At 45.5% G+C, this 144,179-nt stretch overlaps 1 protein-coding gene across 1 annotated transcript; it reads right to left on the reverse strand.

Annotated features, from left to right (window-relative positions):
- Positions 1–19,683: 19,683 nt before the first annotated feature.
- WSCD1 (WSC domain containing 1) lies at positions 19,684–65,850 on the reverse strand. The gene is made up of 9 exons (XM_060204198.1): positions 65,607–65,850; positions 54,777–55,478; positions 45,642–45,756; positions 44,001–44,185; positions 40,374–40,495; positions 24,550–24,709; positions 23,521–23,685; positions 20,775–20,975; positions 19,684–20,551 (listed from the first exon to the last, which is right to left on the reverse strand). Exons 2-9 carry the CDS (start codon positions 55,201–55,203, stop codon positions 20,199–20,201), a joined length of 1,728 nt encoding a protein of 575 aa, XP_060060181.1. The 5' UTR covers positions 55,204–55,478; positions 65,607–65,850; the 3' UTR covers positions 19,684–20,198.
- Positions 65,851–144,179: the final 78,329 nt, after the last annotated feature.

The raw sequence follows: 144,179 nt of genomic DNA on the forward strand, positions 1-144,179 counted from the left end.
AGCCTGGCCGGCATCCTGATGACATCTGGAACCTGGTGGCTGAAAAGAGAGTTAACATACAAAGCCAAACAAATTGTTGAGCAATCATGGACCCAAACCTTGGAATAGTGGAGAGGAAGTGCTAGGGGGATACTCACTGCTAACTCTAGTGTACTTCTGCTTTCAGGTATATATTTTGCAGTAGTTTACGGATACGTGTGAACATATGCTCTCTCTCACAGAAACTGGTGTATATCTAGGTTTTGAGACTTTGTTAGAAAGTGAACCACCTGAGATGGAATTAGAATATACTATGAAAGGAAAGGTCTCACCCGAGTAATGAAGCTGAAGGGTTGTCATTCCACACGTGAAGTCTCTGGACACAGTCTGAAGTGAAGCATGTTGAGGTGGCCGTCGTTGCGTTGGTTAGGTTGTGATCGTCAGATGCAATATTATTTGATATGGATTGGGAGAGGCATACGGGAAAGTGGGCCCTATCCAAGGGTTCCAGGACTGGGGGAAGTAGAGGCTCTATAGTGGATATGTGAGGTTCCTACTGTCTTAGGGTTCAAAAAGACAATTGATAGTTAATGTTATCATCACATTAATTGGTAATTGGGTTAACTTTGAAAAGTCCTTTTGTTAGGGTTTGCTGTACAGTACCCAGTATCTTGTATATAGCTGTGTTATTGGTTGCTTCTGATATACTTGGTCTAGGCTTTTGAAAGAGTCTGTATATTAATTACACAGCCTATATATTAAAAAGATTCAGTTTGTGTTTTGAAAAACTTCAAGACATACAATTAATTTCCCCCCTCTTATATTAATTAACTAGTGATTTATATGACTACATTTTACTAGGAGTAAACATTTTACTAGGAGTAAACACCCTTCCCACCACCAAAAGACTGTGACCCATCCATCCCACCCACTCCCACCCCCCACTGGCCCAGGAAGCTGCATGTCTACCCCTCACCACAGGGTTTTTACTTTGGTGCCCTACTTACAATTTGGTCAGGTCCTGCTTTCAGTTTCCCTTTCAGATCTTCTTAGTCAACTTCTGTTCATGAGTGGGATCATCCCATACTCATCTTTATCTTTCTGACTTAGCTTACTTAACATAATTCCTTCTATCTCTGTCCAAGATGGGTCAGAGAAGGTGGGTTCATTGTTCTTGATAGCTGCATTTCTTTCTATTTTTATTTGACATGGAAGAGCGAAATTGAAAGGGGAGAGAGATAGAGAGGAATAGAGAAAGATGGACACCTGCAGAACAGCTTTACTGTTCACGAAGTGTTCCTTGGGCAGGTGGGGAGCAAAGGCTTGAACCTACATCCTTGAGCATGGTGATCTATATGCCTAACCACTTAACTGGGTGTGCCACCGCCCGGCCTCCAGTAGGATGAGTGTTTATAGCCAACATCCCTTCCTTTACATAGACTATCAAGAGGAGGCACATATCCTTTGGGGAATCTGGAGTCCAGAGCCAGGGCAAAGGAAGATATTTAGCAGATAAATGAATGATGCACATTTAAGACCTCTAGTTTGGAAAGACAGTTGATCTCCCTTAGTTAAGTGGACTGATTTGCTGAGTATTCATTGCATGGGTAGTTGGATTGATGGATGAATTCAGTTGAATTGAATGGAGCTTATCATGCCTCATTCTTTGAGCTTCTGGCAGACTACGCAACCCACTATCTCTGGATCTCAACTCCTAAAGGAATATTAGCAAATTTTTAAGCATCCAGGGTAGTGGTTCCAGACTCTTGACACACCTCTCAAGTTTAGAATGGAAAATAGATATGTTTCTTTCTTTTTTTATATTTATTTATTTATTCCCTTTTGTTGCCCTTGTTTTATTGCTGTAGTTATTGATGTCATTGTTGTTGGATAGGACAGAGAGAAATGGCGAGAGGAGGGGAAGACGGGGGGGGGGGAGAGAAAGATAGGCACCTGCAGGCCTGCGCAGGTGGGGAATTGGGGGATCGAACTGAGATCCTTACGCCAGTCCTTGGGCCTTGCGCCACAGGCGCTTAACCAACTGCACTACCACAGGACTCCCTCTCTCTCCCTTTCTATCTCCTCCTTCTCTCTCAATTCCTCTCTGTCCTAGCTAATAAAATGGAAAAAATGGCTACAAGGAGCAGTGAATTCATAGTGCTGGAACCAAGCCCCAGAGATAACCCTGGAGGCAAAAATAAATTGAAATAAAAAGTATTAATAAAAACACATATCTGGGGGTTGGGCGGTAGAGCAGCGGGTTAAGCGCTCTAGCTGCAGATGTCTGTCTTTCTCTCCCCCTCTCTCTCTTCCCCTCCTCTCTCCATTTCTCTCTGCCCTATTTAACAAGGACAACATCATCAACAACAATAATAACTACAACAACAATGAAAAACAACAAGGGCAACAAAAGGGCAAATAAATAAAAAAAACTTTAAAACTTTAAAAAATAACAACTGACTTTCAACCAACATGTTTAAAAAAATTTAAAAAAAGAAAGGGAGAGAGAAAGATAGACACTTGCAGACTTGCTTCATGGCTTGTGAGGCTAAGCCACTGCAGATGGGGAGTAGAGGCTTGAACTTGGATCCTTGAGTGGGTCCTTGTGCTTCATACTATGTACACTTAACAGGGTGTGCCACCAGCTAGCCTCTCTTAAAACACTTTCAGAAATCATTTTAATCTTCCAAAAGAGACATGAACCCCCCTACATAAATGTGTTTTTTCCTCCCTGTTTTTCTTTTTGGAATACACAACTCTCTTTTCTACTCCCTGACTGACCCTTGACCCCACAGGCTACTTTCCTTTACAAGACCAGAAAACCTTCAAGGATGAAAATATACTAAGGAGACAACTGACAGCTTTGTAGAGGGAAAAATACAGCTCAACAGCCTTCAGGACATTCTGGTTTCTCTCCAGAAACAAGATAAACTAATTCCTTATGCTTTCAAGTACTTGAAATCCTGACAATCTCTCCCTTCTTCTTCTCTCTCTCTCTCTCTCTCTCTCTCTCTCTCTCTCTGTGTGTGTGTTACTGAATATCTATATCTATTCATAGCTCTAAAAGTTTCCATTAGTGGAGAAAAAGAGAGCAACAAATGCTTGTTTGGGGCATCAGGCAAGCTGGGTGGCCACCAGCAAGCAGGTGGGCTACAGTCTGTTTGCTCCTGGCTGAGCCCCAGGCAAACATGGCCTCTCTCTAGGCTAAGCTTGTCTGCCTTGTGCTCTCGCAGCACTCAGGGTTTCTATGGGACCAAGATACAGGTTTTCTTTCCAGAGCACCAGTAGCTTCTGTTCTGCCAACACCTTCAGTTCCCACAAACAAAGCCACAGATACTGCCTGACATCTGTGTGGCCATGGCCTGCTCATCATCTGCCTTTCGTCTGCTTTCCTACAACCCACTTGCTCTCCAAACACCTCTTGTCAGAACTGCTCTCTGTTGCTATGTAGGAATTTCTGAGCCAGGACTAGAGTTACCCGTTCTTGCAGGACTGAGTGTGGCTCTCAGCTCTGGCTCTAACACTGTGGTATCAGAAATACATTTGGAATGACAACCATTGATATAGTGTTGTTAATGTCGCGGCGGTAAACAGAGACTCAAGGACACACGGCTGGGCAGAGAAGCTTTATTCACAAGCGGACAGACATGTGCTCTCCTGTCTTTCTCCTCTGGCGGCAGAGAGAGACCCTTAAACTAATCAGCACACAGATCTGTCCTGCATCCTTCTCCTCACGCAGTGGCGGCCAAGAACTCTGGAACTACGTAGCATAGGGGGCGGGGAGAAAAAGAGGCATGAAACTAGCAAGGGCCAAACCAAATCTCTCAGAGGTGGGGGAGGGGGGAGACCAAACCATGTGAAGCATACAACAATATAGTTTCTTTTTAAAATATTTATCTTGCTTTGATGGGGGGAGAGGGGAGAGAGAGAGAAAGAGAGAGAGAGAGAGAAATACAGAGAGACCAGATAATTGCTCAACTCTGGCTTATAGTGATTGTGGAGGTTGGTTGAATGTGGGACTTGGGGTCTGAGGCATCAAAGTCTTTTTGCATAATCGTAGTGCTGTCTCCCCAGCTCCTGATACAATTTCTAAAATAGGTGCTTTACTGGATGAATCTTACTTTTTCTTTTCTTTTTTTTTAATCTCTGGGGAATGACCCTAGAGCCTGGTGCATAGGTGATACTATGTATGATTGATTTGTCACTGTGTGTGGGGGGGGGGGGAGAAAGAGAAAAAGAGTTTCATTCCATGAAGCTTCTCTAGTGTCGTTCACATTCCTCCCTACAGTTCTGGGACTCAGGGCAAGGGCATATAGTTTGGTTAATAGTTGCTTTGCTGGGTAGATTACCTCCTGCTCCTGATGTAACTTATAGAGTAGTACATTGATAAGATCTTCCTGAGTGGGAGGTGGGCATCATTGTGTAAGGGAAAGAAAATGGCCACTCATTTTTCAAATTATAGGTTATGTCTCACTGAAGTCAATGATTGCAAAAGAGGATTTTTCTTTTTTTCTTCCCCCCCCCCCCAAGCTTTTATTACTGGGATGCAGCATCTGCGCAACTCCCAAGAACAATGATATTGTTCTCAGGACTTCCATACAATCATGTTTAAACCCATTGTAATTGTTATCAGCTATTACTGTTGTTGACATTGTCATTGCTACCAAGCTTTGAGCCAAGTGTGGTGTGAAGTACATCACTCACACAGGCCCTGCCCTGCCCAGCAGACGGCAGATATGAGAAGCACCATGAGAAGTTTGTACTGGGCTGTGGGGCCTCCAGAAGAGACTGTTTAGTTATACCTGGGAGAGCAGAGGAAGCTCCTTGGAGAAGGTGGGACTGTTCTAGTTAGTTTTAGTTCGCTATTTCTTTCTTTCTTTCTTTCTCCCCATAGTGTGTGTGTGTGTGTGTGTGTGTGTGTGTGTGTGTGTGTGTGTGTTTTAGTAGGAAGCTTTCTCTCTGTGTCTTTCTCTCTCTCTGTGTATGTATGTTTCTCTTTTTTTTTCTTTTAAGATATTTTATTTATTTATTAATGAGAAAGATAGGGGAGAGAGTGGTACATGTGCTGCCAGGGATTGAAGAATTCAAGACTTCCTGCTTGAGAGTCTAACACTTTATCCACTGCACCACCTCCTGGAGCACACTCTCTTTCTCTTTCTATCTGAAAAAAAAAATAGCCTAGAATCATAAGACCCCAGGAGAGAAAGAAAAAAGGCAATGAGAGAGGTACCCAGCCCCCATCATTCCAAATGGCTGCCTGATGTGCATGCCTAGAATATTCTCTCCCCACTCCAAGTCTCTGCTGAGTACCTCTTCCACAGCCTGAACCCTGAGTCCAGATTACGCTGCTGGGCCACTGCTACACAGCCCCCTTGGCTCAGAGCCCACTTGCAGTGATGCACTCTGTGACTATCCCTGCCTTCACATATGGGGACGGACACACACACACACACACACACACACACACACACACACCTTTCTTAGTAGTAAACAAATAGCTCTTTTTAAAATTTTATTCTTTAAGATTAATTTATTACGTATGAAAGAGAGAGTTTCACATGAGACAGAGAAAGAGTGAGAAGCCAGAGCACCACTGTGAGACATGCAGTGCTGGGAATCAACCCAGGAACCTAAAACACTCAAGTCCAGTCAGTGCTCTGCCAACTGAGCTATTTTCTCTGGCCACAAGTATCTTTACTAGGGAGTGAGGGAGGGAAGAGTACATATAAAGAGAAAGAGGGGGGAGGGAGAGCTAGAGAAAAAGAGAGAAAAGGAGGCAGGGGGAGAGAGATAAGGGGGATGGGGAGAGGTAGACATACAGCTCCTTCTTTATTTCATTCTGTAATTGCAGAGGGTTCACTGCTCTGGGCTGACATTCTCAGAAAGGAAGCGAGGAACAGAGTCATGCTTCAGAGAGGGAAATACACCACGGCACAGACACTTCCAGTAAGGAGGAGGCCAAGCATGAACCTTGTCTGCATGCTTGGCAAAGTCCAGTTGGTTCCTGAGGACTCTGCGAGACTTAAGTAGTCAGGGAGGCAGAAGAAAGACGTTATTAGGAAGATGAATGATTGCAAATGTGGCAATGACAGTTTACCACTGGGAGTGGCCAAGCATAAATTGGAGCTGTCCGTCATGGAGAGGAAGGTTATGAAGCAGAATATAGAGGGTTTTGAATGCCAAACCAAATGAGGCATGTGAGGTTTATCTTACCAGCCACAGGGAAGGATTCCTGTATCTTAATCAAGGTAGTCATGGGACCTGATCATGGCCAAGGGTAGAGCTTGCATTACTAAAGCACACACATTCACTCGAGACTGAGAAAACTGCAGGAATCAGAGGCCAGACGTTCATTTCTTTGTGTGAGTGATTCCTGCCACAAGCAAAAGGGCTAAGCAGGATAATGTCACAGGGGCCCTGGGAGGACTCACGTCCAGAGCCGGCAGCTGGCTTGCACTTCTTGGGGACCAAGAAGCCATGGAAGCACTTAGCTTTATACAGAGCTCCCACCAGTCTCCACATATGCAGAGAACTCCAAGGGACCCTGGGAAACAACATATAGGGAATGGAGGCACAAAGTGACCAAGAACAGGGTAGAATGGAGTCAGACAAAGTAGAGACTGAGTTCCTGTTCTATCACTGAACTAGCAGAGTGGCTTTGGGGACAAAATGCTTCAGTTTTCTGAAAGTGGGGTCTTCAATTACATAATGGGAAAGATGGTGACTTTTTTTTTACTTCTCTCTTTTATAATCTTTATTTATTTATTGGATAGAGACTCCTAGAAATCAAGTGGGAATGGGGAATTAGAGAGGGAGAGAGAAAGAGAGACACCTGCAGCATTGTTTCACCACTTGCAAAGCTTTTCCTCCTGCATTGTAACGTGTACTCACCCTGGTGTGCCATCACCTGGTCCCAAGACAGTGACTCTTTTGAAAGGTTTTTGATGAGGATTTGATGGCAGAACATGTGGGAAGTTTCAGGCACAGTGCCAGATATAAAGGAAGTGCTCGTTGAATGGAATCTGTCTGGGGACTTTTTAGCAGTTTAGAAAGACATAGGACGGGAGTCAGGCGGTAGTGCAGCGGGTTAAGTGCAGGTGGTGTGAAGTGCAAGGACTGGCGTAAGGATCCTGGTTTGAGCCCCCAGCTGGCTCTCCACCTGCAGGGGAGTCGCTTCACAAGTGTGAAGCAGGTCTGCAGGTGTCTGTCTTTCTCTCCTCCTCTCTGTCTTCTCCTCTTCTCTCTACTTCTCTCTGTCCTATCCAACAACAATGACATCAATAACAACAATAGTAACTACAACAATAAAACAAGGGCAACAAAAGGGAATATGTAAATAAATAAATATAAAATATTTTTTTAAAAAAAGAAAGACTTAGGACATGGTTCTCTTTGCCTCCCCCTGCCTCTTCTTCTATTTGTCTTTCTTGCCAGTTGTCATTGGCCCACACAATTATCCATCCAAACCTGGATAGAGAGAAGAAAGAATGAAAAGCACATTATTTGGCTTGGAGTATTTGTAGCTGGAGAAAAACCATAGCACATACTGCATTTTTTAACCACTTCTTTGCTAAGAAGGTGAAATATGCGTCACACATCTTTTTTTCTTTCCCCAAGACCTTTGGGATTTTTTTTGTTTGTTTTTTCTATAAATGGTAAAACACATCAATGAATCTCCCCATGAATATTTATTGAAACAGTACATCTAATACAAGGCCGCTTGAAAAGCAAAACTCCAAGGAGAAGGCATTCTGTGCAGCCATTGATCTTAAAATATTTACTATGAATATGCTCATCCTAGAAATATTATATGCTGCTTTTTAAAATTATTTGTTCTGGATGAAATCGCAGGGATTCAGCCTAGATGGATTTTACCAGCTGAATGCTATTGGCAATATGATCTTCTGGATTGCATTCAGTTTATTTCCCTCCTTAGCCTTTCATTTGCTGGTTTTGGCAATGGCTTCATCCACGTCTTTAGGATTCCTTGTGGAGAGGAATGAAAGACACCTGTAACAGGTGAGACTTGACACAGATGTTTAGGAGATTGTGCAGTCTAGAGTTAGAAGGAACTTAATATGGCATCACATCCAAAGCCCTTGCTTACACATGAAAACCAAAAACTATTTCTCAGCCCACCCATATTAAAATTAAAACTATATATGCCTGCTCACCTAACAAATGGAAATGTGTATTTTTTCAATATTTCATTTATTATTTTGCAATATAAGGTAGATACACAGAAGCGGATACAGAGAGGGATCAGATGGTGGAACACCTGGTTAAGGGCACATAGTACTAGGCACAAGGACCCCATGCTTCCCACCTGCAGCAGGGATGTTTTATAAGCAGTGAAGCAGGTGTGCAGGTCTCTCTCTCTCTTTCCTTCTCAAATTCTCTCTGTCCTGTCAAGTAAAATGGGGGGGGGGGGCTAGGGGATGGCTGCCAGGAGCAGTGGATTGATATGCGCAAGCACTGATTCCTAGAGACAGAGAGAGACCAGAGCAGTGTTCAGCTCTGGCTTATGGTGGTAGACCTCAGAGTCTCAGGCATGCAAGTCTCCTGCATCATCATTATGCTGCTTCCCCAGCCTGGCAATTGGAAATCTTCACTAGAGAACTAAGAGCATATGCAGGGGGATGCTTATCACAATTTAGTTTGCTATGGCCCTAACTAGAAATAACTTGAATATCTGTCAAAAGTAAAATATGGGAATAAATTCTCCCCTGATTCTATAACTGGTACATCTGCATTATTACTACTACTGCTGCTACCACTACTGCTACTAATTGGTATTATTTGTGAGACTGTATGTATGGTTTCACTGATCCCTGACTAATTTTTTCATTCTCTTTTACTTCACATGGAGAAAAAAGAGAGGAGAGAGACATAGACAGAGGGTGAGACACCACAGCATTGGTGCTTCTCCAGTGCCACATCATGCCCATGTGATGCCCAGACTCTCACTGCACACATGGCAAGTCAGGCACTCTATTCTGAGCAATTTTATTGTTATTTCATGACACATGCCTCCAAACTATGGGTATTTGTTTGCATGTTTGACTAACTGAAGTGCTGTATAAATATGCACCAAGGGAGTCGGGCTGTAGCACAGCGGGTTAAGCATACGTGGTGCAAAGCTCAAGGACAGGCGCAAGGATCCCAGTTTGACACCCTGCTCCCCATGCAAGGAAGTCGCTTCACAGGCAGTGAAGCAGGTTTGCAGGTGTCTGTCTTTCTCTCCCCCTCTCTGTCTTCCCCTCCTCTCTCCATTTCTCTCTGTCCTATCCAACAATGATGACATCATCAACAACAACAATAACTACAAAAATAAAACAACTAGGGCAACAAAAGGAAATAAATAAATATTTAAAAAAAACATGAACCAAATAGTCATTTTAAAGCTATGAAACAAAAGAGATAACATGCAGAGAATTTTTTTGTACCCAGGATGGGTCAGGGGGAGGTATATGACCTGTCTGGGAGACCTCTATCAAAAATATTACATTACTTGGGGCTGGGTAATAGCGCATTTGGTTGAACACACATATTACTATGTTCAAGGACCAGAATTCAAGCCCCCGGTTGCCACCTACAGGGGGAAAGCTTTGCAAGTGGTGAAGCAGTGCTGCAGGTGTCTCTCTGTCTCTCTACCACCCCCTTCTTCTTGATATCTGGTTGTCTCTATCCAATTAATAAAAATAATAAAAATATTATACTACCTTCCTAGAGGGATGATTACGGTGTACCAGAAAAGTAGAAAATGAAATAAAAAAGAGAAATGTATGCATTGTGTGATTCTGTTTTGCAGAAACAAGCAATGGTTCCACAAATGATCCCATCTGTGACTGATAGCCGTAGAGGGAGGTATATATGTATATATATATATATACACATACATATATATATGCCTTTACATATCCATAGACATCTTGAGAGTAGTGGGAATGTATAATCCTAGTCCTCTGCCAGTGGAACTGTTAGTGACAGGCTGACATTGAAGTGAGGAAAGGAGAGGAACCAAGAGGAAATAAGCCATAAAAAGATGCAACAAAAAATGGGCAAATATTCACAACTTAATACTAAAAAGAACAAAAAAAAAAAAACCCCATTAAAGTCTATATATTCTATTAGTTCCCTCTGGAGAAAGGGAATTAAAAACTATGAAAAGGGACCAGAAAGCAATCCTTGACAAATGAAGGTATTGATTAAGTGTACAGTTTTTTTGTTTCAAGTTTTGGTTGCCATTTTGCCATAGACATTTCTAGCTAGCTATCATCTCAGTCTTCCTCTGGGATGTTCTCCTTGCAACAATGACGCTATTTAGTGGTCCCTCTGAAGAGCCCTTCATTGTGCTGGGGACCACGTTCTCAGGGCTCTGCTTTCAGATGTCTTCACTTCATAGACTGAGCAACCAGGGTCAGGACACCCGAGCCAACTCTGACCAGGAGGATAAGGTCACAAAGTCATCTTTCCTGTAACACTCGAGTGACAGGGAAGGGAACTGAGTCTTCCTCATGGGTATTAGTGGTAGGGCCAGTCCAGAGCCCAAGTCCCCAGGCTCCTGTGTTTGATGATAATGTTCACTACCTAGAACTCAGTCCCAACATTCAGAGGCTGGTGATCCTGGGCTAGACTTATTTATTAATTTGTTTTATTATTATTATTATTATTATTATTATTAAATTGGTTTATGGGTTTAAGGCAGGCAATAAATGCCAACATGGGGCATTTCTATTGGAAAATGCTAGAGTAACTCATAGAGCAAGAGTGTCACTATTTGATTTATGTACTTATTTATGTATTTATGTATCATGTAACCGTGGTCTTGTACATGGAAGATTTCACACATCTGGGGTGACTTTTTCATTCAGGTAGAGACAGAAAAGGAGGGAAGGAAAAATCATAGCATCTGAGCTTCCTCTGGTAGCATAACATCTCGCATGTGGTCCTGGGCCTTGGACCCTGGCAAGGCACCTGTCCTATTTGGTGAACTATATCTCCCACTCAGAGTTGAGGCTGTCTGGGGATCATTTCCATTTGTCTTTTGCAATGGAAAATCTGCCTGCAACAGTGTGGCTTTCAGATCAAGGGTCTGCTGGTTCCACACTTGTCCTGACTCACTGATAAAAGGGAGGAAGAGAAATAGAAGAGACAAAGAGGAGAAACAGAAATGGTGGCATAAGCTTCTACCGGTGTCTTGAGAGCTAAGATCGGCTGAGCACTGCTCAGTGCTCCAAAGCACATGAGACCAAGCCACCTCCTCCATCAGAACTTGGTGTCAGACAATCCCACTGCCCTTGGCTACTGGGCCATTTAAAGGGAAAATTGAATTATAATCCTAACATCTTTTATACATCTGGAAATTTGTCATAGTAATTAAATGCTAATAAGGCGAGGGAGATTAAATGGATAGTTTCCTTAAAGATTACACTCCACCACCCAAGGTCAGGTGGAAATTATAAGTAATGTAGTGGTGTAGTTTGATCACTCCAGCTGGATAAATGTCAGGACGAAAGCAAGGAGTCATTCAGTTTTCTATATTTGAACATCTCATTAGAATCTGTGTCATTCAAAGACATATTGGGTGGCAGAAAGGTGACAGTTAAGGTCTCTCAAGAAAAGCCAAGTCCTTAATTATCTGATGGAGGCTGATGTGGCTACGGAATAGAGAAAGGCTGAGCAGAACAGAGAATAATGGATTATGCTAACATCAGGCTTCATGAGTGAGCCCATGGGGTGGGTCATGCTGTGAAGAGATCTGGCCAGAGGGTTTTTTTTTTTTTTTTCTGATTTCCTGTTAGCTAAGGCAATTCTTGGCATTAAAAAGTGATAGCCACAGCTATAAGGGAGAAGACTGCAGGGAATAAGTGCTCACCCTGAACACAGATGCAAGCAAGAGTCTCTGGGACTGGAGAAACATTGCCAAGGTGCTGAAGGCTGAGATGGCAGCAGATATGGGGTGGGGGTCTAGGAAGAAAGAAACAGGCACAATTCTAGGTGGTCCTCGACTGGAGTATGGTGGGAAGCTACAAAGAAAATGGACCCTGAATGGTACCATTTTGTGGGCATTCATGTCCTGTACATCTTTCTCCTCTTGGGTGTGGAATTGCTTCTAACAAATGTAAAAGTGATGAAATGGTACTTCCAAAGTTAGCTTACAAAACACAGTGACTTCTATCTTGTTTGAGCTCTCATCAGCTCTTTCTCTGATGAAGAAAATTGTCATGATGTGACGTACATCATGGATAGGCCCATGGATATGAGAGTAGCCACTGGTCAGTAGCCAGCAAAGAACTGCTAGTCATTAGCCAGCAAAGAATTCATGTCTCAAAGATGGCACAAATGAGCCTGGAAATGAGTACTCTCCCAGTCAAACCTTCAGATGAGACTGTTAGTAACCAACTTACTATTCTCAGCCTCATCAGAATCCTTGATCTGGAGGACCCAGTTAAGCTGTTCCAGGATTCTTGCCCAATCAAAAGTCTGAATTAATAAATGTTTGCTTCATGATGTAGCCTTAAGTTATGCCTACATTAGGGTACTCTGTTAGTGTTAATTAACTAATACATTGAACTTTAGACTATATGATGCTACTGGAATGTGTGTGTTTGTGCACGTGTGTGCATATGTGCGCGAAGGGGGGGTGCTTTAGGATGTCTACTAGGCACCTACATCTTTCTCTTATTATTATTATTTTTTCAAACCAGAGCAGTGCTCAGATCTGGCTTATAGTGGTAGTGGGGAATGGGACCTTTGAGCCTCAGGCATGAAAGTCATTTATATAACCATTATGTTATATTTCTGGCCCTTAGGTACACCCTTCTAGCTTTATTTCTTCATTTTCTACCCTAGATCCATGTCATGGAGAGAACTAGCTGCACTACCTTGGAAGTAGGGCTAAAGGAGAAGTATTTATCCTTTTCTGGCTGAACCAGGATGTGTGAGTGACTTGAGGGGGTAATCTTCCATTCTTTCTTCTCTTTGCCACTCAGTCAAAGAAACTCTTCCTTCCTCTATCTATAGTTCTCAGGTGAATAAAGGGTGGGGTGGGGGTGGGACTCTATGTTGTACCTTGGGACCTGAAACATAAAACAGAAAGTGTGTTTTTATTTTGAAGAAAAAAGTTCTTCACACCAATAATAGTTAATAATATCCAATAATTAAAGAAAGAAATCTAGACATTGACATGTTCATCATTTGTTGAGTAGGATAAATTAAAGTGTTTAGGGCTCCATCACTGCCAACAATAAGAGTGAGCTTCAGCAGTCAAGTTTCCAGATGAGAATGCAGCCTAGCAGACAAATTAATTGCATCCCAGTGAGATCTTGAAGCAGAGAAACCACCGAAGCTCTGCCATGATTCCTAATTTCCAGAAGCTATGGAATTTGTGTATGCTCTTTGCAGCTGCCTAGTTTGTGGTTATTTGTTAGGCAAGAACAGAAGAGACTAACTCTGGCAATGCCAGTGAGGTGTGATCTCAGTCAAGTCTCATTTACAGTGTAAAAGGCAGGAGGAAGGATGGGGAGACAAAAGTCTGTGTCTGGGAGCACTGCTTTGCTCTATTAGGCTTCTTACACCTACTGTGTGCTCTACCTTCCGGAGTGCAAGTGGATTGTTGTCATATGGATATGCCAACTGACAGTGAGGGTAAGAGTCATCCAGTGTGTTGATGCCAAAGCCAAGGCGATCAGGCTCTTGTCACTTGTAATGTTCAGGATGGCTGGTGGGTGATTCAAAGGGGCAGTTGTCTGCACATGCAGGTGTGAGCTCCAGCTGCAAGCCCCAGCTCTCCTAACCATACTTAAGCTGCTGGCTCAGGACCACAAAGATTCCTATCTTTAACATCTTGGGAACAAAGATCCTTTCTGCTGCTTGGGATGTTTGTAACTTAGGATTAAAATGCTGGGATCCTAACATATAGCAAGTTATGATGCTTTTAACCCAATTCTTTGAGAAAGACCTGCTCCCTCTTAGCAGGTTTCGAAATACTGGGAATGCCTGATAAATGGTCCTTATAATTGAACTCAGGTGCCCACCAAAAAGCATTCTGGCAAAGAACTAGCAGTGAAATTTATGGGGTTTCTTTCATATGAACTGAACAGGCACAGTTGCTTCATTTTCAGCGACTTCTTAAAGAATTATGGGGATACAGGACTGGGCAGTCAGGTGGTTTCATGGAAAGAACTCACATTCTGGCCCTCACTCTACTGCTTGTTCTCACAGGACGACCCTGGAGGAAACCTGTCCCTATATCTAGTCTCATTTTTTTTTTCTCATCTGTAAAATAAAGGCTCTGAACTTTGGGCAATTCAATCTTGGGAACCAGATTTTTCTCCCCCATAAATAGAAATAATGGCCACCTCTCTGAAGCTCAAGTGCAATGATGTCTGTGGAACTCTGTGGCCTCTAAGAACACTGTTTACAGTTATTGATCATTGTTGGTCACACCATGAAGCCATGAATCTGTCACTGCCTGATGTCTGAAGCTGAGAGAAAAGTCTCACATACTCAAGACACCTAAGAAAGTAAATCGACCTAGCTCATGCTTAAGGCATCAACTAGTTGTTTTTACTTTTGTTTTTAAAAATGGGTCCTCATCGTAGACAAGCCATTATGCATGTTCTTTTTTATTTTATTTTATTTATTTTTCTTACCTTCGGGGTTATTATTGGTAGGGCTCAGTGCCAGCACTACAAATCTATTGTTCCTGGCAGCCATTTTTTTTCTTTTGATTTTTTTGGATAGGACAGAGAGAAGCTGAAAGGAGAGTGGAGATGAAGATAGAGAGGGAGAGAAAAATATAGACACCTGCAGACCTGCTTCATTGCTTGTGGGGAGCTGGGGGCTCGATCCGGGATCATTGCGACTATCCTTGCGTTTTGTACTATGTACGCTTAATCCAGTATGCTACCACCCGACTTCCCATTATGCATGTTTTTTAAGGTGGGTATGTTCATGTTTTCCATGGGGAGAAATGTGATTTCTGCAACTTTTTTTTTTTTTTTTGCAGAGAAATTCTCATGGTGGGGTGGAGACAACACTTTCTTCAGTCTAAAAAAAATGGCAACACTGTTCACTAACATACTTTGATGAACCCACTGTAATCCGTAGCTTTCTCTACTAAGCATGTTGAATTCTACCCTAGTATCCTGTGTAGCAGTCACAACATTCAAGGAAAGTTGGGAAACAGGCCACTCATAACTCTCACCCTCCCCGCCACTGCTTCCCAGAGTCTTGAGATTCTCTCTGGCTGCATTGCCTTAGTTCATATCTGACCTATCACTGCAGCCAGAGATGAAATGTGCTGTTGGCTTGGTGAGGCTGTATGATCATTTGTTGGAAGTGGTGATATGAATGAGCCTTACCATTAAAAAAGAATGTTTCAAATAGGAATCAGAGACTTCTGAAGAAAATGCAAAATGAAAATCTGAGGCCAGATAAAGGGCCTTGTTCTGCATCTTAGCAAATTATAACTGAGGCCACAATGTTTAACCTGTTGACCTGATAGGATTTGATCCTTGTTTAGACCAACTCACGCAATATTGAGTGGTGATCAATGTGGACTCAGACCAATCTATTTCTCTCTAGGCCTGAATGGATCTCCTTAGAGGCATCACATTTTGAAAACTTCCAATATGTTTCCAGTCACCAGGAACAAACCTATGGCCCCTGAATTTTTGTAGCCACAGGATTAGTTTTGGTTCTTCTATGTCCTTCTTGGGCCCTTTTTGGGCCCCATAAAAACCAAGTGATTTCTGCAACTTTTGCCTTTTGGTGTGCAAACATCATCGCATATTCATGCACTCAAGATCTAATTTTAGCTGCAAGAGACTTCATGATAAGATGTTCACATAATTAGCCAGCTTTCTTTCCCGGGTGTGGAAGCCTATCTATTATTCTCTCTCATTTACACATCACTGAGATTATCAGAATGTGTCTTCTTTTTTTTTTTTAATTATATATTTTGGTTTTTCAAAATTAATCCACAACGGGAGATGAAATCCATGAAAACTGCATGTTTTCCCACAGGTTTTTGGAACTTCATAGTCTTATTCGAGTTGGAATCTAGAGTCAGGTTTTTACTGTTCTGTTCTGGGTGGTTCTGGGTACACTGACCACATTCTTCCCTTCTGGACAAGTCTCTTTTCATTCCCTGGCTGGCTGGGACAGTGACTTCTTCACAGAGAAGAAAAGAGCTATAGGTGTTCCCTAACTTGGACAGAGATACATGGACTTTCCTAAAAGGACAGACAAGCCGCTTGTCCCATGTTTCTGAAATCTCCCACAGACTGGAGCCTTCTGGGGGATGGTGCCTGCTGAAAATTGTAGCCCTACCTGGGTGTTTGCACCTCCCTGCTCACACAGCAGCCCAAAACATCTACCAGGGACCTGGTGACTGGCTGAGTAGACTGATTTGCTGGAACCTGGACCAGCCTGACTTCACCAGCCCATTCATCTCCATGCATGGCTAAGTTCCACCACCACTACGAGGTCATGGGGTAGGGGGAATCGTGCTGGAAGGAGAGGTCTCTGGGCATCTAGAAGCAGAAAAGGTACATACCTGTCTACCAAGAGGCCTGGGCTGGTACTGTGCGGACTCCTGAGGTGATGGGGAAAGCCCAGTGGATCATGTCCAGCTTTTAGTCCCAGTCAGCCCTCCAGCTACACCTCTGCTGTCTGTAAGACCCCTGAGTTTTCTCCCTGATGACTGTCCTGTGTCGGGCAGCCCTTCTGCTCTGCACCATTGCTGATAACTCACATCAGTTATAGACCATAGTATCAGCGATGGAGAAGAGCAGGGGGGCTGTCCAACAGTCCTGTAAGACCCCCTGAGTCTGTAAGACCCCTGAGTCTTCTCCCAGATGACTGGTGAGTGAAGGCCAGAAATGGAGAGGTCAGAGCCCCCACTTCCTGTCACTCCATGTTGCCATCTCCTTAGAGACTTAAGGTTTCTTCTGGGAGATAGGAACTCCCTGGATGTCTTCCATGGCATTGTGGGAATTCTTCCAACTGCAGGGAGACAACCTCATCAGGAGCTTCATGGGCTTGGCTGTGCATCACAATGCACCAGTCAGCATTAATGAAATGCTGATCTTTCCAGCTGTAAGCTGAGGAGAGAGAAGCTATGGGAGGATCTAGACCAATCTGGACACTGGTTAAGCTCTGAGGAGAGCTCAGGAAGGTCCTGGAGGTCCTTAGGACCTCAAACCACGGCTTGCTTGGCTTCTCTTTGAGGAAGGACAGTGACATTGGGCCTCCCAGCCCTGTTGGTCCCCATGGGGGAGGGTCTCAACCGACCCCCTCAAACAGGAAGTAGAGTCAGGGTATTCCCTGCCCAGCTTTCCAAATCCCACACCCCATCTCCTCTCCTGATGCTGCTTGCCTGAGACTTCTCCAAGACATTTCTTGAAGAGAAGCAGGGGTTCAGTTGGAGTTAGCCCAGGTCTGGAGAAGCTGTACAACTTGTAGACTGATAGATGCAGGCCCACCTGGCTTCCTGCCTCTCATAGGAGTCATGGGACAACTAAGCACTCCACAGTCTGACCACCCCCAATCAACTCTCCCCACTTGTTACCCTGCATCATGTTCCCAGGTCCACTACCCTCTCAACACCCCAGGCCTGAACCCTGGCCATTACAGCTTTTTTTTTTTTTTTTCTTGCTGAACTGGGCCATGGTCATGTGTGATTTCACCATCTTGAGCCAACTTTGTAATGTTTGTGCAAAAACAGGTGCACAACCACCTGGTCCCTTGAGCCAACTTTGTTTTTTTCATTCAGGTGTGTATATATATATATAGAGAGGGAGAGAGGTAGAGAGGGGGAGAGAGAGAGATAGAGGTAGAGAGGGAGAGAGAGAGAGAGAGAGATTGAGATTTCCCAACATTGTCACAACATTCCTCATGTGGTATCAGGGCTGGAACCTGGGTCAGGCACATAGTCTACTTGGTAAACTATTTTCCTGGACTCACAGCTTCACTTCTGGGCCAGAGCTGTGTAGGAAAAAGTGAGTCAAGAAGGTAATTATCATCAGCACCTCTGCTCCTACAAGGCTGAGCACTAGTGACCTGAAAGACAATTCCTATGCGCCTCTGTCAGGAAATTGTGAGGATGTGGTTGAGCATGGCAGGGCTTGACCTGAGGAGTGTGTCTATCCTGTCAGTCTCTCTCTCTACTGAGAGGTTGAGCAAGGAGGGACAGGAGCAACCCCAAAGGTTTGCCTCATATTATCAGACTCCCTGCCTCACAAAACACCCTTCATTTCTGATACTATGGCCATTAGATAAAAAGAAAGGGGGAGATGTTGGCAAATTGTGAGGATGTAGTTGAGTTTGGCAGGGCTCACAAAGCACCCTACATTCCTAATACTATGGCCTATCTATATAATCATTGTTTTGCCTGAAAGATCCCCACCCATTCCATTCCTTTGATCTATCTTCTTTCTACACTCAAGAGCCTCCCTGCCTGCAGGGTATTATTAATCCTACCAGTTAAAACCCTCACAACTGTTGCTAAAGAAGTTCCTACCTTTCCAGCCCCATTTTGTCTTTCTCCACCCCTTTCCTAGCCATTTCCATTTCCGACTTTCCACTTCTGGGTCTGTCCTTTAAAAGCCATGGCTCTCTGATCAATAATTATGTATTGCATTGCCTTGCACCACGTGTTTGGTTCGTGAGTCATCTCCCTCGTGTTGCTGAGTTAGTAGCAGCCCAGGCTGGCTCCAGTTGTGTTCTCTTCAACCAAGAGAGTACGCGCCTGGGAAGAGGCACCCCCATGCTAGCCCGGCACCCCTCCTCTGTCCTTCCCTACACATCCCTTGCTCCTGTGCTCCACACTCCATATTCCTTTTTGTCAAAACAAAACACACCAAGGTTTCCCAAGCCCCTGGGCCTTTGCACACACTCTGTTTCAGCTGTACTTCTCCATTACAATGCGGGGATAATTCTCTCAACTCTCAAGGCCAGTTCACAGCCACTGTGATGCCTCTGAGTTCACATAGCACATACAAGCCCTCCCAGTCCCCCAAAAGACTCAGCTGGGGCTAGGGCCCATACTATGCAAGGTCAGCAAGCCACAGGTGTCAGGGGATGAGTGCCAACCTCCTCTTAAGGAAATGAATGAAGTGAAAAATATGTCAGCCATGCATAAACAGATAAAGCATATGGGAAAGAGCTTGGTGACAGAAAGTGAGGAGCCATTTAACAGGGGCCAGAGAGGGCATGGCCCAGTGATGGTCAGACAGAGGTTAGACCCAGCCTCTCCTTGAAAGACACAATGGTGGAGCATGCAGTTCTGCTTTCTTAAGACCCCTGGCTGGAACCCACAGAGAGTGGAGCTGTCCAAATGGGTGGAATCACCAGTTGTATTCTTCCCTAGAATCTCTCCCTCCAGAGTCCCCCTAACCCCCCTTCTACAGGCCCCTGAGGTCTCTGACTCCCTTGGAGGCCCAGCTCCCTCCCTGTCTCTGGTATCTTGCACACACTCAGCTTCCTGGGAAGGACACACATTCCCCAGTTGTCCTGGGAACAGTGTTAGAAGGTAGGCCAGGAGGCCCCACTTCAAGGAACATTCACATTGGAAGGGGCAAAGGGAGGACACAGAACTTGTGGCAGGTCCTGAGGTCTTTGTGTGCACTGGTGGGGGGAAACCACTCCTACCCACAATTCCACCAGACCATCAACAGAGAAAGGGGTACGGCTGTGGAGTTAGTGGTGCCTAGCTGTCACACCACACACCTTTATGGGATGTCACACACAGGGCTGGGGCCGCTGGACTGAGCAGCAGTAGTCCAGGAGCCCACCCCCTCTCCAGTGTCCTTGCTGCTCCTAGCATGAAGGCCTGCCCCATTGAGCATCCAGAGTCAAGTGTCTGTCTCTGTGTGAGAAAGGCAGACAGATCGACAGCCTTTGGGATCTGAGCGTAACTGACTACCTCAACAAGTCCTAGGGTGTCAAGTGTCTCCTGACTTGGGCAACCTGGTGCAGGCACTGTGAGTGTTGAGTGGCTTGTCAAGGTGTGTCTGTCAGAAACTGTGGCCACCTGTCCAGGGACATTTCTTCTGCCCTGGTGATAGCGTGTCCAGCTCTCCCTGCAGGAAGCAGTATCCAGGTCAGCCTCTCTGGTGTCCACGGACCCAGCATCTGAGCACAGGCACGGCCCAGGAGGCCAGGCGGCTCTCAGCAGCAGGCACACACTGCTGAGATGAGACTGGGACTCATCATCTGGGCACATACTCCCTGGGCAGCCCAGCCCCACTGTGCTCACGCAGGGCCTTGTCCACTGTTCGGATATAGCCATCGATAAGGTCCTTCATCTCAGGGGTGAAGGGCTCAGGGTCGTGAGGGTGCCCACCGTGCCGCCGGAAGCTGCCCTCCTTGTTGTTCTCCACACACAGCAGCCGCTCCTCGCTCACGGACACATTGAGGAAGGCCACCATCTCCCGCAGCGTGGGTACCAGGCTGCGTCGCAGCTCCTCGTAGTGCACCACCAGCAGCCGCTTCCCGTACTTGAGCCAGTCCAGGACGTGCGATGACCACCAAGACGCGTAACTGTTGACAAAATCTGGCCACTCTGGGGTGGGGAGAGAAGGGGTACAGTGTCAGGACCTGGCCTTGGGGAGCCACAGGATTTTCTATCCTCCATCCTGTAGGGCCAGCCTCTACCCCAACCCCCTGCACAGGAAAGCCTGGTGTCTCTGTGTGAGCCAAGGGTGAATTCCAGGCTGCATGTCCACCCAGTGGTGCTTCCTGTGTGAACTGAGGAGTCCCCGCCCTGCTGGCCCTGCTCTGCACACCTTTGCTCTTCCAGTTGCGGTCAGCTGCGTAACCCAGGTGCCCGGCGCACTTCCTGTTGAACTCAGCCACCAGGGATCTGTATGGGTTCCGGATCAGCAGGATGGCCGAGTCAAACATCTCGATTTCCCTCTTACCACTCTCGTGGGTCTTCACACAGATGGTGCGCCGGCTCCGCCAGTGGTCCTTTTCACCCTTAAAGCCTGCCGGGGAGTCAGGAGAGGGCCCCGCCGGAGGGAGGTGTCACAGTTCCCCCTTCCCCACAGCAGCAGGCGTGTCTGAAAGCTAACCTGCATCTTGGAGGGAAAGCCAATATAGGGGACATGAGATACACATGGAGAAGGGCCTAGGGACACTGGGAGGACCTGGGGTTACTGACAGAAGTGACTGCCACATAGCTGCTCCCTACCCCCAGAGAAAGTGAGAGAGGATGGTATCTGTGAGAGAACCAGAGGCAGAGTGTCTCCTGGAATATCAAGAGGCAGAGGGCCTGAGCTTGTATATCTTTAGATACACAGTTGGGTATTTTATGGCAATTTGACAAGAGCCTCATAATAACCTTATGAGTTAATCTCAGCTGTTGGCATAGCCAGAGGAGGCTCAGAGTGGGTATGTGACTTGTCTATGGTCATGGAGCACTATGGCAATGAAGCCAGGGTCCTCTCTTCATGGCTTTCTGCATCCCTGGGAGGCCTCTGGCTTCCATCCAGCTCCCCATGGTGGGAGCTGGATCTCCATCATTAGGCTTAAGGGTTGTACACAGCTGCAGCCCCACTCTCTGAACTAATGCTACTTCCCTTCAATGGGGTCTCCTGGGAGTGGTGTGGGATAGCACCTGAAATTAGTCTCCTGGTCACTCCCAAGGCGGCCCATGTCACCCAGCTCCTGGAACATGTCTCCTACATGCTCTGATGTTATCTTGGGCTCTTGGGAAGGTAAGTGAACCCTCCTCCTAGTCTATTCTCAATGGATGGGAAGCATTTATATCTACAGCAGGCAGTGAGGTGTGCTTTGATGCTTGCTAAATGCTAGTCTCTTTTGAGTCTGGAAGTCTGTGGGTTCCACCCACTGAACTGCAGCATGTTTCAAACACAGCTCTGCTACGGGTCAAACACCACAAGCCTGCTTTGACTCAATCTGTCAAAAAATAAATAAATAAATAAACACACAAAAAAACTGGGAAATCCCAAGAAAGGGTCAAACTATAAGCTGAGTCAACTTGAGATCTGCTGTTTGATAGTTCTGAGGTCCAGTGCTCCTTTCTGCTTCAGCTCAATTCAATAGCAGCTCCTTTCCCTTGCAACTCAGATGATATTAACCATTGACAGGTTTGGCATCTGGCACTAAAATGTCATCCTCCTTTCCTTCCTCCCTTCCTACTTATTTATTTATTTGTTTACCAGAGCACTGCTCAGCTCTAGCTTATGCTGGTGCAAGGGATTAAACCCGGGACTCTGGAACATCAAGCATGAGAGTCTCTTTGCATAATCATTATACTATCTACCCCTGCCCTGGCACTGGATGTCTTGCAAAATCCATTGCTCTGAGGCTCATATACAACTGGTCCCATAAGTCTTCAGGGTGTGCTGGGTGAAACAGTGTGTTCCAAATGTTAACATCTGCTATTCAAACCATTAGTCAGCTAGTCATATGTGGCTACGTGCAACTGCTTGACTAAGGTAAAGCCTTCTAGATGAACAAGGCATACAATTGAAGCCTGGGCTTCAGAAGATAGGAATGGATGAGTCCTCTGGATGAGGTCAGAGTGAAAGGACACTGTGCTTCATCTGGTCATGCCGCTGGGAAGTGCCCATAACTCTAGCTTCCTAAGGATGGGGGGTGGACGGTATGGACAATTCACTTGCGCCTTTTATTTTTCCCAACTAGAGCAAGACTGTCATGGGTGGTAGATGATTCCGGAATGCACTGCCAAGCTCAGTCTCTGTTTTCTCTAAGAGTTACTGATAGCACCATTTTTTCATGAACCAAAGTCTAGTTAAGAAACCCAGAGAAGGTGCTGTCACACTTAACCTTGTGAGAATCTATTTCACCAAATTTGGACCCCACTTGACATGTATGAGGTCCTTATTTCACAAACGGCATGCGGACACGAGCCATTTTAGTTCACTTACTTGGCAGAGTAAATCCTCTAATTTTTTTTTTTTAATTTTTTTTACCAGGGAGGAGATTAGAAATCAAGAAACACTTGAAGAGTTTTGGACATCTTTTTTTTTTTTAAACAGAATTTTGATGAGCTGACTCTCTGCCTCAATGTACTAAAAACTTAATAAATTAAGGAATGAGATTCATCTGATTGTTGAGATTTAAAAAAATCAAGAAAAAAGCACTTACAGAGAGGGAATTCATGACATGAAATTTTCCCTGTGGGACAGGTACTACCACATGAGTTTCTATTCAGTGTGGTCCTCACACTGGAGACACCAGCACCATGTGGGATCCTGTTAGAACTTTGGAAAAAGATAGTACGTCTATTTTAGGAGTTCTGGCGGTGGGGATTGTGTGGAATTGTACCCCTCTTATCCTATGGTCTTGTCAGTGTTTCCATTTTATAAATAAAAATTATTTAAAAAAGAAAAGAAAAAAGAATTGCCCATTCCCAGGATCCAGCAGCCCAGGAGCTGTGTTGGATTTTATAAGCCCTCCAAGTGACACATCCCAGGCACACTTGAGCTTCTGAAGCAGTGCCTGAGGCAGTCCCTGCTCCACTGCTGTGACAGCCCCTTTTACCTTTGTTGTAGAGCGTCCCATCAAAATAGTAGCTCCCTGTGTAGAAGCCAGTGGCGTGCTCTATGAGGTGCCGTGCCCATGTGTTCCCAGCTCCTGGGAAGCTGGACAAAGCCACAAACACTTTGGATTTGGTGGGCAGGAATCTCCTGTCTGTGCACCGAGTGTCTGAAAGTCCAGAAATCATCCTTAGGTTACTACTCCATTGCTATATGGCTTCCAGGCTGACAGCTGGACTCCCCTAGACTGGAACTGCTGGGCCAGGATGCCACTTAATAGAAAGGAAACTGCTAAGGCCCAAAGAGGGGAAGGGACTTGCCATTTGTACCCAGAGAACATGGCTCTGCAGCTGGAACCACAAAGATGAATCATCCTCTCTCCCCTTATGCAAGGGGGAGGTGGGAATCAGCATCTTGTGACCCTTAGCCCTGGGGAAATCTCCATGGCCACAGCCAAACTCTGGGCCCCATCATAGCAAAGGTAATATCAGATTTTGTTGGGGGAGGTGGTTGGGGTCTGGTGGGTGGGTTGACACATACTAAACACACAGTTATGGTCAACAAGGCCCTGGGGCTGGACTGATTTCAGGCAGGCAGCCACTCCATGCCTCACCTTCCTCCCTAGGCCCTAGGTTGGCTCAGGCAGGTTTCTGTGACCACTGGGACCCAGGCCTCTGGAAGCCACCATCTTGGCAGTGCTCTCTCTCCGGACTCTGCTTATGTGGTTTTCCTTTCTTCCTCAAATCTCTATCCCCAGAGAAATTCAGAGAATGGGCAGGTACCCTTCAAACTAAGCCCTGCTTCCTATATCCAGCCCCCACAGATGCCAGAGCCTTCAACCCTTCTTATTACCCTAAGATGAGACTACACACCAAGACACTAGGGTTTTCAGATACATGTGTGTCTCTCACGGGGACATACTCAGCTATGGTCAGCATCTCCAAACCCTGGAAGTTCCACCCTCAACTCCTAGACCAATTGCCACTGCAGTGGTGGAGGCAGACAGGAGGGCCCTGAACAAGACCCACCTCACCTTGCATGGGCGTCTGGTAGACCTCACAGTACTCTCCCAGCCGCTGTGTCTCAGGCTCCTGGCTGCACAGGGAACTGTCCACAGCATCCTGCAGGCTAAACTGTGGTGTGGGGTAGGCACAGTAGCACTCCCAGCCCCTGAGGATGGCCAAGGGAAACTCCTGCAGAGAAGGAGAGGGAGAGCAGCATCTCAGGTGAGAGTAAGGACCATCTGCGCATAGCTCATGTATCCAGTAAACCCTAGGGACCATCCAGTGCAGGGATCCCAAACCAGGGGACAGCATGCTCAGCCAGATGTGATATCTGCCCTCCAGTAGCTCCTAGGGGCTGGTGACAAGTCAATAGGCACACACAGTCTGAGCAGAGCTGTGGCAGAGGGGTGAGCCAAGGGTAAGAAGGTTGGGAGCAGAGCCTTAAGCCATACGTCCACACCTTGGCGGGGCAGGGGGTGGGTGAGCACTCCAGCCGGGGCACTGCCTGAGGGCACATATGAGTAGGTCAGAACAGGACAGACAGATCCACACTCAGCAACTGGAGCCAACACACCATCATCTTTTCAAATTTTTACTTCTATTTTTATTGCCACCAGGGTTATTGCTGAGGCTTGATGTCTACATGCCAAAGCCACCATTCCTGGTGGTTATTTGTCCTATGTTTTCTTTTTGATAGAGACACAGAGAAATTAAGAGGGAAGGGGGAGATTCAGTGACAAAGGGAAAGAGAGACACGGCAATACTGCTTCACTGCTCGTGACTAGGTCCTTATGCGTAGTAATGTGTGTGTGCAACCTGGTGTGCTCAACATGCCATTATTTTTAACCAACAGATTGAAGCTCCAATTGGGGTATGGAGTCTCTCCTGATTTTCTCTCCCTAGCCAGTCACCAGAGACCTATCCCAAGCCTTGTGCTGAAGCCCCACTGCTGGGTAGCTGCCTGGCCAGGGAAGTCATCTCTCCACGGTGGGAGAGAAAAGAACAAATCTCAGTCCCTCTAAAGTGCTCTGTGCCCTGGGGTTTCTGGACAACAGAGGGGCCTTGCCAGGCTTAGGAGAGGGGAGACAGGGAGACACCTTGCAGTGTGAGCCAGGTGGCTCTGAGCAGTTTCCTGAGGGAGTCCTGGCTCCCTCTGGGGAGGCTGGCCCCACACAGTAGAGAGTTGGGGTGCCCTCTCCAGAAAGCCCAGGTGTGAATCCACATCTTTGGGGTGGAAAACCCTGGGCAAGGTGCTAAACCTCTCTGAATTTCACCACTGAACAGATGGAAGAAAATCCACCTTGCTTATTAGTTATGAGGACAAGATTAGCACCATCCCAATTGCTGTGCACATAATCGGCACTTTCCCAAGGGAAGGGAGGGCCGGGAGGGCCCTCCCTGGCCTCTTCTCCCCTGCAAACACCAGCCAGGGTGCGTGTGAGCACACAACACACACACACACACACGCACGCACGCACACACGCACACACACACACATACACACACACACACGATTCCCCTCACACTCTTCCCTCATGAGTTTTATGAGTATCTACTTTGTGCCAGGTACAAGGTGGCACACACTCAGTCCCAGTTTGGCTCTGCATGCCTGCCTGTCCTCACAGGAAGCCTGCCAACAGGAACCCAAAGAGAAGCTAGAAGAGCAGCTGGGAGCGTGTGCAGGAGGGAGGTTCAGGCAGGCAGGCAAGGCAGACTTCCCAGCCCTTAGGGAAACGCTGCACAAAGCCTTTCCATTTTTTTTTTTGCTCAGCAAAACCTCATAAATAAATAAAATAAAATCAATAGCATTTTTGGAGGCCAAGTTGACCAAGCTAAGGATCTTGGCACTCACAAGGCCACAGAGGATGATGCCCCAGAGTCCCAACCACTGGAGAGCAGTGCAGAGGAGGGCAAGCACCCACGGGGGGGTGGGGGGGGGACTGCTACTGGGCTTCCCCCCCACCCCCAAACCCCATCAAGGCTGTTCTTGAAAGCACAGGCCAGTTTCCCAATGCCCAGCTGCTCTCTGCTGTCTTCCTTGGTCTTTAAGGTTTAGGGGCAGCTTTGCTACAGTGGCCAGGAATTTCATCAGGGACAAGAGCCATGTGCATGAGGACAGCATGAGGGTACTTTCAATATTTTCACACTCACATCCCTCCACATACATACCACACAAACCCATACTCACTCTGCCAAACACACACACACACACACACACACACACACACACACACACACACACACACACACACACACACACATCACCATCTGCTAGAACCTACAGTTCCCTTTTGAAATGGAAAACTATAAGCTATAAGTAAGTCATCAAAGACTCAAAGCACTCCTCACACTCAACTGAACTGACCTCTTTCCCAAAAGCTGACTTATATCACCACTGATGAATTTGTTCTCTCTTAAAATGTCCTATAAACAGTCAACCAGCAGGTACTTTTGTGTGTCTCATTTTCTCTTGTGCAAGAAAAACAAAGCAAAACAAAACTTGTTAAGTATATCTGGCTTTTTATGTGTCAGTAAATTGTTTTTTTTATATTCCATGTATGGATGTACCAATATTTTTAAAAGATTTGTTTGTAATTCGTGTGTGTGTGTGTGTGTGTGTGTGTGTGTGTGTTGTGATCACTTGGGCATATGCAATGGCAGGGGACCTTGCCTTGCAAGTGTGACACTCTAGCCACTGCAGCACCTCCCAGGTCACCCCGAGTTGATTCACTCATTTCATAGCCATCAGGGTGATTTTGATCTTTATCTATGACAAATGAAGCAGCTACAAGCACTCCCATACAGATCAGTGGGTAAATATCAATGTTTTCATTTCTCACGGATAAATACCCATGGTCCCTGTTTCACTTTTCTCCACTGCAGTTATCACCATTCAAGACACCATGTCTATTTTGCTTATTTACTGACTTCACTTCTGCTGTTATTCATGAAAATGTAGCAGGGGTTCTGGAAGACCTGGGGTACATTGTTGCATTCCAAGTACTTACAACAGTGTCTAGAACCTGGAGCTTAATGAGTGTTTGATGGAAGGGGCCAGTCAGTGGTGTGCCCAGTAAAGTATACATGTTACCATGATAATAAGGACCTGTGTTCCAGCCCACGTGTCCCACCTGAGGGTGTGCAGCAGGTATGTTTCTCTCTCTTTTTTTAAAATATATTTTTAAACTTAATTTTTATTCATTATTATATAGAAACAGAAAGAAAAGAGGAGAGGGGAAGATAGACAGGGAAAGAGATGAAGAGATACCTGCAGCCCTACTTCACCATTCATGAAGCTTTCCCCCTGCAGGTGGGGACCAGGGGCTTGAATCTCGATCCTTGCTCACTGGAATGTTTTCACTTAACCAGGTGAGCCATTACCTGGCCCCTTCTTTCTCTCTCTGTTTTCTTCCCCTCTCACTTTCTCTTTGTTCTATCAAATAAAAGAAGAAAAACTACAACAAAAAAAGGGAAAAAAAATGCTTCTGGTTATGGATTCATGGTAAAGGTACAGAGTCCCAGTAATAAGTTTGAGAGGGAGAGGGAGAGAGAGAGAGAGAGAGAGAGAGAGAGAGAGAGAGAGAGAAAGAAAACTTGATGGATGAACCAGTAAATGAATGAATGGATACTCTTCCCAGATCTCAACTTCCCCAAATCATTGGCTACAAATGTGGGCATGAGTTCCCTGTGGGTCATTTGTGCCTTGGGCATAAAGGGGATTTTTGCAAACCTTCCACATCCACACAAACCTTCCCTGACATCAAGAACCCCAGGGGCTCTGCCCTGCTGGTGCTCCCATTCAGAGAGCACTTCACCGGCACGGGAGATGGCTGGCTCTGTGTGCTTCCTTGGCTCTGAGTACTGCTGCTGATGTTGACATCTTGGTGTCCTCTCTCCCAGGGCTGGGGACAGGCTGCCCCCACCAGTCACCCGAACCCTTTTGCTTCCTTGAGTGGATTAAACTGTCAAGTTTCCCGGTGTTTGCAGAATGACGGGAGGGCTGCAGACAGTAATGTGGTTTTATTTACAACATAACCGCTTCAGCGACATCACTGGCTTCTGAAAACACAGAACAATTTTCAGCCCCTTGGGGATTTCCAGGATATGATTTCCATAAAAATTAAATATTGATGAATCTTCTTTCTCTGCCAACTTCTCTGCTCCACCCTCCCCCATTTCAAGCTTCAATGAGAGAGTGAGCGAGTGAGCAGGGAGAAAGAAAAGTGTGTGTGTATGTGTGTGTGTGGGGGGGTGGGGAGGATCAGAGAAAGTAAGGTAAAGAAAGAAAAAGCAAGAACAGAAAGTGGAGCCATTTCAAGTAGATGAAGGGATAGAGAGAACTGTGAGATTTACACACTTTAAAATGTATGAGGCTAGAGTCCTGAAAACCCATGGAACACACACACACACACACACACACACACACACACACACACACACTTCAGCCTGTGTCAGATGCCAGAATGAACTCACATCTTAGTCTGAATACTTCATCTTCAACTTGACTGTGGGTGTTTGGTAGGGGTGTGGAGGTAGGGTGGGAACTGCACCTGTGGTGTGGGTGAGTGAGTACTCAGCCTAGAGTCAGCTGTTGAGATGGCAAGAGGGCTGGGCCCTCCAGTGGGTGGAGATCCATGTACACAGATTCGGCTACGATCGAGGGATCAAAGAGTGAGCATTCAAACAAGCAAGAACAAGGTCTCAAGAAGGGCCCCTGAAACATATTGCTCCAACTGGACTTCAACTTCTCTATCTCCATTCCTCCCTGAATACTTTACTCAGGATCTCTAGGGTTACATAGAGAAATTTACATTAGATAAATTTCAGAGAGTAATATGCTGGGTCTCCGAAGGTGACAGTGATGCTCAGAGGCAGGTGGCCATTAGCCCAAGACCTCAGGCTGCCAGGGTGAGTGGGCACAGAGTTGCATCTCCTGGCCTCCCAGAAGGACTAGGACTTCATCATACACCCTGCCCTACCCCTTGGAAGGAGAACCTTGAATGTGACAGATTTTCACTGAACTCTGTGAGCCAGCATGGACATTAGTTTTCACTATTCTCATGTGTGTGTGTGTGTGTGTGTGTGTGTGTGTGTATGCATGGATGTATATCAAGTTGGCCTCTAGGACGGAGGATGAAGGGACTGTTACTTTGGGTTAAGTGTCAGACTGGATGAAAATCTATCTGCTGTTAATGCAACTGAAGGTGTATTTCTCTGTGACTGGTTGCCCCCACCCCCACCCCTATGGAATCTGAATACAGAAGGTGCTCTGTGTGGTTTGGAGAGGCAGCTATGGGCAGGTGGAACTAGCCCAAATCTTGCTTTCCGAAGTCCCTGACTTTCCTTTCCTTTCCTTTCCTTTCCTTTCCTTTCCTTTCCTTTCCTTTCCTTTCCTTTCCTTTCCTTTCCTTTCCTTTCCGTTTCTTTCCTTTCCTTTCCTTTCCTTTCCTTTCCTTTCCTTTCCTTTCCTTTCCTTTCCTTTCCTTCCCATTTCTTCCCTTTCCTTTCCTTTCCTTTCCTTTCCTTTCCTTTCCTTTCCTTTCCTTTCCGTTTCTTTCCTTTCCTTTCCTTTCCTTTCCTTTCCTTTCCTTTCCTTTCCTTTCCTTTCCTTTCCTTCCCTTCCCTTCCCTTCCCTTCCCTTCCCTTTCCTTTCCTTTCCTTTCCTTTCCGTTTCTTTCCTTTCCTTTCCTTTCCTTTCCTTTCCTTCCCGTTTCTTCCCTTTCCTTTCCTTTCCTTTCCTTTCCTTTCCTTTCCTTTCCTTTCCTTCCCTTCCCTTCCCTTCCCTTTCCTTTCCTTTCCTTTCCTTTCCTTTCCTTTTTCTCTATCTTTCTTTCCCTTTTTGCCACCAGAGAGAGAAGAAACACCTGTAGCACTGCCCCATCACTAGAGAAGCTCCCTATCCCCTTCAGGTGGGGACCAGGAACTTGAACCCCTATCTTCAAACATGGTAATATATCTACTAGCTGAGTTACAAGACCGTTCCAGGACTCCCTGGCTTCTGATCCTACTTATTACTAACAAGCTCCAGGCATCTCTGAGCCTTGGTTTTATCTGTCAAAGGAGTCCAGGAGTCCAGCTTTATGATGAAGGGTTCTGGAACCAGACAAGAGGAGAGTTTACACTTGGATGGACTGAGTTTTGATTTCTCCCTCTGTGAGAGGATCTGATGGAGTCAAAGACAGGTGTGCTTTTCAGAAAGCAGTCAACCACTTTGGTTGGTCTAAATCCAGAAGGTTAAATGTGGGCTGTGGTACAATGGTTTGGGTCTTCCCTTGCTATCTGCTCTGCATATAGAGGAGCTGATTCACTGGCCCCTGCCATGTGCCCAACATCAAAGGTGCTGCCTGACTGTTTGAAGTTAAGTTAGAGTGACTCTGGGGAGACCTCCAGGATATCTTCTTTGATGATGGTTCTCTGAAGCCCAGAGCTCCAAGACAGCAAACCCGCCCCATGCAACACCCTGCCCCTCAAAGCCAAACGTCTGTCTGAAAGAAGAGTGGGTCTGGCAGTAGCAACGGGTTAAGTGCACATGGCACCAAGTGCAAGGAATGGGCGGTAAGGATCTCAGTTCGAGCCCCCAGCTCCCCACCTGCAGGGGGGTCACTTCATAAGTGGTGAAGCAGGTCTGCAAATGTCTGTCTTTCTTTCCCCCTTTCTATCTTCCACCGTTCTCTCGATTTTTTTCTCTGTTCTATCCAACAACAATGACATCAGTAACAACAACAATAATAACCACAACAAGGATAAAACAAGAGCAACAAAAGGGGGGGGGACTCCAAGAGCAGTGGATTCATAGTGCAGGCACCAAGCTCCAGCGATAACCCTGGAGGCAATAAATAAATAAGTCTGAGGAAAGACATCGATCTCAAAGCCACCCAACCTCAAGGCCTCAACGAACCAGGGTTTCACTGGCTGTGTGAGAAGAGCAGGCCTGATCTCAGTTCTTCAAACATTTCACACATACACACAAAAAAAGGAAGCAGGGAAAACTGAATGATAAGGGTCATCATTGTCACCATCTCCTGGCATACTGTCTCCTCATGAGCCCACAAATCCACCAAGTTCTCTTCATAAGACATGTCTGCCTCAGCCAATGCCACTTGGCAGACCAGGTCCTGAGGCTCAGGGATACACTACATGACTCACACAAATATAAGTCACAGAGCAGAGACAAGAGTTCATGTCTAGAGCCATGACTAAATAGCCAGTGCTCTACTATCTTCAGAAGGATGGGGTCAGGGAGTTACTTTTCAAAACATACCCAAAGTTTCAAAAGTGAATGTGTAGAATATATCCATATGCTGCAGGAAGTTCATATATGACAATATAGCCCAAGGAAATAATCATCAACAATGAACATGCCTGACGAGCAGACTCCATTTATTTTGGTGGAAGTGGGGCCTTGTGCATGGATGATTGCAATGTTCCTGGCCACTTTCTCATTCAGATCAGGGCGGCGGTTGAGGGGGGGAGTGATACCACAGCACCAAAGCTTCCTCCAAAGCCACAGCACCTCCCGTAGGTGCTAGGGCTTGAACCTGGGTCGTGTGCACTGGAGCAGTGTCTGTAACAGCAAAGGAGAGGTGAGGAGAGGAGAGGAGGGGAGGGGAGGGAAGGGGCAAGAGAGGGGAGGGGAGGAGAGGGACTGCTGTGAAGCCAGGGAGGGTAGAGCCTGGTGAAAGAAATCTCTGCATCACATTACACCCAAATGGAGTGAATGGCAGGAAAGACCCAATTCTGAGAAACAAACTCTGTAGGGCAAGTGCAAAGCACCTCACTTGGATAATGTGCTACTTTGCCATGTGTGCAACCCAGGTTTGAGCCCAGTCCCCACCACACTGAAGAGGGCTTTGGTGCTGTGATCTCTCGCTTCTCTGTCTTAAAATAATGATGATGATGATGATGATGATGATGATGAAGTAAAGTAGAAAGAAGAAAAGAAAGCAGCTCTGCATATGGATAGACACACGTATGCATATAAGGGACAGACCCAAAGGGTAAATTTAGTTGTTTTTGCCAATGTGATAACATTAGAGATGAATTTCATTTCTATATTTGAATCTCCAGATTTAATATATTACTTTATTTATTTTAATGAGAGGGACAGAGATAGAGATAGAAAGTAACACCCGAGAGTACTAGTCAGCTCTGGCTGGTTCTAGGGATTGAACCTAGGACCTCAGAGTTTCAGGCATGAAAGTCTTTCACATAACTATTATGCTGTCTCCATAGCCATATCCCCAATTTTTCTAAAAGATGTGTATTACCTTTGTACTCTCTAGACCACAATAACAGTTTTTTAAACACACTTACACAGGATAATATTGAGCACTTTACTATAGGATTTTAATAATTTATTTTAAAGATGTATTTGCTTGTTGACAGAGAGAGAGACCAAAGCATGGTACAGCTCTGACACATGGTGATGAGGGGACTGAATCTGGACCTCTGGGACCTCGGGCATACAGGTCTGGTGCGCTGCCATAATGATATCGCCTGGCCTTCCTAGAGAATTCTTTCAAAAGAGACTCAAAGTTGCATCATATTGGTAACAGACTGGAATGAATATACAGATTTTTGACAAATAATTTTTTTTTTCTTTCAGAGCACTGCTGAACTCTGGCTTATGGTGGTACTGAGGATTGAATTTGAGACTTCAGAGCCTCTGACATGATGATTATTATTATAATTATTTTGTATAACCATTACACTGTCTCCCAGCTCCAGGGAATCGCTCTTAGCATCATGGTAGCAATTCACAACACTCAGATCTCTACATGCCTGGCCTTTAGACAGGGTGTGACATGACATGTCACAGGCCAGCAAGGACACCAGGATGGGCTGAGTCTCTTGAGGTTCCAGTGGGCTTAGCCAGACCAGCTGCATGGCAGACAGCAATGAGCCACCGCACAAAGACATGTCCTTCTATGATGCAGGTAGCTGGGCGTGTGCCACCAGTAAATGGCCAAGGAATAAGCCTCACAAGGACACCAGCGGGAGACCATCCAGGTGGTTGGTGCTATTCACAGACAACTCAATGCACCTGAGAGGTTAAAGGGCAAGGAGACAGCAGCCTCCCCCCACCCTTCGCCTCTCTCAGTGAAACCACTGGCAGCTAGCTGCAGGGAGACCAATCATCACATCTCAGCACAGGAGTGTGGCGGCACTGCTCTTGTTAGTGATGTATTTGCAGATGCTGTTAGATTTCACTCATCAGCCCCACTGCGGGGACTCACGCACCCACAAATAGTCTATCTGCTTGCGCACGAATGGCAGGTTTCCAAATTAATTACCGCTGATCCAAACTGGTAGCTATACGTGTGCCTCTACTCCCCCACTCTGCTCATTCTCACCTTCTGTCCCAGTGAAGGGGGTGACAGCATCTTGCGTGCTGAAAATGAACAGTTTTTCTTCCCTCTCCAATGTGAGAGCAGAAAATTAGACAAGATCATTTTACCGTGTTTAAAAACACATTACATTGGTCAGGTCCTTCTTGCTGGCAGAGAGTCAGTTCATTAAGATGCTGATATTGCCCCAAATGTTCTTTTTCTATCAAACTGCACTCTCAGAGCTCTCTGAACCCATTGTAACTAACTGAGGGGAAGAAAAACAGTAGATTTTTTTTTCTATCTAGGGCTGGAAATACACCTCAGATGATGCTCAGAACTGGGGCTCCACAGGGAGGTCTTTCTCCCTTCTGCTTCTGGACTGTTGCCTCCTGCACCTGTAGCTCTACCCTCAGCATGGAGCCTGCCTTGATTAGCCCCTGGCCTTCACCCCCAGGCTTGGCTGGCTCCCACCCTGCCCCCGACCCCGTAACAACTTGTGCTGAACCCCTCTCCTAGCATGAAAGTCTCTGAGCACGTCTCCAATGGCTGTACTATAGTCCGATGCATGGTCCTGGCATCACATAGCCATGTCCACATTTGGGCATGATTTGGGGGGAGAAGTGAGATGCCGCTGGAACAGCCCTGCGGCCTCTGTGCCACCAGTCTTTCTGGAGAAAAGGTGCTGGACACTTCAGAACAGGAAATCACAGATAGATATTCCCAGGGTTCACCTTTTGCCCACCCTCAATGCTTAAGAGAGGTGAGAGAGCAAATCATTCTTGCAGATGGGCTGCAGCTGCTGTAGACACCTGTGGGGTGTGGAAGCCAGATTTGGGCACTGCTGAGTCAACAAGTACATCTAAGCATGCCCCAAGGGGAAGGCACTGGCTCTCGAAGGGGGTGGAGGATGTGGTTCTGCCTGGTAGGGGTCACCTGGCCATGTCACCTGAATTGTCAAAACTGGAGGGAGGTGTAGAGAAAAAAAGGTAGGCAGGATGAGTAGTATGCTACAACACAGGGATCTGAAAAATCAGACTGGAAGGGCCACCAGGTGCCAAGGTTGAGAACCTTGACCTACAGTGATGGCAGAGTTCCCACATGGTTCCCACCAGGAAGCACAGAGTTGAGAGTGGATGTGTTGGAAGAAGTTGAGGGAGGAAGGACCACCCAGAGATGGGAGTGGTTACAGGCGTGGCTTAGAAGATGTAGGCGGGGTTTTGGGTTTATATCTTTTGGTCTTTCTTGGGCCCAGACAGCAACTATGTAAGTTTTTCCTCTTCCCTTGCTCTCTCTTCCAGGATCACAATGTGACCATCAAGCCTGTAAGTGAGTCAGGTCTCCTTCTCTCTCTCTCCTTTTATCTCTCTCTCTTTTCTAACATGTTTTTGTGTCCAATAAAGTTTCATTTACCTAAACAATTATGCTTTCTCCTTAATTCATTGTTGAGATTATGTGTGATGAACTTTGGGGGAGATGAGGAGAAGCAAGCCTCAGCCTTTTTGTCCCCCTATAACAGATGGGTGTGTCAGTCCAAGGGGCTTGAGTGAAGTTACCCTCAGCAACCACAGGGTGCAATGAAGGGGAAGGGAGGACAGAGAGCCTGGGAAGCAAAGGTTGGCTCCATGGACAGGTTTTTCCTGCACACTTGCCATCTGGGGCATTTTCCTTACTTTATAGCTAGAATCCCTAACTCCAGAGCCGACACATATGCCCACTTCTGTCAAACCTTTTCCAAAGCATCTCTGAGAGGGATTCCAGGGACTGTTGCTTCCCCAAAGGGAACCAGAGAGTACACCCCACCCCCATCCCAGAGCATTTCACCTGTAGCTATGGGCCATGCCAGCCGCTTCACCCCCTCCTGAACACACTAATAGAAAAATATCAAGTTGGGAGTCAGGCTGTAGCACAGCGGGTTAAGCACAGGTATTGCAAAGTGAGTGCAAGGATGGGCTTAAGGATCCCGGTTCGAGCCCCCGGCTCCCCACTGCAGGGGAGTCGCTTCACAGGCGGTGAAGCAGGTCTGCAGGTGTCTATCTTTCTCTCCCCTTCTCTGTCTTCCCCTCCTCTCTCCATTTCTCTCTGTCCTATCCAACAACAATGACATCAATAACAACAACAATAAAACAACAAGGGCAACAAAAGGGAATAAATAAAATAAAAACTAAGTTTAAAAAAAAAGAGAAAAATATCAAGTCTTGAGTTTAAGGATTCAAGACTCTGTGATCTGCCTCTCAGACCACTACATCCAGCCTTTGGACAAGTGGGCTACTTCTACCACTAAATAACAACAACAACAATAATAAATCACCTCACCCTGGCCCAGATGTGCACTCCTCAACCCACCACCCCTGCCTGCTGTCACTGCCACATCCTCCTGCTTTGGGCCTTCCAAAGAGTCACAGTCCGCCTCAGAGCCCTCCTCCAAGCCCCTCTCAAGTCTATCACACACTGTCTGTGCTCTGCCAAGTGACAAGAGTCACCAGGGCTCCCGCCCCCATCTGTGAGCTTGACCTTACAAGTGGGGACTGGGTCACCTCTATCACTGGGCTCTGCTGGCAGCCTCCATCCTAAGTGTCCAAGCGTCAGCATATGCGCTTGGTCACCTCCCACTAACTATTTCTTGCCAAGATCCACTTTGAACTTGAAGCTGGAAAATGATGATTCTGCTCCTCACAGCTGCAAAACACTGTGGATCTCAACAATGGGGCTGACGGAAACATGCCCATCTCTTGCCCCTGTCTGACAATACAAAGGAGGCCAGAGGGAGAACAGTCCTTCAGGACACAGCCCAGCGCCGGTGCACTCTAAGGGTCTAGGCCATTCCCAAGACTCCTGGCTGCCCTTTCAACATGGTTTTGGCTAGAACAATTCACAGCAGCTCGGGGAAGAGCTGAGCAGGTAATTTGTCCTTGAAACACACCGCAGAGGGAGGTCTACAAGGTGTTAGGGAGAAAAATGGCATAAGAGCCCGAGATCTTGCCCGCAGGTAGCTTTTGGCACCTGTCCCGATGTGAAATTGCAGCAACCTGGATTTGTGCCCATAAATACGAAGAAAAGCTGAAAATAGACGTTCCTTAAGTTCTGTGTCTGAAAGCACAAGATAGAACTCTCTGGACCCAAGAAGAGGAACCTGTCCCTCCCGCCTCTTCCCCAAGAACGGGGAGGCACACCTCCTCAAATTGCACCTGGAGCCACCTTCCCCCAAAAAGAAGTCTCAAGGGGTGTCTTGTGTACCCTCTCAAACATTCAGGATAGGACTGTAAAATTAACATCACCTCAGCCGAGGGCCATTTGGCCAAGTTTAATAAAATGGGACACACAGACACATAGAGTCTGACCCAGCAGCAACTGGGATTTGTTTTCTTTTTTGTGGATCCACCCACACAAAATGACACCCCCCCCCCCCCCCCCCCGCAAGGATAGTCATCTCCATGTTGTTTGCAAAAGCAGAAGACTGGAAACAACTTAAATGCTTAACAGCAGGGGACTGGTTAAATAAATTACAGGACATCTTGTGATGGAAAAAAAGAATGGAAAACACTTTGTGCTGAACTGGAACAATCTCTAAGATAAACTGTTAGGGGAAGGAAGTGCCAGCAGGGTAGCCTAGGCTGGCCCTTAATATCTGTAAGATCTGGAAAGGAACAGTGTGGCTAGCAGGGTCACAAGATCTCTCTGAAAGTGGGCTATGGCCAGACATTCTGCCCCCCACAAAGGTCACTGGGTAGAAGAGACACACCTTTAAGGGAGACTATCCCTCCTGCTACCATTTGTTAAATATTTTTTGTTGTGTTCCCTCTCAATTTCTAATTTTAAAATAATAGAGGCCAAGGAGATAGCATAGTGGTTATGCAAAAGAATTTCATACCTGTGGCTCTGAGGTCCCAGGTAAAGTACCCATCACCAGTATAAGAAAGAGCTGAGCAGTGCTCTGGTTAAAAAAGCAAAGAGAAAAGAGAGCCCTTCCCAACTAGGGAAAGATAGAAATAGGCTGGTAGTATGGACTGACCTGTCAATACTCATGTTCAGTGGGGAAGCAACTGTGTGGAATTGTATTGCTAAGAGGGGTACAACTCCACACCATTCCCACCACCAGAACTCCGTATCCCATCCCCTCTTCTGATAGTGTTCCTATTCTTTATCCTTCTGGGAGTATGGACCCAGGATCATTATGGGATGCAGAAGGTGGGAGGTCTGGCTTCTGTCATTGCTTCCCCATTGAACAGGGGCATTGACAGGTCAGTCCATACTCCCAGCCTGTCTCTCTTTCCCTAGTGGGGCAGGGTTCCATTTTATAAATAAATAAAAAAGTAAAAGAAAAGGGGGGAGCCTAGTGACATGCAGCTGTGGCATCGCCTGCTCCTTCTCACTAGTGAATTCTCACCTCTCAATCACCCCGACCCACCCAATTCCTTCCCCCCATGTCACATCAAGTATCAAGTGAGCTACACAAAGGGTAGGGTGTCAAGAGAGAGCTGTTGCTCTGTGTCTCTGTGTTAATATTCTCCCTTTCTGTGCTGTGAGCAGGGACCAGTCAGTCAGCCCCCAGAAGAAAGCCAGAAAAATCACAGCGGATCACCTGCAGGAAGCCACCTGGCACAGTGCAGCCTGTGGCCTTGGACTCCTCTATAGCTCCCTCCAGAGAATGCTCTGAACCATAGGCGGAAGGAAACCCCCAGAGTGCTTGCTTCCTTGTGTGTCTAAGCAGGTCTGGCAGCTGAGTGGAAGCTCCCCACCCACACGTCCCGCTCCTACCCCCACCACTACCTCTCTCCATGGCCTGGCTTTCACGAGATGGAGAGAGAAGGAAAGGCCTCCAGGCCAGATGTCTGACAACCAACAGTCCTCTGGCTCCCTGCACTGTGTCTAGTGAGCCCTGACACCCAAGCTGACCTTGGCAATGGCTTCCGAGATGCTGGGATACGAGGGAACTGCTTGCAAGGTTGCACTAGTGCAGGGGAAAGAAGCACCTGAAAATGTTTGTTTTTTTTACTCCCTCGGGGGGAAGCTTGGGGACAGCAGCTGGGGGCAGAGGGTGGGTGCCCACATGTCCGGAGGCATCTGCTTCTACTAGATCCCAGTTCCTAAACCCTTCAAATCACCAGCAAGAGGAGGGACCCTGAGTGGAACCCCTGGATCCTCCACTTACTGGCTGTGTGACATGGAGCAGAATTTTCAGGCTCACTCTGCCTCAGTTTCCTCATCTACAAAATGCACATGGTACCCCCTATCCCACAAGGTAGTTATGAGACTTGAGTAAACACATATCAAGTGCCAGCTGCAGTACCTGGCATGAAATTGATGATCCATAAACATCAGCTGCAATTGATAGCCACCATCATCACCACTGTCAGTATCACCAAGTCACCCCTCTCTCTCAACCCCATGTGTAACAATGCCATGTATCATATAGTCCCATCAAGGCTACTAAATCCCAGGACAAATGGGGGAGCCCACAGTTCAAGCCTACCACCATTTAAGTCTACCTATAGAGCCACAAGGGCAGGGGAGATATCATTATGGACATGCAAAAGAACTTTTATGCATGAGGCTCCCAGGTCCCAGGTTCAATCCCCTACACCACGATAAGCCAGAGCTGGGCAGTGTTCTGGTCTCTCTGAGTATATTTTCTCAATATTTCTCTCTCTCTCTCTCTCTCTCAAAATAAAATAAAATAGAACTACAGTCCAATCTCTTGAAACTGCTAGACTCTGGCCCAAGATGTCAGTCTTCTTTTTTTCTAAACATTTTTGTATTATCTTTATTTATTGTATATACACAGCCAGAAATCAAGAGGGAATGGGGAGATAGAGAGGAAGAAAGACACCTGCAGCCCTGTTCACCACTCACAAAGCTTTCCCCCTGCAAGTGGGGACCAGGGGCTTGAACCTGGGTCCTTGCACATTCTAGCATGTTTGCTCAACCAGGAGCTCCATCTCCCTGTCCCCAAGATCTCAGTCTTGTTTGGGAAGCCTGCTAGGTTCACATCACCACATCACTTGATTCTCTCTCCCTGGGTCCTTCCTTTTATATCTGGGGCTTCATCAACCTCTCCTTCCTTTCTAACATGAGGTACCTGGGTGCTCAGCCCAGTCTTCTCACAGTGATAACCCCTCCTCAGTCCAGGTGGAAAACAAAGGTGACTTAGTCCACTGGAGTCAGATTCATGGCTCAAGACTGTCAGAAAATCACAGGAAATCCACCAGTTCCCCTCAAGTTCTGAGTCAGAACCCGTCTGCTTCCAAAGCAAGTCTGTTTAAGATCTAACACTTGTGCCAAGAGCTCACATCAGGAAAGGCATGCTCCTTGAAGCTTTACAACCTTTGCTGACAATTTCTCACCCAGCTTTGAATGACAGGTGTCAGCAACAGACTCCCTGCTGCCTTCCCCTGCCCTGCCCTGCCATGTTCCAGCCTCAGTGCCCTTAAGGGGCCATCTGCTGCCCAGAGTAGGTACCTGCTTCTTCCCTGAAGACCACACTGGGCTGTGTAAAGAGAGGGTTGTGAAATGATTATTGGTCTTACTTTCTGGGAACAGAAGCCTGAGCACGTCTCCACTGTCACGTTGGTCTGGATCAGGGAGTCGGGAAAGGTGTGTGTGACATTCTCTGGCAGCCTGAAGCACCCACGGGACGTGACGGTCCTCCCTGCAGGGAAGGAGAGGGTTTTCTTGTGAGAAATGTTGCCTGTGGTGGCTGCTGTGACTTACTGAGAGGGAGTTAATGATGTTGGATCCTGAAGCAGGTGTCAGTCTCCCTAAAAGGTGATGGTTTCTAATCCCAGAAGGTAAACTGCCCTGAACAAGCTGTGGTCAAGCTCAACTTACAGGCAAAGCAGGTATTAGCAGCTTGGTCACCTGAAGTCATCTGTAGGAGCTCACTTGGCTGAAACTTGACCTCAGGTCTCCAATTTCCTGCCCGTTCTTTGGGGATGGTGACCATTCAGCTATCATTCATCACCCTCTCCTGATCATGTATCCATAACGTGCCAGATTCTGTAGTAGGTGAGCTGAAAGGTGCATATTCTGGGAAATTCTATGTCCTTCTAACACATGCAGTGAAAGGAAAGTAGAGCTGGAATCTGAACTACTCACTGAACTACTGAGTCACTCTGCTGCTCTGCTTTATTCTGATCTTAGACTCCCACCATATTCTAGGAATATTCCTCAAGCCTGTGTGACAAAGGAAACCTCCTGCCAAGTTTGTTTCAGGCCTTCTGGTGGAAACGTCCAGCTCCTTCCCTTGTTGGCTTCCTCAGGGCTGAACAAGCCTTCTGGAATGTTCCAGCACCAACTGCTAGCATTTTTACCCAGACTGATCACTATTTCTCTAGATGGCTTCCTGACTCCTGTCCCATGCCCCCATTCACACATGCTCTCTTGGGGCTCAGCATCTCTGCCTTCTGCTTCTTTAGCCAACAGCAGGAACACTCAATACTCTTGGAACCAGATTAGAATGAGTATGTGTGTGGTGGGGGGCGGGGGACATAATTTCTCCATGCAAAACTGAAAAGCATGGAGTCTGAAAGATACCTTACATGCCTCGCCAGGTTTGAACCCAGGCACTACATGAGAGGTTCTATGGTGTGAGAAGTCTCTGCATCTCTCTCTCTCTCTCTCTCTCTCTCTCTCTGAATGAAATATCACCCTAGAGCGGTGAAATTGTGTGTGCATGAGTAACTGGCTCTGGAAAATTAAACTTGTGAAGCTGCAGCAAACTTTGGGTTTGGAACCCATTACAATTCTACTGGTCCAGATGTCAGGACAGAGAGATAGAGATAGAGGGGGAGGAGGCGGAGGAGGAGGAGGCGGAGGAGGAGGAGGAGGAGGAAGAAAAGCAGACAGATGAAGAGCTAACAGTCAAACTTAGTAACCTAACAGTCTGGGTTGGGTCTGGCACTGCCATTGACTTGAGCCAGCTGTGTCCATGAGCTGCAGCATCTAGACTCTGGGATGTGCCCCCAGCATCTGCTCCATTATCCATCATCTCAACATGGCCAGTGTGTGTGTGCGTGCGCATGCGCGTGCGCGTGTGTGTGTGTGGAGGGGGTGTTTCTCCTATTCTCTGACTTCTTCCCTGTCCAAGTCTCCCAACTGAAAAGATGGTGCCTGTTGTGTATCAGTATGCACAGGCAGGTTATCTTATAAAGGGGATTTTACAATCAGAAAGCATGAATCTGGGGCTCCTCATCATGAGGACAGACCTGAGCTTCAAACAAATGCAGCTGAGCTCCTTTTGTGGCCACCTCCACCAGGCAGGAGTTTTAGCTAAAACTCTTGGGGAAAGGAGCTGGTTTGCTGTGTGAGGCATCAGCTGACTCTCTCCCATGGTTGTTCTCTCCCTGCTGAGTTCTCCAGTTCTGAATCGGGAGCTTGTCTCCAGTGAGGATTCATCTCTGGGAACTCGTTACACCTGCGTCCAAGGGCAGCCTCTATTTGCTCAGTCTGTTCTTCCACACGGCCCAAAGCTCATTTTTACAGGCTCCCTTTCAGGACCAGGCAGATGATAGACTTTTGGACCTCAGAACTCATGTGCACAAAGGCCTTCAGTAAGTTCTTAGCTTGCAAATTCGTGGGGAATTGTTTTCTTCTTTTTCCCACCTGAATCTCAGGTCCAAGAGGTCAGTTGCCCTTTTCTGGCTTTCTGACCCAGAGGTTGAAAAAGCTAAAAAAATCCTCACTGATTTAGTGTTGCAGTGAAACAGAATGTTCCTTTATGCAGATGTGGTGATACAATGACCCAACAGGCTGAATCACTTGGAGACAATCACTGAACCTTGTGGCACTAAGACCAGCAATTCCAACCCCCTCCCACCCAACCCCACCCCAACCCAAAAGACACAGAGCTGCAGACCCAGCTGCACGGCCTTTTTGTATTCCCAACCACCAGTATGATTCCTAGTTCTTTCTTCATTCTGCAGCCAGGGATTTCTGGACTGCCTGGCCAATTCTGTTTTTGTTTTGTACTTTTAAATTTTTTTTCATTTCTAAAAAAAAATTATTATTGGATAGAGACAGAGAGAAATTAAGAAGGGAAAAGAAGATAGAGGGGGAGAGAGACATAGAAATGCCTGCACTTCTTTTTTTATTATTATTTATTTATTCCCTTTTGTTGCCCTTGCTGTTGTATTGTTGTAGTCATCATTGATGTTGTTGTAGTTGGATAGGACAGAGAGAAATAGAGAGAGGAGGGGAGGACAGAGAGGGGGAGAGAAAGAGAGGCTTTCTTGTGAAGGCTTGTGAAGTGACTCCCCTGCAGGTGGGGAGCAGGGGCTTGAACTGGGACCCTTGCGCCAGTCCTTGTGCTTTGCGCCACCTGCGCTTAACCCGCTGCACTACAGCCCGACTCCCAACACCTGCACTTCTGCTTCACCAGTTCTGAAGCTTTCCTCCAGCAGGTAGGTATTAGCTATGTTTTAATTTTAATTAATTAATTAAGTCTCCTGGGTTATCACTGGGTCTCACTGCCTGCACTATGAATCCACTTCTCCTGTGACCATTTATTTATTTATTTGTTGGATAGGACAAAGAGAAATTGAGGGGAGGAGGAGACAGAGAGGAAGAAAGACAGACACCTGCAGACCTGCTTCACCACTTGTGAATCGACCCTTGTGCAGGTGGAGAGCTGAGGGCTAGAACCGGGATCTTTGCACGGGTCTTTGTGTTTTGTACTATGTGTGCTTAACCAAGTTCGCCATCACCCGGCCCCCTCAGCCATGCTTTTAAAAGAACATTCTGGGCCCACAAGATAGCTGGGAGTGTGTGCTGCTTTGTCACGCATGTGGCCCAGGTTTGAGTCTGGCCCTCACTGCACTGGAGGAAGCTTCTGTGCTATGATTTCTTCCCCCCTCTTCCTCTATCTGAAAAAGTCAGTCCAGAGGGGCGAAGTCTAAGTGTAAATAATAAGTAAGTAGATCAAGAAATAAGGAGCATTTAGACAATTTGATTAACGTTTCTGGATAATGTGTAGCTAGGAAGCTTCCACATCTTCTATCTTGTGCCCTCCACCCCTCACTCCACCAACTTGCTAGAACTCTAAGACTGTTTCTACACCCAGCCATGAGTTAGTCCAGTCCAGGTGTCCTATGTGGTTTGGACTAGGGGCTGTGGGAGAGCAGAGGTGGCCACAGCCCGGGAGGGGCAGGCATACTCACGGTTTACAGCACCAGCCTGCAGTTCCTCCACCCGGTACACAGAGAGCCGGCCGGCGCCCCCACACAAGACGCCCTTCTCCCCTTTGCACTCGTGGTTGCACTCGTGGGAGCCGACGCTGGTCGCCGGGAGCCGGTTCCCACAGTAGCACTCTGCACCTGCCTCCAAGCCGGCATAGATATAGGACCTGCAGGGACATCAGGACCCAGGTTGAGTGGGGTGCTTACGCTGGTCCTTGCACTTTGTGTCACATGTGCTTAACCTGCTGTGCTACCCAACTCCCCATATATTATTTAAATAATAAACTTGAAAAAGCATTTTTTTAAAAAAAGAAAAGAAATAGCTAGTGATCTGTGCCTGGATAAGGATGAGGCTGGAAACCAAGGGCAGGTCTGGGTAAGGGGGTGGGAGCCATGGCCATGGGCCTAACACTGGCCTTAGGGCTTAGTCTTCAGCCAGACGTGCAGGTCATCCTGGGCATTTCTGGGAATGGTCTCTCCTTTGTGGTGGGCCAGTCAACCCACAATGGTCCTTCTGGTCAGCCCTGAGTTTTGACCCTTAGGAACCATCCATGATAAAGGTTACAAAGGATCTAGCAGTGCTGCTTCTCAGACTGGGGGGGGGGGGAATCCCTCACTTGCGGCATTTGCCAGTTTCTGTTGGGTAAGTACCCCCCAACCATACTGGATCCCAAGCTACTGATGCTTTAAGCATGGGCTTACAACAGTTCTAAAATTTCCAGTTTACACCCATGGACCAGCACAAGGTTCTGGCTTAGTGGAGTCTAAATAGCTGTTCCACTACCTGTGAGCAGCCCCCCCCCTTTTGCCTCCAGGGTTATTGCCAGGGTGTGGTGCCTGCACCACAAATCCACTGCTCCTAGAGACCATTTTTCCCCTGTTGTTGCCCTTGTTGTTTTATCATTGTTGTGGTCATTATTATTGTTGTTTTTGTTCCTGTCGTTGGATAGGACAGAGAGAAATGGAGAGAGGAGGGGAGACAGAGAGGGGGAGAGAGAGACAGAAACCTGCAGACCTGCTCCACCACCCATGAAGCAACTCCCCTGCAGGTGGGGAGCCGGGGGCTCGAACTGGGATCCTTCTGCTGGTCCTTGCGCTTTGCGCCACGTGTGCTTAACTCACTGCACTACTGCCCTACTCCCAAGACCCCCCTTCCTTCCCCCATACCAACACACATGCAGATGGTGACCAGGGGCTTCAAGCAAGGGCCTCATGCATGGTAACATGTACTCTATCAGGTGTTCCACTGCCTGACCCCTCGCCATATTGCTATAAGCATGAAGTTTCTATAACTTTTGTGAAATGGTTTAAAAGGAAATGTGGGTCAAAGTATTTTACTGGAAGCTCATGATTCAACTTAGGCTAAGGAGGGAAAAAGAAGTCATTAAAGTCACACGGTAGGTGGGTTCCCGGCAGAGCTGGACCCCCATGTCCTGACCTAGGCCCAGAGCCCCTTCCTCATCCCCAGGTCATCTCATAAGTGAAGTGCCTCAGCTCTGGATGACTTGACTGATGGAGCTCTAATTATACCAGCTCAGCTGGGAGGCAGCAGAGCAAGCCTGCTCCCTAGGACCTTTTAGCCTTATTTCCAGGGCCCTGGACAGTCAGGGGCCCCACACTTACCACTCAGCACAAGCCTCCTGGCAGTGGGAGATGGTCATCTTTCTCAGGTCATAAAAGACAACCCCCTTCAGGGTTCTGTCCTGACCATCTTCACTGAAGCATCCCACGTATGTACCTGCAGGGAGGGGAAGCACAGAGGAGACTCAGCGGCCTGGGGTAGAGAGGGGGAGAGGTTTGTTTGAAGGCTATGACACAGCCATCTCCAGCCCTTCCTGCCCAGGCACCCTCAGAGGCCCAGCACGGAAGACATTTTTTTTTTGCCACTAGGGTTATCACTAGGGCTTGGTGCCAGCACTGCAAAACAACCACACCAGATGGCCAAAGCCTGGAAGCAACCAGGTGTCCAACAACAGATGAGTGGCTGAGAAAGTTGTGGTATATACACACAACGGAATACTACTCAGCTGTTAAAAATGATGAATGTGCCTTCTTTACCTTCTCTCGGATGGAGCTTGAAGGAATCATGTTAAGTGAGATAAGCCAGAAAGAGAAGGATGAATATGGGATGATCTCACTCATAGACAAGTAGAAAAATAAGAACAGAAGGAAAACACAAGGCAGAACTTGGACTGGAGGTGGTATATTGCACCAATGTAAAAGACTCTGAAGTGGGGGTGGGGGGGTTCAGGTCATGGAACATGATGGTGGAGGAGGGTTAGAGTTTTGTGTGGAAAACTAAGAAATGTTACAAATGGTGGTTTGGGAAGTGGATCAAGCATCGGACTCTCAAGTATGAGGTCCTGAGTTCAATCCTCGGCAGCACATGTACCAGAGTGATGTCTGGCTCTTTCTCTCTCCTCCTATATTTCTCATTAATAAAATTTAAAAAATCTTAAAAAATAATAAATGTTACAAATGTACCATGTAATTATATTTTACTGTTGAATGTAAACCATTCATCTTCCCCAAAGGAAAAAAAAGAAAAAGAATCAGGCCTCTGATCTCTCTCCCCACGAAACAAACAAACAAACAAATCATCTTTAAGAAGGTTCTTATAAACAAGAAGATAAACATCTTTTAAGAAAAACACCTGCCAACCCAAGAGGAAGTAAGTGTAGATGTGGAAGCAGTTCATGCCGTGTGGGACTCAAGAGGGCATGGGACTGCTGAGCCCGATAATCTGCTGAGCCTTTGACACACGCCTGGAAAGGAACACGGAGGGGAGACATGAATGTGGAAGCAGTGGCAGTGCTGACCCAACCAGGCACAAATCAGCCCTGCTTTGTCCCCCCCCCCCCAAGGATGGCTATGTCTCCTAGAGACATGTGGTGCAGCAGGATGCAGAGCACAATGCAGGCACAAAGCAAACGCCTCAGGAGGTCAATGCCACAGCAGGTGACTCTTGGTTTCTGAGATGGCCCCTCAGCCATCAGGTGGTTGCAGGGTAAGAACACACATCAACATCGCACTGTGAGGTGGATAAATGCCCATCTCACTTGCCTCCCCCCACCCCTGATCACTTCACTGAACCCGTCCCTGCCCTCTCTCAGGACCACACTTTATCTCCTACTTGTTTTTGATAATCACAGCCCTACCCACTCTGCTGAAGTCTTATATTCTGCCTGGTGAACTTGGTGGCACTCATGGCCTTTTCATTTTCTTTCCTTTTTTGTCATCACCAGGGTTCCACTGCTCCAGACTGGCTTTTTTAGACAGAAAGAGACAAGACAGACAGACAGAGGGAGAAGCACCATAGCACTGAAGCTTCCTCCCCCACCACCCCAGGTAGTAGGGGTCAGACTCAAACCTGTCATGTGCGTGTAAAAGCTGGAGTGCTGTTCAGGTGAGCTATCTTATGAGCTCATGCTTGTAGCTTTAACTGTTGTTAAAAAATCTGTATGCCTATGTGCTGCGTGTCCCATCTCTGTAAAGTGATTCAAGGTTCACTGAGGGCAGGGTCCACACTTCTGCCTGAGCTGTGGACATGTCACCCACCTTCCAGGATTGGCCACAGTCACACGCAAAGTCAACACCAATAGCTGCTTGTCAACAACTCCTAAAACCATCCTGATAGCCTCTAAGGAGGCAGAAGAAGGAGAAAGCCCCCAAATGAAAGAAGGGGACAGTCCTATGGACACAAGTGTACAACCCCCAGGTCTTTAGTTTCAGAAAGAGAAGCAGAGGCAAGAGGGAGGTGACCAAGATGGTGGGACACTGAGCTCTGGGCCAAGTGGAGGGGATGAAGGACTTCGATACTTTAGCTCGAACCACACTGAGGCTTCAGAGGAAGCGGTGGTCACTTTCCTACAAATGGGTTTCACCCCCTTTGAGGCAATGACCCAAACAAGGTCACTTCACCCCAGGGACAAACATCAGTGCACATGTGACCACGCACCAAGTCTGCCCACAGGCACGTGCTATATCCTGATATTGAGAACAGCTGCCTGCACAGTCAAGCCATGCAGGCTCCTCTCTCTGTCCATGTCAGGCCTATTGAGGCCAGAATAAAGCACCGCAGAGAGTCTTCACCCCAGTCAGGGAGAACAGACTGTTTTTCTCAGCCTGCCTCCTTTGTAAAAGCGAAACGAATAGTTCAGGAACTTCTGATGTGTTTCATAGAAGAAATTCCATTACAGCTTTCAATTAAACATCCAAAACACAAGCTCTGGGGATTGTTAAACATTTATCACTGTTGATGGGAAATTAACCAAGAGGTGCTGAAGGTACCTGACCTCAAGGCCTCTGAGACTGGCACAAACATGCTTCTGGGGAACTGGGGGCAGAAGGGGGGCTGACTTAGATTCAAAATTGGGCTCCATCACTGTGACTGTGAGATAGACACATGCAGCTCTCTTTCCTCGGGCTTTGGCTTGCCTTCTCCTCTGCAAAACAGACAAAGGAGGTTGTGGAATCCATAAGGAGGTAGGGAGACGTCTGGGAGCTCACACAGGGCAAAGCTTTGGCTCTCACAAGGTGTGGAAAGTTGGAAGTGCTGATCAGTCATGGCTGTCACTGCTAAGTGCATCACCACAGATAATCAATATCTGTATAATTAGTTCACATACAAAACCTACAACTCTTCGTCATTAATATGGTGACACAGTGCTGCCTAAAGAGTAAATAGAATGGTAGATGAACAATTACAGAAGCAAGAACTCCCACCTTCTGTACCCCCCAAATAATTTTGACCCATACTCCCAGTGGGAGAGAAATGAGAGAAGGAAGGTGACCAGAGGGTTCTGAACTCCAACTCCATCAGGACCCAGAGAGAAAAGAAAAAAGGGAGGGACATTTGGCTATAGTAATAGGTATATATGTGTGACTTGGAAAGGAACAGAAGATGGAACCATAGTGGAAAAAACGGCAACTATATACAAGTGTAGATAGATAGTTGTAGAAAAATAATAGTTAACCCATATCTGTAACCTTAGGAGAACTGCTGTAGCTTACAATGGAGGGGATGGAGACACAGGACTCTGGTGGTGGGAACAGTGCAGAGTTGTACCCATTATCCTGTAATTTGGTAAATCAATATTGAACCACTAATAATAATAATAAAAAAGATTAAACAGAATAGATGACAGATGTCCACAGGCACAGAACAATGCCAGGCACACAGTAACAGTTATGACTATTCTGATCTGACACTCTAACCTGGAGCTAGGGTGGTAAGAGATCAGTAAATATTAGCTGAACAATGGCTGCATGAATCAAAGAGGAAAGAAGCTCTTCTTCTTTTTTTTTTTTTAATATTTATTTATTTCCTTTTTGTTGCTCTTGTTTTTATTGTTGTTGTAGCTGATGTCGTCATTGCTGGATAGGACAGAGAAATGGAGAGAGGAGGGGAAGACAGAGAAGGGGAGAGAAAGACAGACACCTGCCGACCTGCTTCACTGCCTGTGAAGTGACTGACTCCCCTGCAGGTGGGGAGCGGGGGCTGGAACCAGGATCCTCATGCCTGTCCTTGCGCTTTGCGCCACGTGCGCTTAACCTGCTGCGCTACTGTCCGACTCCCAAGAAGCTCTTCTAAGCAGTCAGGCCGAGGTGCTTTGGAAAACTCACACGGTTAATCATTTGAGAGAACTGGCCCACAGGGAGGGGCCTGGACTAGAAGGCCTGGCTCACTGTGTGCCCTGAGGGCCCCAAATGAAGAAATGGCCCCTCCCTCCATATGCAGGAAGGTGAGTCTTTTCTTTCTGGGGGAAAAAAAAGGCTTTTCTACCTCCCTGACAGAAGCACAAATGTGCAAGAAAGAAAGGGTTTCCGAGGGATACACTGGGATGCGTTCTGAGGTGGATTTATTACTTTGGGCTGAAACGGAGTCGATGCATTATTGTCTGTGGCTCCGCATCTGTTCATTTGCACATCAGAGCGGACAGGCCGTGAGGCTATTAACGATGGCTTTGGAGATATTGGAATGTCTTTGGAAATTACTATCAATAAAAAAACAAACTGGCTATGGAGAAGTTACTATTTTTCCCCTAGTAAACTTACTGACATTTTATTCCATTATGGATGTTGTCCAAGGTATAATGAAATGCTAGGTGATTGATGGTGCCTCCTGCAGCTTCTGTGCTTTGCATGGTCCCCCTTTCAGGAGGATGGCATGTTGCCCGGGCTGCAAAGAGATGCCCTCTTTGTCTCCAGCTCAGCAGCTGTTCCCGGGGCAGGCCCGTAGGCTAATGGACCCCCCACCTCCAGATTGAAGTCCACTTCTAGGACAGGGCCTAGGGAGTCGCCGCACCCCAAGGTAATGGAACTCTGTTAAGGAGTGTTCCGCCTTCTGTCCCTTTCTCTGATGCTCTCCTGCCATGTGACACCACCACCATCACCACCACCACCACCCCTTTCAGAGTGCAAACTCTGCTTTAAATACTAGAGGAGACTTAGATTATTTTGTCACCTCTGGGGAGCAGTGGCTCCACCACTTAACACCAGGTCTTCCTGTGGTTAATGCATCAGGCATTAACCCTTTATTTGTTGGGTGATGGGGAAGAGTTGTAGCAGTGACTTTGAAATAGAAGCAGAGTATAGAGAGGGTACCCCGGAGGTTCAGATAGTTGCTACGCCGATGCTTTTAGCAACTGGTACAACCGCGCTGGTATATACTGGGAGGCTATCAGTCCTGCTCGCCTCTAACTAGCTCCTTCTGCTTTAATTGGCATGTCTTCCATCACTTAAGTCACTGGACATGACTTCAAAGTAAAGGGTTCCCAGTGGTTTTCTCCAGACATAATCCTGTACACCCATGGTTATAAGTGGGCCACTGAACCCTGTGCTCCGCTGGTCAGTGACCCTGACATCAGGCCAGAGAGAACTAGACACTTCTTTCTCACCAGTGACCCCAAAGCCCTTAGCACCGGCCCCTTATGCCTCTTTGCAGATACTGTTTGGAGGCGGGGGGGCGGGGGTGGTCTGTGTTTGAGATCACCAGCAGGCTGACAGCCTCCAATGCACAGTGGCCATCACCCACGTAAACTCACATGTGGATCCTCAGTAAGTGTGGACAGACAGAAATAGAGGAACTGAGGGTAATTTGCTCCAGGCTACAGAGGCAACAGCTGGTGAGATCAAGAGATACCTGCATCTGTTTCTGAATCCCTGTACTCCATCATCACCCCTCACCCTCACAATAATCCTCCTGGAGGGAACTCTATTGCTGTTTCAGAGGGACCAACTAGATCAAGGCCTGATGAGTGGCCTGATCATGGCCACCTGACACAAGCTGGCAGCTGACCCAAGATGCAAGCTGAGGTCACAGCACCCCAAAGTCTAACTCTTCCCATGGTTTCAGCTCAAGAAATCCACGTTGACTTCTGTCAGACATTTATATTTTAGTCTAAGTGAGCTGCACTGGACCAATCTGCATCAAGTCCCAGCTCACTCATGCTAATGGAAAGAGTTTACAGAAATCATGCTTGTGTGAGACGGCTATATAATAAGTTCCTCATTTCCCCCTTACTCCCCTTTTTTTTTTATTGCCACCAGGGTTATCACTGGGGCTCAGTGCCTGTATGATGAATCCAACACTCTCACTGGCCATTCTCTCTCCCTTTTCTTTTATTCAATAAGACAGAGAAACAATGAGAGGTGTGGGGGAGATAGAGATGGTGAGAGACACTGGTAGCACTGATTCATTGCTTGTGAAGCTTCCCCACTTGCAGGTGGGGATCAGGGCCTTGAACTTGAGTCCTTACACTTGCTAATGTGTGTATTTGACAGGGTATACCACTGCCTCCCCCCACCCCCTTTCCTTCACTTCTTATGTGGAAGCCTTGCTGAAGACTCTCACAGTATCTGGCATCGACCTAGATAATTTGAGTAGAAACTTTTTTTTTCCCCCCATGGAGATGAGAATGTATAGTCCTCCAGCCTAATTTTACTGACTATCCAAGTCAGCCTCTTAAGTTCAGGGCAGCTTGAGTTCCCTGAGACCATTCATAACCCTCAAATAAAGTCAGATTGCCAGGCCTGGTGCTTGTACCCTTCCTAACCCAAACAGAGATACTTCTTTCACCACCTCATTCATCTGTCTGTCTGTCTCTCTCTCTTTTTTTTTTTGCCACCAGGGTTATTGCTAGGGCTTCGCGCCTACACCACTGCTCCTGGAGGCCATTTATTTTCCTATTTTATTGGAAAGGACAGAAAAAAAAACAACTGAGAGAGAAGAGGGAGACAGAGAGGAGAGAAAGACAGATGCCCGCAGACCTGCTTCACTGCTTGTGAAATATCCCCCCTACCGATGAGAAGCAGAGGCTCGAACCTGGTCCTTGCACCTAGTAATGGGTACACTCAACTGGCTACATCGCCATCTGGCCCCTGCCTCCTCTCTTTCTGTGTTTTGCCACTGAGTGCTCTGTGCTCCATCCACACTTTTAGGCTTTGGTCCTCACTGGAGCTTCACTACTCTGGTCATTTTTTTTTTTTTTCAGGTAGACACTCTCTACCTGAGTAGACAGTCTCTACTGAGTGTCTCTCTCACAGAGACTCACTGACACACACACATCAAATGCAACACTGAGAGTTCTCTCAGTGCCATGGGGGTTGGGATTAAACTTAGCTCACATACACAGAGCAGGCACGCTCACAGGCAAGGTATTTTGCAGGCCCCATGCACACATTTTATTAAAAAATTTATTTATTAGTGAAAGAGAGGGAAGGAGGGAGGAAGGGAGGACCCTAGCATCACAGAACATCATTCTGGCATATATGATGCATGGGGACTGACCCCATGCTTAAGAGCCCAAATACTTTATCCACCTCCTGTGCTGCTATATATATATATATATATATTTTTTTTTTTTTTTTTGCCTCTAGGGTTATTGCTGGGGCTCAGTGCCAGCACTATGAATCTACTGTTCTTGGAGGCCATTTTCCCCCATTTTATTGGACAGGACAGAGAGAAATTGACAAGGGTTGGGCAATAGAGAGGGAGAAAGAAAGATAGACACCTGCAGACCTTCTTCACCACTCATGAAGCTCCCCCTGCCCCCCCCTCCCCCTCAGGGGCTTGAACCCAGATCTTTGCACTTAGTACTATGTGGGCTTAACTGGATGTACCATCCCCACTTATTTATTTTTTTAACAAAAGCAGGTCCCTGAAATTTAAGGCACAGGACCAAACAGAGTGGTGACAGGGGTGATGAGACAGAGCCCACTCGCCACCGAACAACAACCATGACCCTTCCTGGAGTTTCAGTCACTGGACCCTGCACAGGGTCACTATGACTAAGGAAAGCCAGCCATGGCAGGGAGCCAGGCTGCCCCATGATGAATCCCAGAAGTGACAGTAAAGGAGGGTCTAGCCAGTGCCCTGCAGTACCCTCAGGCCTAGCTCCTTGCAGGCCGCACCCTGAGATATGTGTTGTGTCCTTGCTCCGAGTCTCCTCAGCTTCATGATTCAGCCCTCACTGGCTGCCTTCTCTTTCCGGTCTCACTTTCTAATTCCTGCCAGTGACCCTGCAGCTCCTCCTGAGTAGAGCTTGTGCATTTGAGTCCTGATTTCAGGGTTTGCTGCCAAAGAAACCAAACTATGAGAACCTTGGGGACTGATTTTTATTTATTTATTTATTTATTTATAAAATTGCCACCAGGGTTATTGCTGGGGCTCAGTGCTGGTACTACAAATCCACTGCTCCTGGCAGCTACTTTTCTTTGTTTATTTTTTCATTTTCATTTAAAAAAATATTTTATTTTTGAGGACAGAGAGAAATCGAGAGGGGAGTGGAAGAGAGAGAGAGAGGAAGACAGAGATACCTGAAGACCTGCTTCACCACTCGTAAAGCTTCCCCTCTGCAGGTGGGGATGGGGGGCTCAAACCCAGGTCCTTGAGACTGGTAACATGTGTGGTCAGCTGAGTGCACCGCTGCTCTGCCTTCGTGATTTAACTTCTTCACACCTCAGTTTCTTCAATGGTAAAATTGGAATATGGTAACAGTAGTTCTGTAAGTAGCACACTTGGAGGGAATATAATATGTGCTGTCTCAGTTATCTACTTTCATTAAATGATAACAGCTGCTAGTAATTGAGTGTCAAGTAACCCATGAAGTGCTCTAACCCAGGTTGTCTCTGCTCACAGGCACAGCTGGAGCACCTAGAGACAGTGCAGCTACCCCGATTGCTGGGCACCCCCCCTTCCCCAGCACTGAATCTGGGCTCCAGCAAGTCCGCAGGAACCTGAGACTCTGTACCTGCAACAAGCTACAAATTACCAAATGACGCTCAGGCTGCTAGCCTGGGGCCCCAGTTTGTCAACCCTTAATCTATACCACCACATTCGAGCTTTATGATGACCCTGAGCGAGATCTCTCTACTCTGTCGTCATATCAGAGGGAGCAAAGGAGTTAGTGACATGTCCAAGGTCGCCCAATAAGCCTGGTGCTAGACTGAGACTTAAGTTGAGGCTGTTTAAAACCCCAAATTGGGCTCTAAATGACCTACCTGGTCACACATCTGGGCCTTGCCTTGGGTGGCATTCTAACAGGTGGGTGAGCCAAACTCAAGACTTAGAGGACCTGCCTTGGCTCTCTCCTGCAGAGCAGGAAGGGGAACAGTCTGTGGAGGCCATGACTTGCAGCCTCCATCTCAGGCAGCAGTGAGGGCCACAGAAAAGGGACCGGAACCCTGGGACCTTGAGCTAGGTCCCTAGGAGACGCTTCCTCAAATAGGCAAGAAGAGCCAGAGCTGAGCACCTACCTCGGCTGCTGGCAGCTGCTCTGGGGGCCTCAGGGCCCAGGGCCGGTGATCCTTGGGGGTCGCTCACAAAGTGGTGGAACCAGCGGCGCCGCAGCTGGCGCAGCTCAGAGTTGCGGCTCCGGAGCCAGCGTGGCCCAGTCCGGGGCCGGGCCAGAGGGTTCCGCAGCATGTCCATGCCGAGCAGCAGCTGGGGGCTGACGTGGGGGTCGTGCAGGGCTCTGCTGTCCAGCAAGCCCACACCCAGTGCCATGGCAGCCATGGGTAAGTCGGGCAGGGGGCCGGACGCCCGGGGGCCCTGTGGGAGGGCCACTCGAGCCCGCTGCAGCAGCAGCAGGCTGCCGGTCATCAAGTAGGCGGCCGTGAGGAAGAAGAGCAGGAACTGCGTTCGGCGGAGAAACTTCTGAAGTCGGAAGAAAGGTTTGGCCATGCCCCTGAACACCAGGGCTCCTGGCTGGAGCCTGGGGACGGCTCCTAGCGCCCGGGAGGAAGGGAGGCGGGGCCTCCGGAGACATCACCCCTGCATTCTTGGCTCCTGGCGCCAGGCTGTGCTCTCTAGGGTCGCTGTTCCTGCCTGGTTTCTAGCAGGTGCTTGAGTGACACCATGAAGATGGTCGTCAGGCTCAGAAGTCGCAGTGGCTGTCCAAGTGTCATGAGCTCTGCCATTCCTGAGCAGCACTGAGCCTCATCTCCTGGTCTAGAGATCTGAAAGAGTTAAGAAATGGCACTTAGTCGGGCTAGGTGGTGGCACATCTGGTTAAGTGCATGTATTAACATGCACAAAGACCCAGGTTCAACACCCCCCTCCCCCGCCCGGCCCCACCCGCAAGGGGAAAGCTTTACGAGTGGTGAAGCAGTGCTGCAAGTGTCATTCTGTCACTCTTCCTCTCTATCTTCCCCTTCCCTCTTGATTTCTGACTGTCTCTATCCAATATATAAATAAAGATAATGAAATATTTTTAAAAGAATAAACGGCACTTAGATGCAGTTGGAGGCTCTACCACTCCCAGTGCTCCAGGGTCCTAAGCCACACACTCCAAGGACCGGCTGGAGCCCAAAAGCACTGGAAAGAGAGCATGTTCCGAGTCCCGGCTCTGCTGTCACACTGGGTGGGCTGGTTAGCCTGGCTGACCTCAGCTTCCTCACCCATCCAGTGGGAACAACAACCACCCCTTGAGTCGTCAGGAGAATCCCACAGCATAAGCAACAGCAGTAATGATGAGCATGGCTTTTATAATGAGCCCTCTGTAAAGAAGCTGATGGAATAGCTCACTTGGATAGTGCGCTGCTTTGCCCTGTTCATGACCCAGGTTCTGGTCTGGCCCCCACAACACTGAAGGAGGTTTCAGTGATGTCTTTCTCTCTCTCTCTCTCTCTCTCTCCCTCTCCCTCTCCCTCTCCCTCTCCTTCTCCCTCTCCCTCTCCCTTTCCCTCTGTCTCCCTCTTTCTGTCTAAATAAAAAAGACACTAGTAGGTAAAATACTCAGTCCTTACTGTGTGTGCCAGTCACTTGGCCAAATTGCTCAGCATATGATGCCATCTAACCAGCATGCCAGTCCAGTGAGCTAGACCCTATAACACTGCCATCCGACAGATGAGGAATCTGTAGCAAAAGGAGCCAAGGTTTTGGACCAGGCTGTGTTCAGAGCCTGTGCTTCACCATGTTGCCCAGCCTAGCATGACACACCGCTCCAGGGACAAAGGGACTCAGCCCAGCGCATGGTCTACAGTAGACATTTAGTAAGTGCATGTGAATTGCCAACTCCCTGGGGTGCACTGGGACTGAGAGCTGTGTTTTGGACCTGGCCTCTGCAGAGACTGCAGGATTTCTGAACACAGGGGCAGAAGCCAGAGGATTAGGACAACGCCTGGGCTGTGCACTTGGTGTTGACAAGGAGGAGGGGGAGGCTCTCAGAGCAGCTTTCCCAGGAGCCCCTCTGCTCTTGGGACTAGGCTCCTGAGCAGGACAGGACTCAGTTCTCATTGGCCACTGGCGGTGCCTCTGAAGTGCTCTGTTAGGGGTTGGCAGAGGCTTTCTTTTCTTTTTGCTGTGAGCCAGGCTGCTGGGTGAGTAAGGCTCTGAGCACAAGGGCAGGCTTGTCTTGGGAAGAAAGGGTCCTAGGAGCATGATTAAGCCACTGCTCGTAACTAACTTGGCTTGGGACCCCTGCCAGGCCTGAGTGGCCCCTCAATGAGGACTCTGTGAGCTGGGGGACAGCCGCGGGTGTGAGAGGAAAGACAATGTTTGGACTCTTGTGGCCTGGAGCTTCAGGGCTGAAGATCTGAAGGGACCAACGCCAACCTGACCCTCTCTAACTCCATGCCCAGTTGCCAGAGTCCTGGGGGAGCACAGGGGTCTGGGAACCCCGGTGGCCCTGTAGGCTGACTAACCTACAAAGGTACATGGATTTAGACACTTGAGTCATGGAGCCATTGGAGATCGGCCTCCAGTGCTTTTATTTCTCTCTGAGCGGCTGTGTGCCAGCCTCGTCAGATTGGAGAAAATCCTAAGAAATCCCGACTGATCTCTCTGCCTCCAGCTTTGGCCCCTCCAATCCATCCTCCAAGGCGGCCAGGGTGATCCTCCTAACATGCAAATCTGATCATGGCACTCCCCCGCTTAAAACCCCTTTCAATAGCTCCACATGGATCTAGGGATAAACTCCAAGCTTCTTAGCATGACAGATGAGGCCCCTTCCATGATCCGGCTGGCCCACTGGACCCCTCCTTCAGCCTCCCTGTCACTTGTGCACACACCTACACATAGCAGGATACACACACACACACACACACACACACACACACACACACACACACTCCCTCTCTCCACGGTCCAGTAGAACCACAGCAGTCTACCTTGGTACCTTTCCACAAACTGCTTTTACCTCTTCTCCTCCTCCCTCTTTCTGATGAACCTCTGTATCCTTCAAGCCTCAGCCCAGGTGTCACCTCCTCCAGTCTTTCCTTGACTGCCACCCACACACTGGTATAGAGTCTTCTGACTCCCCATAAACTGTCCCCTCTCTCTCTCTCTCTCTCTCTCTCTCTCTCTCTATCCCTCTCCCTCCCTTTCCCTCTCCCTCTCCCTCTCCCTCTCTTTCCCTCTCCCTCTTCCTCTCCCTCTCCCTTTCCACCTTTCCCTCCCTTCTCAATTTCTCTCTGTATCCAAAAATCAATCAATCAATCAAATATTTTTTAAAATGAACGGACTGATGGGTGACTGCTATTAGCAGACAGCTGTTCCTGTGGGGTTTTAGGGCAATGAAAATCTCCAGCTACACTTCTTCAGAGCTTTGGGAGCTAAGCCTGAAACCCTGGAAGAGGGAGTGACACATGAGCACAAAGGATGCAACTTTACCAAGCGGGGGTATTTCAGCCACAGGGAAATGCACCAGGGCATTGGAGCTGCACATTATCCTTTGCGTGTGGTAAAGCTATGAAAGAAAGAGAGGCTTGCAGTTCTGCTCACAAAGGGCTCTGGTTACCAGCCCGGAATCCCTATAAGACTGAAATTAAGGGGGAAGAAGGATGGTCTCCTGCTATAGAAAGGTTCTGAGGCAGAGCAGAAAGGCAGGTTTGGGAGCCAGGGGTCAGAATTTTAAAGGTGTGAGTCCCACATATATTTTGCTGGATTTGGAAGCATGAGAGCAGCAATGGTGGGGTGCACTAGAATGGGGATCTCTGGGTGGCTAATCAATCTGGGCTCCATCCATCACATCTGGGTTCCCACAAGGCTTTCTAGGGTTCTCTCTGGGGCTCTGCCTTTCCAGAGAGGCCTCCCCCGGGCTGGGGAAGAGCCCTGAGCACAGGAACAGGGGTCAGATCCTTCCAGGCCAGAAATGCAGGGCCCAGGCCTGCAGAGCTGACTGCCATGCCAAAGGCTTTAAATCACAGGACTGATTCATGCCAACTCAGAACACCTGCTATGGACTGGGTAAAGACGGCGGTGTGTGTGGTGGTGGTGGTGGGGGGTGCTGGGAGCCCTGTGTGCCCAAAGCATTAGAAAACTGTCCCCGAGCCTACCTTACCCCACAAATAGTACATTCATCCCTCACCTCCCACCCTACTTTCTCTTTCTCTTCAAGACTGACAGCCCCTCAGGGCACAGCTCAGACCTGATTTATCCTCAGGTCCCCAGGTCCCAGCATATGGCCAGCAGTACAGTGGCTGTTAATGTTTGTTAAGTGAGTGAACTCGAAAGAGGCCCGGAGGTATTCTGGTGACACGGAGTATCTGCACAAGGGCTCACAGTCAAGCTATGAGGTCAGTGGGGCAGCAGAACCAATTGGCCACCACATGGTGGTGGTGGTGGAGGGGTGTCTAGCTATTTCCTGCCTGTAAGGAGCCTAGGACCCCACTGCCCACCTTCACCCCCAGTTCAGGAGGCTTCTAGTACAGCAAATTCACTTGGGGCAAATCACTGCACAGGGCAGTGTCAGGCTCCTCACCTATCAGGTGGGAGTAAAGGTAGGGTGGAATTAGGGAGCAAACCTTCCCTCACCTCTGGTCTGTGGCTCACACTGGTCATGGATGCAAAAAGTGCAGAGGACTTACCCTCCTCCCCTCATCCCTGGGGAGGTTCCCAGTGTCCCAGTGTCCCTTACTGGCTGCAGCTGACCCTAAACTATGATGATCAACACCTGCTTTAGTTTTCTTTCTTCTTCTTCTTCTTCTTCTTCTTCTTCTTCTTCTTCTTCTTCTTCTTCTTCTTCTTCTTCTTCTTCTTCTTCTTCTTCTTCTTCTTCTTTTTTCCTAGAGCACTGCTCAGCTCTGGCTCATGGTGGTATAGTGGACCTGAGACTGGAGCCTCAGGCATGAGCATCTCTTTGCATAATCATTATTCTATCTACCCCTACCGCTGCTTTAGTTTTCATTGACTCCACTTGTTCAACACTTGCAGCGCTGCAAGGCTGGAGCATCTCATTTTCTCCATCCACTCAAGAGAGAGCTGAGGTCTGTCTGTCAGACTCAGTCTGGTGAAGACCAGAGGCCAGCAGCCAGACCCAAGTGGCCTGCTCTGGGGCTTTCACTCTGTACCCACAAAACTCCCTGCTCTTTTCCCATATCAACTCTGGCTTCATAATTGGGAAGATCTGTTCTTGAAAGGGTTTAAGGGGGGACAGGTGGTTGTACACCTGGTTGAGCACACATCTTATAATGAGCAAGGACGCAGGTTCGAGCCCCCCAGTCCCCGCCCACAGTGGGAAATTCACAAGTGGTGAAGTAGTGCTGCAGGTACCTCTCTCTCTGTTTCACCCCCTCCCCTCTTGATTTCTGGATGCCTCTAAAAAATAAAGAAAATAAAAAATATTAAAAAAAAAAGGAGAGGGTGAGAGTCGGGTGGTAGCACAGTGGGTTAAGTGCACGTGGTGCAAAGCACATGGACCAGCGTAAGTATACAAGTTCAAGCCCCAGGCTCCCCACCTGTAGGGGAGTCGTTTCACAGGCGGTGAAGAAGGTCTGCAGGTGTCTATCTTTCTCTCCCCCTCTGTCTTCCCCTCCTCTCTCCATTTCTCTCTGTCCTATCCAACAACAACATCAATAACAACTACAACAATAAAACAACAAGGGCAACAAAAAGGGAATAAAAAATTAAATAAATAAACATTTTTTAAAAAAAGAAAACTACTGACAACCCTTCAGCTTCATTACTCGGGTGAGACCTTTCCTTTCATAGTATATTCTAATTCCATCTCAGGTGGTTCACTTTCTAACAAAGTCCCAAAACCTAGATATACACCAGTTTCTGTGAGAGAGAGCATATGTTCACACGTACCCATAAATTACTGCAAAATATATACCTGAAAGCAGAAGTATACTAGAGTTTGCAGTGAGTACCCCCCTAACAATTCCTCTCCACTATTCCAAGCTTTGGGTCCATGACTGCTCAACAATTTGTTTGGCTTTGTATGTTAACTCTCTTTTCAGCCACCAGGTTCCAGATGTCATCAGGATGCCGGCCAGGCTTCCCTGGACTGAAGACCCCACCAATGTGTCCTGGAGCTCTGCTTCCCCAGAGACCCACCCTACTAGGGAAAGAGAGAGGCAGACTGGGAGTATGGACCGACCAGTCAACGCCCATGTTCAGCGGGGAAGCAATTACAGAAGCCAGACCTTCTACCTTCTGCATCCCACAATGACCCTGGGTCCATGCTCCCAGAGGGATAGAGAATGGGAAAGCTATCATGGGAGGGGATGGGATATGGAGATTGGGTGGTGGGAATTGTGTGGAGTTGTACCTCTCCTACCCTATGGCTTTGTTAATTAATCCTTTCTTAAATAAAAAATTTTTAAAAAAAGAAAACTACTAAAAAAAGAAAAGGATTTAGTTTGTCTGACTTGTTTTGCTTTATTTGTTTATTTATTTGTTTACCAGAGCACTGATCAGCTCTGACTTATGGTGGTGCAGGGGATTGAATTTGGGACTTTGGAGCCTCAGGCATGAGAGTCTCTTTGCATAACCATCACAGCATCCAATCCCCCCCCCCATCCCCGCCCTTTTGGATGGCTTCTGTTGGCACATTTTTGTGACCAGGTTGAAGCTCCTGGAGAGAATGCTGTACCTGGTGTCCCCAAACCACACCTTCTGACACCTGACTGTGGGAAGTTCCAGCCTCCAGGGGGTCCTCCTCTCTTTGGTAAGTAGACATCATTTCCCCCTGATTCATCCTGTCCACATGGCCCCTCCTACCTAGGGACCCTACAGAGAGCTTCAGGGGAGTGAAGGGTGGAGTCCATCCCTGAATCTATCATCTTGTCTGAAAGAGGTGCCCAGGGTGACCATGATGCCTCAGGTTGGACAGACATGACACTTGCCGCCCTGTCCAATGACCTTCTACAGCAAAGGTGGGGAATGTCTTGCCTTTGAACTTTATCATTTGGTTTGGCCCTGGGAGCACAGGACTCAAAATTCAATTAAGTCTAGGTGCTTTTTTTTTTTTTTTTTAAATAGCAACAGTAGTTGCTAATCCTCCCCAATCCTGGCCAAGAGAGAAGCAGCCCCCCTTCCAACAGTCAGAGAATGTCAAGAACTGGTAACAGTGCAGCCCTGTAACAGCTCTCCCAGATGCAGTTTCAGCTTGGCATGTAACAACCATTCTGAGTTCAATCCTCCAGCCTCCTCTTTTCAATATTCCTTCCACAACACTGCCCCATTCACTTCCCTCTGGCTAGCATGCTCTCCCATTAGCCAAGGATACCTGTGCCCCATTTCGTGGCTCTGAAATGCGTGGCTATGAACACCAATTCTACCTCCTCCAGGAAACCCTCCTGGTTCTCAGAGCAGAGTTGCTCCCACAGCACTGGACATCGAGGCCAGATGCTCTGTGAACTCCACCCAGGATGGGGTGTCCAGCATTGAGTCGGGGTTCCCTGTTACTCTGGCTTTGTCTTCTCTCACTCTGTGAGCCTCCAGGAGACACAGTCAGTAGCTCTGCCCACATCTGGGTGTGGGCCAGCACAGCCCCCTGATCTGGGCCAACTCACCATCCTCCAGTGCTCAGAGACATGTTGCCTCATCCTGGGATGCCACACCTCTGGGTTTCAGAGACTCAGAAAGCAGGGCAGAGGCCTCTTTACCTAAATCTAGGGGCCTGGAGTGGGGCAAGGTCTGGGAACTGCAGTAGAGTAGACTCCCTGCCTTCCAAGAAGCAAACTACTTGATTTTCTGAAGAGCAGAACTTAAAAGCTCCCCAAATAAGAAATACTGCTAAAAAGGCATAAAACATAAAAGCTCCCCCAAATAAGAAGTACTGCTTTAAGAAAAGAGGCATAAAACATAAAAATAAACTTAAACCTTCACTCAATGCAAAGGGAGTGGAGGGTACTCCACCAAACCCTTGGTTGGAGTGTACCGCACATAAGTAAAAATAAAAACAGACTTTTCTATTCCACCGGGAGGCACTTTCACAAGTGATCCAGTACGTGGGCTGAATACACAATCCACAAATGAATGAATGATATCCTGATAGATAGGTGAGGAACAGGTCATTTTCCTCCCTACTATGCAGACAGAGAATCTGAGACAGACAGGTGGAGGGGTAGTTCAGGTGAGCAGGGGCAAACAACAACAGCTAGGACTTAAACTTCAGCTTTCAGATTCCTGGGTTGTGGTACAGCATCACGTGGCCTCCATTGTTCCCCACACAAGGGATGGAAATCTTTCCAGGCACCAAGCTAGGGATATGGGGGTGGGGCTGCAGAGAGAGAAAGAAGACCACCTTGTGGAGAGCATTAACCCTTCTTGGTTGCTGAATCTGGAGTCCAACCCACTCTGAAAACAGCCAATCACAAACTCTTTTGGGCCTTGTCTGGGACCGCCTCTTTTACAAAATCCCTACTTTGTTCCATTGTTCACCTGTTTTTCCCATTCATTCAGTGGTGAACTCTTCAGGGCTGCCCCAAAGGCACTGAGTGATCTGACTAAATCTCAACAACTGATTTGACTAAATAGCCAGCTGGAGGCAGCCCTCCCCAGCTCTGGCTCTCTGCTCTGCTGTGCCTGCAGTGACTGCCTGGAGAGATTCATGCTGCAGGAGGGGAGGGCCCAAGACACATTGGTCACTCTCATCCTCAGAGCTCTCCCTGGTCCCATGTGCTAAGACAGCCACCCTTCAGAAGGGGGCTCACAGCCCCCAAAGGTTTTCAGCAACAGGAGAAGAGAAGCAGAGTAGGATGAGGAGGCCTTTGCCGATACCAGACCAACAGGTGCACTGCACTTTCTAGCACAGGAAATCAACACAGCCTGTTCTTCCATGCATTCCTCACATTGAGCTTCTCCCTTACCCATGTTCTTCAAAAGTGCCACTTCTGAGAATTCTGCAGGTGAAATATCAACATGGTGATGATTAAAGCCACAAGAAGGAAGGATTAGAAGAAGTGGTGTGAAAACAAGACTGTGAGGCGGAGGAAGAAGGTAGTCAGAGGTCAAGCTCACCTTCTCATTCTCCACAGGAGGAGGGTCTCCCTCCAGCCCAGCACTGCCCTGCTAGTGATTATCTTCCAGAAAACCCTGAGGGTCTAAACACTGAGCCCCTCCAGAAGTCCTTGGCATTGACCTCAGGATAGCTCCAGAGGGAGTCTGGGGTTGCTGATGGCACTGGGGTTGGAACCTGATGGGAGCATAAGCTGAGTGATGTCTGAGAGGGGGAGCACCTCTTCTTGAAAGGCTCTCCTCAAACGCTGTTCTATCCAGCTCATCTCCACAGTCCATTCAAGTTGATTCTACTATGGGAAATTGGTTTAGACTCACTCCCCAGTGCTCAGCCTTCACTGACCTGGCTTTGGGCAGCTGACTAGCTAGCTGTTGGATAGAATACTCTCCTGTGCCCTGTTAGGCAGATGGGAGGGAAAAGACAGAGTGTTGAAGTCTAATCCACTTAAAGCTAGACAGGCAGCAAGACAAGGGACAATTTTCCATAGGGTTCCAAGAGCCACTGATAAGGGGAATCCCCTTCTCGCCCCAATAAAGCAATTCATCCAGAGATATCATAGAACCAGCACTGCTAAAGACAAGGCTTCTTCTGGGAAAAATGAGGCTGCCAGGTTCAGCCCACCAGCCCCTCAGCCCTCCAAGCTTCTGTTAGGGGAGGTCCTGACAAAAACAACACACCTGCTCCCCAGCCCACATAGCTGTGCCTCCTCCTTGGACCAAGCTTCTGAAGGGCCCCTGGGGCTCTTTCTGTGACTCAAGTTAGTGTCTTGGGCCAGGGGACAGCCTGGAGGAAACTCCCTTCCTGGTCCTCTTTCTTCAGCACTTGCACCATTCTGTAGGGACCATTGCTTTGTCACTCAACTGACTCCCTGCCAACTGTCAACCTTAGCCTAATCACCTATTTACACAGAAGAGCCTCACTCCCTGGTCCCAAGCACAGCTTCCCAATAGGAAGCCCATCTGGCGCTTCCTGAGCTGAAGTCTTTTGTTTTGGCGACCAGAAGGATAAGGCATGGCATGCAGTTAGAAAAGTACAGAGGTGTCTAGAATCTGTCCATCTTGAGAGCTGTTGGGGACGCGCGAGTGCAGGTCCCCAGTCAGTGCTCAGAAGAAGGGACAGCGCTCCCCCTCCCCCAGCCCCTGCCTCCCCACAGGCGGGCCACCTATGGGCAAAGGCACTCAGGAAAAGAGACAACCAGTGAGGCTGCCCTGAGCTGGGGGGTGGTGGTGGGATGGTGGTGGTGGGGATCCTGAGACTTCTCAGGATACAAAGAAAACATAGCCAGCAGTCTCCGGGTTTGGAGTCTCAGCCCACACCTAGAAAGACTGCAACGTTCGACTTGGAGTAATTTTCCAGACAAAATACATACATTTCACTTTTACCTATTGCCTCTGTTCAAGTTCACCAGGAGAAGAGAAACCCCTGCGCTGACCGCAAGCCCAGCTTGGGAGCCCAGCAAGGGAGCCGCTTCTGGGAACAAATTTCCTCCTAAGAGAGCCAGTGACCACCACCACCCCCGACTCCCACCCCTAAAGCCCCAAATCCTGTAGTCGCCTGGTCGCCGGGGCCAGGATCCGCGGGAAACGGACAGTCGGTCTCTCGGGGTTCCAGAAGGGGGGACAACGCAGCTTAGGGAACTGCCTCGCGCACCCCCGCCCCATCCCGCCGTCCCAAAGCGCCCCCAGCGCGCTCGCTCGCACCCCGTCCCCTGCTCTTCCCGGGGAAGGCGCCCCGGTCCCGGGGAAGGCGCCCCGGTCCCGGGGAAGGCGCCCCCGCCAGCCCGCCCGAGCCCGAGCAGGTGCAGCCCCTCAGCGCTCCCGGCCGCATCCTCACAAACTTGTTTGCCCGCGGCTGCGGGGAAGCAGGGTCCCGGCTGGAGCCCCCGGCGCACCGGACTCACCCGGCGATCGCGGCCGGCTGGGGCGCCCGCACCACGGCCACGCGCCCGCCCGCCTCCCCGCGCGGAGCCCGCAGCCCCGCAGTGCCCGGAGCCCGGCGCCCGCACGCCTCGGGGCGCTCCGCTGCCGGCACCCGGCGCGCCGAACACAGTGCGCCGCCGCCTGGCTCGCTGTGGCTGCTTGGTCCCGGCTGAGCCGCGGCGGTGGCGGAGCGGGCGGTCGCCAAGGGGCGGCGGGTGGCGGGCGAGCGGGCGCCGGGCTCTGCACATGCTCACTCGCGCGGCCCGGGGACAGCGGACGGCCGCCGCCGGGTCCTAGAGGCGCCCGCGCCCGCCTGCGGCCTCCCCCGCAACCCCCCTCCCCAGCCTTCAGGGAGGGGGAGACACTTAGAGACCCGGGTCTACACCCAACCCTGGCCCTGTACAGGGAGCGCAGGGCGCAGTCACAAGGGTGTCTGCTAAACCAAGACGCTGACACCCACCAGTCTCTGTCTTACACACACACACACACACACACACACACACACACACACACACACACACACACACACACACACACACACACACGGCACTGCCACACTCTTGTGGAGGAAGTTGCCACACTAGACACAGACACACAAGGACAGATGCACATTGATATAAGTACCCTTAATCAGAGCTTTGCAGATACTATCTCACACACACCACCCCTATGATTCTGTCACTCTCAAATCCATCCTGGGACACTGGGACAGCTACATACACACACACACACACACACACACACACACACACACACACACACACACACACTGTGCTATACAATTTGTAGTACCTTGATACCAACACCTAGAGTCGAGTGGAATGCACACTGAACCTCTGTCTGCTGCCTGTAGAACTAGACACATGCACTGTGTCTGAGACTGTCACACGTGGAGTCATTAGCCCCTGGATAAATAGGCTGATGCCAACTCCCATGCTCAATACTCAGAAGGCTGCCACATTGACACGTGGTGATAGAGCCAAGCCTTGCTTTAGTCACCCACAGAAGCAGTGGCCTGTACCAGAGTCCACTAATACACTTGTGCGGAAAGTCAGACTTAGCAGTAACCCACGGGTACATATATGTGCACATAAACACACATTTACACACATACACACACACACACACACACACACGAGTTAGGCAGTCACTGACACAGACACACAAGTATACAGCCACACTACATATGGATTCAGCCATATGGGTTTCCCTTCTCCAGCTAGCTTGATCTTGCTCTGAAGAACCCCCAAACTGCCCATGTCGGTGCACAAGCCCTGTCCTCACCCATGGGTGTCTAGTCCACATTCCAGGAGACTGCGGACCAGCAGAGGCTGTGGAAGCAGACAGCAGTGGAAGGCTCAAACATTGTCTTCCTGAAGGGGGTTTCATGCCTCTGACTCCCACTAGGGGCAGAGCTGCTTGGCAAGGCTCAGAAGAGTCTGCTTTCAACAGGTGCAGGGCAGACAGGGAGAGGATTTGTTTGATATCAACCAGAGCCCCATTTTATGTAGGAGAAAGGGACTAGCTGAAGCTTGCACAGATATTCAGCAGTACCAGTGCTCTTGGGATGAAAAATGGGAGCTTTGAGCCCATTAGGGAAATAAATCAGAGCACAAGGAGAGAAAGCTATATCCTGAGCGGACTGAGCATTCCCGACCTGCAGAAAAAACCCCACTCTTACCCCTTACAGAATGTGAATGTTTATTTTGCTATTACCAGCAACTAAAAGCACCACATTTTCACAATGCATTTTGATTTTCAGAGCCTCCCCAGAATCCATAATCTTTGGGGACTAATATAAAGTGAAAAACATGCACCCTTTGTTCAAGCATTATGAAGACTTCCAAGAGATGAAAGCAGAGTATTACATCAAGAGTAGAGTCTTCTGCACATGGGGTCCTGTGCTTTGCACTGACCCATATCCATGTGGCTAGCCCTGACTCTTTCATACCTATGGCCTCGATAAAACTCAAGACAGATAAGCCTGTAATTGTGTTTTGCCTACTGGTGCTCACTTTGAAACTGAAGCTCTGGTGGCTCAAAGGTGGATGGATAGCCAAGTAGATCCCAGGGCAACTCAGACCTGACTTTTCTGGGAGACCAGGCATTGCTCTACACCTGTCCCTCTGGGAAGAGAGACTTATAGAGCAGAAATCACTTTGGGCTGGGGACACAAGCTGAGCTGATGTGTCTGTTACGAGGGAAGGAGAGTTGCCTTAATGAAAGAGAAGAAAAATCTGCTTGGCATCTGTGCCAGTTCTGTGCTGGATGCCATGCTGTCTCCTGCCTTGCAGAGCCCTTCCAGGGGTATGCAAAATAACCTCCGTGTGAGAGACAGGTAGGACACCTGCTAACTCTGGGGAGAGATGTTGAGAAAAGAGGTGAATGAAAAAATTCTGGAAGAATAGTTGACTCCTTAATAATTCAGGAATCAGCAATGCTGACCTCCCCATTTAGTTAAAATTCATCAGTAGATTTTGATTTCTCAGGGTTCAGAAAAAAAGTTCACCTGGATAGTGCACTGCTTTGCCACATACTCAACCCAGAATCAAGTCTGACTTCCATTGTATTAAAGGAAGTTTTGGTGCTGTCATATCTCTTTCTCTCTCTGTCTCTCTCTCTCTCTCCTCCCCCCCCCCAAAAAGCCAGTCTGCAGCAGTGAAGTCCTGAAAGGACAAGAAAAGTTTCATTTCACTTACTGATGATTGGAAGCCAATTAGCACATAATTTATATGTCATTAGTTTTATATACTGTAGTTAAAAAAAAACAGATGAAAGAAAAAAAAAGATGAAAAGAAGCCAGAGAAAAGAAAATGTTACTAAGGACATAATAGAGTCAGAGTAGATGGCTCACCCAGTAAAGCATACATTTCCCCAAAGTGTGAGTCCCTAGTCACCACGTGGGAGCACCTGCAGTGGAGCATTGCTACTGTCTCCATCCTTTCTTCTCATGTTTCCCTCTCTCTCCTTCTCTGTCTCTCTGTCTCTGTCTCTGTCTCTCTCTCTCTCTATCTATCTAAAAAAATAAGTAAAAGGTTCATCAGGAGTTGAAGAATAATGCAGACCCAGAGACATGCAACTTGGACCACATAGAGAATTTCAGGATGTCCAAGAGAATTGCAGAGCTGGGACAAGATCCTGGAGCAATAGTGACAGAAATGAAGGTATGAAGGAGATACCTGGACTGTGTCTGATAACAGTCACTTTCAACTCTAATCCAGCTCCTTGCCTCTAGTTAGTCTCTCTCTCTATAGCTGGGGCCATGCATTAAGTCTTTGTGTTGCATCACTGTCCATATTCCAAAAGCAATTAGGGAAAGATATCTTAATGTCACAGGGGCCTCTGTGGTGTCTCCATGACAGTGTGACACACATCTAGTTACTGCTGAGTAATACACTCCTTCCTATAGACTCTGCAATACTGAGATGGGAGATCAGACAGTCTCGTCATACTTCAACCCTATCTCTCTGTCTTCTGCCTTTGACTCCATACATTTCTGTATAGATCCCAATGAATGCATTCCAGCTATTCCCATTGCTTTCTAGTTTCACGACATCTGCTGACTTACCCTGCTTTTCATCCACCATCCACTCACCCATACCTTTCCTTCTTGGTAGGCTTTGTATGAAACAGTAGGAACTGCAAAGGAAAAACCTATTCTTTAAGGAGTTTCCAATGGGGAGAATTTAACAAGCAAACAGACCCTAAATAATCAAACTTTAGAAGGGAGGAGCTGTTATTTATCAGTTAGGATGCTTTCAATTTGAAACTGTACTTAATCAGAATTATTCTTCTGTTAGCAAGGAAGAATTAAAGATCAAGCCCTTGGGGGAGATTCACTGTGTATACACAGGTGCACATGGTACAGTAGAGGCCAAAAGAACAGAAACATAAGTTTGGAGGAATTCAGGAAAGGCTTCAGAGAGGAGGTGACATTTCAACTGATTCTTGAAGGGTAAATAGACATCATCATAGTTACAGGCTGGGAGGCATCATCTCAGACAAGAAAGGCATCTTTATGAAGGAAGATATTTGTGAAACACATGACACATTCTGGAAATTGCCATTAACTTAGATAGCTGGCACAAAACCAGGTGTGGTTTGAGAGGTGTCTGGACCGTGACTGGCTGCCTGAGCCCTCAAGCAAATTGGTGCATGTGGAATGACAAGCCATGGATCAGGTGTGAGCCACCAGAGTACTCCCCTATTAATAGTTCATAATCCTTTAGACATAGTCATTCAGCCAGTTAGGAAGCATCACTTTGCACTTCTGCATCAGTTGACAACGGCAGCTTGAGTTCTCAGAAGCATCCAGATGACAAGTCCAGATGGAAGGTCTGTTCTCAGCTTCATCTCTTTCATGGTGAGAAAGTCTTACTCTCTCTGAGCCTCAATGCCTTCTTCTGCAAATTAGAAGGTATGCACTTGTTATCGAGTCCTTGTGAAGCTCCAAAAAAGCCTGAAGAAAGCATAGCATATCACCTCCTTGATCACATGCAGAGAGTTGGGTGGTAGTGCAGAGGATTAAGGGCAGGTGGCACAAAGTGCAAGGACCAGCACAAGGATCCCGGTTCGAGCTCTTGGCTCCCCACCTACAGGGGGGTCGCTTCACAGGTGGTGAAGCAAGTCTGCAGGTGTCTGTCTCTCCCCATCTCTGTCTTCCCCTTCCATCTCCATTTCTCTCTGTCCTATCCGACAACAATGACATAACTACAACAATAAACAAGGGCAACAAAAGGAAATAAATAAATAAATATTTAAAAAATGAATAAACATGCAATACATTATAGTAGATACCGTACAAAGGCCTTCCCTCCAAGACTTTGCTACAATACAGAAAACCCATGAGTGCAGTTTTCTTATTTAGGTGTGTGGTGTTCTTTTGTCCTTTAAATGCATCTGCCCAGGAAGATCTACCCCAGCATCTCGGCTAAAGCACCTGTTCACTTTCCAGTGCTCAAGCAGCACAACATATTATCTTGTGGATTTGTTATTTATTGACTGTCTTCTCCTCCTGGGTCCTCACAGTCCCCACAACTAGAAGTTCAGCCCCCACTAGAATGGGCAACTTTCTGTCTCACTGCAGACTGTTCACTTACTGTCTGGCTTAATTTCTCGCACATTCCATACAAACTCAATATTTATTACGTAAATAACTGATGGATTTTTTAAAATGTTATGTGGCTAAGTATGACACACTTTGAATGAGCTCAAGCAAGTTTCCAAGTTTCTTACCAAGAATTCAGAGATGACTCCTTCTTGTTCAGGTCACAGGCCTGATACCTGTTAGTCTCCAGACATTTACAATTGCCCTGGTCCTAGGGAAGCCTGGAGCATAAGGATGGCTCAGTATACCTTGCTCCTCTGCCAGGGGCCTGTGGTGGGATGAGGAAGAAGCTGTCCCACACAAAATCCAGGTCACCTGAATACTCTCTCCCTTTTAGACTAAGTAGTTCTTAGCTCGAAGGTGACCAGGCTTAGCCATCATTCCAATATCAAGACAATCTTTGGCAAAATTTCAAAAGGAAGACATGCATCTTCCTCAATTTTCTCTTGCCTTTTTTTTTTCATAGACCCATGCTTGGTGCCCCTCTGCACTCTTGCACCTGAGGTTGGGTTCAGTGCTTTGGAGGGCTGCCTGCTTACTTGCTCTCTCCTATGAGTGCTACAGAGACTTAAATATGCCTCTGTAAAGATGCCAGCCACATAGATGGTAATTGTATTCCCTGCTCAGCTGTGCCTGCAGACACCAGGAGGACCTGGGGGAAGGCAGAGCCTGTACCTGCCAGGAAAGGGAGGTACCCCTGTGACAGGACTGGTCTGGGAACAGTTGGATTTCACAGTGTGGGGTAGAAGTGCCCAGAGGTGCTCTGCTGTTCCAGGAATGCAGAGACAGCAGATAGCTGTCTGGGTATAGAATGACAAGGGACACGTTCTTCTGTTTTTTTTTTTTCTTTTTAGCTAGACTTCACACAAAAATCATTTTTCTGTGTCCTGTTTCTGCTTTCTGTAAAATGGGTTGGTCAGGCTGGAGAGAGAACATAATGGTTATGCAAAAAGCCTTTCATCCCTGAGGCTCCCAGTTCCCAGATTCAGTCCCCAGCACCACTATAAGCCAGAGCTAAGCTGTGCTCTGGGAAAATAAAAAGGAAGAAAGAAAGAAAGAAAGAAAGAAAGAAAGGAAGGAAGGAAGGAAGAGAAAGAAAAGAAAAAGACAAGGACCCGTTGAACACACACATCACTTGCAAGGACTTGGAGTCAAGTTCAAGTTCCTGGTTCTCACCTGCAGGGGGCAAGCTTCACAAGCAGTGAAACAGCACTGCAGGTGTCTTTCTCCCTCTATTCTCTATCTTCCCCTTCTCTCTCAAGTTCTCTCTGTTTCTATTCAAAGTAAAAAAATAAATATTTAAATAAATAAATGAAATTTGAAATGGACAGGCCATCTACTTGATGTTGAAGGTTTGTTCTAAGATGGAGGCAGGGGTTTTCTTAACATGTGAGTGCTTGGAGCTCACTTCTGTGTCCTTTAACTGGATAAATTATGTCGTTTCTTCCAGACATGCTTTAATGTGAAAAGTGAAAAGAGTCAGGAAACTTGTTTGCCCACTCCATAGGTATGAGCAGAATCAATAAGGATGCCACCAAACTCCAAGAGATCTCTGTCCTTAGACTTGCCCTCCTCTTTGAGCCTTGAGCAGCAGTGAGCATCCACCCACCCTATCCTGGGGGCACATAGTTTTCCCTGAGCTTTGCTGCTGTCTCCCCTCCCCCCACCATCTACTACCAACCACATTATCTGACTAGAGTGTATCCAGGCACCAGTCTATCCACAAGCCAATACCTTGCCCACTTTCTCTCCAACCTCCTCTTCTTTGTCCTTCCTACAGCCCCTGCTAAGAGAAAGCTCAAGCTACAAGTCCACAACTGTGTGGGAAGAACCATGGTGTCCACAACTTCCCTGTGCCTTCATCTCAGAGCCTCTCTGTATCCTTACCCCCCTGTGTCTATTCCCTTTTCCAGGAAGAATTCTCATTGTGCTCCCAACCATACTCTTCCTTGAACTCAAAACCATTTCTTCTATCCAACCACAACTTCTCCTCCCAATCCTACTCCTCCTTCTCCTTCCTCCCTTTTATTGTTCTCTCTCTCCTCCTCTTCTACTCTTCCTCATTCTTCTATTATTATTATTTAGTAGAAGTTATACCTCATGTATAAGTGATTTCACAACTCCATGTCACCTTTTCTTTCCAATAAAGAAGCAGATGGGAGACAACACACTCCAAGGCTCCTTTCACTGACATAGCATCTTGTATAGGGTGCCGGAGCTCCATGAACCCAGCACCTGTATGCATGCTCAGAAGCTCTACCCAGTCAGCTCTTTCCAGTCCTGTCCAGTCACTTCTGTCTCAACCTCATCTCTCTCTGCTTTGAAAGCCTCACCTCAAAGTTCCTTCATGTGGAAGCTCTCCCCTACTTCCCCTTGCTCAGGTCCCCATCCACCATCTCCATTTCTCCCATTGCCCTGACTCTGTCCCCTCTAGATGATGGTCACCTGCACCATTCACCTGAAGGATCTCCTTTCAATATCAATGACACCTTTCTGACTGCTAAGTCTGGAGAAGGGTATAGGGGAAGAGAAGCTTCTCCTTCCCCACACTATACAACCCCCAAGGCTGCAACACCCTTGCCTTCCCTTTATCCCTCCTCCTTCATTTCATATTCACTGTCTCCCATAGGGATCTCATATTCTGCTCTCTCCTCAGACAAAGCCTTGTCTGACTCTGTCCAGTACTTGGGTCCCTTTTCTGCTTGTTTTCCTCCAGCTCCTGCTTCTGCCCTATTGTTGCTGCTGCCCTCAGCCTGGCACTTTGCCTATGGCCCTAGGTAAGGGCAAGAGCAGGGCAACACTAGTTGTTTCCCACCTATATACCACCCTCTGTCCCCACCTCTGCATTTTTTTGTCCTTGACATCCTTCCTTTGCTTAAATGACACTGACACCCACTAAAAGATCTCACCTGGCAACAAACGGCCAGTAGGACTTCTCACTTTGTTGTCCTGTCCCATCTCATTGCTCTGCCCTTTCTGGCTCCTAAGTCTTGTTTTCATGGCTCTTCTCTGCTTTACTCTTGGCTGTCTCTTGTGCCATCCAGAACCCTCATGTACCCGAAGTCCTACCCATCCAGCCCACAGACATGATATTCTCCTTGCTCTGGAGCCACATCCAAAGCCCTTTACTGCCTGACCTGCCTTCCTCTTGTTTGCCCAAGCTCCTTTTTGGTTTTGTGGCATTTGGGTCAGTTCCCTACAAATCTGTGTTATCCCATCTCTGATGCTTGCCCATTCTGTTCCTTCTGCCTGGAATTCACCTCAACTCACCATCAGCAAAGACTCCATCTTCCAGGGCCTGGAACTCACTCTGCCTCCTCTCAGGAACTTTCCAGATTCCATGCCACACCTAAATCTTGCATCTTTGTTAGTGTTCCCTCAGCCTTGTTCTTGGGATAAAAGCCTGCCCTCAGGGGCAAAGTAGGAAGACAAGGTGTGTGTGTGTGTGTGTGTGTGTGTGTGTGTGTGTGGTAGAAAACTCTTTTTTAATTTTTTTATTTATTTAAAAAAGGAGACATTAACAAAACCATAGGATAAGAGGGGTACAACTCCACACAATTCGCACCACCAGATCTCCGTATACCATCCCCTCCCCTGATAGCTTTCCTATTCTTTAACCATCTGGGAATATGGACCCAAGGTCATTGTGCGATGCAGAAGGTGGAAGGTCTGGCTTCAGTAATTACTTCCCCGCTGAACATGGGCATTGACAGGTTGATCCATACTCCCAGCCTGCCTCTCTCTTTCCCTAATAGGGTGGGGCTCTGGGGAAGTGGAACTGCAGGACACATTGGTGGGGTTGTCTGTCCAGGGAAGTCTGGTGAGCATCATGGTAGCATCTGGAACCTGGTGGCTGAAAAGAGAGTTAACATATAAAGTCAAACAAATTGTTGAACAATCATGGACCTAAAGGCTGGAATAGTGCAGATGAAGTGTTGGGGGGTGGTACTCCATTTTGTAGATAGATAGCAGATGTATTTTAGTTATATTTCAAAGGGCCTGTAGCTATACTAATTTTTTTTTAATCTGAGCCTGAAATCTGATATGCAGGTGGATCCAAGTTATTGTTTGGGGAGGTGATGTCATGGCTGGAAAAGGAACAGAAAGCTGGATCAGGGAAGTGAGTCGCTCCCTAATATGGGAAAGGGGTATAAATATTGTTGTCTGTAAACCCCATCGATTTGATTTGGTCTGGGGCCCATATTCAGCTTAGGAGCCTGTGTGACCTCTGCATCCCTATAGATCTGAGCTCACATTCTGTGGTCATGAGTAGGAACGATCCAAGCTGCCCCAGTATTGACCTATTTCCTTAGGGTATAGCATAGAGTATGTTGTCCAACCTCCCTTCAGAGGATGGAACATTGGTAGAGAGCTCTTCAGAACATTATTGTCTGAAGGATATCTGTCTCCCATCTTTACTCCCAGCTAAGCATAGGAGGAAGCAGTGTTACCTCTTAAGAAAACTCGGTAGCATTTTATGTCTGCTGCTTAATGGAACCATTCACACGGCAGTATGCAATATGAATCATTTTATAGATGTGAAAGTTGAGACTGGGAAGTGGTAAGAGGAGTAAATCAGAATTGTACATCTAGGAAGTGGGAAAGTTGAACTGGAGTGAATGTCTGTTTAGCTTCAACAGGCCCCACCCCATGGACTCTATCGTCAACTCCTATGTCCACCCACTTACCCACCGCCCATCCCACCAGAGATGTAGAGACAGCTGCCAATCCTCTGGCTTTCTCCCCCCTCAGTAGTTGTCTTGTAGATAACACACAAGCTTGTTCTCCTTTCTCAGTCTGTGCAGGAACTCCCTGGAGAGGATGCTGAGTTGTCACTACCAGAGGACGTGGCCAATGTCACTGCCAGAGCAGCTTGGATGGGGGTGGGTGGGTGGAGGGCTGTATGGAGAGTGCAGGAGAACTACTCTTCTCTCAGAGGGCCTCAAATTGGAATGAAAGATCCCCAAAGAAGAGGGTAAGAAAGCTGTGCAGAACAAGGGCAGCCTCAGTCCCACCGAGAAGCCCCTTCAGGGCAGGTTCCCCAGAGAAGTGGGGTTTTCTCTGGAAAGTACTATTCTCACACAGTGCACCCAGAGACATGGAGGGCCAGATTGTGTGACTGAAGGGCTCATCCATGCTTTTCCAGTTCTTTCTTTTATCTTTCATGTGTGTTCCCCAAGGGGAGCAGAGAAGCAGTGGGACTAAGAAATACAGCAAATCGGGGCTAGTCAGTGGCACTCTGGGTTAAGCACACATAGTACTAAATGCAAGGACTTTCAAAAAGATCCAGGTTTGAGCCCCCAACTCTCCACCTGCAAGGGGGAATGCTACAAAAGCGGAGAATCAGGACTGCAGGTGTTTATACTATTCTCTCCCTCTCTATTTCCCCCTCCCCCCTCAATTTCTCTCTGTTCTAACAAATAAAATGAAAAAAATATGGTCATCAAGAATGGTGGATTCCTAGTGCTGCACTGAGCCCCAGCAATAACCCTGGGGGTGGAGAGAGAAGGAAATTAAGAAAAGAAAAGATATGCAGGAGATCAAGAATGCCCCTGGTCTCTGGCAGTTCAGCAGAATAGACTGTGCAGAAATCGATAAAATGGGTGAGCTTTGAGGGATCCCACCTCACAGGGTAATTTCCTTGGCTTCTTTTCCTTGGGTCATCTTACTGAATATTGCTTTGTGTACTCATTTGATGCTCATTGGGCTCTGTCTGCCTCTGACATTGGACTTTGACACCCAAAGTTTGTAAACACTGTTTCCTGAGAATATAGCACAACACCCATCATAGGACAGGGGTGTGTGCAGTGAAGGCCTCCCCAGGACATGTAGGTGATGGGACAGGTTTCTGGTGATGGAGGCTTGGAGGAATGCTGGGAACTGGCCAGGACTTAGAGAACTGAAAGATATCTGGATAGGTCAGATGGTATCCTGTTGATATTAGTTTGGATGACTCAGAAGAAAACCCAAGCAATACATTTGGGGGGAATGGAAGTAGAGAGAGGGGAAGTCATTTCTAAGAAAAAAACAAAGGGTGGTTAAGGGAGGGGAGGGAAGGGTAGTTTAGGAAGATATGGTTCAAACTGGCCAAGTCTAGGTGTCTAGGTGTTGGCAAACACACTTGGTATCCTGGGGTCGGGAGGGATTCTCTGGGGTTGGCAAGTAGATAGGATGGGGAAGATTGGAAGACAATTTGAAAACCTATGGAATGCTGCCTTTGTCCCTGGTATAAGTGCTGGGGATCCACTGGAAACTGTCCTAAGTTGGTGTTAATAGTGCTGTGGGACAGGGAGGAGGGTGTGGATCCCCACCAGCCTGACCACCTTCCCTAGCTCTGCCCATTGCTATGGCAACTAGTAGAGGAGACAACAAAGAGCTTTTTATTTCTTTTATTTCTTTCTTTATTTATTCCCTTTTGTTGCCCTTGTTGTTTTATTATTGTAGTTATTATTGTTGTTATTGATGTCGTCATTGTTGACAGAGAGAAATGGAGAGAGGAGGGGAAGACAGAGAGGGGGAGAGAAAATTAGACACCCGCAGACCTGCTTCACCGCTTGTGAAGCGACTCCCCTGCAGGTGGGGAGCCTGCATTGCGCCACCTGTGCTTGGCCCACTTTGCTACTTCCCGACTCCCAAGAGCTTTTAATTTCTATAGATGTGAACTAGACCCTCAGAATCTCAGGCTGAGATTTGGCCAAAGTGCAAGGGCTGTCTTTTCCCCTGATATCCCCCTGGTACATAGAGACTTCAGGAACCCAGCAGTGACAGTATCAGTAAAGCAAACAAGTTACCATGTGAGAGGACACACCTCCCATCCCCATCTGCAAGGAGGAAGCTTCACAAATGGTGGAGTAGTGTTACAGGCATGTCTCTTGTACTCTCCTTCTCTCTTGCCTTCTATCACTGTATTTCTCTCTGTTGCTGTCATAAAAGGGGAAAAAAAAGGGAGGTTATTGCTGGCAATGGTGGATTCTCCATACCAGCACCAAGTCCCAGCAATAACTTTGTTGTCAAGAGAGAGAGAGAGAGAAAGAGAAAGAAAGAGAGAGAGAGAGAGAGAGAGAGGGAAACTTGAACTCTCTTCCTCAAAGTCAAGGCCTAGTTCGCAGTTTCCTGTTGTTTTCCTTTCCTCAGTACAACATACTTGAGGACACTTCAGAACTCAGAACTTCAGAACTTCAGAACAGGTATGCTTCCAGCTCTCTGATAAGCCTCCATCCAGGGGTGACCAAGCTTTAAGGAGCAGGGAGATGGGAAGTGACAGAAAGTGCTTCTTCTTCTAGCGTTTGCCTCGGCTAGGAAGGATCGTCAGTTTCCCCAATGAATGGGTACTCACGAGATGCACCACGGGAAGGTCGATCCAATGCATCCCAACAGAAAGTGCTAAAAGTCACTAAGTCTCTGTCACCTCAGTTTCCAGGCAGATGGATCTAACACCAAGTGAAGATAGCACTTCTGAGATACACTTGTCCCTGCAAAAGTCCCCCAAGAGTCTCACCTCATGTTACCCCTTCACTTCTGCCTCCTTCCTCCCCTTTTTCTTCCGCCTCCCTCACAGAGCATTTCAACTGTCTCCTGGCCTCTGCACCCCTGTGACCAGTCATAATCCTGCTCCTGCCCCAAAGATTATCTTTCATGAAGACAGAGCTGGTCCCTCCACTCTGCCTCACAAGCTTGTCTTTATTCTTTGCCTTAGAAGTAACTTTTCCCCCCAGTGATTTCTTAAAATAACCTTTCAAGATTTGCTTACAGTAACACCCAGAAGTCCTGAGGACAGACTCCCAGGGATAAGTAAATATTCCATCTGTGCTCCATTTCTTCGTGTCCTTTAATTTTGCAACAGATCGAGGGGTTTCAGGCTTACTGTGTCGTTCCCTGAAGAGCCCTGCTTTTCCAAATAATCTAGACAGATACTGTCCTGTTCATTATATGGCAGGCTTTTGGAAGGAATATTTTCTTAGGGAAGAATTAGAGGAAGAAAATTTTGTCTTTTGCTTTTTATAGCCTCTAAAGTGGAGATCTGGTCAACTCACTGCCATCTTAGAAGCTGTCAAGATTCCATAAGACAAGCTCTCAACCTCATGATCCACATCTTGCCAGCCTTGTCCAAGACTTGACTCTCAGCCCCTGAACTGAATGCCAGGAATCCCCCCAAGCTGGTATCCCAAATATCAATACAGACACACACACCACCATACATGCAACCATGTACACACAATTCATGTATAGCCATGCATACAAACACATGCACACACAGATACACATCTGCACATGCATATTGTCACATAAATGTGTATGTCCACACCTGGGATTTCTTGTCTCTATGTCTGTTTATTTTTTAGTTATTTTATTGTTTTATTATTGGATAAAGATAGAGGAAAAATTGAGAGAGGAGTGGGCGAGAGAGGGAAAGAGACAAAGAGACATCTGCAGCCTGGCTTTACCACTCATGAGGCTTTACCCCTGCAAGTGGGTACCAGGGATTTGAACCTGGGTGCTTGTGCACTGTTACTGTAAGCATTTAATCAGGTGTGCCACTGCCTGGCCCCCTTCTGTTTTAATCATAATGCTGAGACTGCTTGTTCGTCACAGTGTCTTTGAGTTATCTCATGCTGACCTGTTCATCCTCTACATTGTCACCTCTGACCATCCATCTGCAAACCACGCAGTAGCCAGGGACAGAGAAACTAACACAGTAAGTACTCAGTACTCAGTGCTCAGTAAGTACTCGGTATCTGATACAGTCTGGGCTTCAGTCTCCCATAAAGAAAATGGGTTGTGGACTGGCAGGGGCTAGGACCCACATGGCTCAGAGGGCATCGGACCTATGGCCTCAGGTTGGGGGCATCTCTGAGACCAGTCTATAATTCCCCTTACATCAGGCACAGCTGCCCAATCCAACTTATTTACGATGCTTTTAGCTCTAAGCGGACCCATTTCCGAACTCCTCTCCAAGATATAAATTATCTTAAAGGGCTGATTTGTATCACTGTGGTTGGACAATGCCTAACCAGAAAGCACTGCTGCCTTTCAGCAATTTCAATCCAGTGAGAGAGCTATGGATTTTTCCCCCCATCCTAATTGAGCACTTCAGAGAAGGGGGGTTGAAAACCTTCAATAGGTTTCATTTTTAGGGGAAGCAATTTTGACTTATTAGGCGCTGTTGGCTTCAGAAATATGCTCACTAATGACTTCTATTTAAATATTTTCCTCCAGCTGAGACTTCTTTTGTAATATTTGGTTAATGGATTCAACATGCCCCTAAATGAGTATTTTCCCACAGTGGCCTTTGAACTTTCTTGGCCAGATCCTCTCATATAGTCAAGAGGTTATTAGTATACTGTGCTGTGAATCCCCTGCTGGAGTCCCCACAGAAATGACAAGGTCCCCTTCCCAATCAGTAGGGCTTATTGCAGTCGGTTGTGTGCAAGCTTGTGAGTACACACTTAGATGGAATCACCATTTTTTAAAAAATCTATAACTGGCTTCTAAATCATGCAGAATGGAAGGACCCCCCCCACACACACACACACACACAACCCACCAGTGCTTTGCCTCTGAAATTCCAGGCAGGAAGTAGTGGTGACATTTTGCATGAACACCACCCTCTTTGTGGGCGTATGACCTACACAGGCACCCAGGATGCCCTCCTTCCATCCTCTGCTTTAATGCCATATAGAAATTCCTAATCATTTTGGAGCAAAGAGATGCCACATCTTCACTTTGTGCTGGGCTCTGCAGATGATGTATGCAATCATGCGGAGACCCACTATTCACCCCCGCTCCCTCCCTCCCATCCCACTGGATGCCTTGGCTACAGGTGGCATCAACATTGCCAATGTCTTATCCATGTGATAAGCTTTAGGGAGGGGTACAGTGAATGTGGGAGGCAGGATGGCCAGGGAGTGACCAAAGCCAGATGCCAAGAACTCCATTAATTCTAAGTTACACAATCTTAGACAAATTACTTCGCCTCTCTTTTGAGTCTTGGTTTTCCTGTCTGAAAGATGGGATCACTATTGTCCCTACTTCTGGGGTTCCTGAAAGGACCAATTTAGATTTAATCACGGAGGCTTGGAAGACTGACATTGAGTAATATAGTAATGTTTGTCCATGTTTTCATTTCTCCATGGATGTGGTTTAATATTGATCCTTTTGTGAAGCTGCCTACCTTTTTTAATCTGAAGTGATGTGCTCCCTTGTTCAAGATCCTGCCACCTTCTCTCTTGTCCATGACAACTATGCTGATACATCACAATTGTCTGTAAGAATAGCATATGGACATTTTTGTTTCCAAGTGTCTGGAACTCATTCAACTCAGGCAAAAAATGGGGGCTAAAAGTTATAAGAGTGTACGGTGTCTCATAGCGTCTCAAGGGTAGGGAAGTAACTTGACCTCAATAGGGGCTGGAAAGCAAACTTGGAAAGCAGAGATTATACAACTTCCCATTTCATTTCATGCTTGAAATGATTATTGGCCTCAGTGTGTGTGTGTGTGTGTGTGAGAGAGAGAGAGAGAGAGAGAGAGAGATCCTGAGAGAGATCCTGTCTTTCACAGATCTCTTTTCCTCCATCTCTCCCCTGTCTGTTTATGCCTCTATCCATCTCTATATTTATCTCTGTCTCTAGCTCTAGTTCTCTGGAATGTAGACTGTTTTCCTCAACTTGGTTACAAGATAGGATGGTAACATCTTACAGTCTTTTAACTTCCCTGATGGTTCCAGTCACTGGTGGTTGGACAGTTCAATTTCACTTTCAAAATTAGCCAGCAGAGGGCCTGACTGGCACCCGCAGGGGCAGGTGCTCATCAGCAAAGACCTTACACTAGGATTAGACCTTAAGCTTCAAAGTGGCTTAATCTCCTACACCCACCTTTCCCCCAGAGGGCCATATAGGACCCTGCATTGCCTCCTTCAGTACCCAGATCATCACCTGGAATATAAACTTGCTACAGAAACAAAGGTCTGGATGATGGGGTTGGCTGGGGGGTGGGGGTGGGGGCTTACCTTTTCCACCTGGAATACTTTGTAGTCTCACAGCTGCTCTGTTCCTGGAAGGAAATCTGTGAAGAAGCCTGTCCTGGAACCAAAATTCACTCAGGTAAGGCATACCTTCTCCAGGGGTGCTGGGGAACCTGCCCTAGACCCACAGATTCAGACAGGGCTGTATGGTGACCCCCAGACCAAACCTAGAATGACTCCCGCTGCACCCAAAGCAAATCAAGGCTCAGTCTCCCTGAATATGCAGTATGTGGTTTCAGGACTTAAGTTGATTTCAGCATGAGGGAACCTGCTCAGTCAACAGAATCTATATTTGCAGAAATTATTAAAGGAGCAAAATTACATTCACAGGGGTCAGGGGCCAGGGAATACTGGAAACACGGCAATCCCCACAGAACCTTAGCTAATTGCCACAGTTGCACATGCTGGTGGGGCAGAAGAGCTGCTCAATTATTCACTTCATCCTGATACCAAAGCAAATAACAGAGCCCAGCTCCCTGCCAGCAACATTGTGACCCCAGGGCTCTGTGGTGGTCAAAGAAACTCAGCACCTAACATCATTCCAGGACAGGAGCCTGCTAACCTTTGCTGACTCCTGCCCAGTGAGGATGGGATGGAAAGAAAACAGAGAACCTAGTTAAAATTCTCCAGGCTCTACAAAACCAGCTTACTTAGTTTCCTTCTGCAAAGTCAGTTTAATTTTTCTCCTCTGGAGGAAGAATATGGGAGGATCTCAGTCATAGAAGTTGAAAAATTAGAGCAGAAGGGAAAACACTAAGCAGAACTTGGACTGGAGTTGGTATATTGCACCAAAGTAAAAGACTCTGGGGTGCAAGCAGGCGGGTTCAGGTCCTGAAATATGATGGTGGAGGAGGATTTAGGTATGGGGTTAGAGTGCTATGTGGATAAGTGAGAAATGGGGGCCAGGTGGTGGCACACTTGGCTAAGCGCACACACACTACAGTGTGCAAGGAACTGGGTTCAATCCCCCGGTACCCACCTGCAGGGGGAAAGCTTCACAAGTGGTGAAGTAGATTTGTAGGTGTCTCTCTGTCTCTGTCCCTCTCCATCTCTCCCTCCTCCTCTCTAAAACTGAGAAATGTTACCTATGTACCAACTACTATAATTCATTGTTGACTGTAAACCACCAATCTCTCAATTAAAAAAAATAGTCTCTTCCTAGGACTGTCGTAAAAGAATGATGTTAGCCAGAAATGCTTACTCTCTTTGCCTGCTTACCATCTGGGAAAGCTTTCCCCAAAGTCCCATGTGGTGTGTGTTTTTTGTTTGTTTGTTTCTTTGTTTGTTTGTTTTTTGTCATCCCTATTGGGAGTGATCACTGAAGTCTGATTGGACTGGGTTGTTGTAAAATTCATGACTCATTTTTTTTTTGCATAGAAAAACAGAAAAGGGGGTACAGGTGGTGGGACACCTGGCTAAGCACGTACAGTGCGCAAGGGTGCAGGTTCAAGCCCCTGGTCCTCACCCCACAAAGGTGAAGCTTCATGAGTGGTGAAGCACAGCTGCAGGTGTTTATTTCTCTCCATTTCTCTCTCCTAGTCTCCTCTCAGGTTATTTCTGTCTCTAGCCAATAACAAATAATTTGAAATATTTAAAAAATCGCCATGGGTTTTCCAACAACCCAATCTCTGACCTTAAGAGGAAACAACTGGACATGGTTAGACCAAATGGCCCGGAGTTCATCTTTAGTCCACCCATCTAGGCCCAGTAATGAAGGGTAGGCAGGTTTCCTTCTCTAACCTTTGCTAAATGTGTTCACAACCTAAGTAGACATTGAAATACAGATTTCAAATATAGAGGTAGGGATAACTGGGGGTGGGCATACATAAAGACACTATGCCCTGCTCCATCAACCCTGGAGCTTCTCCCCAAATTGTTATGGTGCTCCTGTGCTCCTTTGTGGTCCCAAGGCTCCAGTCCCAGGTGTCTCACATGGTAAAGCACACACCCTGCCAGATGGGCCATCTCCAGGTGGGAAGTAAGGGTGCTATTTATTGGAAGGTGCTTAGGGGTTCCAGTATCAAAAGTCACTCACCAAAGTCATTATACCCTTTGACCTAGGACACAACCTCCCTACCCACACCAGAAATATTAAAAGCAACCACCAGGGGACTGGGTGATGACTCACCTTGTTAAGCACACTTATTACCATGTGCAAGGAGCAGGGTTCGAGAAATGAGGGGTAGGGGGGAGAAATGGCTGCCAGGAGCAATAGATTTGTAGTGCTGACATTAAGACACAGAGATAACCTTGGAGGCAAAAACAAGCAAACAAAAAAAACCACCACCAGTGTGTGCAAAGAATCAAATAGCTTGATGTAAGTCAAGCTTCTAGAATTCTAGGTTAAAATGCCCTGTCCAGGCACAGACATATAAGGTCACAGCAACAGATTCTGTAAAAAAAAAAGAAAAAAAAGAAAAAAATACTGTATAGTACTCAGCATCCTTAACTTCAATTTTTTTTATCTTTCCCCTATGAATTCTCTAATGCCCCAAATACTGAATGTCACTTGAGGAAACCCCAAGCCCAACAAATACATAAATAAAACCTTTCCTAAGTTTTGGGTAATGGTGTAGGTGAAGGACTAGATAGATGTTAGAAACCAAGTGGAAAATGTGGCTTCAGGCCCATTAGGTGGGGCTTCCTAATGCTAACCCCCCAGCTCTGGAAGCACCTGGCTGTGTGCACCCAGTCTCAGGCAGAATCAGATTAGAATCAGGGTCTCACAGGGAGGGTCCTGCTCGGTGCCAGCACTGTGAACCTGCTGCTCCTGGCAGCCATTTTTCTCCCCCCTCGCCCCTTTCTTGAATGCTGGAGAAGCAGAGAAGAAATGTAAAATATAAACCAGTAAAACAAACAACAAAACCACTTTATTTTTAGGTAGGTTTTAAGTTCATAGCAAAATTGAGCAAAAGACAGAAAAAATTCTCTGCACATCTTCCTACCTGCTGTTCATAGTCTCCCGTTTTCCACAAGCTACATCAGAATGGAGCATCTGTTACAGCAGTGCAATGTACATTAACATGTCATCACCCAGAGTCCAGGGGAGGCAGATAGACTAATGAAGTCTAAAAAAGAGATATAGACAAATGGACAATGGACTTATATATTAAGATAATCGAATAGAGGAGGCTTTTTATTTCATAAATGGTGCTGACTCAATTGGCTATCCATAGACTGTACATTAAGGTTTGCTCTTGGTGTGCCTTTTGTGGGTTTGGACAAATCTATAGTGATGAGTATCTGCTGTTAGTGTCATGTACAGTAGCTAGACTGCTCTAAAATTCTCTGTTTCACCTACTCTTTCCTCCCTGCTCCAACCCTGGCAACCACCGATATTTTCACTATCTCTATAGTTTTGCCTTTTATGGAATGCCATTTATTTTGAATCATTCAGCACATAACGTTTTCAGATTGGCTTCTTTCAGTTAGAGATATGCATTCAGGTTTCATTTATGTTTTTCAGTGACTTAGTAGCTCATTTCCCTTCTCTCTCTCTCTCTCTCTCTCTCTCTCTCCCTGTTCAGTAATTGCTAATTGTTTGTATAGATCAGTTTATCCATTCATCTACTAAAGGACATCTTAGTTGCTTGCAAGTTTTTGCAATTATGAATAAGATTGTTATAAAGATTTGCACGTGTGTGTGTGTGTGTGTGCATGTGTGTGTGTGTGTGTGTGTGTGTGTGTGTGTGTGTATACATGCTAGGGAGTATGACTACTGGCTTGTAATGCAGAAATGTATTTATTTATATAAAGAATCACCAAGCCATAGTCTTTATGAGAGGGCAAAGGGAGAGGGAGGGGGGATAAAAAGCAGTATGTTGGCACTAAAATTTTGCTGTCAAACATGGTGAGTCTTATGACTATGCTAAATTTTTATAATATAGTAAGCCAATCAATTGAAAAAAAAGCCATAGTGGTCACATGTCGGCACGGCCAGTTGAGCACACACACATTCAATGCATAAAAACTGGGGTTCAAGCCCCCATCTCCACCCGCAGGGGGAAAGCTTTGCAAGTGGTGATGCAGTGCAACAGGTCTCTCTCTCTCTTTCTCTATCTCCCCTTCTTCTATCAACTTCTATATATTATTATCTAAAATAACTAAATATAATATCAACAAAAAAGAAGAAAGAGAAGAAGAAGGAGGAGGAGGAGGAGCAGGAGGAGGAGGAGGAGGAGGAGGAGAAGAAGAAGAAGAAGAAGAAGAAGAAGAAGAAGAAGAAGAAGAAGAAGAAGAAGAAGAAGAAGAAGAAGAAGAAGGATGAGGAAGAGGAAGAGGAGAAGGAGAAGAAAAAGAAAAAGAAGGAGAAGGAGGAAAGTCAGCCAACCATTTTCCACAGTGTCTAGACTGTTTTACATTTCCATCACCAACAAGTGAACATTCCTGTTACTCTGTATCCGCTCCAGCATCAAGTCTCATCTGTGTTCTAAACCTGGGTTATTCTAACCAGGGAACAACCTTGGACATTAAAGAATGTTAGACTTGACCCTGGGGTGGGGGGAGGACAAAACTGCCCAGATTGTACCTTTTTTTTTTTTTTCAAGTTTACCAATCAGATGAGTCAGTAAATGAAAAGGAGAAAAGGGAGAAATAAAACATGTCCGTGAGGGAAAATCTTCTTCTCTAAGAAGCCTGGAGGTGGGGGGCAGGGTGAGGGGAAGGGTTTCTATTCCAACATATGGAACCCACTCAATAATTACCTGGCCACTCAAAGCAGAAAACTAGAAATGTTTTGGTTTGGTTTATTTTTGCAGAGCAGGAGTCTCATGTATGTGTGATTTTACTGCTTCTGGGTTGCCTTTTCTTTCTTTTCCATTTTTGTACTTTTAGGCTATATATATATATATATATATATATAGAGAGAGAGAGAGAGAGAGAGAGAGAGAGAGATGGGGAGAGACATCAATGCACCAGAATTTCCCCCAGTGCCATATGCACTGCTAGCACACTGATACAAGTCAACTTTCTCCTGGGCAATAGCAATAGCTTTACTTGTTTCCTTAATTCTATTACTCTTCCCTGAAATCCATTCTTTCTTTTGCCTCCAGGGTTATCGCTGGAGCTCTGTGCTGGCATTATGAATTCACTGTTCCTGGCAGCTATCCCCCCCCCCCCCAATTTTAGTGAATAGAACAGAGAGAAATTAAGAGAGGAGTGGAAGATAGTGAGGGAGAGAGAAAGAGAGACACCTGTAGACCTGTTTCACCACTTGTGAAGTGTCCCTACTGCAAGTGGGGAGGGTGGTCTTAAACCCGGATCCTTGAATGGGTCCTCACACTTCTTACTATGTGAGCTAAACCAAGTACATCACTGCCCTGATACCCCGAGTCCATTCTTCACTGATCAGTCAGCATTATAGTCTTGTTAGTCCCTCTTAGAATCCTTCCTCTCTCCATAATTCTGTTATCTCCAAACTAGTCTCTTCTCTCATTTCATGTTACAGTTCTATCGACCATCTTATCGTGCATCATATATTTTGCTAGCCTGCCAAAACAAAACATCACAGATCAGATAGATATAACAGTAGGTTTTTTTTTCTTCTTCACAGTTCTGAAGTCTGGGGGTCCAAGATCAAGGTATTAGCAGAATTGGTCTGTAGTGAGAGTTCTTTCCCCAGTTTACAAATGTCTGCTTTCTCTGTGTTCTCATGTGACCTTCTGTTATGTCTATGTACACTCCTGATGTCACTTCCTCTTATAAACTTACCAGTCTTATTGGATCAGGGCCTCAACCTTATGATCTCATTAAACTTTAATTACCACCTTATAGTTCCATCTCCAAGTACAGTGCACTGGGACTCAGGGTTTCAACATAGGATTAAGGAGTCGGGGGGGGGGGGTGGGGTGGAAAGGGAAATTCAGCCTGTAAAGTAAGGTAAGAATGGTGCTTAATCCAATTTTCCTACCTATTTTAATAAATGGTCCTCTATAAATATTCATAGACACATGGATCTATAGATGTTTACAAAAAGGAGCTCAAATAGATACTTGTACATGAGTGCTCACTGCAGCATTATACACAGTAGCCAAGAGATCAAACAACTCAAGTATCTATTAACAAAGGAATGGATAAACAAAATTGGATGCATCCATATAATGGAATCCAGCCATGAAAGGGAATGAAGCAATGGCGTAGCTCAAGCTTAAAAATACTTTGTTGAGGGAAAATAAGACTATACAAAATGACATTTGGTATGATTCCACTTACATGAGATACTTACAGTGGGCAAAGTTATGAAGAACATAGATGACAGGGGTTGAAGGGCCAGAGGAAAGAAGAACAAAAGGGCATTGCTTAATGGGTATAGAGTTTTAGTGTAGGCAGGTTAAAACATTTAGAGACTAGATACCACTACCAACAGAGCCTGCACAATATTCTGAATGTAATTATTGACATTGAGGGCATACTTAGAGCTATTAAGATGGTAAATTTCACATTATCTATGTTTTACCATAATAAATAAGATAAAAGGCCAAGGGAGGGCCCCCCATGACAGGCATCTGTAGCCTATACATATCTTCACAGCACTTATTTTTGTAGTTCCTGGAACTGTAGCCAAACTCCTGCAATTTTAATACTTCCTTCCTTTGTAGCTCGATATAAGTTCAGTCACTGGGGCTTTGTTAGTCTCTTGCTTAGTCCCCTGTTTCCACAGCTTGTTAATGCATTGCTTTCTTGTGTTGTTTCAGGGTCACTGGAAGATTTATGAATCTGCTTTTCAGAAGAAGCAAACACACTTGAAGAAGTTACAGCCATCAGATAACCCAGCCCCAGCTGCTGCTGATGCCCAAGAACAATTTCACAAAGTGGTATCAGAATGGGAAGAAGAAAAGAATCCCATTTCCTCCTTCCTGAAATCACCCCTTCTCATTCCCTGGCCCTATGAAGCACCTCACTTTTTGTTTCCCAGGCAGTTTGGATTTGGGAGACTCCTATTTTTTCCCTCTTCATTTTGGCCATTTATAATAATTCAAGATTCTCTCTCCTTCTCCCTCTTCCCCTCCCCCTCCCCCCATCCCATTGTGTTTGACTTGAACTAAGCATCTAGTGCAAAAGCCTAAGGGGGTCTTCCAACAAAGAGCCCCACCTACCTGGTTTTTGTTTCATCTATAGCTTCTGGCAGGCTGATTGATACACCTAACTTGTTGAGTCAGTGAATAAGCAGAATAATTCATAAATGAGTTAACTAAGGGTGTCATTTTTTTTTTTTTAATCCAGGGTTATCATTGGAGCTTGGTGCCTGCACTATAGATCTACCACTTCCATTGGTCATTCCCCCTCCATTTTTTCTTCTATTTATTTTTTCTATTTTTTATTTGACAGGATAGAGGGAAATTGAGAGGAAGGGGAGATAGGGAGGGAGAAAAATAGACACCTATACACCTGCTTCACTGCTTGTGAAGCGTCTTCCTTGTAGGTGGGAGTTGGGGGGGCTTGAACAGGGTCCTTGAGCATGGTGATATGTGTGCTTAACTGAGCATGCCTGCCCCCCCCCAGTTGTTAATTGTTGAGTTGTTCATTGTATCCTTTTTATTCTGAGAATAAAAACTGTGTGGTATCTCCTAGAACTCAGTGAAATATTATCTAGGTGAATACATACGTGAATAATTGAGTGAATAAATGATCAAGGTGTAAAATGAAGGAGATGAGGGTCCTGCCTGACCAGAGGCAGTCAATGCTAAGTTAGGAGTTAGGTATGTATCTCACCAATGTGTCTTGGAACCTCACTTCTCCAGAGCCCTACCCTACTAGGGAAAGACAACAGGCTGAGGGTAAAGATCGACCTACCAACATCCATGTTCAGTGGAGAAGCAGTTACAGAAACCATACCTTCCACACCTCATAAAGAATACTGGTCCATACTCCCAGGAGGATAAAGAAAAGGGAAGTTTTCAATGGGGATGGGACATAGTCTCTGGTGGTGGTAACTGTATGGAATTTTACCCCTGTTATCTTACAATCTAGTTGATCATTATTGAGCCAATATTGAAAAAAAATAGTATTAAGGGTTAATTAATTTAATCTTATCTACTTATTCAAATTAAATTCATTAAATTTAAAAATGTGATCTTGTAATTTTCCCTATTCTTTAATAAATTATTAACTTAAAAAATAAAGGAAGAGAAGGCAGGACTATAGAAAAAATAGGCAAACATGTATTAATAAATCTATACAGATAGTTATAGCAATAATAGTCAACCCATAACTTTGATCTTGGGAGACCAAATGCAGTTTCCAATGGAGGGAATGGGAACAGGGAACTCTGATAATGGGAAAGATGTGGAATAATACCTCTGTTATCTTATACTTTTGTAAATCAATATTAAACCTCTAATAAAAAATTCAAAAAAGAGGTCTGCAAGCTAAGAGGAGGTGAGCATGCGATAGAAATTTCATGAAAAAGTTAGAGAAACTGGAGATGTGACACCATCTTCATCTGTGTCTTTAAACATCTGCCAAGCTGTCATGGGGAGGAGGAAGCAGGCATGCTCTGGGATCCCCAAGGAATAGTGGAGGGAGCTTCAATAAGGCAGATTTTAGAACAATCTTAAATTGAAAACAAGCTATGCTCTATGCGTACCAACCATGTGTAAAGCATTCTGCAAGTTGTTCAACATATATTTAATTACGATTCAAAGCCTCCTGAGGCAGACATGGTTTCCTCACACTTTCTTTTTTGTTTTTAAATTTTTTCAAAATTATCTTTATTTATTGGATAGAGACAGGCAAAAGTAGAGAGAGAACGGGGTGATAGAAAGGGAGAGACACCTGCATCCCTGCTTCATCAATTGCAAAGCTTTCCTTTTGCAGGTGGGGGCAGGGGGCTTGAACCTGGGTCCTTGCTCACCATAATGTGTGTGCTTAACCAGGTGCACCACCACCTGGTCCCACCCCACACTTTCTACAGGAGAGATGATATGGCTTGCTCACAGCCACACAACTATAACAAAGTAAGTCAGGATACACACTTAGAACCAGCAAATGCCTGGGCCCACCCACATAGTGTTGAGAGCTGACCAATAAGGAGCAGGTTGTCTTGAGAAGTCGTATATTCCTCATTAGTGAGTCAAGGACTCAAGTGAAGCCAAGTAGAGACTAGTAATCATTTGGTCACCATAAACGCCTGTATGGAGAGTCCTTAACCAAATAAAAATGGAAGTACCTTATGATCCAGCAGTACTACTTGTAGGCATTTATCCAGTGGACACCCAAGCACTAATTTAAAGGGACTTATGCACCCCTATGTTCACAGCTACATTATTCACAATAGTCAAAGAGTGGAATTAGCCTAGATACCCATTATCAGATGACTGGATAAAGAAGTTATGGTATATATATTCCATGGAATACTACTCTGCAGTCAAAAAAGATGATATCGTGCCCTTTGGGACAAAATGGATAGAACTGGAGGTGATTATGCTTAGTGAAATAAGTAAAGAGATGAAAGATAACTCCCAGGTGGCTGTACTCATGTGTGGAATCTATCTGATTCACATGAACTTGCCAAAACCAAACAAAGCAAAAATCCAAACCAAATAGATGCAAAGACTTATGAGAATATGGTAGTTATCTCTGGGAAGGTGAAGGTACAGAATTTTGGTGGTCAGTGTGGTGTGGAACTACACATCTTATAACAAATTATTCATAACAAATAAAAAATTTAAAAACATAAGATAATAATAATAATAATACTCCATGAAATGGACTTGAAAGGACAGATTGAACCAGAGTCCCTGCTTCCTTGCCCCAGGGTGTACCTGCTATTGCACAAAGCCCACCCTGCATCATAATGATTTGTGAAACAATAATTGTGGTTTAGTAAACTTACCTTGAAGGATATTTTCCAACTCTGACACATATTGTCTGCCAAGATAATACCTTTAGCCCACCTGCATGTTAGCTGTTGGGCTCAGACAAAAATCAGTAAAGTCATAGGCCATTTAGGATATACCTAAAATAGGCTTCCTAGCTTCTTCCAACACAAAGACCCCAAATCTCATCTGTTTTATTCTTACCTGTAGGTTCCTGATTATTAAACAATTTACTCTGCTTTATAGCTCAATGCCTTTTCAGCCACCAAGCTACAGATGCTACCATGATGCCAACATGAATTCCCTAGGCAAACCACCTCACTAATATGTCCAGGAACCCCACCTCTCCAGAGCCCTATCCCCCTAGGGAGAGAAAGAAACTGGCTGGGCATATGGATCTACCTGCCCACACCCATATCCAGCAGAGAAACAATTACAGAAGCCAGACCTTCCACCTTCTGCACCCCATAATGATCTGAGTCTATGCTCCCAGAGGGATAAAGAACAGGAAAGCTTCTAATGGAGGTGATAGAATACAGAACTCTGGTGGTAAGAAATGTGTGAAATTGTACCCTTTATCCTATGGTCTTGTTTATCATTATTAAATCAATATAAATAAATAAATAAATAAAATCTATTCATCTCCTAAGGCATGCCTAAGAGGTTTGTATAAGACACCTGACACTATTATAGAGCTGGAAAATAGATTTTATGTCCTATTTCAGTTTAGTCAATGGGGAGTGGCTTTCTGGCATGCTATTATTCAGTGAGAATGTTTTATTTAGTCTCCCTGGGGAATGATGCTTTGATTGATTGGTGATGTCTGCCATGGGATTGGGAGAGGAGCTGGCAGATATGTGCCATTTATTGACCATCCTTACACCAGGACATGCATTTTAACTCTGGAGAACCCAATTGGCTAATAGTGGAAAAAGCCACATTCATTTAAGAAAATGCCATAATACATCATCTTCCAGCCAGAAAAGGGGTTCATTTTCAACATTGAGATTTGTAGCAGGCCTAGTTCCAGCTTCTAAACATCACTCCATTTGCTTCCTTGTGGGCTTGTCCTTTAATTAGGAGGCTCTGCAAATACTTCAAAGCTGAGCAGTTTTCCAGTCACCCCAACCCAGTGGTTGTCTCTGCCAGCTTCCCAGTCCCTCCCAGCAGCAGATAGTCGCCCCAGAGCAGCAGATAGGGTTTTGATCATGCAAATAGAAGTGGATGTTTCTCACTGTGCAGTAAATAGCCTGTCCCCATGCTCAGAAGATCTTTATCCCTCAAGCCAATTAGAGGCATGGCTTGCTCTCCAGGTAGGACTGGGAAAACAATCCTCTCCAGCCCCTTCCTGGATGCCGAGGGGGAGTGTGGACTTCCATGTCCCAGCTGGTCCAGATCTCAAAAAAAATAAAATAAAATAAAATAAAATAAAAATCCAAGAGCCTTTCCTGGGCAAGGAAGTCTCTGTCATCCTGGCTTGTCCAGTGTACACACCTACCACCAGTGCCTCAGTGACCGAGAATGTGGGGTTTGCAGCCTAGCATCCTGAGGTCTGGATTCAAATGGTGATTCTGTCATGTACAGGCTGTGTTACTGTTGAGGGACAGAAGGTACCTGGAGGGGGCCGCCCAGAAAATGGGAGTGGGGACAGGTGTGGCTTGGAAGGGTGGAGGCTGGGCTTGGGTGTTAAAAGCTAGACCTATGAGCTTCTCTCTCTGCCCAGATATCATCATGTGAGTATCAATTCTCTCTCTATCTCTCTCACCCTCATGTTCTAACAGGTGAATGATCTCAATCTTCTCAAATAAAATTTTAAATTTCTGAAAATCATGCTCTCTCCTCAATTCTTTGTTGAGATAATGTGTGGCAAATATTTTAAATACTGGGGAAGCAAATGTTGTCCCCCTCTCCCCCAAAACATTACTTTGGCCAAATTATTTACCCTCTCTAAGCTTTACTCTCTCCATTTCTGAAGCAATCATATGCTCTAGAACTTCCGTGTGTGTGTGTGTGTGTGTGTGTGTGTGTGTGTGTGTGTGTCTCACTCTAGAACTCCTGAGAAGTTTCTAAGGGACTTGCTTCTTTTGAGCTGTATTTTTAAAAAGAATTTTTCTCTTGCAACAAAATAAAAGATACTGGGGTGGGGGCGGGGGAGTGTTCAGGTCCTGGAAAATGATGGCAGAGGAGGACCTAGGTGGGGGTTTAGAGTGTTCTGTGGAAAACTGAGAAATACTATCCATGAACCAACTACTGTAGTTTACTGTTGATTATAAACCATTAATCCCCCTAAGAAAGAAAAATAAATAAAAAAATCATTTTATAGTTTTTAATTTATTTTTTATTTGTAAGACAGAATAAATTGAAAGGGAAGGCAAGCTAGAGAGGAAGAGAGAGAAAGAGAGAGTCCTGCAGCACTGCTTCAGCACTTGTGAAGCTTCCTCCCACAGGTAGGGAGCAGGGGCTCGAACCCAGGATGCTTGTGTGAGGCTTTTATTGGGAGGAGATTACATGTGCTTTCTTGGTCTGGAAAATTGTGTGTGTGTGTGTGTGTGTGTGTGTGTGTGTGTGTGTGTGTGTGTGTGTAGATTACTGGTAGTGGTAGAAATGGAACCTGGGACATTCGGGGTCTCATGCTGCAAATCTGTGAATGACCACTGTAGGCTCCTTGGCCCTTGAGCAAGCTCTTTTTAAAGCCAACAGCTTTGAGTTTGCTTTGTTGATTCTTTTCCACACATTCCTTTCCTAGCCTCCCAGGCCAGGTTATTTTTGCTGCTTCCCCTTCTGCCTCCCCCAGTCTCTGAGGTTTCCTCTGACTCCTCATATCACAGAAGTAACCTGAGTGTCTCACTGCCTATGTGCTCACCATCAGACTGAGAACCTTGAAGACAAAGACTGTGCTTTCAGGACCCACCTAGGGCCTGGCACCTAGCATAGCAGTGTGATTGCTGAATACACAGATGACTAAAAAGCATCAATGTGCAAGGGGCCAAGGGTGCACAGCCTGCAGAATGAACAGGCAGAGTGGCAGAGCATGTGTGGAGAAGGCCCCTCCCAGGATGAATGACATGGAGTAGGTGAGCACAGCTGGGCAGAACACCCATCCACCCAGGCCACTGGCTAGTCACTCTAGTCATCACCCCACGGACACACCTGGTTTTTCATCAGCAGGAGACTCCCAGCCTCAGCCTCAGCCTGAACTTCTACCCCCCACCTCTCTGCTAAGCATGATCATGTCTTCCCTAGGTGGCTGGGAACCTCAGGTATGGAGCAGCAAGATCCGTGCTCAGCACTGCACAAAACATTTTGTGACACCACAGAGGGAAGGAGATGTCACTAACGACAGCAGAGAATCAATATGCAGCATCCTACTAATAGAAGCACTAGTTGAATTCCCACGTAGTTACGGTGGGCCTAATCACCTAGTAGATCCCTCTCTCCCGCATCACTGGTCACTTCTGTCAGGAACGTCTTCATAAGCCCTCTGGTGGGCCTCTCCAGGACCTCGCCCTCACTGCAGAGCAGCAGTGGTAGGGATGGCCCCACTCTCTGAAGGGAGGCTGCATCAACCTATTCTGTCACTCAAGGAAGACTGGTCCTGAAATGAGTGCAGACTAGAATGTTCCCGGCTGTGACCATGGACGTGAGCTCAGACTGACAGGGACTCAGAGGTTACATAGGCTCCTGTGGTGAATATGAATAGATATGACCCCTATGTCAGATGGATAGGGTTAACAGTTAACGGTATATATATACTTTCTTCATGTTTGGGAGTTACTCTCTTCCCTAATCTGGCTTTCTAGCCCTATTCTAAACTCTGACACCAACTTCCCAGACAATAGTTTTAGTCCACCTGCATGTTAGCTATCAGGCTCAGGTAACAATTACACAGGGCATAGGCTCCTTGGAACATATTTAAAGTAGAAATACTAGCTTCTTTCCACACGAAGATGTCTGATTTCATCTGTTCTATTCCTACCATTACATTCCTGTTTACTAAACACTTTGTCTTTCTTTATATCTTACCACCTTTAGTTATCAAGTTGCAGATGCTACTATGACACCATCCTGATTTCCCTGGGAAGATGACCTCACCAGTGTGTCCTAGAACCTCAGCTCTCCAGAGCCCTACTCCACTAGGGAAAGATAGAAACAGGCTGGGGAAGCGCAGGTGGCGCAAAGCACAAGGACCGGCATAAGGATCCCGGTTCAAACCCCGGCTCCCCACCTGCAGGGGAGTCGCTTCACAGGCGGTAAAGCAGGTCTGCAGGTGTCTATCTTTCTCTCCTCCTCTCTGTCTTCCCCTTCTCTCTCCATTTCTCTCTGTCCTATCCAACAACAACAACAACAATGATAACTACAACAATAAAACAACAAGGGCAACAAAAGGGAATAAATAAATAAAATAAATATTTTAAAAAAAAAAAAGAAACAGGCTGGGGGTATAGATAGACCTGCGAACACCCATATCTAGGGAAGGAGCAATTACAGAAGCCAGACCTCCCACCTTCTGCACCCTCCAAAGAATTTTGGTCCATATTCCCAGAGGAATAAACAATATGGAAGTTTCCAATGGAGAGGATAGGACATGGAACTCAGGTGGGAACTGTATGGAATTGTACCCCTGTTCTTAAAATCTTGTTAATCATTATTAAATCATCAATAAAAATTTTAAAAAAAGGAGAAGAAACAGTAAAACACTACTAGGGAGAGACAAGACAGAACAATGGGCTTCCTTGAAAGTCTCAGGTCCCTTAAGTTGGGAAATTGAGCTCAGAACCATCCCTTGGATGATGGAGTCTAGATATCCTGGCTTGGGATTCCAGTGCCTCTGGCCCTCAGATGACTCAGTGCCTTAGCTCTCCTAGCTGCTTCATCTATAAGGTGGAGCTACTATTTCCTCCAGGCTGTTATGGGGGTCATAAAGCATTGAGGCAGGGGCCTGCCAGCATCTATTAAGTCTGTCTGTGACTGACCCTATCCTGGTCCCTGCAAGGTGGTGACTGACAGGTGGGGCCCAGTATGCCCTGCATCTTGTGAATAGAGGAGGCCCTCCCTGGAGACCATGCCCTCTTCAACTTGACCTTCTGCTGGGTAGAAACTCCAGCTCCATGATATTTGGGTCTGAAAGCTCACCCTACCCACAGGCCATTGTGGTCAGTGAGGCTTGCCCTGGGCAAATGTCTACCTCATCTCACCAACATGAACAGCCCCAGAGATTTAGGGGATAACCATGGCAACCCTTTTCTGAGTGAGATTATCATTATTTTCTCAGAAAGTTCTCGTTTCCCTCAGCCTTTGGACACTCCAAAGTTGACTGAGTTTTTATGTGTGGTTTTATTATATATTGGAGCTCAATATTTTTGAGCAAAAACCCTTGCCCAGTTCAGTAATGCAAACTGACAGGGAAGAAGCTAGGAATCCACTCCAATGACATTTTCCCCCCTCAGGCTGGCCACAACCGCTGTCTATTTTTACTCCTGGTGAATATAATGGGGACAAGGTGATCTGGACAGCCATGTTCCCTGTGTGTTGATGACCAGTTGTGTCTCCTGGGCCTCCTTCAAGGTGTTCTACCCACACAGCCTCTGGGACAGGAGCCTGAGAGGGGTGTGTTTCTTGGGGCCAGGATCCTGGCAGATTTAGGTCTGTGGTTGAGTTCCCAGGACACCATGGATGAAGAAAGGAGTGAGTTCAAATCCTTCCCAGTTCCATAGTGTTGTCATGACTACAGGTGAGGTATTTGACTCTGTGGATCTGAGATGCTGATCATGCCATGGGTAGTTTGTCAGCCAATACGTGTGCTTTAGTGAAATGAAAGGATATACTGGCAAGCAAGTTAGTTCCTCACTGTGTTTCTTGCAAGACATAAATGAAGGAATGCCAAAGATGCCAGTGGATGCTTGCCAGAACCTCAAAATGCAGTCTTTGCACATGGGTTCAAGGCCCCAGCCCACCTGCATGAGGGAAACTTCATGAGTTGTGAAGAGGTACAGCAGCATCCTCTCTCTCTCTCTCTCTCTCTCTCTCTCTCTCTCTCATCTCCCCCTTCCTTCTCTATTAAGGAACTATAAAAATGATGCCTGAAAGTACAGTCTTTTGCCTTTGCCTCTGAATTTCTCTTTATATCTATTAAAAAGAAAAAGGAGGGAAGTGGCCTCCAGGAGTGCCGGATTCGTCATGCAGGCACCAAGCCCCAGTGATAATCCAGGTGTCAATAAAAAACTGTAAGAATAATAATCTGTCTTTAGAGTTATTATTGAGAATACCACCACTATCTCCCCACCCATCCTTTGCCAGCTGAAATATTTGCCAGCCCTGCTCAGCCAGGCCAGTCCTTGATGGCCTTCCTGGAGTGTCTCCTTTCTGCACAGAGGAGAGCCCACGCTCTTGACCTGGCCTTGAGAGTGAAAACCTCTGAGTCAGAGTGTCCTGTCTTTCTAGTCCTCATGTAGCTTGGAAACCAGATTGGGCAGAAACCAGATTGGGCGGGTGATAGGAATTTCTCTGTAAGAGGAGAAATACGTGACAGAAGCAGCCTCTCAAGGAGTTTGTAACACACGGCGAGGAGAGAAATTGGTCTATAGCTGGCGGCCAGTGTTGGGTCTTTCTTTGGTTTCGAAACCGCTATAATCTTCACATGACGCCAAACTTTGGGCATAGACTCCGATTCCAAGATATGGGACAGGAATGAAGCGAGCCACTTCTTTGCCGTGGGACCCAGGTTAAGAATGAGTTCTGGGGTGATGTTATCATAGCCAGCAGCCGTTCCCGGTTTACCCCTCTTCAAAGCGTCTTCCACTTCAGACAGTGTAAAGGGAGAGAGTTTTGGAGATGGACAAGATAACCGGAAGTGAGATGACCACTCATGGGAAATTTCTCTTTTCCAGACTGGGTCAATCTTAGCATGTCCAACTTGAGTTAGGTGACTGGCCACTGAGTTTGGAGATACGGGAGGATGGGAGATGGGAGGGGGTTGGCTACCAGCACCCAGTCTGTGAAGAAGCTTCCAGGCCTTCCTACTTGAGTGGGTGAAGTTCAGACTTTCCGTGAGTTGTTGCCAGTGGGCTTGGCGTGCTGCATCCAGGGAGGCAATGAGATGGTCAGCCACATCTGGGTCGCCCGACCCATCATACTGCTTTAGTAGTTGCTCGCATTCAGCATCAAGACAAGGCGTATAGTTAGCACGTCTCCCACGAGGAATGGCTTGGGAAGCTGCTTTGAAGATGGCTTGGTGGAAGCGCCTGTAGGAATCTTCAGAGGGGATAGAGTTAATTGGAATTGCAGGAATAGATTTGTTGGTAAGATCACTGAACAGATGCCAGTTTGCTTTCTGAAAGTTCCATCTTAGTTTCTCCGAGCACAGAATCAGTGGGAGCTGGAGACCAATGTGGATGATAGCTGGGCAGTGATGACTGTGCGGGAAGATCTTGAGAACTTGTCTCGTAGAGGGAAAGGCTTGGCCGTTGACTGTGCTAATCCAGCACAGGTCGGGTGACAAGTCTTTATTCCATCTAGCACTGTGAAAAGAGCCTGACTGTTTGGGATCGTATAATAGGGAGAGGTCATTCACTGAAGCCCAGTCAGCTAAGATAGAGCCGTCAGCAAGAGTGGAGGAATATCCCCAGTCTTGGTGATGACTATTAAAGTCTCCAACGTAAACGGCTGGGTGATTCGGGCTAGGCAGGACCTCATTATCCCATGAGGCACTGGGAGGCTTATATACGTTGACGAGGTGAATAGTTCCAATAGTAATGGAGTCGTAGAAGGTCAAAGAGGCAGTATGGTAAACGTCCGCAAGACACGATTTGGCGTAGATGGCTCGGCCGTGTTTAGGATGGAGATTATAGCATATTAAATTGAATCCACTGATGGTGAATTGAGCAGCTTCATCGACTGCTATATGTGTTTCTTGTAGGCAGATAACATCTGCCTGATGCTGTATCGCCAATTGACCAATAAGAACGCGTTTGGCAAAGGACAGCCCCTCAACATTAAGTTGGAGGACTTGAAGAGCAGGACCAACAGCTTGAAAGCAGTCAGGAGCTGCTTGTTGCTGGCTTTGAAAGCGACTGGGATCAATGTGGATTCATTCGGCTAGGAAGCATCTTCAGTTTCCCCAATGAATGGGTACTCACGGGATGCACCACGGGAAGGTCGATCCTGCGAACAAGATCTACCTGCGAACAAGATCTACCTGCAAACAAGCCCTGGCCCTCTCAACTTACATTGAAAATGGATTCCAGAAGAATTTAAAGATGGGTGCTGTCTTTGTTGATCTCATAGCAGCCTATGACACGGTCTGGCACCATGGTCTCCTAGTCAAGATCTCAAGATGGCTGCCTCCATGGGTGGCCAACACTATATCGTTTCTTCTCCAAAACAGAAGATTCGGGTGCATCTGGGTGACAAGTCTAGCAGATGGAGACTTGTCTCAAGTGGCCTCCCCCAGGGCTCTGATCTGGCTCCTACGCTATTTAATATTTACATCAATGACCTCCCAGAAACTTCTTCAAGGAAGTTCATCTACGCCGATGACATCTGCTGTGCAACTCAGGCATCCAAGTTCGACATCCTCGAGGAAACACTCACGAAAGACATGTCTCTGATATCTGATTACTGTAAAAAATGGCGACTAATCCCTAGCACGGCAAAAATGGTATCATCTGTTTTCCATCTACACCATGCCTTGGCCTTGCGTGAGCTTAATGTGCAGCTTGGCGATACGAGAATCCGGCATGAAGCCCAGCCAGTCTATCTTGGCGTCACTCTCGATCGCACTCTGTCATTTCACGAACATCTCATAAAAACTGCAGCAAAGGTGGGCGCGAGGAATAACATCATTGCAAGACTGGCCAGCTCCTCATGGGGCGCGGGCGCTTCCACACTACGATCATCATCTCTGGCATTATGCTATTCCACTGCAGAATACTGTGCCCCAGTATGGTTCCGTAGCCCCCATGTCCACTTGGTTGATTCCAAGTTATATTCCTCCATGAGGATAATTTCTGGAACCATCCGTTCCACCCCGGTTCCATGGCTGCCAGTTCTTAGCAACATCGCCCCGCCAGATATTCGTCAGGATGCGGCATCATCTAAGTTCATTTCCCACTTCTACGCTCGACTGGACCTGCCAATATACGCGGATATCTTCACCCACCCTGTCCGACACTTGATGTCTCATCACCCAATCTGGTCCCCTATGCCTACACTGAACTTCTCTGTTCCAGACTCTTGGAAACAGAGTTGGCAGTCAGCTGAGGTAAAGAACAAACACCTCATCACAGACCCCTGCAAGCGTCAACCCGGCTTTGACCTAGCACGTTATGATTGGGCCATCCTCAATCACTATCGAACAGGCCATGGCTGGTGCGCCGCTATGTTCCATTGCTGGGGAGCCAGAGACGACCCGAACTGCCCCTGTGGCTACAGACAGACTATGACCCACATAGTCAACAACTGCCACCTCTCCAGATTCAAAGGAGGTCTCGAAACTTTACATAAGGCTCAACCTGACGCTGCTGACTGGCTACGGAAGAAGGGCAAACACTAGAAGAAGAATGTAGCCTCCCATCCTCCAAATGGGCAGGGTCCAGATTAAGAGTTCTCTGTTCCCACAAAAGGAGAAGGAGGAAAAGAAAATGTCAAAATCATGCTTTTAGACTCCATCTCACTGCTGCAGAGGGAAAAGGAAATTCCTGTGACTCATTAACCAGCTCTTAGAAAAGTGGCCTTGAGTTCCCAGTAGGCACCAGGACTGTTTGTCTCCTGCTTGCTGCCATGTGAAGGAGACTGTGGGCTGGAGGGGACCAGAGGCCCACTGAGCTCAGAGAGGGGCCCTGCTTGGCATGTTTTCGGATGGCTCAGCTAGTACACACAGTGGCCAGACAGTGCTGGACTGTGCAGCAAAGTGTCCAGATTTGGGGGGGGAGGGGGACAATGACAGCTGATCTAGAGTCAGTTCTTAGGATAAACTGAGGTGTTGTCATGTGTTCCTCAGCTACTGGGGTGGGTTGGGGTGTCAACCTTTCCCTTGGTCAGTGACTGAGAGATGCAGAACAAGACTCAGCGCAGGGCTGCATGGAGTACTAAGAGCTGGGGCTATGTGAAAAACCCCACACTCTCTCTCCTAGTGAGCTGAAGTAGTAACATCATAAGCAAGAGGATTAAAAGGGGCCCATATCCCAGATCCAGGTGTATGGCTCAAGAAACATACCTCACTGGACGCATTTACCTAGTGTCCAGCATCCATTCCATGTTGGGGATGACAGGACAGTGGCAAGGAGCTTGAAGTGGGAAGGCTGTGGTCTGCAAAAGAAGCACAGAATAAACACCAGCCCCATAGTTTCATCTGCTCTATTCCTACCTTTGGGTTTCTTCTGTTTATTGAACAGTGGGCTTTATATCTTATTGCCTTTCAGCCACCAAGTTGCAGATGCTACCATAACACCATTTTGATCCCCCTGGGCAGGTGGCCTTACCAATGTGTCCCAGAACCATACCTCTCCAGAACCCTACCCCACCAGGGGAAGATAGAAACGGGCTGGAGGTATGGATCCACCTGACAACTCCCATGTCCAGCAGAGAAACAATTACAGAAGCCAGAACTCCCAGTTTATGCACTTCATAAAGATCTTTGGTCCATACTCCCAGAGGGACAAAGAATAGGAAAGCTTCCAATGGAGGGATGGGACACAGAACTCTGGTGGTGTGAACTGTGTGGAATTGTACCTGTTATCTAACAATACTGTTAATCATCATGAAATCACTAATGAAAATTTTGAAAAAATAAACATCTGCCAAGTGCCTCATATAACATCTTTCAGGCAATGTTTAGGGCTCTTTGTACCCCTTCCTTAATACAAGGCTTATCCTGTAGAAGTTGCCGGGATACCAGACTGAGCCAGAAGAATAAAGAAGACAGCTCCTGGTACTCACCTTCAGTATCTCTCATGGCCACTTCATCTTGACCTGACCAGGTAACTTCAGCCCAGGGTACTGTCTCTGGTTCTCTCCTACTGCAGAAAGTTCCTGCTAAGTTTCAAGACCAGCACTGGTGACTGTGATAAGACAGAAAGGCTTTGGTGAGGCTAGGAGTGGGCAAGGTCACCTAGGAGCTGGTGTCCCCAGTGAGGATACAGCCTGGGGCAGGATCCTGAGAGCCACTACCTTTTGAGGGACACTTCCTTGCTGTTAACTTAGCCAGGAAAGGCTCTAGAAATTGCTCCATGGAAGCTCAGGTCAGGCCCAAAGTGGGTGCCCAGCAAGCTCTGACTCCATTCCACATTCTGACTCCACTTCCATCCAGGGAGTGTACATGTGAAGCAGCCATGTGCAGGTCGCCTCTTACCCTATTATCTTGTTGATCTTGGTGTCTAAAATTAGCAGATCGATAGTGTAAACACTGCTGAAAGGTCAGGCCGCCCACAGGCCACAGTGGGAGAACTTAGTGCTGAGTAACTCTGACCTACGAAGAAAGCACAGTCATTTAAAGCTCTTCAGCTGGCCGGGAAGGTGCTTGAGCAGAACTGTCAGAGGTCCTTCTCTTTCTCAATGGTGATGGCCAAGCTCACCATGGAGTCCTGCTCTTTCCACTCCAGGAACAGCCCTTGGTGCAGCTCTGACTCGACATTTTCACCTGGATGACTGACTACCTGGCAACCTTCCCTTCCCATAACCTACAAACCAGCCGCTGGAGAAGTGCCCCCTCCCCCCATTACCATCATTATTAAGTTCAATGGCATTTACTGAAGGTTTAATATATGCCAAGCCCAGTACCAAGCACTTTATAGGTATTGATTCCCTTACTCCCTGGAGCAATCCCAGGATAAAACTGCTGTAATTATCCTCATCTTGCAGATGGGGGAAACCAAGGCTCAGAGCAGTTTAGCAAATTGCTTAATAGCCTCAGGTACAGAGCTGCACAAAAGGAGGTTCTGACCCAGATTTGTTCACCCCCCAAAAGCCTTTATTCTTAACCTCTATGCCAAGTTGAGTGTTAGGTAGGGCCTCCTCAGGGAATTTAGTGTCCATCAGGAAATATGCCCACAACAATGAGATAGGGGACTGGGTGGTAGCCTGGAAGGTACTTGAGTGCACATGCTATGAGCAGGGATACAAGTTCAAGCCTCCAGTCCTCACTTAAAGTGGAGTAATTTTCACAAATGGTGAAGTAGTGCTGCAGGTGTTTCTCCTTCTACCTTTCTCCCTCTATCCCTTTCTGTCTCTCACCTTCTATAAAAGTAAAGGAAAAGGGGTAAATAGAATAATAGTTATGCAAAGAGACTCTCCTGCCTGAGGCTTCAAAGTCCCAGATTCAATTCCCCCACACCACCATAAGCAAGAGTTGAGCAATGTTCTGGCAATTAAAAATAAATAAATAAATAAATAAATAAATAAACAAAGTAAAGGGGAAAAAAAGACCTCCAAAAGTAATAGGGTCATTGTACAAGGAAAAGCACCTCAGAGATAGCACCTTTGTACAAGGAAAAACACATTGTACAAGGAAAAACACCTCAGGGATAATTCTCTTTGGTGGCAGAGAGAAAGAGACAGTGAGATGCTGTTCACTGCTTAGAATAAATTAGGTGTGGCCTGAGATCATGTGCATACCTGCTTGGTGGCAATAATAGTAGTAACAATAACAGTAACAATAATGATCAAGAGCTTTGAATCTCCAGTGATTGCTTCTCCTATAGAGGGGCCCCACGGAGGAAGGATGACACCGGTGAGAGAAGGAACAGTTGCAGCCAAGTGAGTGGAGACTCTCTGCTCTCAGAGGCCTCGTCCCTTGAGCAGAGACAGGCAGAAGTCAAGGAGATTGGGCTGCAGGGGAGGCACAGTCACCTGGGCAGGCTTGGTGCTGGAAGGGAAAGAGGTGGGAATAGGAATAGGTACCCTGGTCTGGTCTTCATGTCTGACCATGATACATGTCTTCTTTCAAATCTACAGAAACTCCTGGTTACCCCAGCATGAAGTCTGAACCTCTCAGTGGGAATAGAAGCCCATAGAAGCCTCTCACTCTTTGACCTGCTTGCTCAGCCTCAGCCCTTCTAATGTAGGATTTAGAAAGGGACACAGGTTTTTAAGATCAGAAGGTCTGGGACAAGGCCCTTATTCTGCTATTGACTCACCTCTCCAAGCCTCTGTTTCTTCCTCTGCAAAATGGGGACTATGTCAGGGATCTAATTCATAAGGTGCCCATCAGAAGTAAATAACATGAAATACTGCCTGCAAGCACAACACATGGCTCATTATCAATTTTTCTTTTTTTTTTTTGGTCTCCAGGGTTATAGCTGGGACTCAGTGCCTGCACTATGAATCCACTGCTCCTGTGGCCTTTTCTTTTTCAAATTTTTGGATAGGACAGAGAGAAATTGAGAAGAGAGGGGAAGATAGAGAGGAAGAGAGAAAGATCTGCTTCACTGCTTGTGAAGTGATCCCCCTGCAGGTGGGGAGCTGGGGACTCCAACTGGGATCCTCGTGTGGGTACTTGCTCTTAGTACTGTGTGCGCTTAACCCGGTGTGTGCTGCCCAGCCCCCACAGCTTAGACTCACTACTAGAGCAATAGCAACTGCCACGTTTACCAGTTGCCTCTCTGAGCCTCGGCTTCTTCAGCTGTACAATGGGATAGATAGTGTGTCACTCACATTTGAGCTAGTCATGGGGATCAAATGACAGTGGGCTGATGAAAAGTTTTACAGACATTACACTCTCAGACAGTGTAAGTTATATGATGCCATAGCAATCAACCTCCTCTTTCTGAACATGCTGTCTGCTTTCACACTCCTAGTCTTTGCTCAAACTCTTCTCTCCACCTGGGGGCCCTTCTCACCAGCTGGCACTGTCAGTTCCTGCCCTTTCCTTACCTCTTGTTCCCTCACTCTGTCTCATACCACAGCTGCTTATTAGCTCATTCGTTTACTTCCAGCTCCTCCTCACACTGTGAGCTCTTGGGGTGCCTCTCCCCGGGGGCCTGCAGTTCTCTCTCCAGATCTGTGCCCATGGTGGGCACTTGATAAATGTTGCTTTAATTGGATTACAATAAAGGAAGCAGTGGGGGAAGGCAGACATCGCAATCTCGAATTCTTCTTCCAATCAGATGCCTAACTGCTTCACCAGGATCACAATTAATTGAATCAAGGGCCATTTTCCTTAATAAAAGAAGGCAATTTAGTATTTTAGATATAATTGCGGTTCTGTGTTATGTCCCATTTGGGGGCAAGGGTGGGGGCTCAGAGAAACAAACTTGCAATAAGCAGGCAGAGGTGCCCCCATTTCTCTTAATAAAGGATGCACTTAGTCGCTGAAGATCACTTGCAAAGTGCCCTCCCACCAGCCCTGATTCCTTCAAGTGCCTAATCACCCCCACCTACTGTATGAGGATTCAGAGGGAGCAGGAAGCCTGGCTCTGCATCTTCATTCTCTTTTTCAAGTGCTGCTGCTGCTGCCTGTGCAGTTCTCAAGGAGGCCTGGCGCCAGTCTGTGCCAAACTCCAGGAGGAAGAAGAGAACACTCATCCCCTTCACAGCCCATCTCCCAGACCTCCGTGCAGCTCCCAGCAGGTTCATCACCTCAGCTGCCTTGCCAGACTCCCGTCTCCTCTAGTTCATCTTTTACACTAGCTGTTATGGGGACCTTTTCTGGAATACACACTTGACAATTTTCTTGTTGCTTTTTCACATAGAAAAAACTCCTTTTCTACCTTCAAAACCCACACTCAATGTTATCTTGTCTTCTAGGCTCTCTGCATATTTCTTTCTAGTATTTTCCACACTTTGATTTGCCTTTCTTCCCCAACGTAAAGATCCTGGACAATGTTAGGTGAATGCTCTGTGCTTGCAGAACCAGTGATGGTGAGAGATTGGAAGAAATGGGGTGAGGTTGTCTCACCCAAATCTTGAGGTTGACTCACATTCCCACAAAATATCTTCCAGCAGAGAACAAAGCAGAATTGTTGGAATTGGAGGCGTCCATCCTTGGTAACAGTCTAGGTTCAAGGTAACAGTAGTGCTAAGAAAGGTTGGATTCTGAAGAGCCAGGCAGTGAGGCACCCAGTAGACCACACACACTACCATGTGCAAAGACCCAAGTTCAAGCCTCTAGTCCCCACTTACTGGAATGAATCTTCATTAGTGGTGAAGTAATGCTTTGTGTGTCTCTCACTATCTCCCCCTCCTCTCTGTCTCTATCTAAGATGTAGGAGGAGAAGGAGGAAGAGGAGGAGGAAAAGGAAAAGGAAGAGGAGAAAAGGAAGAAAAAAGAAAGAAAGAAAGAATAAGAGAGAGAGAGAGAGAGAAAGGAAGGAAGGAAGGAAGGAAGGAAAGAAAAAAGGAAGGAAGAAAGGGAAAGAATGAGAAAATGGCCACTGTGAATGGTGGATTTATGGTCCAAGCATCAAGTCCCACTGATAACACTGGTAGCAATAAAAAATTACTGGGGGGCTGGGTAGTGATACACCGGTTGAGTGAACATGTTACAATGTGCAAGGACCCAGGTTTGAGCCCCTGGTCCCCACCTGCAGGGGGAAAGCTTCACAAGTGGCAAAGCAGAGCTGTACATGTCTCTCTTCCTCCCTATCCCACCCTTCCCTCTCTATTTCTGGCTGTCTCTATCCAACAAATAAATAAAAATAATTAAAAAAATTTTTTTTTTAATTATTGGACTTTATCCAAGCAGACTGGGCTAAGACTCACTCAGCAAAGCGGAGTCCTGTCCTTGTGAGAGGACTGATGAAAAATGAACACATACTGTGAGCCTTAGGAGAGGACAGTGCTGTCTGGACATCAATTTCTTGGTTGCTCAAAGCTCATCCTCCAAAGAGGGCTAAGGAAGTCTGACCTTGCAAAAACTCCTGAGTGTTCTTGAGTCTGACCAGATGACTGATCTCAATCCATCCAACCATGAACTCCTTGGAAACTTGGGGTGTGTGGTTTCTTGGCATTGCCAGCATCACCCAGCAGAGAGAAGAGCACAGGGCACCTCTGTGAGTAGAGCTGAAGGGATGTTGGATCGCTGGCTCAGAACGGTGCAGAAAACAGGGGACAGAGAGCTACACAGGGAGGTGTGAAAGCCTGGAGTCATCCACAGAAGGCAGGGGTGGACACACACACACACACACACACACACACACACACACACACACACATAGAGGCACATACAGACCCCTCCTCCCCAACCATCACAATAACCCTCTGCATGAATATACTGAAAAGCTTTCACCAGATGCCTGAGGTCTGTGCACCTGCTCAAGTGATTTAAAGATCCTTTGGGGGAAGGGATGACAGATGGTCATCCAGTTGAGTGTAAATGCACAAGAACTCCAGGTTCAAGCCCTGCTCCCCACCTGCAGGGGACACACTTCATGAATAACGAAGCAGGTCTCAATTTACTTCCATTCTATTAAATAAAAATAGACATAAAAGGGGGGGATAGCCAAAGAGAGGGGTAGACTCACAGTGCAGGCACTGAGGCCCTGGTGGCAATAATAATAATAAAAAAAGAGATCTTTTTGGAAGAAGTCATGTGGTGTTCTCTATAAGCCTCTAGAAAGCATAGGAGAGTGACTCTATGCCTCAGAAGAATTTGATTCTTCTCAGTTTTCTCTGGAGGCTGCCAGCTCAGCCAGAGGGCTCACAGTCATGGATTTCCAGGGCATGACATCAAGAAGTGACACTACATTCTGAGCTGCATTTTTCTCTGGGTTACAGGTTTTCAGGAGAGTTTGACCATCTTCATTCTCCTTTCCAATATCTTAACCTTGTTAACATGCTCACAGGTTGATAACCAAAAAGCGTAAATGCAATTATTACCTTTTAGTCTAAAGAAAATTACTGTGAATGCATAGCCTGGGTGGTATGGGAGAGGAGGTGGGAAAGACGGGGAGATATTCTCATCATCTTAATATTCTCATCAGCTTAGTCAAAGACATCTAACTTGATAGTTTGTTAGGGTGTGGAATTCCACTGCACATGTAAATGGTGCCTACTGGAGCTGTACATTTGTTAGCCTTCTATCCTGCCCCATGGGTTTCCATAAACAAAGACTAGATTGCCATGAAACTAGGAGATCTTCCTCAGAATATATGGGTGTCCCATTGAGTCCACCCTGGGCTCTCAGGGACTTGAATGGCAGGGCAACAGGACAGCAGAGACAACTCCATATTGCCTCCATAAGTCAGGGAATGTTCCAGATTGTCATCATTTAGTGATGCCACCCACATGCCCATGACTTCTCTTGGGTCTGGCAAGGGCATGAGACACGAGGAATCATCATGAGGGAACCAGATGAGGGATTGCTTACTGCTAACCATGCTGAATTTTTCCATTTAAATTATTCATAAATACAAGTTGCAATGTTTGTGTCCAGGCAGCCATACACAAGCTAAATAAGCTGATGCAGCTGGGGAAAAAAAAAAAGAAAAAAGAAATTGCCCTCTTGGAAATACCGAAAATGAATCTGACAACTGATTATCCTATGAATGAATTTATTCAGCTTTTATTATTTGAGTTAGACTTTGGGCACTGGTGATGATAAAAGGAGGTGGCAGTATGCTGTGTGAATTAGCCCTGTACTTTGCTGACTCATGTCATGGACCTGCTCAACCCCCAAAGCCCTAAATTCATGCCTGTCATAGTGCAGCTCAGATATAAACCTCTCCCATCCCCCTCGCCCCCATCTCCCAGAACCACTATTAGAGAAAGCCTTGGTGCTGTGATGTCTTTCCTTCCTCCCCCTGTCTCTCCCTCCCCTCTCTATCTGAAATGAAAAAAATATCATCTGGAGCAGTAAAATCCTGATAATGACAAAAAGAAAATCAAAACAAAACACTCAGTTGGAAGTCTAATACTTGCAACATAATACAAAGTAAAATACTTGGGATATGTCTAGTAGAAAATTTGAGAGCTTTCTACCTGGCAAAAGTTAAAACACAATTGAGATAAATTTAAAAGAAACTAGGTAAAATGAAGGGCTTTTATGAAGATATACTCTTATTCAATAAAATAATTTTAATTTTTTATTTTATGTTACTATTATTATTATTTTTTCCCTCTAGGGTTATTTCTGGGGCTTGGTGCCTGCACTACAAATCCACTGCTCCTGTGGATATTTTTTCAATTTTTCTTTTTTATATAGGACACCGAGAAGTTGAGAGAGGAGGGGAAGATAGAGAGGAGGAGAGAAAGACAATTGCAGACCTGCTTCACTACCTGTGAAGCAACCCCCCTGCAAGTGGGGAGTTGGGGTCTCAAACCAGGATCGTTGTGCGGGTCCTTGCACTTCATGTGCACTTAACCCAGTGTGCTACTGCCCAGCCCCAGTTTTAATTTTTTAATAGAGACAGAGGGAAAAAGGAGAAGAGGAGTGTTGAGAGGAAGAGAGAGACCTGCAGCACTGCTTCACCACTTATGAAGCTTCCTCCTGAGGTGGGGGTTGGGGGTTTGAACTCAAGTGCTTGCTCATGGTAATGTATGCATTTTCCTGGGTACAACACCACCTGCCTCCCAGTAGTTTTAATTTTTTAAATATATTTTTCTTCAATCTAAAAGCAAGGCAAGTAGTTAAAGGAGTCAAGAAAAGAGGGTCAAGCATGTATTATGGAATTGGTGCAAAGCACACTCATTTGCTATGAGTTCTCTTAAATGGGCTGGGGTGGAAAAGACCAGTAGAAGAGATTGTAGTTTCTCCTATCTCTTTTCTTCTATATCCTAGGAAATAAAATAGTCAGCTAGACTTGTACCCAATTGATACTAGCAAGTGAACCCTAATAACTTGTCTTCGGCAAAAGTAAATTTATGCGTCCCAGTGAATTGACGATGATTTTATTGCTTTGGGAGCTGAGGGGATTGTTTCATGTTTTCTGCTTCCTTAGCTAAATGTTTCAGCACACTGTAGTCCAAACACAACCACTGTTGAAGGAGAGGGGATGAAAATCAATAGAGGACTTGAGTTTATTGGATCTGATCTTATGACTTTCTATTATAAAATAATTTTTAGAATTGGAGTCCAAAAAAGTGAAACAAATCACTGAGCCATACGGATTTTGTAATTTCATTGCTTTATCACCTCCACCTTTGACCCACCTGCCTGTAATTTTAAGTGCTGGGTCTTTATTTGCATTATGCCAAAAATATTCACACACAAGCCAACACACACACACACACACACACACACACACACACACACACACACACACACCAGGGAATTTTCCTTAGGCTTCCTTGACTTTCAGCGCAGGCTCTTCCCATGAGTCTCTGAATCTTTATACATCCTTTTATTGAGATGAATTCTTGTATCTTCAGTTTCCCCACTGATAGGACCTACTCGAATGACTGGCTAACATTAATTCTCAGATCCCTTCCTCCTCAGATTTCAGATTTTGATTCTTTGATCCCCACTTCTCTGCCTCATTTGGAAGCAGACATGTAGGCTCAGATCAAAAAGTCCAGTGACCCTATGAATTACACTCTTGGTTGTGAAGAATCAGTTTGCATCCCTGCATGAACACAGTGTAACCCTGTGGCATTAACGTCATCCATGCCAGGGGAGTTGTCTTCTCTGTAAAAGGGGACACAAAATGAACCAGTCAGGTGTTTGAAAGATCTGTCCCTCTCCATCTGTAGCACCCCTGAGTAATTTGGAGCCTCCTTTCTGCTTAATTCGTGCATTTATTTATTCACTGAGTTATTTACCCACCTATTTACCCACTAACTCATGAATCACTTACTAATCCATGTACTCCACACTATATGGACAGTCCTGGAGTTTGAAAAGTTCTCCTCAAAAACCACCAGATGTAACTCCCCACTTGAAAACAATGTCTAAGTTACTGGGCACTAACACTTGTCATTTCACTAGCAATGGCAATGACCAGCACTGTGCAGCCCTCCTGATGTGGCAGCCCCAAATCTGAGTGTCCTGTGGTTATGGGAGTATTTATTGTCTGGCCCTTGAAGTTCCTGAAGCATCACAGCAGCCCTCTTTGCAGAGACTTCAGTAACCTCCTCATCCTGGGAGCAGAAAGCAGAACTTAGAGAGTATACCATTAATAGACCAGCCCTGGGACCATTGTTAGGTCCTTTGGGGGGGAGCCTGAAGGACCAACTGCAGCCCCAGGGATTGGTCTGGGTGGCAGCTGCCAGAGCCTATGTGGTTTTCATGGCCAAATATATTAATACTGCTCTTGGCTTCAGTTCATCACATTACCTGGCTCCCTTTCAGCACAGAGGCTGCTCAGTGAAGGGTGTAATTTCCTGACTCTAATGCATGACAAGGTTTCACTTAAAGGATAAAATAAAATTATGCTGGGAGGAAGACACTGGGAAGTCATAGGTATGACTTGGTCCACAGGGATGGGCTATGCAGACTGGGTAGAACACATCTAAGTCCCTGGCCCTGGTGGCAGAGTCATGTATTCCCTACGAGGTGCTGTTCTGAAGGTAAATCCAAGTGGTGTCAGGACTCTCTTTGTGTATGGTCTTGTGTATGACTTTCCTCAGCTGGGTTGTCCTTTTTATGAACATGATTCATATCTGACCTTGGTTACACCCACCCCATTCTTTAGCTATTGACCCCTCAGACTGTTTCTTCTACTAAATAGATCCTGTGAAGGTTAGTGGTTTCACCTACCATGTGCATGACATTGCCAAAGCCATCCAGGGCTCACACCCCAAAGGATGCAGAGTAATATGGACTTGGGTACTAAAAGTGGGACTGGGATGTGTTCCAGGTTGTCTAGGGAGTTGTTGTTGGATAGGACAGAAGGAAATGGAGAGAGGAGGGGAAGACAGAGGGGGAAAGAAAGGTCTGTAGGTCTGCTAAACCACCTGTGAAGTGATTCCCCTGCAGGTGGGGAGCCGGGGGCTTGAACCAGGATCCTTACTTTGCACCACATATGCTAAACCCACTGCACTACCGCCCGACTCCTGTCTCCTCCTCCTCCTCCTCCTCCTTCTTCTTCTTCTCCCCCCCCCCTATTGAAGGGAAAGGAAATAAAATGGTTGCCAGAATGGTGGAAGTCATGTAGGCACTGAGCCCCGAAAATAACACTAGTGAAAAGCAAAAAAAAAAAAAAAAAGAGTATTCCACTCATGTTTCAGGTCAAAGGAAAAAAAATACTTTTCCTGTCCTCAGAAGGACAGGGTTCTAGGCCCCAATTTGGGGAGCTAGAGCTAGAAACTTGCCTCCTTTGTTGTCTGGGGATTAGAGAACTCTTGATTTCTGGAACTTCCTCTAAAATTGGAGTTGGGGGATCTAGGTGACATCAAAAGTATGCCTCTCACTGAACTTTAGCAGAAGGAACCAGTAGTTTCCAGTGATAATGAACACTCCTTCCCTTGAGAATCCCTTGGAGTCCTCTTGCTATGCTGTCATTGAAAAATCCCTCCTCCCCAACCACCTGACTATATTTATTTTTAAATTAAATTAAATCATTTATTATTGGATAGAGACAGAGAGAAATTGAGAGGGCAGGGAGAGATATATAGGGGGAAGAGACAGAGAGACACCTGCAGCTTGGCTTCACCACTAGTAAAGTTTCTCCCCACACCTACAGGTGTTGGGAACATGTGTGAGCCTGATAGAGCTTAGGGAGAACCACCCCCATCTTTGGATGGAGGTCTGAGAAGATAACCTCTTGGTAAGTCTCTCTCAACCGAGGTGAGCATAAGGGGGGAAACTCAGACTTGGTTCTTTCCTTCTTGACTCTCAGGCCCACAGATACCCCAGTACTTCCCTCCATTAACTGCAGGCCACATGGCCACAGATTCACTCATTCAAAGTCACCTTCTGATCACAGAAGAACACACCTTATCACACACTTCATCACACACCTCAGACCCCAGACAAGAGAAATTCCAAACTATATGGCATTTGATATCCATCTTCTCTCTGTCTCACCCTACGGGTTTAACCCCTATGCTTCTCTCAGATACCTTTGGATAATTAAGTTGCTTGTGTTATGGAAAATAACTGTCTTGTATCTCATCAATTCCTGTCATACCAACCCCCTACCTTTGGGGCATGCTGACTGTTAAGAAACCTGTAATTTCTGTCATATTGCAACAATAATTACCTCCATTGCTTTTCTATTTAACTCATGTCAATTTTGCTAATAAACGGACTCTAGGATTCTGGGACTCAAGGACTCAGATTCTAGATTCACGCTAAGAGTCCCCTGGTGTCTTTTACTTCGTGTCACCTCTGTCGTGAGCGAGAAAGAACCAGCCCGTTACCTTTCCCCTGGAGGACACCCTGCCGGAGAAGGAGAGAGACACCCCGAAATACAGGTGAGGAACAGAGGCTTGAACCTGGGTCCTTGAACACTATAATGTGAGCCCTTGACCCAGTGTGCCACCAGCTGGCCCCACTGACTTTGCTTTCAGATGTGGATAGAAGCACCCATGGCAGGGGATAAGCTCTGATCCGGGGCAGCACAGGTTCTACCTAATCTCCTGACTATTAATTTGGGAGAGAAGTTGAGGTCCTCGGCAGAGGAACAAAACTAGAGTGACAGGCTGGAGAAGGGGAGAGGGCTGCAAGGCCCTAGCTTGGTTAGAAACTCCCTGGTGGGCCACATGAGGGCAGGGCCATTGCTTTCTCCACTGTGTACTTCCTCCACTTGAAAACCTCCAGTTATAAACTAGGAGCCATCTCTGAGGGGCTTTCTGCTCTGAGATTTTGGGTAAGCACCTAAAGAACTTGGGATATGAAAACAGGCCTTCAGGAGACCATGACATGGACACAGTTATAAAGAGCAAGGGAATTGCACAGGCGCAACTAAGTTCAATCCCTAACACCATGTAGGTTGGAGTGGCATTCCCACCATTCCCTTTCTCTCTCATAAACATATCATTTTTCATTATTTATTTATTTATTATTGGACAGAGACAGAGATAAATTGAGAGGGGGAGAGGGAGAGAGGAAGAGAGACACCTGCCTCCCTGCTTCACCACTTGTAAAGCTTCACCACTTGTAAAGCTTCCCCCCTGCAGGTGGTGGTTAGGGGGATTGAACCTGGGTCCTTGTATACTGTAATATGTGTATTTAACCAGGTGCACCACCACCTGGCCCCATAAATAGATCTTTAAAAAGCAAATCTTCAGAACATTGAGACTGGCACAATAGGTCTCCCCCTAGCATATGCCTCACGTCAGTTCACCAGTGCTGTAGGATCTTTTGGCCTTAGTCAGTGTTCACTCAGAGTGGACTGACAGTACTTGAACTTCCCTTCCTGTAACTCATGCACAGCAGGTCTCTGTGGAGGGATTGGAGCCTGGAAGGAGGCAGTCTTCAAAGCTACAACACCAGTTATTTTGAATGTTCATGAAATGAATTTCATCTAATGGGGGAGGGGAAGCTTAATGCTAAGCATAACAGCTGGATGCAAGTTGCAAACGGACCTAATTTTAGAGTTGTTTTGACAGTTTTCCAGGGTTTAGTCATTTGTGCCTGGGATAAGAGGCACCCAGAAGTAAAAAACAAACAAACAAACAAAAAACATTAAAAGTGCTGCTTTTTAAACTGTGTGTCTGTCCAGTCAGTTTGGAAGCACAGAGAAAGTCTTAGCTAGAAGGGATCAGGCACCACTTTGGAAAACTGACAGATTACTTAGAATGGAGTGTATACCCACCCAATGGTCCTGGTAATGTTTTACTTATAGGAATTATTGCAAGCAAAATAAAAGCATGTTGGGGCCAGGTGGTGGTGCAGCTGGTTAAATGCACATATTACTGTGTGAAAGGACCCAGATTCAAGTCCCTGGTCCCCACCTGCAGGGGGAAAGCTTCACTAGTGATAAAGCAGGGCTGCAGGTGTGTCTAGGTCTCTGTCCACTCTGTCCTCCCCTCTCAATTTCTCTCTGTCTCCACTGCAATAATAAATCAATAGAAACTAAAAAAAAAAGTTGAAGGAAAAAAAAGAAAGAGGAAAGCTTGTCTGCCAAAAGCCATATATAAGAATGCTCATAATGGGAGAACCATAGAGGTTTTCTGTGGGGTGGGGATGGGGACACTGACCTTTGGTGACAGGAATGAGGGGAAAAAAGAGGCTACAATATAAAGCATTACTCAGTAAAGCTCAAAAGTTAAAGAAAAAACAAAAAGGAATTCTCATAGTTGTTTTTTTCCCCCAAAATAGTGAAAAACTAAAAACAACCAAAGATTCTCACTATTGAGGAGAGAGCTTATGTGGGGTATAATTAAATAGTGGATTGCTACTCAGTGACATTTTTTCCCCCTTCGGTCTTCAGTTTTATCGATAGGGCTCAGTGCAGGTATGTCATCCAATCTGGTCTCCTACGCCTACACTGAACTTCTCTGTTCCAGACTCTTGGAAACAGAGTTGGCAGTCAGCTGAGGTAAAGAAAAAACACCTCATCACAGACCCCTGCAAGCGTCAACCCGGCTTTGACCTAGCACGTTATGATTGGGCCCTCCTCAATCGCTATCGAACAGGCCATGGCCTGTGCACCGCTATGTTCCATCGCTGGGGAGCCAGAGACTACCCGAACTGCCCCTGCGGCTACAGACAGACTATGACCCACATAGTCAATGACTGCCACCTCTCCAGATTCAAAGGAGGTCTCGAAACTTTACATCGGGCTCAACCTGACGCTGTTGACTGGCTACGAAGAAGGGCAAACGCTAGAAAAAGAAGAGTGCAGGTACTATGAATCCACTGCTCTTGGTGGCTATTTTTGTCCGATTTTATTGGATAGAACAGAGAGAAGAAATTAGATATAACAGAAGAGACAGAAATTGAGAGGGGAGGGGAGAGGTTGAGGGGGGCAGAGAGAATGATAGATACTTGCAGACCTGCTTTACAGCTTGTAAAGCAGACCTGCTTCAAGTGGGAGACGGGGGCTTGAACCCAAGTCCTTGCACAGGTCCTTGCGCTTAGTACAGTGTGGCAATTTGTAAAAATCTATTAAGATATGTCACTTGCATGGACAACTCTTAAAATGAAATTGCCAAAAGAAAGTACACACACAATAGTACATGATGTTGATCACATCAGATTGATGGGGTTTACACTCAACAATATTTGTATCCCTTTCCCATTATTAGGGAGCTATACTCTCTTCCCTGAACCAGATTTCTGGTACTTGTTCCAGCCATGACATCATCTCCACAGACAATAATTTGGATCCACTGCATATCAGATTTCAGGCTCAGGGGCAAAAAGAAAAAGGAAGAAAAAAAAAAACTAGTATAGCCACAGGCCCTTTGGAATTAAACTAAAATATGCCTACTAGCTATCTTCAGAATGGAGGAACCCCCCCCAACTCTTCATCTACACTATTCCAGTCCTTAGGTCCATGACTGGTCAACCATTTGTTTGGCTTTGTACGTTAACTCTCTTGTCAGCCACCAGGTTCCAGATACTAGCAGGATGCCGACCAGAATTCCCTGGACAGACATCTCCACCAATGTGTCTTGGAGCCGCGCTTCCCCAGAGCTCTTCCCCACTAGGGAAAGAGAGAGACAGGCTGGGAATATGAATCGACCTGTCAACGCCCATATTCAGCGGGGAAGCAATTACTGAAGCCAGACCTTCCACCTTCTGCACCCCACAATGACCTTGGGTCCATACTCCCAGAGGGTTAAAGAATAAGAAAACTATCAGGGGAGGGGATGGGATACAGAGTTCTGGTGGTGGGAGTTGTGTGAAGCTGTACCCCTCTTATCCTATGGTTTTGTCAATGTTTCCTTTTTATAAATAAAAAATAAAAAAAAACAAAAGCAAACAATAACAACAACAACAAATAATTTCTTTTACATGAAATTCTGGAATAGAAAATTCACCTGTGGAGATCAAAGTCAGACCAGAGGTTGCTTTGAGATGAGGAGGATTGACTGGGAATTGGCACAAAGGCATTTTCTGAAGTAATGATGCCCTATCTGGGAGTCATCATACTTCTTTACTTCTGTGTCTGCTGTTATAACTAAACATTGATTTTTTTTTTTTTGTCCCTTTATTTCCAGTCTCCGGGTTCATGTCATTTTCTCTCCTTGGAACCCCTGCCTTGGCCAATCTTTGGCTCATGTGTTTTCACTCCCTAGTCCCCAGGAGGGAGCTACAACGCCGCTTCCTTTGAGAAGCCTTCCCTGCTCTACTACTGTTTAGCAACATTGACCCAGGCTGAATCTTAGTTTTCTCTCCTGTTTTTCTTTTGTTTTTTTTTTAACTTTTTAAAAAAATTATTAGATAAGAGGGGTACATTTCCACAAAATGCCCACCCCCAGAGCTCCATATCCAATCCCCTCCCTATTCTTTTTCCTATTCTTTATCCCTCTGGGAGTATGGACCCAGGATCATTGTGGGGTGTAGAAGGTAGAAGGTCTAGCTTTTGTAATTGCTTCCCTGCTGAACATGGGCATTGGCAGGTCGAACTATACTCCCAGCCTGTCTCTCTCCTTCCCTAGTGGGGCGGGGCTCTGGGGAAGGGGCTCCAGGACACATTGGTGGGGTCCTCTGCCTAAGGTTGGCATCATGGTAGCGTCTGGAACCTAGTGACTGAAAAAAATAGTTAAGATATAAAGCAGAACAAATTGTTGACTAATCATGAACCTAAATGAATCTTCCTCCCATCCAAGTACTAACCAGGCCCAACCCTGCTTAGCTTCAGAGATCAGACAAGATGGGGCATGTTCAGGGCGATCTGGTTGTAGACATGATGTTTCCTTTGCAACATTTCTATCTGTGCTCTGACTCCCTTATTATACTGTGAGCTTGTCAGCAGCCAGGGCCCTGTAGACCCCAGTGGCCCTGATTTTAATAAAGGGGCCTTAGCAGATGCCCAGTATACAATAGGAAACAAAGAAGTGAATGAGTGTGAATCTTCCTCTTTCTTTTTGCCAGACACTACCTTGTATTGTGCATTCTTCAGCCATGCGGGATGCAGGCCACACTGATGTTTGCAGGCTCATCCTCTGGGCCACTGGAGAGGACTGGGCTGCCAACTTGTCGTGGAGTAATTAGATGACGAATTACCTGCAGGCTCTCAGCTGGAAAACCTGTAGGAGCACAGTCTTTCCATATTTGTAGGTTTTAATCAAGTCTGGTAGCTCGTGAGACCTTTGCAGTCTTTGTTCTAAGGTCTGTGTTGAAATGTGGGGAAACTGAGGCTAAAAGCAGCAGAGAATTTATCGAGGGTGAAGAGGTGGGATGCTTGCTAACCTCTCCTCATGTTTCCTTCTGCTCCCCAGGATAAATGAGAGTGAAGGAATATTTCCTTTCCCCCCCTTCCCTTCCTCTGCTCCCTTACTTTTCTCCTCTTTTTTCCACCAAGGCTATTGCTGAGGCTTGGTGCCCATATGACAATTCCACCACTCCTTGTTGCCATTTTTTCTCTCCCTCCTTTCTCTTCCTTCCTTCCTTCCTTCCTTCCTTCCTTCCTTCCTTCCTTCCTTCCTTCCTTCTTCCTTTGCTTCTCCTTTTCCTTATAGAAACAGGGAGAAATACAAAGAAGAACGCTGCTTCACCACTCTTGAAGCTTCCTCCTTCAGTTAGAGTCTGGGGGCTGGAACCGGAGTCCTTGCACAAGGTCAAGTGTTGGCTCTACCGAGTATACTACTGCCCACCCCCTTAGAGGATCACTCCCTGCCCTTCTCTCCCATCCTGTCCTCCAAGAAGAGGAAAACTTGGAGAGTAGGATAGACACCACTGGTGAAGCATTAGTCAGTGTTTCTTGTCAGACAAGATTCTCCTGAAACTGCTTTTCTCTAATAATGAGCTCAAGGTCAGGACTCTGTTCCCAGCACATACACTGGAGAGAGGGAGGCAGATTCTTCAGATTCTATGACTCTCCTTGGATGAGTGAATAACACTGGCATGTCTTACGTTGGGAATGTTCGATTTGAGCTCATCAATTTACTCTTGTTAACAATCTATTTTTATTAAATGATTCCACCACTTCTGGCTGATTTTTTTTTTTTTTTTGGAAAGGACAGAGAGAAATTGAGAGGGGAGGGGAAGATAGAGAGGGAGAGAAATATAGACATCTGCAGATGTGCTTCACCACTTGTGAAGCAACCCTCCCTCTGCAGGTGGGGAACTAGGATCCTTGCGCCAGTCCTTGTGCTTCATCTTATGTGCATTTGACCCAAATGTTTGAGCACACACAGCAAGGCCTCCTGTCACACACTTCAATAAGTCCCCAAGAAGTAGGGAGGGAATTAAGGAGGAAGTAGTCAAGGAGATGGTGCCCCAGTTTCTTGTCTGGGTGACCAGGTCAATGAGAGAAGTTGCTTTTTTTGAAAAAAAAAAAAACATAAAGTAAAATAAAATAAAATAAATAAAACCAGATAGTTGTGGGAGTCGGTTCAGGGAGACAAAACTACTGGTTATGCCGTCTGCAGATGCTGCAGGGCACCCAGGTGGAGATATGACTGGGGCTCCTGAGAGAGTGTGGTCCTCCAGGGCATACAGGTGTGGATAGATGTTCGTGGAATATGTGCAAAGTGTCAGAAGAACTTGAGACAGGAACCTCGGGGTGCCCAGTTTGAGTGTGGAGGGTGGTGAGAGTGACAGATTGAGAAAGACTGCCAGTGCGGAAACATAGCAATGTGTCACCCAGAAGCCAAGAGCATCACTTGACAACTTGTTAGACAATTCCATAGGGCCAGAAACTGAACTTGAGCCCTAATATGTATGTTTTAAAAATACAATAATAATAATTATTGTTGTTATTATTATGATTATTACCAGAGCACTGCTCAGCTCTGGTTTCTAGTGATGTTAGAGACTGAACCTGGGACATGGATGCTTCAGGCATGAAAACAGTTTTGCAAGAACTATTATGCTATCTCTCATGCCCTAAAGACTTATTTATTCTATGTTAATGTGGGAGAGACAGAGACAAGGAGACCAGACCATTGCTCAGCACTGGTTTATGGTGGTGCCAAGAACTGAATGCCCGACTTCTGGACCTTAGGCGTGACATTCTATTGTGCAAACCACAATGCCATTTCTATGGCTATTATAATCTGTGCCCGAATCAACTCTCCAGGTGATATTGACACACATTATAGCATGACAATGTTTTGCATTAAAGCCTATCTTCTCACACAACTTTAAGTAGTTTTTTTTAATTTTTAGATGTTTTCTAAGTATATGGCAGGCTTTGATATTATGACGAATGTTACTTTTATTAATGTTATTTTTATGTTAATTTATATTCCGGGGTTGTCTATTGCTGATATGTAGAAATACAACTGACTTACATTCATCTTGCTTCCAGAAACCTTGCAAAATGCACTTAGATGGTCGAGCAATTGATGTACAGAGTCATTCCTTTGGAATTCCTGCACTTGATAAATAATATGGGTTGGTGACAGAGAACAGCCCATAGATCTGGGCACTGACAGAACATCTCTAAACTCAATGCAAATTGTTTCTTTGGAAATAAGGAGTCCAATCTATTGAGTCCTCAAAGAATTTTATGTGCTCCATGGGTACATATACATATACATATACATATACATATACATATACACCATGGAGATATATTTCAAACAACTCGGAATTTCCTCTATCCCACTATGACTATCATACTCCCCATTAGGACCAAAGTTAGAAATTTTACATATTGACTAAATGCAGTGTAATTCTCAGGTAAAAAGAGGCCATCAGGGGACCGGGTGGTAGCACACTAGGTTAAGAGCACTTAGGATTCTGGTTTGAGCTCCTGGCTCCCCACCTGCAGGGGGGACATTTTGCAAGGAGTGAAGCAGGTCTATATGTGTCTATCTTTCTCTCCTCCTCTCTATCTTCCCCTCTTCTCTCAATTTCTCTCTGTCTGTCCAACAACAACAACAACAGCAATAATGGAAAAAAATGGCTGCCAGAAGCAGTGGATTTGCAGTGCAGTCACTGAACCCCAGTGATAACCCCAAGGCAGAAGAGGGAGGAGGAGGCAGAGGAGGAGGAGGAGGAGGAGGAGGAGGAGGAGGAGGAGGAGGAGGAGGAGAAGCAGAAGGAGAAGCAGAAGGAGGAGGAGGAGAAGAAGAGGAGGAGGAGGAGGAGATCATAACTTGAGACAGGATTCTATGTAACTAGGATTACCAACCATGCTGGGTTGAGCAGGACTGGTGAAATTCCCAGGGAGTAAAACTTTCAAGACTAAAACTAGGGGAATACTAGGCTTTTAATTCGACTTTCAGTGAGCCGTGTCAATGAACCAAAGAGACTGTCTTGAGAGTAGAGTCTGAACACACTTACTTATGTAGTAAAGATGGATTATGGGAACTGTGGCTGGTCCATAGGCTTGTGTTTGTGTCACTCTCCAACTTTTCCAAGGCCAGGAACGTATAGTGCTCTGTGTCAAGCTGCCTGCTTCTTTGAACTCTCTACAGACTGAGCTGAATAGAACTCTGAATCAGAGTTATCTCAGTCTTTTAGGAGTCAGTAACTTGGAGATTTTTTGACCCTGATCATCAGTATCCAGAAAAATGTGATATATCCTGGTATGAGTCACCTAGATGCCAATACTTAGTCATGTCTTCCTCTTGAGACTTAGATAAATTCTCATAGGTAATTGTATCTCACTGCCTACATGTCACCACTTTCCAAGCAATGAAACACACTGTTCTTGCAAGTGACTAAGACTACTATGGGGATAACCCTGAAATCTCTTCATTTCTATTTTTGTTACAAAAAAAATATTTGCAAATGCTGGTTGTTTATAGTGAGTAACAAATCACTGGCAACATGGCACATATGTACACCACTGTTCCGAAATACTTGCTTAAGAACCATTGGTCCTGAAACAAGTCTCTTGGGGTAAGAGAACACCTGTGTGTGACTGGGTGGTAGTAGAGATGTCAGAAGTATTCATAGGTACTAGTCATGAAAATTAAGTTCTGACTCACCAGCCCAGATGGAGATTTTAAGACTATAGTATCTCTGTACTTCCTCTTGATGGGATAGCCATCAGTACTAGTGAGTCAACAATGTTACTCACCATCCCTTTTCACAGTTTCATTCTGTTTTATCTCACTGATCTTTTGCTGCTGATTGAGTCTCTGGAGAGGTGTACATCTTCCTGGTCCTCTGTCCTACAGGCAGAATATTAAAGATTGAGGTGTCCTGGCATTTGCTCCAGCAGGGAAACAGCTATGGCCATCACTCACAGGGAAAGCACTTGTAGAACAGCTCTGTATGCAGTAGTTAACTTGTTAATTGCAAAAGGAAAAAAGTACTCTGCCATGTAGAAGACCAGGATATAATGCCTTAGTCAAGTGATCAATCACCACCAAGAGCAGGACAAAATAATCTGCACATTGCCTAACATGACAGCATCTACATTGCCAGTGTCTCTTGCTTACCACCCTCCACAACACCACTTCTCATGATGTTCTGCTGTGTCTGACTTAGACTGTCCACTCTACACCATTCCAAGCAGCACTACCTGAAACCTTCAGTCCCCTCTGGGTGTTGTTTGTGTACATCTTGTGAAGAGTGAATATTCCTCTTCATGATGGGCTGGAATGAGCAACAAGAATCTTCTCAGTCCTATTTGTTCCATTCTTTCCATCAAGATTACCAAGTATGTACAACCAGTCCCAACATACAAATAAGGAGGCAGGATTAGTGAGCTTAAACAAACACTTACTAGTGAACAAATGGTAATGGTCCATTCCTGGTCCAAGGGCATTTGGAATTTCCAAGTCTAGAACTGTTGTATTGCATCACATGAATACAGTGCAATTTATTCTAATACAGAACTCAATATATTCATAAACACCTAAGGGACAGATGTGAAACTCAGAGTGTATATAGGGGACTCTTCATTTTCCTGCACATGACCACCATAGTTCTGTTCCCTCCCTTTCCCTCATCTCAACTCTCCTCCATGCCCCCTCCTTTCCCCAAGGATAACCGCTACTGTTCTCAGAAAGTCTTAGCAATAGTTGGAATATGTATTTTTTTCTAACAGATTCATGTGGTGCAGTTCGTTATGCTGCACACATGTGTGAGACCATCTAGTATTGTCTTTCAGAGAAATTCAGGTTCTTTAGTGACATATATAAACTATGGTAACAAGAGTCCTTGAGCATAAACATTAAATTAAAGAACCCCAAGCAACTAAATGTAATAAGAAGGATGAGAAAAACAAACAAAAAGATATAAGAAATACTTAACAATACTAGAAAGAATATGACACCATTTAAAATTATATGGGTTCGGGAGGTGGCTGGACAGTGGCACACATTACTTTTCACAAGGACCTGGGTTCAAGTCTCCAGTTGCCGCCTGCAGGGGTAAGCTTTAGGAGGGGTGAAGTAGTGCTGCAGGCATGTCTCCCTCTGTGTGTTTCTCTCTTTGTGTCTATATCCCCTCTACCTCTCTATTTCTCTGTATCAAATATTTTTAAATAGTTAAAAATGACACATAAGACATTATGCAATAGTTTGTAAGAGTTGTTTATTTTATTATTTATTTATTTATCTATTTATTTAAGACAGAGAAAAACTGAGAAGGAAGGGGGAGGCAGAGAGGGAGGAGGCAGAGAGGTAAAGAGACAGAGAGACCTGCAACCCTGCTTCACCATTCATGAAATGTTCCCTCTGGGGGTGGGGGGACCAGAGGTTAAGCCTGGGTCCTTGTGCATGGTAATGTGTGCAGTTAACTAGGTCCACCACCTCCTGGCCCCAGAGGACAGTGTGTGTGTGTGTGTGTGTGTGTGTGTGTGTGTGTGTGTGTGTGTGTGTATTTTTAAAACTGTTCTCTCACCATTATTTGCTTGAGCATCCTCTATCCATTTCTTCCTCTTCCTTCATACTTTAAAGTTGTCTCATATTTCTATGGCTTGTGTTTTTATATCCATTTTAGTGAATACACCTCGTTGAAAGTTAAATGTTTCTCTGTGGAGTTTCTTCCAGTGACTCTAGCAAGGCAGGTCTGGTAATGGCAAACTTCTTTAGTTTTTGTATGTCTGGCAATTTTGGTTGTTCCTTCCTACTTGAATGATAGTTTTTCAGGGTAAAGTATGTGTGGCTGGCAGTTGTTGTCTTTTAAACCTTGAAAACACCACTTGCTTCTCTCCTGTCCCCCACAGTTCTTGCAGAAAAATCTGACTTCAGTCTGATTATACTGCCTATTTATTTATTTATTTATTTATTGCCCTCATTGCTTTATTGTTGTAGTTATTATTGTTGTTGTTATTGATGTTGTTAGATAGGACAGAGAGAAATGGAGAGAGGAGGGGAAGACAGAGAGGGGGATAGAAAGACAGACACCTGCAGACCTACTTCACTGCTTGTAAGCAACTCCCCTGCAGGTGGGGAGTCTGGGGCTTGAACCAGGATCCATATGACAGTCCTTGCACTTTGCGCCACCTGCGCTTAACCCACTGCACTACTGCCCAACTCCCGATTATGCTGCCTCTACAAATCCCTTTCTTCTTTTCTCTGGCAGCTTACAATACAGCAATTGACTTCCCCCAGAATGAATAGCAAATGAAAGAAAAAGAGAAAAGAGACAGCACCCAAAGTGAGAGCTACAATAATACCATTTATAATTACTTTACAACCTTTTATAATTATTTTATAGCCACAGGTGATATACTATAATCAATGAAATATTCTGTAGGTCTTATGGAACCATCTTGGTACCATGTAGAAAGGGACTACACAGAGGCATGGATAACAGGAGACAGACAGGGACTATGGGTTAGCTTATGGGACTTAGACTATGGGTTAGCTTATGGGTTAGACTATGGGACTTAGAGGTTAGCTGCTACATTCCCAAACAATCTATTTTCTATTAAACTATGTGTGTGACTTCTGCAATCTGCTAGTGCATTCTTGGAAAGCCACAGTTGTCCCTAAGACATGCACAGGCATGTGTATGCTTACACTACACTCCCTAAAAAGAATAATGAGCCGGGGAGTCCACAGTAGTGCAGTGGGTTAAGCGCACGTGGCGCAAAGCGCGAGGACCAGAGTAAGGATCCTGGTTTGAGTCCCCAGCTCCCCACCTGCAGGGGAGTTGCTCACAAGTGGTGAAGCAGGTCTGCAGGTGTCTATCTTTCTCTCCCCCTCTTTGTTTTTCCCTTCTCTCTCCATTTATTTCTGTTCTATACAACAATGACGACATCATCATCAACAACAATAATAACAACAACAATAAAAACAACAAAGGCAACAAAAGGGAATAAATAAATAAACATTAAAAAAGTTTTTAAAAAATAATGACCCTGCCTCCCCCAGACATCACCAAGAACTTCAGTTGAGCAATGTTTTAGTGCCTGAGTGAAGGCTGATGGGGCCTCCAGTTTCCTTAGACTGCAAAATCAGAAGGCAGGCAAGGAGGATATAGTTGTTTTGACTATGCCTAGAAAGGGAGAAAAGTAAGGTCAGGTGGGGGGCGATATATAGAGAGAATCATCAGGAAGTTACTTTTTGCAAATCTCCATGGTGACCCAGAACTGGGTCCTCTGAAACAGTTCTTAGTGTCAACACTGAAAACATTGGGGACCAGAGGGACTTCACCTGGCAGTGTGCTTGCACTGCCATATACATGATCTAGATTCTAGCATAACACAGGAGGAGCAAGGAAGGACACTCAGTGCTGTAATGTCTCTTCATCTCTCCATCTTATAGAAAACATGCCCAGTGACTCAAACCAGTGAAATAACCAGGCAGGAGGCCACTCACTTCCAGAGACAAAAGAAAACCCAAAACAGTGTGTTGGATAGTATGCCAGCTCCCCCTGGCTTCTGCTTAACCATATGCCTATATAGGGATAGATTTAATCCCATTCAAAGCTTTGGTCTATTTACATAAATCACTTTTACATTTACATAAAGCACTCCAGGGCATTGGTGGTTCAGTGATAGGATTCTCACCTGCTCTGCCCCCTCCTTGTCACACTCTGATTTTCACCAGTCGCTTTTCTCTCCACCCTCTCTATGTCACATCCTGTTTCCACCCTACTTGGCAAGTATATATAAAGACAGCATTGTGAGTTTTAGAGTACTTGAGTTTAGCTTAGCTCGGCTTGGATTGTGCTGCGTCCTGCATGTATAAAGAGATACTGCCTACAGCTCAACCATGAGTCCCTGGTTGTCTGTTACCCGCCCGTGAAGCCAGCCCGGCGAAAACAACATAGCCCGGAGAAAACAACACAGTGGACTGTAAGTATGAGAGTGTACATGTAAAAGAGGTGGAAGTTAGTAGGAAATATAGTTAAAGGAGAAACAGTCAGGGGACCAGGCCATAGCACACCTGGTTAAGTGCACATAATACAAAGTACAAGGACCCGTGCAAGGATCAGGGTTCCAGCCCCCAGCTCCCCACCTGCAGGAGGGACACTTCACAAGCAGTGAAGCAGGTGTGCAACTGTCTATCTCTGTCCCTCTTTATCCCCTCCTCCTCTTTCAATTTCTCTCTGTCCTATCCAATAAAATGGTAGAATGGCCACAAGGAGCAGTGGATTTGTAGTGTCAACAGGGAGCCCAACGATAACTGTAGAGGCAAATAATAATAATAAATAATAATAATATAAAATAAAATAATTTGCAGATAAGGAAAATCAGTCCACAAAATTCATTATTTTAATTTTCTCTGTAGCCATTGTTCTTTCTCTGTAATTATTTTATCTTTGGGAATTTCTCTTACTCTAATTTCTAATGGAATGTATTTATATATTTTATTTTCTCTTCTCTCAATTACGTTAGTGGGGTGTTTTACTTATTTTATTGCTTCTCTCCAGAAACACCAGCATTTATATTTATTTATTAGTTCTGCTCTACTTTATTCATTAATTTCTATTTCCTTTTTGCTAGTTCCCTGTTTTGTTCTTCATACGGTGATTTCATTTTCCTGCACTTCTAAACTTTTAGAACTGACTCTTAAATTTGTTTATTTTATTCTTAGATGAATAATGTCAAGTATTTTAGATCATGACTTTTCGTCATCAGGTCAGATACACAGCACTTTTAATTGATCTCATTTTACAAATATTCTGCAGTTTTTTTCTGCATTTTTTTCCTGGCATGACATTGAAAGTTGGAGTGTGTGTGTGTGAGGGTTTGTTTTTAGGTGACAAACTTTTATTGTGGTCATATTTTATTCTTATTACTCTCTGATGTTACCAAATTACAAAGAATATCTTATTTATTATCTCTACTCTTTGGAATATAGCATATGGTATTTTGTGATTTAATATTTTATATGACTCATTTGACAAATGTTCTATCAGATACTTCATAGGTAAAGGAGTGTGTTAAGCATTTTTACAATGCAGTTACATATCTTGGTTTATTATTGTTTATAGTTTTATTAGTTACTATTAGTTTTTATTAGTTACTATATTTTAGGTTCACTTATCTTTATCTATTTGGTCTATCAGGATATGAGAAGTTAAGGTACATAAAAATGTATTTTCTCTATTTTATATTGTTTTTCCTCTATGAAATTTATTCTATGAAATTTATTGTCATGTCTTAATTTTTTAAATATTTGTGATATTTCATTTAGTATTGCAATCTTTTCAGTTTAAAAAATCCCCTCATAACCTTGTTTTAATGCCTTTTTTATTGATTTCATAATGATGAATGAGACTATAGGATAAAAGGGGTACAATTCCACATAAATCCTACCCCCAGAGTTCTGCATTCCATCCTCTCCATTGGAAGCTTTCCTATTCTTTATCCTCCTGGGAATATGGAGCCAGGATCACTATGGGATGCAGAAGGTGAAATGTCTGGCTTCTATAATTGCTTCTCTACTGGACATGGGCATTGGCAGATTGATCCATACTTCCAGCCTATTTCTCTCTCTCCCTAGTGGGGCAGAACTCTGGAGAGGTGGGGTTCCAGGACACAATGATGAGGTTGTCTGTCCAGGGAAGTCTGATTGGTGTCATGGTAGCATCTGAAACTTGATGGCTGAAAAACATTAAGATATAAAGCAGAACAACTTGTTTAATAATCAAGAACCTAAAGGTAAAAATACAGCAGATGAGATTTGTGGTCTCCATTTTGGGAAAAGCTAGGAAGTCTATTTTAGATATATTCCAAGTTGCCCATGACTTTACTAATTTTTGTCTCAGCCCGACAGCTAACATGCAGGCTGGCTAAAATGTATTGTCTGGGGAGATGGTATGGAGTTGGAAATAGGATTATAGAAAGCTGGATCAGAGAAGAGAGTAACTCCCAAGTATGGGAAAAATATATAAATACCCTTAAATATAAACCCCACAGATCTGATCTGGGGCCCATATTCTAGTCAGTGAATTCTTGGATTACCACAGACATGATGGGCCTAGACCTCTAACAGATCCCTCTCTCCACTGTTACTGTTTATCTCTACCAGTAACAGCATAGTGGACCCTCTTTGAATCTCTCCAGAATCTTGCCCTTAATGTGGGTCAATGTTGGTAGGGACTGCCCCATTCCCCAAAGGGAGGCTGAGGCAGTATACTCTGCCACTTGAGGAAGATGGGTCCTGAAATGAGTGTAACCTAGAATGTTCCTAGTTGTGACCATGGAACCTACAGGGATGCAGAGATTGTCCAGGCTCCTATGCCTCTTGTTTTAAACTAAAGCATGTCTGATATGGACCTCTGACTTTTGCTTTCTTTGTACTGCATGTTTCAGGTATAGGCTCAGCTACTTTTTGATTTTTTTCCCTTGCCTTGGGTTCTGATTCTACAGCATATAATTTGCTTTTGCTTTTGAAGCAATCTGAAAGACTCTTTAAAAGGAGTGTCATTTTCACTTGAAACTACAAGTAAGCCATCCCATCCCTGTGTCATTTTTTAATCTTTAGTTTACTGGATAGACTCAGCCAGAAATTGAGAAGGAAGAGGGTTATAGAAAGGGAGAGAGACAGAGAGACACCTGTAGCACTGCTTCACTGCTCATGAAGCTTTCCCCCTGCAGGTGGGGACTGGATACTCGAACCTGGGTCCTTGTGCACTGTAACATGTGCATTTAACCAGGTGCACTACCACCCAGCCTCTCCCTGTGTCATTTTTTAATGTCCTTCTGTTCAAGTTTCTTCCCCCCTTCCTTCCTTCCTTCCTTCCTTCCTTCCTTCCTTCCTTCCTTCCTTCCTTCCTCCTTCCTTCCTTCCTTCCTTCCTCCCTCCCTCCCTCCCCCCTCCCTCCCTTCCTTCCTTCCTTCCTTCCTTCCTTCCTTCCTTCCTTCCTTCCTTTCTCTCTTTTTATTTATTGGGTAGATTAATGGTTTACAGTCAGTAGTATAAAATACAGTATTTGGTACCTGTGTAACATTTTTCAGTTTTCTATATAACACTCTAACTTACCCCCACCCAGGTCCTTCTCTGTCATCATGTTCCAGGACCTGAACACTTCCCACTGCCGCCCCACCCCCAGTCCTTTACTTTGGTGCAGTACTGTTCAAATTTAATGCTTTTTTGTTGTTGTTGTTTGTTTTTCTTAATATTGGGTCATAAAATTCTCTTTAAGACAATTTCTCCTGGGAGGCTGGCAGTAGAACAGTGGTGCAAAGTACAAGGACTGGCATAAGGATCCCAGTTCAAGCCCCTGGCTCCTCACCTGCAGGGGAGTCGCTTCACAAGTGGTGAAGCAGGTCTGCAGGTGTCTATCTTCCTCTCCCCTCTCTGTCTTCCCCTCCTCTCTCCATTTCTCTCTGTCCTATTCAACAATGACAACAACAATAATAAAACAACAAGGGCAACAAAAGGGAATAAATAAATAAATATTAAAAAAAGAAAATTTCTTCCAAATATTTTCCTTCTGGTATTTGAATAGTATATGACATAAAAGCTTATGAATGGGCTTGTGAAGCGACTCCCCTGCAGGTGGGGAGCCAGGGGCTCGAACCGAGATCCTTATGCCAGTCCTTGCACTTTGCACCACATGCACTTAACCTGCTGTGCTACTGCCGGACTCCCAGTAACTATGTTCTTGCTGTGTCCTGACACGGTCATCCTACTGTGTCCTCATCTCCTCATGTAAAGTCTCCAGTCATATTGGATCACAGTACATCCATGTGCTCTTTAAGTTCATCCTATCTTTAATGGATCTATCCCCACAGTACATTCATATTCTGAGGTATTGGAGGTTAGGAGTTCAACACATGAACTTGGGAATGGAGAAGGCAATTCATCACTTAACACGGTTTATATAGCTTCCTGGGAAGAGTGTCCCAGGAGATGAAGACTCATTTTTACTTAGTGGCAGACAACTTAATTATACAACCCACTGTATTTCCTTTCTCCTTGTGTCACTGTCTTAGTCCTTCACTTGTACTTCCTAACAAAATTTGTTTGGGGGGGCTTTGCCTTAGGTTGAGCTTTCCGGGAGGCTATACCAAGACAACACTGAACTCTGAAATGACCATCTTTAAAAAGGATCTATTAGTGCTGTACTATGGGTTCAGGAAAAATAAATGTAACTTATGTCTTACTTACATCTCATTTACTATATTGTTTCCACATTATTATTTAATACTTCAAATAGTCACCCTTATACCTCTCAATAACTTAGTTACATAACCATCACTTAGCTTATCAGTTCATATTATTTGGCCTCAACTTTGAATGATGAGAAAGCTGCACATTGAGTCCCTTCCTACATTGCTTCCTTTGCGTCTGTTAAAAAAAACACATAGTTATACTACATTGTTATGGTTTATAACACACTATATGCTATTAATCTTGCTTTTTATGTTCTTTTGTCTCATTTCCAGGTTCAATGAATTTTTATTTAACAATTGGCCTCTTATCATGAATTTTTCATAATATAATCTATTTCTTTCTAGGAAGAATTTTTATAATAACACCCTTAGTATTATTACATGTTTAAAGATAGTCACCTTTTGACCTTTTCTGGAGTGACAGTTTAGCAGGGAATAAAACTTCACAGGTAACTGGGGAAAATGCTTTAGTATAAATTGTCTTGCTTTTAGGAAGAGTACACATTCTTGTCTCTTGCCACGTGGCTATAAGAATCTCAAAGTAGGTTAAATCTATTTCCCCTCTCAATGGACCCGCTACCCCTTCCATTGGTCATGTGACACAGTTTGCCAGTCAAATGTGAGTAGAAGACCCATGTATCAGTTCAGAGCAGAATATTAAAGAGTTACAGAGTGCATTTACCTGTTCATTTGCTCTTCTGTGAGAATATTGCTTCTCAGTTAGCAGTTGACCCTTTAGTATGGATACCAGGAAGGACAAAATATTTCAAATGAAGACAACAGTTGTGCATGAGGTCATACCTTCGGTAGCAAGATATATGGGCAGGGAATAAACAATCTTGGTTGTAAGCTTTTGAGATTTGGTGGCCCCTGTATGCACATCTTGCAAAAATTGTCTTGCTTGCTTTTTTTTTTTTTTTCAAACTGCTCTGGAAGACCTCATTGCTTCATTATCTTTGAGTACTGAATATGCTCTGCAAAATATGAGGATGGTCTGTTTTTTTTTCCACTATTGATAATTTGGTTTCAGGATCTAAATGTCTTCTATGTTTTGTTTCCTCTGTTTCTGAAGGCCAAATATGCTGCTATGATGGATTTTAATTTAAGTTGTTCTTTTTATTTATTCAGCAAAAGAGCATATCTTTTAAAAGAAAACTGTGTTCTTTTAAAAATATTTGATTTTTGGGAGTCGGGTGGTAGCACAGTGGGTTAAGTGCATGTGGCGTGAAGCGCAAGGACTGGTGTAAGCATTCTGATTCAAGCCGGGATCTATTGTAGATAGAGTGATTGAGAAAAATGAAGTAAGGGGGTATGAGAGGAGGGTGTCTAGGCCTAAGCAATTTACAGTGTCTTCTATAAGCCTTTCTAATATATTACTGCACTAAATAATTCTAAATATAATAACAGAGCACTATTAAGCACTTTTATTTTGAAGTATATTGTGGCCCCTAATTTATGGATATGTGTATCATGTGCCCAATCCCCTAGGCCTTAGCCTACATGTAAGATTTGTAATTTTGTTAGAAAATGTGCCACTAGGGGGTATAGTTCAGTGGTAGAGCATTTTGACTTCAGAAAATGTGAAATGAGGCTAGGTAGTTCCCATGTGTTAGGAAAGGTCTTACCAGATTATTGGACTTGGAAGGTTAACATCTCCGGCTTGGCATCTCTAGATACAATCAGAAGCAAAGACGTAGTGGTGGCATAATGTTGCATGTTGGCATGGGTTGCATTGATTTAGTTGAGGTCCACAGAGGCATTATAGCAGGGTAAGAGATCAAGAGGAGAGGCATCCAGAAATACAAGTAAAGCCTCAGAGATTTCATAACTGGAAGAAATACAGATTTTGAAGCACATCCTAATTTTATGACCACAAATGTGCTTGGATGTGTCTTGCATATTTCCTGTGCCAAGTCTAGAATTAGCCATTCCTCCAAGCATCCCTTACCTTTTTTTTTGGCTTGGAAAAAGTGTCATTTGGAAACAAGACCTAGCTGAATGATTCCTTACTAATGAGGTGTCACTGTTTCTGGACTCTCACAGTGTATAGTGTTAGGAAGTATGTGAGTCTACCCTACCTCAATATCCATGCTTATAACAATTTCTATATCCTTCCACTTGTGTCTTTATTAAGCTGAACAGGAATTCATATTCTAATCCAATATCAAGTGTTCATTGCAGCCACACTGCCCTGCTTATTTGAAATTTTTCTGACAGGGAGAAACCTGGCTTCCTTGATCTGCCATTTATTAACTTATCTGTTCAACCCTGGGATACATGTAACGTCGTTTCTGAATTGCTCACTTGTACCCGTGTGAGAAACAAATTTACCAGCTACAGTGCAATGTTTATTTACAGTTATCATTCAAAACAAACAAACAAAAAACCCACGGTTTTCCAAAATTGCTTTAGTTGATTGCTTTTCCTCAATACCCTCCCCCCTTCAGTTTGGTCAGGGCACAATTTGTGACATAGTTAGACTCATTAGTTACAGTCTACACTCTATCCTGGGGTCCCTGGTTGTTATTTGTTTGTTTGTTGGTGTCTGCATATATTAAAGTTCATTCTCCCACTAGGGAAAGAGAGAGACAGGCTGGGAATATGGATTGACCTGTTAATGCCCATGTTTAGCAGGAAAGAAATTACAGAAGCCAGACCTTCCATCTTCTGCATCCCACAATGACCTTGGGTCCATACTCCCAGAGGGTTAAAGAATAGGAAAGCTATCAGGGGAGAGGATGGGATACAGAGTTCTGGTGTTGGGAATTGTGCAAAGTTGTACCCCTCTTATCCTATAGTTTTGTCAGTGCTTCCTTTTTATAAATAAAATTAGAAAATAAGTTCATTCTTTGTGATATAATGTTGTCTGGGTTTTGACGTAGAGATATATATCCACGTTTACAGTTTTAGACAATATAGTTACTTTTATTTGCATTTGAACTGCCTAACAAAGAGATTCAGATGTTATCTGTCCCTTTGAATCTTGTATATTTCATTTTAAATTATTTCTAAGCTTCGTTGATTCTATTTGGTGTAACTACAGAGTCTATAATTCCTCACAGTGCTTTGGAGTTTGATAATGTCATAGTTTAACTTTTCCATTTTATGCAGGAATTTGGAGATATTAGGACAAACAGAGCTATGAGAAATTTGTATCTAAATCTTCTGTTAAAAATATATATGCAAAATTGTTGTGTGGTTAAACCCATGTGTTTGTGTTCTTGGTCCTGAGGCTTTTCCTTTCTTATGAATTCTGCATTTTAAACCATTATTTTATGTGTATCTGGAATCCTTAATGATTTAGAGCTAATGATATTCTGCTTAATATCAGTCCAGTGCCTCCTAGAACCATGGGTATATTCCATTAACCTGTGTAGGAACTTTCTACTGTAACTGTACTCTTGTTTCCATTTAGCCAATTAGAAAACTGAGAGACAGGAAAGGGAATCACTTTGCTAGGGGTCCTTCCTAGTAAGTGGTGCAGTTGAAAATTCAATTTAATTAACTCTGCCCCTGGAACTCAGTTTTTCCTCCCTACTTCCAATCTATAAAAGTCTCCACACCTTTGACACAAAGCCATGACCTAAATTTAAAGTGTCTCTCTCTCTCTCTCTCTCTCTCTCTCTCACCACTTTTCCTCCTCCCCCTGTGTTGATCATCTTATAACAGTTACCATGGTTTGGAATTAGGCCAATGTGAACTCCTCTGCCACAGATTTGACACCCAATTTCTTCTTGAATCTATGTAGCTTTCCTGTCTTTGGTCTTTCACACAAGGGTATAGAAGTTAGGATAATAAATAATGGGAAGACCAGGAATAAGGGCACAAGAGGGAATAAGATTAATCCCTGAATCACCACACCAACATTCTCCAGTTAAGGAGATGAAGTCAAGGCCAGGAGCCCAGTCCTAGATGCCTCTCACAAAGAGAAATGAGTGCCACTGCCCATGGAATCTAAGAGAATCAAAGTTGCTTTAATCACCTCATCAGTGTTGCCCTTTAAAGTGCTATCATACATTATGCTAAAAAGTCTTTGTTGGCAAAAAGGTCAGCTCCAAATTATAAGCCCTCAGCTTATAGTGTAGATTTTGGTCAAGAGTGAATGACTGCAGACTGAATGGAAATGGACACACACACATTAAGGGATGGGAGCATTTTTGTCAGGGTCTTTCTCTGAACAGGATGAGTCATACTTGCTTCTTGGGACAAGATTTTAAGTGAGTGGAACCTTAAAAAAATTATTTATTGGAGGAATTAATGGTTTATAGTTGACAGTAAAATACAATAGTTTGTACATGTGAGTGGAGCTTTTGGTCAGAGCTGGAAGGAAAAAGATATCTCTCCTCTCTTTCTAGAAGAAGAAGAGGAGGAGGAGGAGGAGGAGGAGGAGGAGGAGGAGGAGGAGGAGGAGGTAGAAGAAGAAGTAAATCAGAAATGCCCATGCTACTCAATGACAATGCCTGGGAGTAGACTCCAAGTACAGCAAAAATTCAAGTCAGGCAGGGGAGACAATTTGAGAATTCCATCTACAACTCTTGGAAAATATGGCAAAGTAGGACCCCAAGGATGAAGATTCATGCCCTTTATGACCACTGACAAGGAAGTACAATTGTCAGGCTGCAAGAGCTCTCAAATCCTGGTTATAACCATGGACAGATCTCTGAGGTAGCACCTAATGAGGAAACAGAGAAACATCACTCTTCCAGTAAGCAAGTTCCAAAATGGTAGAGAAATCTGAGATGGTACACTGCCCTAAGGAGTTACATAGATGCAGAGAAGTAGAAAATAAATCAATAGAAACCAATGTGTGACATTCTGGGTGTGCTAAAATTTCCCATTATCCCAGAGTACAGTCATATCCCAGGGTGGAGAATTAGTAAGAAAGTGGAGATAACTAGTCCAAACCCTCTTAAGCTGACTATAACCAACTTAATTCCAAAGCTCAAGTTAGAATTACCTACTGAGGGAAAACAAATTTCTAAAAATATCAACATGGGAGATTTTTTAAGCAATAAAATTTAAAGCAAAACTACTTTAAACAACTAGAGAGAGCTATGATTGTGAAATAAAAACCAAGAAGAAAGTAATATAAACCTTTAAAATGCACAAAAGATTTAAAGGTATGTATGTATGTGTGCATTACCATGAGTAAACTCATGTGCCAAATGTAAAAATATATATACTCTGGGCCAGATTGATGGGGTAAACAGTTAATTGTATTTATATACTTTTTCAAGTTTGGGAGCTACTCTTTGCCCTAACCCAGCTTTTTAGCCCTATTATCAACTCTGATACCATATTCCCAGACAATATTTTTAGTCTACCTGCATGTTAGCTAGCAAGCTTAGGCAAAAAGTACTGAAGCCATGGGCCCGTGGAGTATACCTAAAATAGACTTCCTAGCTTCTTTCCACCTCAGGATCCCTAATTTTATTTGCTCTATTTTGTACTTTCTTGTTTCTGTTTATTAAATATTTGTCTTGCTTTATAGCTTACTGTCTTTCAGCTACCAAGTTGTAGATGCTAGTATGATTCCATCCTGACTTCTCTGGGCAGATTGTGGGGAAAGGCCCACTGTCTGGGAAATCCAGGCCATTATCTCCAAGATAGTCTGAGAGGGTCGACCCCAAGCCTCCTCCTCACAGGAGGGGCGGTAGACAGGTCCCCACTCAACCCCATGACCTTAAGATAGATGGACTTTTCCAGACTGGGAACTTCCTTGCACATGCTTCCTCATTCCCTTTGAACAAAGGCCATAAATTACCGTAGATGGCCAACTGAAACCCACCGCAAATATCCTGGTCTTGCTTAACTGCCCCCTTCCTCCCTGTCCTGAGGTGCTTGTAATTCACCTTTAGAGAGGAGCCTGCCTATGCATGGTGAGCTCATGACCAGACCTTATATAGTAACTTCCCAGAAGTGAACAAACACCTGATAGATCAAGACTTAACCTTGTATTGTGTGTGTGGCTTAATGATGACCTTAACCTTTTCCTAACCCTTGAGTATATCTACCTGCTTGTACCCCCAAATAAATGAGATGTCTCTCTGAAGCGTCCCCTGGAGTGGTGGTTTACTCTGCATGCTTGCCCTAATCAGCAGTGTCCCCAGAACCCCTGGGGTGGCCCGTCTCCCTGCTCCCCCATGGTTCCCAGCCAATGCACAGAGGAGAACCGGCCCCCACAGTAGATGATCTCACTAATGTGTTCTGAAACCTCAGCTCTCCAGAGCCCTCTCCCACAAGGGAAATATAAAAGCAGGCTGGAGGTATGGATTGACCTGCCGATATCTATGTCTAGTGGAGAAGCAATCACAGAAGCCAGAACTTCTACCTTCCGGACCCTATAAAATTTTTTGAACCATACTCCAAGAGGGGGGGAAATGTTAGTCGAAGATAGACAGAGGGCCCTGAACCCCAGTTCCACAAGGACTGAGAGAGATGAGGAATAAAGAAGGTAATTTTGAAGTATTAATAGGTGTAAGTGTGACTTAGAAAGGAAGAGAAGGCAGGACCATAGAATAAATGGGCAAATATATATGTAAATCTAGACAGATAATTGTAGAAACAGTGGCCACTCCACATCTGTGATCTAAACTCTATTCCAATGGGAGGACTAATGCAGTTTCCAGTGGAGGGAAGAGGGACACAGAACTCTGGTGGTGGGAAATTAGGATGGGCTAAAAAAACAAACCTACAAGAACATATTCAAGGAATACAAGAGTCAATCTGAAAGAACGCTGAATGACCAAGGTTGGGATAATGTGAGCAACAACCTAAGTAACACGGCATTGGTTTAAATTCTAAAATAGAAAATAAATACACATAATTCCATATTGTATCAGAAAACGCTTTAATCAATAAATGAAGGAATAAAAGGTAAATATTTTGCTTCCAGATTTCCAAATAATATGAGATGATAGCCCCTCTCTGTCATTCCCAAAACTCCCCCTCATTTGAATCAGGTAAAGTTTAGGTATTTGTTTCCAAAAAATATGGGGTAAAGGGAAAAGTGGTATCTTTTCACAGAAGAAGTGACCACACTTCCATACCCAGAGTTCACTTCATGATCTGAGTCAACTTCTTTAGAGGAATCATGTGGATGATATCTATCCCCACCGGGTATAATGAAAAGGGCATTTCACCTCTGTGAGCTTCTTCTCCAAACCCATTGCCCTAGTTTGATTGTGGAAAAATGTCAGCAAAACAAAATTGAAAGACATTCTACAGAATGCCTGGCTAGAGCTCTTCAAAGATGTCAGGAGCTGCCTGGGAGGTGGCACAATGGATGACATGTTGGATTCTTTCAACGTAAGGTTGTGAGTTTGATCCCCAGCATCATCATATATGAAGAATGATGCTTTGGTTCTCTCTCTCTCTCTCTCATATGTCAAGGGCATAAAGCAAATAAACAAACAAACAAAAACAAGCAAACTCTGTGAAATTGGCAGAGAAAAGACTAAGAAAGCATGGTGTGTAAAAACAATGTGAATTCCCAGGTATATCCTGGAACAGAAAAGGGACATCAGAAGGGATACTAGTGGAATGGAATAGAAGCTACAGTTTAGTTACTAGTGATATGCGAATACAAATTTCTAACTGTTATGATTATGAAAGATACATGTGGCAGAGAGAATTGGGGAAAGGGTAAATGAGAATATTTTGTGATGCCTTGTAAGTCTAAAATCATTTTTCAAATAATTTATTCTCAAAGTATGCTCTCAAACAAAAAATTGTTCAAAGTAGCATTTTCCTAGCTATTTTAGAGTTAAAAATGTCCACATAAAAAAATCTTCCCATGAATCCTTGTCATAGCTTTATTAGCAATTACCTACTATACGGAAACAGTGAGGATGTTCTTTAATAGTTATTCATTGAATAAGACTTTGATTCATCTATAGACTGGAAAATTATTCGTCATAGACAGAAGTTGAAAATCAAGATCAGAAGGGAAAATACTTAGCAGAACTTGGACTAGAGTTGGTGTATTGCACCAAAGTAAAAGATACTGGAGTGGGGGGGAGGGTTAGGGTTCAAGTTCTGGAACATGATGGCAGAGGAGGACCTAGTGGGGTTGAATTGTTATGTGGAAAACTGGGAAATGTTATGCATGTACAAACTATTGTATTTTACTGTTGACTGTAAACCATTAATCCCCCAGTAGAGAAATTAAAAAGAAAAAGAATAAATTATTAAACTACAAAAAAAGACTCTTAAATATGTATTTGTTGTTGTCATTGTGGCTTCACTGATTCAAGCAAACATTTTCTCTTCAAAATGCACACACACACACAGAGAGAGAGAGAGAGAGAAAGAAAGATACCACAGCCCTGAAGCTTCACCCATTGCAGTGGAGACAGTGTTCTGTCTTGGGTCATGTGAATGTTGATGCAGGTACACTATGTAGGTGAGCTGTCTTATCAGTCCTTAAAATACACATTGCTGAATGAAAACAACAACTATCATAAGTCTACATATGATATGACTTCAATTATATATCATTCTGCAAAAGATAAAACTAGTTATGGTGGAAAAGGTCAGTGTTTTCCACGAGCTTGGTGGTAGGAAGAATTGTGTAAGTAAAATACAAGGGATGTTTTTAAGGAAGTGAACTTACTCTGTATGATACTAAATGATGAATGTATCATAACATGTATTTGTCAAAATCTATAGAACAGTACAGCACCAAAACAAACAAGAAATTTGTCAATTTATTTCTCTCTCTTTGTCTTTCTCTTTTGAAAATAAAATGTTGGCTATGTTGGCTTCCCGTGTCTAGTGGAGAAGCAGTTACAGAAGCCAGAACTTCCACCTTCCATACCCCCCAAAAGAATTTTGGGCCATACCCTCCCCAGAGGGGTAAATGATAAGGGAAGTAAACTAGAGGGCTCTGTATGCCCATTCCACAAGGACCTGGAGCATTGGTCACCAGGAATTTTGTTTGATAGTATCAATGAAAAAGAAGTGAATCTGGAAAACACCAGAAGCCAGCGTGGTTTTGCTTATCCAAGAGAGAAGAGGAAAAAGGAAATGTGAAATTAGTAATAAGTGTAGGATGAACTAGAAAAGAAGTGAAGGCAGGACATTCACGTGAAAAAAATGAGGAAAAAAATACATATAGAGATGAATAGTTACAGAAATGGTGAACTTTGGAGAACTACTGCAGTTTTCTTTTCTTTTCTTTCTTTCTTTCTTTCTTTTTTTTTTTTGGATAGAGCTGGAGAGAAATTGAAAAAGGAGGAGGAGATAGAGAGCAAGAGAGACAAAGAGACACCTGCAGCCCTGCTTCACCACTCGTGAAGTTTTCCCCCTACAAGATGGGGACAAGGGTTTTGAACCTGGGTCCTTGCACAGAGTAATGTGAGTTCTTAACCAGGTGCACTGCCACCTGACCCCTATGCCACTGCAGCTTCCAATAGAGAGGATGGGAAACAGAACTCTAGTGGTGGGAACTGTATGGAATTATATCCCTATTACTGCCAGGAGCCGGCCCCCATGAAAGTAATTATGAGTCCCTGAAGGAAAGGGAGACTCAGTGAGATGAATGAAATGAGGGACACATCAGCTGTTTCAGGTGCAGCAGAGAGGCGTCTCTTCCCTCTGCCTGAGGAGGTTTATTATTTAAGCACTTTTTCTGCAGATATAGTTGACATTATGTAAGATTATTTTCATTAACATCAAGGATACAGATGACATCATGTATAGTTGTTTTCATTAACATCAAGAATAACCTCAAGCAACATTATTGTTATTATAGGTATGTTTTCCTTAGAAAGTTCCCTAGGTCTGGGGCATCCTGATCTCACCTTGAAAGTTTATTGGGTCTGGGGTAGCTTAAATTTACCCTTGAAAATTTTCTGGGTCTGGTTTAGCCTAAATCTACCCTTGAAAGTTTCCTTGGTCTGGAGTAGTCTAAATTTCCCCTTGAAAGTTCCCTTGAAATGACCAAGTGTGTTTTGACCGTCTCTCTGTTCTGACCTTCTGTATGAATACACACTTCTTTCTGGAACTAAATCTAATAGCTTTTCTTCTTAACCCTAACTAGATCATAGTAGGCTGTCTACCTAAAGAAATCCTCCTCTGTAAAGCAAGCATACACCATGAAGGCACCCCCTGGCCAACCCTGCACATATGAAAGTTCACCAACCCCTAGCCAACAAAAGTTCACTTACCTCTACCCACACATCCCAACATTAGCTATTCAACTACACGACCCAACACTCATCATGAATGCCTGCAAGTGAAAGCAGGCTGTTTGCGGGTGAGGGCAAGCAACAGGGCCTCTTCGCATCTAAGTAGAGACCACAGTCTGCCACCCACACCGCAAGTCCCTGGCCTGAGTCCAGCTAACTGAGAAGCTGCAGTGTCAATAAGTAGCTCCTCATCTAAAAGCCTCCCAATGGGTACAGCATCAGCCTCTGCTCCTAGGCCATTTTTAGTCTTGTCACACTCACTGCCCATAATTGTTGTCACTATGTACTTCCCCTGGGATCTCTTTCTATTGTCCCCAGGTAATATTTGTGTATTTGCAATATAGCCAATAAGTCCTTAAATTATCAATGTAAGGAAAAATGGCTTCAGTTTAGTCCAGGACTTTCCACTTTGCAGTTAGCCCTAGCCTGCTGGGGCTGTGCCATATAGCAGGCATGACTTTGCTCCTGCCATATTACTGTATAAATTTGTAAATTAATATTAAATCTCTAATTAAAAAAATGTTGGTCTAAAGAAATGATACCCCAGCAAGAAAAAAAACAACAAAAATTAGGAGACTAGGAGATGACAACAATAACAGCAAAAAGAAAAATTAATTATATTACAAATGAGCTACACAAACTCACTAATATAGGTGGGGGAAATGCTGACTTAAGTAGCTTTGGAAATGAGTGACATGTCTGACCAATGGCAAAGAAAATTGTCCCTAAGAGTTCTACTTCATATGCTAAAACCATTTCCCATGGGGTGAGGGTTAGTAATTGCAAAACCACTAAACATGTATATTGAAATTAAACAATTAAGCAAATGGAGGGTGGAGGGTGGAAGCCAGGTTTATCACTAGGAGAGTGGGAAGTTACAGATAAGTGAGAGCGTAGCAGTGCATGTCGTAATGGATCAGCATTGCAGATGCCAGTATGAGCTCACATTTAGTTTAATATAGAGACAGAGGTTTATAAATAGATATATTGATGCATACATAAATATACTATTTTATGCTCTGCCAACTGAGAGGACCTAGAAGCAACTGAATCTTGACAGCAGTAAACATGCCTACCACGCACATATTGATGTCTACTACCATGCTTCTGTGCTTAAGTAACACAAACCAAGGCCCCTTAGAGAAATGGTTGGTTTTAAGAACAGGAAACATACAAGGGAAGCTTGGAGCAACATGCAGTGCTAGAAGGTAAGAAGGTACACACACAAACACACACACACACACTTGGGGACATGTCAAAGAGACACAAGAATCACCTGAAAGAACAGCCAATTTCTTTTTTCAAGGTCCATCCAAGATCGGCTGAAAACGGTGAAGTCACCATTTTTTACAGCTGAGTAGTATTCCTTGAAAAATTCATGTTAAGTGAAATAAGTCAGAAACAGAAGGATGAATATGGGATGATCTCACTCTCAGGCAGAAGTTGAAAAACAAGATCAGAAAAGAAAACACAAGTAGAGAGCAGATCACTTTCTCTCCTCTCCTCTCCTCTCCTCTCCTCTCCTCTCCTCTCCCAGATCAACTAGGAATACCAAAGGAGACCACCCGGGACTGAAACAAGACAGGACTAGAATGAGCACAGGAACGCAGTAAATCACTGGTGAGTACAAACATGTGTGGCTGGTAACAGAAAGGAGAGAGGAGCCTAAGGAGAGATTAAGTGACTGCTAACAGTTCAGCAGTTTATCAGTTAAGACACCACCACCAGTCTGCTCCACCAACAAGGGGACAGCTTAAAGGAGGAGAGGACTCCCCAGAGACTCACCAAGTGCAACTCTGAGTCGCCATTGCTACTACCCTCAGAATCTGGAGCAGTGACAGAGAGGGACACCAGGGGAAAGAGATCTAACCAGGAAAGTCAAGAGAAGACCTATACCTCTGTGGAATAGCTGAGGGGCTGTGAAAGTCTCTTTGCATAACCACTGGATTATCTCTGCCACACCCTGCTTTATCTCTTGGTCAGGAGTCAGTGATTAAGCTAAGAAGCCTATTGATAGTTTAAAAGCCCTCAGGCTCCCATAACCTACAGGGAAGAAAAAAAAAAAAGAGGCTTTTAAACCACTGAGCTCCAACTCAGGGACTGAAACAACTGTTAATTTCCACCACTGTAAAACCTTTAATTAACTTACTTAGACACAAGTCAATCCAGGCAATAGTGATCAATAATTTGAAAAGTACTGACAAAGGAAACTCATAACATAATATATAAAATGGTTAAAACAACAAGAAAAAATATTGGAGAATCGAACCAGTACAAGAGTCCAGCTAAAAGTCCTCCAGAGGCTGAAGCACAAAATAACGAGTTCAACATACAAACATTAGCTAAGGAAATAATAACAGGAGTGAGTAAAGAATTTGAAAAAAATCTTTTCAGGAATAACAAATGAGAATATGGAAGAAAATACTAATTATCTCATGGTTATTAGAGAGTTGAAAGCTGAAATCGCTGAGCTAAGAATGCACCTAGCTGAACAAGCTAAAACAGTATCAGAGCAGGGCAACAAACTAGATGAACTCCAGAAAACAGTAGAGGGCAGAGAGAATAGAATAAATGAGGCTGAAGACAGAATTAGCAAGATTGAGGATGAATTAGAGACAACTAAAAAAGAAGTAAGAGATCTCAAAAACAGATTAAAAGATGCTGAAAACAACAACAGAGTCCTATGGGACGACTTCAAAAGAAACAATATATGCATTATTGGCATATCAGAGGAAGAAAGAGAAGAAAAGGAAGAAAGCATTTTCCAGGCCATAATAACTGAAAACTTCCCTAGTCTAGACAACATCAAAGATATAAAGATTCAAGAAGCCCAGAGGGTCCCAAACAAAATTAACCCAGACCTAAAGACACCAAGACATATCATACTTAGAATGGAAAGGAATAAGGATAAAGAAAGGATCCTCAAGGCTGCAAGAGAAAAACAAAGAGTCATCTACAAAGGAAAACCCATAAGATTAGCAGCAGACTTCTCCATACAAACACTACAGGCCAGA

The sequence above is a fragment of the Erinaceus europaeus genome, chromosome 12, assembly GCF_950295315.1.
Source record: "Erinaceus europaeus chromosome 12, mEriEur2.1, whole genome shotgun sequence".
Taxonomy (NCBI): Eukaryota; Metazoa; Chordata; class Mammalia; order Eulipotyphla; family Erinaceidae; genus Erinaceus; species Erinaceus europaeus.

Bases quoted from the DNA above. Each gene is read 5' to 3' on its own strand.
- WSCD1 (XM_060204198.1), bottom strand. From the start codon at position 55,203: ATGGCCAAACCTTTCTTCCGACTTCAGAAGTTTCTCCGCCGAACGCAG. The intron at 45,757-54,776 runs GTAGGTGCTCAG...CCCTCCCTGCAG, and splicing joins AGCAGCTGCCAGCAGCCGAG to GTACATACGTGGGATGCTTC. The intron at 20,976-23,520 runs GTAAAAGGGGCT...ACTCCCCGGCAG, and splicing joins TGGGACGCTCTACAACAAAG to GCTTTAAGGGTGAAAAGGAC.